General features: G+C 44.8%; 1 protein-coding gene across 1 annotated transcript; it reads right to left on the reverse strand.

Annotated features, from left to right (window-relative positions):
• Nucleotides 1-4412: 4412 nt before the first annotated feature.
• SYNPR (synaptoporin) lies at nt 4413-58367 on the reverse strand (the record flags this gene model as incomplete). Its single annotated transcript, XM_040408722.1, has 4 exons — nt 4413-4741; nt 12237-12428; nt 36463-36661; nt 58222-58367. Coding segments are annotated over 4 exons (843 nt in total), but the record flags the coding sequence as incomplete, so codon positions are not given.
• Nucleotides 58368-144179: the final 85812 nt, after the last annotated feature.

Consider the following 144179-nt stretch of genomic DNA (forward strand, 5'->3'; position numbering starts at 1 on the left):
GCCTCCTGAGCCTATATAAAAATAAAAAATATTGGTTGGACAAACTCTAGAAGTAATAGTCGAACTTTATAAGCGTGCATAGTGATGTAGAAGAAATTGAAGGAAAAAAGTGCAGAAGTCGCTAAGAACTACCATGAGTATATTTCATTGGTTAATTTCTACCAGTACATGCTACAAAATGGAAGCAGACACCTGATCCATTTATGGCTCCAGTTTTAATTTCAGAACCATGATGATGATTTCAGATCACAAGAAAAGCTCCATGTGATAATTCCACATAAAACTTATTTTAACTATAGACTACTTTTTTTCTATATAGCCATTGGGACCAAAGGTGACAATATATAAAACTCCAAAGTATGACCAGCCACATCCATGTCTGGTATTTTTGGGCACTACGGGCTAAGGGGAAGCAGTAATAATCTGATAGCTTCCCTATGGCATCTGCTGGGTCACTCACCTTTGGTCTCATGTGTGTTTGGCCACCATAGTCACTCACTAGTGGTCACACTTGTCTCATGTATCCCGTCCAGTTTCTGTTGTCATGAATGTGGGCAATGTTTCGCCACCATAGTCACTCACCAGTAGTCTCAATGGCCTCAAGTGTCCCCTGCAATTTTTGTTATGACGGATGTGGCTACTGTTTGTACGTCATGATCACTTACCACTGGTCTCATGTGTCCCTGCAGTTCCTGTTGTCATGAATGTGGCCACTGTTTGGCTGCAATAATCTTATGTGTCCCAGGAGGAGCCAGAGTGGAGGATGGGAGAAGTAGTGGCTCTGGCTGTCACAGTCAACCAGAGTGGCTTTCCTTATATCATTGCTCTCTAGTGCTGTCCAGTGAAAGGAAGGTGCACCCTTTTCTCTCCTGAAGCACATTCTGGTTCTGGGGCTCCTGCCTCATAATAGTAAGAGTGCCTGTGACTTTGAGCGTTTTTAAAGGTGCAAGGCAGGGCATATGGAGAGCAATGACCAGCGAATGGTTTAGGAGTCATAATATTAGGCCAGTAGTAGAATATACGTCTCTTTTTACTGTAGTGCAAAATGGGAGTTGTAGTACATCCAACTATAGCAGACATAGTTCCAACTCAGTAGAATGTATGGGTGGCAACAGTACCTTGGAAATAATGGCTGTGGGATACAAGGTTTGTGAAGTCACATCTGGCCAGGGTGTGTCCAAGTGTGAAGGGTGTCTTAAAGGTATCCCTCACAGCAGTAAAGTCTGAATGGCTGTAGTAGCAGGTTACCTTGCTGACTCCTGTGCTTGGCCATGCAGATTGGAAAATCTCCTTTATCTTATTCTTTCTGTAGATAGTGCAGAGATCTGTTATTCTCTGAAGCTTTTGGGGCCTGAGGAGAAGGAGCACATCAGCTTTGCCTTCTCTCTCTGCTCCCTGGAACACCCACAAGGCAGGGGTTAGAGCAAGCCACCATTCAGTTTCCTACAAGGCCTGAGCCAAGATTATTAACCCTTACTGTGCCATCCACACATAGATAAACTGGTTGCAATACATAACATTAAAAATAAATAAATATATATACATATATATATACATATATATATATATATATATATATATATATATAAAAAAAGATTTGCAGATATAACATGTCATCACTATGGACCTTGGAGATCGGAAATCCTCATTTCAATCTATGTTCCTTTTACCCAAAGATTCTGGGTATTAAGTTATCAGTCTCCATACAAATTGAACAAATCAACTCTTTATGAAGTGCTTCAGTAATGTCACTGATTCCTTTTGAAGCCATAGGTTGTATTTTCTGGATACTGGATTAAGACCAATGAATGGACACTTTGCAATATGTGTATGTGTCAGACTTCAGCAGCGAAAATCCCCAAGGTGTAGAAGGTCCTGGAACATGTACCCCCTGTGCCCTCCATATAGTGTGCAGTCTCTAGACTCAACAATATCTCAAACACCAATAATAATTGAATAAACTCATAAAACATCATGTGCATTTTATGCAACAACTTTATTTGAGCAAAAATGCAATTACAATAGAGATTGTCCACTTAGATCCATACATTGTTTACATCATATGTGTATAGTAATAACTACATAATTTGTGCTTGTAGTCCGCCAAGAATACAGCCAAACGTACAACGAATCAATGCACTAGGTATTAGATTACAGTGACTAGAGTACTCTTGGAAAGTGTTAAAAACTATTTCTTTTGATACGTTCTTATCACCTAAAATTTATGAATATAGATACATATATTATAAAATAACATAAACCCGATACTCAGGCCATCTACGACTGGAGGTCCTTAATCAATGGACAATATTAAAACCCGGATTGTTCACAAAAATACACCAGATCGCATTTTAGCCCATAATAATTCCCTCAGATACATATCTTGACTTTCCATACATACTGTATTATAGGTATTACTAGATCAGACACATCAATATCCAGCTCTGAGGATCAGCACTAGCAATGTATTGTATCGATTACAGTAAAAAATACACCTAAGGTTTATTTAGCATCAATTATTCAAAGACCAAAGGGCGCTATATAGGGTTCTAGTATGTCATAGATGGAGTTCAGTGGTGCATGAAGACGTGCAATGAAATACAGCACACTCACCTTCCAGCAGAGTGCTAGGTTGGGCAAAACATATTATATAGCTTGTTAATGCAGCTTCTGCTTGTTCCAACACCCAGATTGCTTGGTGGAGAGAGATTTGGCAGAGTGAAATAGGCTTATAATGGTGAACAGTAGGTATCAGGGTCATGGGGACTTCAGCATAGAGAAAGGGACCTCCAACCCAAGGAGTATCATAGGATCAAGCATTTATCGAGCCATCAATATATTCATAGGGATCAGTACAATCCCAGCAATCATCTATAATTGACATGGACATAGCCTTAGATGCACAAGTCAATGCAGGACCCATTTATCTAGCTTTAGTCATCTACATAAAGGACTTTGCAATTGGGCAAGCTCTGAGGCTTGAGCCATAGCTGGGCTTTCTTTTGACTTGGGGCAAAGTCTAGCTATACACTTCAGATAGTTGTCGGCCGAAGAAGTGTCATTGCTCCTGACCCGCCGTACACAGGCATGCTTCGCTTGAAGAGGGGAATAGGCCATTTCTGGAAACCTTTGGTGTCAACTTATGTCCAGTGAGAACAGAAGAATTACAACATGGCTGACCTTTCTTTCCACCAGCATCTGCTGTCAGGGGAGGATCAGTACAACATTAGATGGTTGGCAAATGTCATCTAATGTGTATGGCCAGCCAAAGATTTAGTCTGCCCTATCCCTGTTTGTAAATCCTTTGACCAAGATAGAGTAGCTACTTGACACCCTACCAAGTCCCACGCATCTAGGAAAGACACGCCACCTGATTCTCTCTCCCCATGCTACTTACGTTTCTGAGTCTACCCATATAGAATTGCAGATGTGAGTGACTTCACTCAGGTTCTTCCTGCCACTATATTTATGGAACCCCTGATTTCTAATGAATGAATGGGGTGACTATCCTGTAGGACTTCTTCTCTAGTCCACAAATTGTGTACATGACAGAGTTGTCAAGCAACCATAACTTATGTATATATGTATATTACCTGGAAAGTGAACTAAACCTTAGGTTGTAAACATTTACCACAGTAACTTGGTCCTCATCTCACACACACACACACACACTAAGGAGGTCACAACTACTCTACAAAGTGTGACAAAGAGGTCTGTACAAGCTACAAGTAACAGTACGAGACGTCACTTTGATCCCTAAAATATAATGTGAAGAATATAAAAATTTATGGTAATGTAAGAACTTTTATCATGTGCACAAAGTTAGTTGATGTTCACCATGATTACAATGTGGAGGCCTCTTCATGTAGAGATCCCATTATCGTGGTTGGAACACCTTGAAGGCTTCACGTGATGATGGATCCCAAAAACTACAAGAAAGATTTTTTTTACTTTTGCACAGTGTTACCATAACATATGGCTACAGTACAGAATACAGACTACTATACCTCATGTCACTCTAAGTTATATTGCAACAATATGTGTCCAAACCATATGATCATGCCCAGAACTATGCATAAAACAGAAAATTAACAGCAAACGCACATCTGTCAAGAAAGATGTAGCATGCAGGTTTTGGGGTGACCAATACCATTCTTAGTACAGTGAGATGTGTAACTTTTGCCACATAATAGAACATCTACATCATACAAAATGTGATTACAGATATACACACAAACACAGTAATTTTATACACTAGAGATCTTCACCAGTTCCTTAATGTATCAGAGGAGCAGGATCCACCATCTGCGTTTGCTTCAACTCTAGAAGAAACAGTTTGGCAGTCTCTCACGTATATACCATAACGTTCCCATTCAAGCATATCTTCTCAAGCTGTCTGGTCACTGGGGATGGAACATATTTTTCTCAATTTCTGTTAAATCTGATTGGCAAAAGATGTTGGGCCTGTTTGGTTGTATCGAGCCTGGTTATAGTTTTGCTGGCCAAGTCCACCTGGTTGTCCGAAATTGGGTTGTTGTCCAAATCCTCCTTGTTGCTGGGTATATGGTGGAGTTGGTCCATAGGTATCTTGGTTGTATCCACCTTGGTTTAATGACTGGCTACCAGACTGTTTTTCCATTGGCTCTTGGGGATATCTTTGACCTGAAGCATGCCAGCCCGTCTCCTTGAAGACAAACCAGATGTTTCCAGCCCACAGAATAAAGTTTAGAAAACCAAAGACCTAGAAGTAAAATCGGATAATGGTGTGAGCAAAAACAACTCTGAAAAATGAAAATAGCTGTGAAAGATGTCTAACAGGATATAACTGAACACAAGTCATAAAACTTTGAGATGCCCAGTGTTATTTGGATTTCTATGAAGGGGGTAATGAACGACCACACAACCATGCTTACAACCAAAAAATTAAAAAAAACTTGAAATAATTCACTTTTAGATATAGTATATGGTTAAAATGTGCTACAAATTGCATAAATGTTCCAAAAAATACATGTATAACAACCAATCAATAATTATAAATGAACAATAAATGAAAACAAATAATGTATGCAATATTGTGGACAATATCAGTAAACTGGATCATTATTAAGGTGTATGTTCACCTAATTCTGTTTAATTTTCCGTGAGAAATGGCTTGGTCTTATCGGTGTGTTGGTGGACCCCAACTTTACCATGGAATTGCGCCTATTCTCAATTTGGCTCATAGAAAAGGGGAACAGTTTCCTTTGGAGATGATCCCATTATAATGGAAAGAGCAAAGTGTTTGGATAAAGGGTTTGGCGGAAACTATATATCCTCATGCAGAGTGCCTAATCGGCCAGTTAACGCTCCTCTGGAATTCAGGGACAATGATATTTAAATGAGCTCTTAACAAGCTCTGCCTCTCATGCCGCCAGATGTAAGTCAGCTATCCTATAAGTTAAAGGGGATGTCCTGCCATATATGTTGATGACCAATCCTCAGGATAGGTCATCAGTATCTGAATGGCGGGGATCCAACACCTGGCATCCGCGCCGATCAGCTGTTTGAAGAGGACAACCACTTTAATGTTTGACCTTTTAGAGGCAGAGCTTGTTAAGAGCTCATTTGCATACACTCTTCCCAGAATTCCAGAGGAGCATTACCTGGCCTATAAAACTCCTATAAGACTCCTCACGCCAATTAGGGGCTCTCCATAAGGAGAGTATAGTATCCCCTGAATCCTGACCTAGGCCTCTCACCAAGTTAAGCCAGTACTTTCTGCTCTGCACTAATGAGGGGCAATCACCCAAAACAACTGTCTGCAGATGAGGTGCTGGCTTAGTTATTATCCAAGACATGTCTCAAAACTTTGGATAAAGGGTAACAGTTTCCTGAGGAGGTGAACTGAGAATAATGGAAGGAGAAAAGCCTTTGTAGACGGTTGTTGACAAGGACTGACTAAGGGCATCTAAAGAGGCACAAATTCATTTAGGTAGATCAGCAGTTTGTACAGGTGCCAGGAGGAGCCATGTTTGCTGCCCTAAAGTCTCCCGGAAAGTGGATTGCATATGTAATGGTGTGCAGGTTTCCTTCATGTTATAACAAGATCCTGTGGTGAAGAGCTACCCATGGAAGATGTCATCAATGTTCTTTTGGAAATTTTGATATGCAGATCACAAGTATTATTGAACTGATGTAACTGATGAAAGCATGATGAGGGGTTTGGCTGGATGATGTAAAAACTTGATATTCTATTCCAAACCTCCACCAGCGGTTCAGGAAGATTGGACAGAAGCCACGACAGAAGCCAATGGGCCCCATGGTAAATCAATGGAGATTGTTAGGCATAGGCACCATCGATATTTGTCACACACAAGATTACCCATATACTGTGGTTTTAATTATAAGGGGAACCTTCTCTTTTGGGATCTCACAGGGTTGTCCATGTGCACCTGAGCAAGTTATGCTTTTATGCCAACATATGGTGACAGCCATTTCCAAATTCGAAGAGACATTAAAACTGGTCGTATACTTTTAGCCCCATCATGTGGGTCGTAACTAAGTTTTATGTCTCCTGCGGTAAAGATTCAGATTGCTATCCCTGTAACTATATACCATGAGTAAGATAGAGCTTGTTTGTGTCCATTACCTGGGCACCTTCCCAGCCAGTGCCCCTCAGATACATACCTACATATGGGAGCTTTGGGCAAAGCTGTGATTTGGGGTTTTTGGATTAGCAGAAGGTATGTGAGCCGGATAATTCACTGACAGTGGACTGACAAGGGGCCCGGCAGCGTGTTTCATGATTATTTAATACAGTTTTTCAGGCCAGGCCCCTTCACATACAGTGCGGTGCCGGCGACATTGGGGGCCCGGCCTGTCCATCATCATCCTTCTGCCCACCCCCGGTGCATCTTACAGCCAGAGTCAGTGCAGGAATCAAGACAGTACAAGCAGGCAGCGCGCTGTTCTAATTAGGCCCGCCCACCAAGTTCCTTTCCTGACCTGAGGAGGGAGCGGCAGGCGGGAGAAACAGCCCAGCAGGCAAGAGGAGCAGCACGGCAGCGGCACAGCAGCGCACATCAGTCACTGGGCTTTTCAGGTATGTCTGTGCCCGCTGCCTGTGTGCCCCCCTTGCCCTTGTCAGTGCAGCACCTGGCCCTTGTCTGTGCCTCCCTGGCTCTTTCAGCACAACACTTGACCCTTATCTGCGCCCCTCTGGGCCTTCTCTGTGCCCGCCCTGGCCTGTGGCTCCCAGGCCACTGTCTGCACCTCCCTGGCTCCTGTCTGTGCCTCACTGGCCCCTGTCTGTGCCCCTGGGCCCTGGCCCTTATCCGTGCCCCATCCCTGGCCCTTGTCTGTGCCCCTGGCCATTATCTGCGCCCCCTGGCACTGTGCCCCAAGTCAATGGGTCCGTGAAAGAACACAGATGCACACAAGATTGGCATCCGCGTCCGTGATCCGTGGCCGTAGGTTACTTTCATACAGACGGATCCGAAGATCCGTCTGCATAAAAGTTTTTTCAGAGCTGAGTTTTCACTTCGTGAAAACTCAGAACCGACAGTATATTCTAACACAGAGGCGTTCCCATAGTGATGGGGACGCTTCTAGTTAGAATATACTGAGAACTGTGTACATGACTGCCCCCTGCTGCCTGGCAGCACCCGATCACTTACATTAATTTCATTGGTGGCCAGTGTGCGGCCCCCCGCCCCCCCTCCCTCCCTCTATTGTATTATCATTGGTGGCCAGTGTGCGCCCCCCCCCTGGCCCCCCCTCTAGTGTTTTAATATTGTTGGTGGCCAGTGTGCGGCCCCCCCCCCCCCCCCCCGATCGGAGTTTAATCGCTGGGGCTCCGATCGGTAACCATGGCAACCAGGACACTACTGTAGTCCTGGTTGCCATGGTTACTTAGCAATATTAGAAGCATCATACTTACCTGCTGCGCTGTCTGTGACCGGCCGGGAGCTCCTCCTACTGATAAGTGACAGATCATTAAGCAATGCGCCGCACAGACCTGTCACTTACCAGTAGGAGGAGCTCCCGGCCGGTCACAGACAGCGCAGCAGGTAAGTATGATGCTTCTAATATTGCTAAGTAACCATGGCAACCAGGACTACAGTAGTGTCCTGGTTGCCATGGTTACCGATCGGAGCCCCAGCGATTAAACTGTGACTCCGATCGGAACTCTCCGCTGCCATCAATGATGGGGGGGGGGGGAGAGGGGAGACCGCACACTGGCCACCAATGATATTAAAACAATAGAGGGGGGGCCGGGGGGGGGGAGCGCACACTGGCCACCAATGATATTCAAACTGGGGAGGGAGGGGGGTCTGCCCCCTGCTGCCTGGCAGCCCCTGATCTCTTACAGGGGGCTATGATAAGCACAATTAACCCCTTCAGGTGCGGCACCTGAGGGGTTAATTGTGCTGATCACAGCCCCTGTAAGAGATCAGGTGCTGCCAGGCAGCAGGGGGCAGTCATGTACACAGTTCGTAGGATATTCTAACTTGAAGCGTCCCCATCACTATGGAAACGCCTCTGTGTTAGAATATACTGTCGGATATGAGTTTCACGATCTAACTCAAATCCGATGGTATATTCTAACATAGAGGCGTTCCCATGGTGATGGGGACGCTTCAAGTTAAAATATACCATCGGATTGGAGAAAACTCAGATCCTATGGTATATTAACTCCTGACTTTACACTGAAAGTCAATGGGGGACGGATCCGTTTGCAATTGCACCATATTGTGTCAACGTCAAACGGATCCGTCCCCATTGACTTGCATTGTAAGTCAGGACGGATCCGTTTGGCTCCGCACGGCCAGGCGGACACCAAAACGACCTTTTTTTCATGTCCGTGGATCCTCCAAAAATCAAGGAAGACCCACGGTCGAAAAAACGGTCACGGATCACGGACCAACGGAACCCCGTTTTGCGGACCGTGAAAAAATACTGTCGTGTGCAGGAGGCCTTAATTTGATATTATTTTTGCACCCCTTTGTTATAGTCTCAGCAATTGGTTCATTTGCATTTTGTCGCCAACAAATGAAATGTTGTGTTCTGTACCTGAACGCTTCCAGGCTTTTGTCATATGTAACTTACAAGCAGATGGTCTGCAGAACACCAGGCCTACCACCAGTATTACCCCTTTCAATACCGCCTGGTCACCCTGACCAGGCGGGCAGGCGGTATCCTCTGGGCAGTACGGTCTATGGTCATCCTTCACCTGCTTGGCCTGGCTCACATGGCACTTCACTGCCTGCTGCTTGGCTGTCAGTGACTCACCCCACAGCTAACACTCAGGGTCAGGGACTGTGACACTGACTGACGTCTACTCACTGATAGCCAAGCAGGTGGCAGTCAGGGTGCTGGTGAAGGGTGAATTGACCATAGACAGTACTGCCCAGAGGATGCCATATCTGCTGTCCATATAATACCAGGCAGTACTGCCCCTTCATATACCGCCTGGTCACCCCACACCTAACACTCAGGGAGTACTGTCACACTGACTGGTCTGTGACACTGACTGTCACTCACTGTGTTAGTGTCGCTCTCGCTCATTCATTCAGGCTGCCTGTGGTTGTGGCGTCCTGAAGCGGCCGGCACACTGCGGGCGGCTCTTCTTCTTGCTCTGGCCCCGCAATGTCTTTCCCGGGCGGAGCTTCGTACTGCCGTGCGCGCCCGGCCCTGGTGATTCATCAGGGTGCGTGCATGCTCCTGATAGATACCGCTCCTCACTCTGCGGCGCTGCGCAGTGCAGAGCAGAGGCAGAACTCAGTTCACAGATTTCCAGGGCACTTTTTCCCCCTCCCCCCCCCCCCCCCCGCGGACGCCCATGCACTCCTATACTAATGACCCCCTGAAAGAACCTGCAGATGTATATGAAGGATCATTACTTCTTGTTCCCACCGCCCTGGAATGTTTCATCTCCGCGAGATATTGCCCCAATAAAACACAGCATTCATCGGCTTTGCGGCGTCCTGCGGAGATGGCGAGCGGTGTCACCTTTCAAGTTAAAATTGAATTTGGTGATAAATGAAGATGTGTGTGACTTCTTCATATATTATTCATCTCCCTGGTACATCTGTCACACGAGTGGCATTTATATTCAAATTATTGAGTGTCACAAGAAAATGTGATCTTAAATGCTTTGCAGATTAAATTTCCAGACCGTATGTGTTCTGGGGGGGATTGCAATTAGGTAACCTTGACACCGTGTGATTTATTGCTCCTCCGTTCGCCGCTCTTGGTGATAACTTCCCTTTTCCTGACTAAAACCCTGTATAACATTTAGAACTGTTTCTGATGTTTGTGCAAAGGGAAAGGCCTCTCGTAAGGACATCTACAACTGCACCTACACGTGGTCTTCTGGAGGGCAGGTCCTCTTCAAGAGGACCTGTCGGGTCTACCCCTGACATACTGTATCTGTATTAGGAAATACTTGCACAACTGTGGAGCGTCTTTAATTAGAGATCTATATTGTGTCGCTTCTCTGTTAGAACTCATGGGATATAAGAATAAGAGGACAACTGGGTGTTACCATTGACCATGTGAGATGGGCGTTTATCTACGTACAGATTGAATCAGCTCACCTCCATTCACGATGTTGGTGCACGAACACAGGGTCGGCTCCCAGTTGATATACGGCAAATAGAAGTTTGTTCAGGACTTTGTTTAGTCTTGAAACATATAGAAAAATTACAAAACAATTTCACTTGCGCGTTTCTGGTGGACAGCCACCCTTAGTCATAGCATACAAAGTAAAAGATGCTTAAGTACCCTAGCAAATGTTTTCCGTTTGCCAGGGTAGTTAAGCGCGTTGCCTTTTTTACTTTGTATGCTATGACTAAGGGTGGTTGTTCACCGGAAATAGATTTGTTATTTTTCTATATGTTTGAAGACTAAATGAAGTACAATAGATTGTATCTGAGTGCGGAACAAACTTCCAGTTTCTCTACATAGTCTGTGTTAACTCTCATTGGACATTATCAGAGTATGCAGGGACCCCCTCCCAATAGGTAACACCCAGTTGTCCCCGTGTCTCAGTAATATTGCACATTTATTGAAATGTCGCTTGGGATGTGAATGGGGAAGAAAACACAGCATGATCTAAAATAATCACATGTTCTTCAGCGGCTCAGGTGTCTATTATGTTATTCTGCTAACGTGTGTATTATGATGTTCTGCAGCAGCTGAGGTGTGTATTATGAGGTTCTGCAGCAGCTGAGGTGTATTATGATGTTCTGCATAAGAGGAGGTGCATACTATGAGGTTCTGCAGCAGCTGAGGTGTGTATTATGATGTCCTGCAGCAGCTGAGGTGTGTGTTATGATGTTCTGCAGCAGCTGAGGTGTGTGTTATGATGTTCTGCAGCAGCTGAGGTGTGTATTATGAGGTTCTGCAGCAGCTGAGGTGTGTATTATGATGTCCTGCAGCAGCTGAGGTGTGTGTTATGATGTTCTGCAGCAGCTGAGGAGTGTATTATGATGTTCTGCAGCAGCTGAGGTGTGTGTTATGATGTCCTGCAGCAGCTGAGGTGTGTGTTATGATGTCCTGCAGCAGCTGAGGTGTGTGTTATAATGTTCTGCAGCAGCTGAGGTGTGTGTTATGATGTTCTGCAGCAGCTGAGGTGTGTATTATGATGTCCTGCAGCAGCTGAGGTGTGTATTATGATGTTCTGCAGCAGCTGAGGTGTGTATTATGATGTCCTGCAGCAGCTGAGGTGTGTATTATGATGTTCTGCAGCAGCTGAGGTGTGTATTATGATGTCCTGCAGCAGCTGAGGTGTGTATTATGATGTTCTGCAGCAGCTGAGGTGTGTGTTATGATGTTCTGCAGCAGCTGGGCTACACAATTGCATCATATTTACAGCAGCTGCTGAAAAACATTGTTTTAAGTGAAAGAGAGCCCAGAATGGCAGGACATCTGTAGTTAGAACATATTTTAAATTGATCTATGACAGGAAGAGATAAGTATATTCTAGGTGGCGCCGCTGATCTCTGTGTAATCATCAGGTTATGCCAGTTTCTATAATATGTAGTATTGCAAAATGTTTCTCACTTTTTGGTTTTTCTTAAAGTTCTCAAGACTTTGCCCCTAGTTCCAAATTTTGCAAACATCTAATTATCTTACTTGACCTTTAAAGTCCCAGACTCTGTATCCACAGGTCCCGGCGTCACTGCAGTGATGGATCTAAGAAACAAAGCCGCCAGCATCCTCCCCGCTCCTCCCGTCATGTGAAACCCACTTACCACTGACGTATTCAGACTGGACATGACGGGACTACGCAGTCCCATGCACTTGTTGGAAGGCTGTTTGCAGGCAGAGATCAGTAACAGAACTTCATCAGGATCTGCGGCCACCTTAACATCAGAGAGTCCTTTAGCCCAGGCAGAAGAGCTGACCAGCCACATGAAGGAGAAGACCACAGTCACAATGAAATCCTGGGGAAAACATAAAAAGAGACATAAAACACATGAATCACCAAAGATCTGAGGGTGGAGTACACAACTCATTTACAAGCAGTCCTGTGTAAAACTACGGATGACACAATGTGACATTTGCAGCAATTAACCTTTTCATGTACCTTAGGGCTCATGCACGCGGCCGGGTCAGTATTGCAGCCCGCAAACAGCGGGTCCGCAATACACGGGCACCGGCAGTGTGCACCCCGCATCACGGATGCCGACCCATTCAATTGAATGGGTCAGTAATCCGGAAGGTCGGTGTGGAACGGAGGCAAGGAACCCCACGGAAACACTACGGAGTGCTTCTGTGGGGTTTCTGTCCGTGCCTCCGCACCGCAAAAAGTAGTGCACTATGGAGTGCTTCCGTGGGATTTCTGTCTGTGCCTTCGCTGCAGTCAATCACTGGCCGCAGCAGCGACCTGCGGGGGACCTGCGTCAAGTGACCAACCTGATGTGCAAGGGGAGCAGGTCACTGCTGTGGACAGTGATTGGCGGCAGCGGTGTTACAGCAGATGTTGATAGTGGGGAACCCAAGCAAGGCAGCTGAGGTCATGGAGCAAAGGAGCAGGTACCGAGTGACAAGGAGCAGGTAAGTATGCTTCCATTTTACCTTAGAGCTGTAATCATAATTCTGATGACCTTCCTTGGAAACAATCAACCAGCTTGTTTTCAGGCACACCCCTAACAACTTCTCTGTGCTCCTCCAATGCTGGGGGACAGTTAGTGTTTCCTGACATGAGATTATTGTACAGTGTCTGGTGAATTATTTTTTTTTACTTGGCTCTTGGCTACCGCCAAAAAGGAAACTACCAGAACAATCTCTGTGAAGACACTGAACCAGCTAAAAATAAATAAAAAAAACACGCTGTCAGATTTCAGCTCTGAAGCCTGTAGAATTGTGAATGCAGCTCTGGAGTATAACACAGGCTATAAACAGGATGGCTGCATGTTGGGAGTCGTAGTTTGGCAACAGCTGCAGAGCTACAGGGTTGGGAAAAAACCTCTTGCCACCTAGACAGTGACTCTTCCATGCACTGACACACTGTACCATCCGAACACATGCAAAGTAACTTGGTGTAATGATGTTCTGTGCAGCCTCCGGCACTTTACAGGCTTCAATGATAAATGGCTTCTGCTGTTCTCCTGTTGTGAGTGATGTTCATCTAGAAATCATTATCTCTGCACAAGGGTCTCCCAGTTACCTTCTTGACACAGCTGGGGAGCAGCGGAGAGATGGAGAATTACTATTCTTAGGAACTGGAGTCGTTATAAGAATACATAAAAGCACAGCGCAAACGGGTGAAACATATAATAACCCGGCTTCGAAACGTAGAGACATCAGCACAAGTGTATTATCCTGTAGACTATAGAGCGCTAACATATTCCATAGGGCTGTACAGACACATCAGACCCCTTCTTCACATAACATTACTTATCTTGTTCTAATTCTGAGTTATAGCCTGTATTATTTTCTGAAGCTACATTCACAAGTCTACAGGCTTCAGAGCTGAAATCTCCCAGCAATCCTTGATGATTCAATGCCTACACAGAGCATGTACTCCAGAGCTGCAGTCACCATTTTAAAGGCCTCCGAGCTAAAATCTCCTAATATTCCTTGATGATTCAATGACTACACAAAGTGTGTACTCCAGAGTTGCATTCACCATTTTACAGGCTTCAGAGCTGAAGTCTCCCAGCATTCCTTGATGATTCGATGTCTACACAAAGCATGTACTCCAGAGGAGTTGCATTCACCATATTACAGGCTTCAGAGCAGAAATCTCCCACCATTCCTTGATGATTCAATGTCTACACAAAGCGTGTACTCCAGAGGAGTTGCATTCACCATTTTACAGGCTTCAGAGCTAAAATCTCCCAGCATTCCTTGATGATTCGATGTCTACACAAAGCATGTACTCCAGAGGAGTTGCATTCACCATATTACAGGCTTCAGAGCAGAAATCAAGCATCGCTTGATAGATGAATACCTACACAGAGTCTGTACTCCAGAGCTACATTCACAATTCTACAAGCTTCAGTCTGAAGTCTCCCAACATTCCTTGATGGTTCAATGCCTTCACAGAGTTTGCTCTGATGATTTCTATTTGGGGTAGCCATGTGAAGTATTTACACTATATACTGTAAAGTCATGTATACAGTATATATCTGAATATGCAGTAATACAGTAATAGCAATAATGTGCCCCCACGTTATAATAGCTCACATTATTTAAAGGGGTTATCCAGTTTCTCAAAATCCCCCACATATGCGGGGCCCCTCACCAGTAATATACTTGCCCCGCTCCCGGCGGTGCTCCTGGTCCCCGTACCACCGCTGCTGCTTCTCCCTGCACAAGTATGAAAACATCCGGTGCTGGGGCCTCCCTAGTGTCACCCGCGATGCTAGGGAGGCTCGTCCTTGTCCCCACCTGGCTGCTTCCCCCCGACACCGGGTGTTTTCATCTGTGTGCAGGAAGAAGCAGCAGCGGTGGTGCGGGGACCAGGAGCGGGGTAAGTGTGCAAGTGTATTACTGGTGAGTGGCCCAGTATATGTGTGTGGGTGGGGTGGGGGTTGAGAAATTGGATAACCCCTTTAATAGGGAGGATCTGACAATAAGCCTAAAGAAATCCAGCAGAATTGAGAATGCAGCTCTGGAGTATGCTATACACAATAATTCAGTAATGTAAAGTATTTACAAAGTTACCCAATTTTTCATATAGATTATATAATGTATATATTGCTGTATCATGGGGTTCAAACATGGTACAAGGTATCATATCAACTGAAGTTGTCTCCTCAGATTCTGCATCATTTCATCAACCCGATAAAACCAATTAAATATTTATCCATGTGAGAAGGTATTCGCTGTAGTTCACACCACTAACAGATTATTTAATTACAGCAATAGGTGATCTACATCAGAATCAAATCAGACCCTGCGGTGTGAGGACGCCGGTAATTCATTCTGCTCCTTCGACACTTTAGATAAGAGATCCACATACGTTTGCTAGGGTTTGGTAGACGATGATAACCTTTAAAAACAAATACCACAATATACTTTTACTTTGCATTGTTTTTTATGGCTTTTTATCTTTAATCACCTGTTTACATAGGAAATGTTGATGTGTACTGCACATTCAGGAAGATAATGCAGAATAGAAATGTCACATTCCATCCCTTCTCCCTCCAAAAATCCCAGAAAACAGGAGTCTTAATGGTAGTTTTGACCTAAGTTATTTAATTTCATATAAGTGGTTTCTTATGTATGTCCATCCATTTCTGGGTAGTAACCAATATGGCTGCCACTATAAATCCTAAAAAAGCAAACACACGATGCAACAACGCTCTACAAACCTTAAAGAGGACCTGTCGCCTCTCCTGAAGTGCCTGTTTTAATAGCTTCATGCCTTCCTCATGTCATAACAATTCTGGAGCATTTATTCTTATGGCTCTATGTTGTCCCATTCCTTTATTATTTCTACTAGAAGTTATGAATGAACTGCTGCCAGTCTGCAGTAAGGGTACAGAGGGGAGGTAACCAGTTAGGGGCGTGTACCTGCACAGACTGACTCTATCCAATCAGTGCTGCCGTTTTCAAACTGTGCAGTTGCATATTCCCAACTTGTTACCTCCCCTCTGTACCCTTACTGCAGACTGCTAGCAATTCATTAATAACTTCTAGTAGAAATAATAAAGGAATGGCAAAACATAGAGTCATAGGAATAGAAGCTCCAGAATTGTTATTACATGGGGAATGCATGAAGCTATTAAAACAGGCATGTCAGGAGAGGGGAGAGGTCCTATTTAAAAATAAATGAGCCCTACACTAAAATGACTCACATCTCCTTTAAAACGCAGTCCACTCTGCAGGCAGCATGTTATAGAGCAGGAGGAGCTGAGCTGACTGATTTATGGCTTTGGAGGGAAAGAGTCTGCATAATTTGTAATTAATTCATTTAAATTTCTGCTAATTCTGGGCTTAGGAGTCCAGTGGGCGGTTCTAATCCTTTCTTGTAGGACTAGGCATACAGACCTAGCTGTCAATGACTGATAAGACCCCCCCCCCCCCCACTAGACTCACAAAGAGCAGAGGTTTGAATAAATAAATGACAACTCTCCGCAGCTTCCCCTGCTCTATCTTTAACAATGGGGGATCTTAAATAATAACCATTTGAGTCACCCTCTAATCACCATATTTTTGATGACTCTTCTAACAAAATAGCCCCTTTAAGACTCCTTAATTAAGAAATTTTTGTCTACACCATTGGCAATCCAGCATATTAAATGTGTTCTAGCAAAAGCTTAAGCAGATATAAGGGGGTAGTAAAGATTATAAAACTTAGCTTTTAATGAAACAAAGCTAAAATTGCATAAAGCAGGGACCTAACATAACTAAACAGACAATAGTGTGTGTACACCAGGCAACCTGCGCCACAAACCAGCAAAGATAACCTCAAGTTATGGGGTAGATAACTACAGTCCCGGAGCCGGTGATACCGGTAATAAATTGGAATGGTCTTAACGGTTAGTAGAGGTTTCCTGAAGTCCTCCAATGGTAGATAATCCACCAAACAATTCTCCAACTAAGAATGGGGCCAGGACAAGTACTCCTGACAGTATGCCCCCGGTCAGGACTAGTACACCCTAATGACCTCCTAAATAAAGAGTCATCTCCCTGACAAGGGTGGCCCGTCCGGAACCTCTCCTTGTTATGGAGGCCCTGGACGTCCCTACCTGGGATGGCGATTATAATCCCTAAAGGTAAGTTTGAGCTAAAAAAGTGAACCTACGTGCTTCATCGATTATTTTATGCCCCAGATTGCCTAGATGTGTCTGCCTTATTAGGGGCTCAATTTGTCAAAGACACACCAAGAGGGGAGGACAGAGTGATATGCTAATGTCAAGCATGGGGACAATGGAGGGGTGAGGTAAATACCCAACCATATAGCAGAAGGGGGAGCCAGTTATTGTATTCCCCTGGGGGGGGGGGGGGGGGGGGGGCATGGAAAACTCACTACAATGCTGGGAGCTTGCAACAGCAGTCCAGCTACTGGGAAGCGATCCTGTATGCGTGCTCACGTCTACCTTTAGGGATTATAATCACCATCCCCAGGTAGGGACGTCCACGGCCGCCATAACAGGGAGAGGTTCTGGACGGGGCCGCCCTTGTCAGGGCAATGACTCCTTATTTAGGAGGTCATTAGGGTGTACTAGTCCTGACGGGGCATACTAGGTCAAGCGAATACTCTGGTACTGGTCCTTTTCATAGTAGGAGTATTGGATTACCTACCATTGGAAGACTTCAAGCAACCTCTACTAACCGGTAAGACCATTCCAATTTATTACCAGTATCACCTGCTCCAGGACTGTGGAGTTGTTGTTTATCTACCCCAGTATTTTCTAAACTTGAGGGCACCTTTGCTGGTCTGTGGCGCAGGTTGCCTGGTATACACATATTATTGTTTGCCTGTTAGGCCCCTGCTTTATGCAATTTTATATTAATTTGATTAAAAGCTAAGTTTTATAATCTTTACTACCCCCTTTTATATGCGTATTGGAAAGTTTTGGTAGTCCCAGAGCGGTTAAATAACTTACTAACCCTGTTTAGCACCATTTTAAATTTGATTAGCAAAAGCTTAACACCTGGATTGCAAAATCCTTGAAGGGCTTTTCTTCCAAACAACACTTATCTACAGGACAGGGCATAGGTATATTTTGGTTGGGGGTGGTGCTGTATTTGGCTATCCGCCAGTCCAACAGCTAATTGCCGTTCAATTTAAATGGGGGAAGATGGGGGTGCCCAGCTGTCCTTCCGTTGGCCAGAAAGGTCTTTGAGCCTCTTTAGTCACCATAGCTAAGGTTGTACATACCATAGAGGCAAAACCCATGGCTGCTTTAGGGTCCTTAAAAAAAGTGAGCACAGCTTTGGTAGGTGGGAATTTATGTTGGACTTCCTTCACCATAGAAACTGTATTAATAGCAATCAACAGGTGGAGAATTTGGGGCCAATGGTCATGAAAATTAGGTAGACGGAGAAACAAAGAACAGGCCATTTGGACTTTTTGAGGTGGTCAATTTTTTAATTTTTTGCTATAGGGCCTCCACTTTTCTATGTATGCAACTGACCAGGACTCAGTCGCAATGGCAACCTCTGTGCTCCCTATGGCTACGCCTCTGACTGTCATTGCTATATAGATTTTGGCAGCACCGATTCATTTCAATAGAGATGAGTGGAGTGATTTATGAGGACTGCATCTCTGTATCCTGCGCTGACACATGATAGTCCATCTGGACGGCGCAGTCACATCTGCGGCCCGAGAAATATGATTGCAATTAGCATCTGTCTCCGCAAGTAACAGACAATAGAGAACAATACAAACGACAAGCGCTCGGTAGATTAACACTTACTTCAGGAATTCTCACTGGTAATTAAAGGCTTTGTTTCAAACTACTAAAATAGATCTTCCCTTGAACATTTAATGTATCCTTAGCACAATGTTTGTTAAAGCAGGACGTTTTACTTGCCTGTTTCATGATAATAGGGGGCGATAATTACAGTTTACAGACCAGAGCAATACATGTGATTGCAGAAGACAGCCCTTTAGACAATACAGGGTCTGGTGGCCCAACGAAACTTTAGAAATGTAGCTTTTTTTTCTGCCTAATTTTTACATCTGTGTCAAGACCAAAATCATGTGGTACCTTGGAACCAAACCCGAGTTCGGAAAATGTTTTTTTTTACAGTAGAAATTTATTTATGAAGTTACAATGCGAAGTCTCGCGAGACTTTGCGAAGTAATAACTTCGGCTCATCTCAGCAGATAGTATTCAAACAAAAAAAAGGGGGGGTCAGTCAGCACATCCCATAGCACCGCATTATTGCAAATGCTATACCAGCCAGTTAGAGATATTTGGCAAATCATTTTGTACAAAATTATCTGAGCCCGTCTGCCGAACGTCAAGGCAATCTCTAGTTAGACGGGTTCCTAACACTATATACCTGTTGTGTGCCATGGCGGCTAACATACAATTCAGAAGGTATAGGTTCCACTCACATGCTGGGCTCACCTGAATTTCTGTCATTTTCGGTGCCAATATGGCCTCCATTGAATCCAGGGAAGACATGGACCAGCATGCACGCTGGGCCCACTCCACACCACCCCCGGCGCCACATGGTCACCAAGGACTGCAATGAGAGTCCACACACTATCTCTCTCCTGGTGCCATATGGTTTCAGTGAGTGAGGGGGAGTGGGCCAAGCTATATACTAACACTGATTAAAATCAACCTGTGAGACAAACGAGCTGGTTAGGAGTGCACGACTAAAGAGGCAGCCACGCCTCCAGCTTACTATGAAGTAAAAAAAAGGGGGGGTCAGTCAGCACATCCCATAGCACCGCATTATTGCAAATGCTATACCAGCCAGTTAGAGATATTTGGCAAATCATTTTGTACAAAATTATCTGAGCCCGTCTGCCGAACGTCAAGGCAATCTCTAGTTAGACGGGTTCCTAACACTATATACCTGTTGTGTGCCATGGCGGCTAACATACAATTCAGAAGGTATAGGTTCCACTCACATGCTGGGCTCACCTGAATTTCTGTCATTTTCGGTGCCAATATGGCCTCCATTGAATCCAGGGAAGACATGGACCAGCATGCACGCTGGGCCCACTCCACACCACCCCCGGCGCCACATGGTCACCAAGGACTGCAATGAGAGTCCACACACTATCTCTCTCCTGGTGCCATATGGTTTCAGTGAGTGAGGGGGAGTGGGCCAAGCTATATACTAACACTGATTAAAATCAACCTGTGAGACAAACGAGCTGGTTAGGAGTGCACGACTAAAGAGGCAGCCCAGCGTGCATGCTGGTTCATGTCTTCCCTGGATTCAATGGAGGCCATTGTGGCACCGATAATGACAGAAATCCAGGTGGGCCCAGCATGTAAGTGGAACCTATACCTTCTGAATGTATGTTAGCCGCCTTGGCACATAACAGGTATATAGTGTTAGGAACCCGTCTAACTAGAGATTGCCTTGACATTCGGCAGACGGGCTCAGATAATTTTGTACAAAATGATTTGCCAAATATCTCTAACTGGCTGGTATAGCATTTGCAATACTGCGGTGCTATGGGATGTGCTGACTGACCCCCTTTTTTTCACTTCACAGTATGCTGGAGGCGTGGCTGCCTCTTTAGTCGTGCACTCCTGACCAGCTCGTTTGTCTCACAGGTTGATTTTAATCAATGTTAGTATATAGCTTGGCCCACTCCCCCTCACTCACTGAAACCATATGGCACCAGGAGAGAGATAGTGTGTGGACTCTCATTGCAGTCCTTGGTGACCGTGTGGCGCCGGGGGTGGTGTGGAGTGGGCCCAGCGTGCATGCTGGTTCATGTCTTCCCTGGATTCAATGGAGGCCATTGTGGCACCGATAATGACAGAAATCCAGGTGGGCCCAGCATGTAAGTGGAACCTATACCTTCTGAATGTATGTTAGCCGCCTTGGCACATAACAGGTATATAGTGTTAGGAACCCGTCTAACTAGAGATTGCCTTGACGTTCGGCAGACGGGCTCAGATAATTTTGTACAAAATGATTTGCCAAATATCTCTAACTGGCTGGTATAGCATTTGCAATACTGCGGTGCTATGGGATGTGCTGACTGACCCCCTTTTTTTCACTTCACAGTATTCAAACAAAGTATTATGTGAATCGACTTCGGATGTTTCATCTGAAGTTGATTTGCTCATCCCTAGTTGCAACCTATGATAAGCAGGAGTCAATGAGCGGTCAGCAGCCAAAGGCGATTCAATGCTTATTGCTGTAGTTTGACGCTCAGTTTAAAAAAAAAAATAGAGCTCCATGGAATTAAATGATCACATTCTGTATACTTGTACCCACCACTGGGGAGAGCTAAGTAATAATATTCATAATCCTGACCACTTCCTGGTGACAACCCCAGGCTTCGTTCCTTACTTTGCTTCTGCTCCAGATGTTTCTAGCACCATACCAACCTCCAAGCTATGATTAATCTGAAGACTGTGACCTGGGAAAACCTATGCTTGTGGTGGTTATAGTGTTACTCTTAGACTTAAATATTCATGGTCTATCATCAGGATAGGTCATCAATATCAGATCAGTGGGAGTTCGACTCCCAGAGATGGACACCTCCTAGTAAAACCCTAATCAAAGTCCTGACTAACTACCAGTATGAACAGACCCCAGAGGTAGGTGAGTTCATACACAGGAATACCTAATGTCCTAACTCACCCTATAGGACCCTGGTACTAATGTCAGGACTGAGACAACCTATTCCTCCAAAAGGAAGGACGAACAGGAGTCTCCCTCAGGCCTTAATACAAATGACAGGGAAATGCAACACACAAAATAACCTAAACAAAATACAAAAGGGAAGAAAACACTTAACTTAAAGTGACTATGGCAGCACCAGGAACTCAGCTGAGATCCACACACCAGCTATCCACAACTCAAACTGAAGCTATAAACCACATAGCATAGTGGGAGAAACAACAATAAATAGAGAGGGTTAAATGAGCCTAATAGCCACACCTGGGGAAAGAAGGTGAGGCAAGCACCAGAAACAACACAGACGTCATTTGATCCAAACGGAAAACATGTCAGATCAAACCACGTGTTGCCAGTCTCACCGATCTCCTGCCACCTGTCGCGGGAACATCCGTGACACCAGCATCCCCGCTGATCAGCTGTTAGGAAGGGGCTGCGGTGCTCAGGCAAGTGTGCACCTTTTTCTCTGCCTGTGATACACCCTCCATCGGTCACATGGCCCTTTTGCAGCTCAGTCGCAATTCAAGTCAATGGGACTGAGATGCAACACCAAGCACAGCCACTGTACAATGTATGGCGCTGTGCTTGGTACACTATGAAGAGGTCGCAGTGCTCATCCAAGCAGGGGAAACTGGGAGTTGGACCACTTTCTGATAAGAAATTGATGACCAATCCTGAGGATAGGTAATCAATATTTCATTCCAGAAAACCCCTTTAAGAGTGAAGAATGGGAAGGTTCCTTAGACTCAGGAGATTAGCAACAGATTGCAGTTCAAGGATCAATTTTTCCAATAAGAGTCATAACAGCCAGCAGCTAGTTCTTCTGAAGGCTCTACAGCAGGGATGCCTAACCTGCGGCCCTCCAGCTGTTGCAAAACTACATCTCCTGGCATGCCTGGACAGTCTACAGATATTAGAGCATGCTGGGAGTTGTAGTTTTGCAACAGCTGGGGGGCAGCAGGTTAAACATCCGTGGTCTACAGGATGGACGTGCAGGTAATGATCAGGACACTCTCACAGCTGAAGAGCACGTTATTTGAGGCCAGTCACTAACCTGATCAATCACTGTTTTTGGTAGAAATGATATTTCTACATGGCAAATAATTTACTAGCAGGTGTAGTAGAGTAATAGAAATCCAACAGACCCAACAGTCATGACATACATGCTGCTGATTCTCTGTAATTCAATCACTTATTGAAAGGGGCATGTTCAAAATAATAGCAGTGTGAGGTCATTCATTCTTTGAAAAACAGGTGGCAATTATTGCCCTTATTTAAGGAAGGAAGGAAGGAAGGCAGCAAATGTTGTACATGCTGGTTACAGTGCATTTCTCTCCAAAATTCAGAGGAAAATGGGTATTTCCAGACATTGTTCAGAAGAACAGCGTACCTTGATTAAAAGGTTGATTGGAGAGGGGAAAACATATAAAGAAGTGCAGAAAATGATAGGCTGCTCAGCTAAAATGATCGCAAATGCTTTAAAATGGCAACCAAATCCTGAAAGACTTGGAAGAAAGCTAAAAACTACCATTCGAATGGATAGAAGAATAGACAAAATGGCACGGACTCAGCCAACAATCAGCTCCAGGAAGATCAAAGAAGGTCTAAAGTTACCTGTGAGTACTGTTACAATTAGAAGAGGCCTATGTGAAGCCAAACTATCTACAAGAAGACCCCGCAAAGTCCCACTGTTGGAAAAAGACATGTGCTGAAGAGGTTATAATCTGCCAAAGAGCACATTGACGGCCTGAAGAGACATTTTGTAGACTGATGGAAGTAAGATTGTTCTTTTAGGGTCTAGTGGCCGGAGACAGTTTGTCAGACGACCCCCAAACACTGAATTCCAGCCACAGTACTCTGTGAAGACAGTGAAGCATGGTGGACAAGCATCATGATATGGGGATGTGTTTCATACTACGATGTTGGGCCTATTAATCACATACCAGGGATCATGGATCAGTTTGAATACATAAGAATACTTGAAGAGGTCATGCTGCCTTATGCTGAACAGAAAATGCCCTTGAAATGGGTGTTCCAACAAGACAACGACCCCAAACACACCAGTAAACGTGCAACATCTTGGTTCCAGACCAACAAGACTGACGTTACGGAGTGGTCAGGCCAATCCCCGGATCTTAATCCAATAGAAAACTTGTGGGGTGACATCAAAAATGCAGTTTCTGAGGCAAAACCAAGAAATAGAGAAGAACTGTGGAATGTAGTCCAATCATCCTGGGCTGGAATACCTGTTCACAGGAGCCAGAAGGTGGTGACTCCGAGCAGCACAGACGTCCAGCAGTTCTCAGAAACAGCGGTTATACAACTAGATATTAGTGAAGGGATTCAAAGGAAAGAAAAATCATTTTTCAGTTTATACAGTGAATGTTTGAGTTGGTAAAGAAGAATACAAACACTGCTATATTTTTGAGGAACAACACAAATTTGATATATTTTTCTTCATGTTTTTATTTGGAATAGAATGTGTAGTGTTCCCAATGCATTTGTGTGTATGGAAAAATAAAGCTATTAGAAGGCTTTTGAACTTTATTCACTTTTTTAAACACACTGCTATTATTTTGAACACAACTGTTTTTTTTAGAAGGATCACTACATTCACAATTCCTGATGTGTCAGAAGAAATGTTGACGTTCACAGTAAATGACATTAGGATAGATTTATGTCACTTAAGAATATGAATACATAAAGACAAGGGTTATTCTTCCAACCAGGTGGAGATTTTAGGTCCATTCACACATCTGTAGAATGTGTCCTCACCCGTTCCGCAAATTATCCAGAACGGGTGCGGACCCATTCATTCTCTATGGGGTAGTAATGGATGAGGACAGCATACAGTGTGCTGTCCGCATCCGCATTTCCGTAGAGCGGCCCCGAACTTCCAATCCGTGGCCCTGGAAAAAAATAGAACATGTCCTATTCTTGTCCGCAATTGCGGACAAGAATAGGCAGTTGTATGGGGGTGCCGGCCGGGTGTATTGCGGATACGCAATACCCTACGGACGTGTGAATGGACCCTAACTCTGAAGGTACTTGCAGAGACTTTACATGCTTGAGATATGAAACTGTTATTTTTAAATTGACATTAAATATTAAAATTTCTTAGGGCAGGGTGGAATAAATGAGATGCCTGGACTAGATCTATTTGTGATAAGTAGGTGTGACATGATGTCAAACAGATTAGAGTTGGGGTTACTCAAAAGGGCGTTATCCTGGTAGTCCTCTGGTCTTTATCCTTTAACTCCTATATAGGGATCTGAGCTTTGCTGCAGGAGAACCACCACGCCGCTGCCTCCTGGAGTAGTCTCTGTTTGGTTGACAGCTCACCCACAGGGGTCAAAGACACCAATGTAGAGCACCAAAGATTCAGGAAAAAACTTTATCAGGAACAGGCCGAGGTCCAGGCAGGCAGAGTATGTGCAATCCAATAAACAGTGTGAATCAAGGCAAGCAGCTCAGGGTCAGTACGGAAATTGGGCATTAGTCAGGTCAGACAGTAATGGTTCAATTCCAGGAAACAGGCAGAAGTCAGTACACAAGCAGCAAACATAGTCAGCACACTTTTGCAGGATACTAGCAAACTAGAACCTATTTCTTGGGCAGGGGAAGGTGCCTAAAGATTCCCTGGGTGACCAGCCACTGGCTGGAGAAGATTAGGACACATGCTGGCCCTTTAAGAGCTGGATGGAGTGTTCGTGCACCCTACAGGCAGTAAGAGGCAGCACCAGCAGAAAGCAGGCCGCAGCCTGCACAAGGAGGAAGGAGGCACTGGTAGTGGCTGGGCCTGCTGAGAAGAAGGAGGAGAAGACAGGTGGGTCCGGGCAACTGGAATGAAGGAGTAGGGGAACTGGTGAGTGGTTTGGTGGCTGTGCCTGCCAGTGACAGTGGGAGGGTGATGGGCATGGACCACTGCCTTAACACATGGATGAACTCCACATAGGACCCTGTGTAACATCATCGCCTTAACTACATCCGATTATTCTCAATCATTACCCGTTTGACTGCAGATAGAAGCAGCAATCATTGCGGATGAATGATCGTTACTAGGATCATTCGTGCTCATTACAATTTCATGGTTTGTTGGCAGAACGTCCCTGTGTACACTGGGTAATGTGTTGCCGGACAGATATGATTTTCTGTGCCACATAAGCGACAGAATAAGCCGACAAACATGCTTGTTCGTCGGGTGATCGCCAGCACATTTGCACAGGCTACTCATTGGGATCGAGTGCTCATGCATGTGTTTGTTCCTGATAACTGGCCTGATCATTTGCATATGTAAATGAGCCCTAACACTAGACATTAATGGGGTATCAGCCTGCGGGACATTGATGGCATATCACTAGAATATGCCATCAATGTCAGATAGGTGCGGGTCCCTCTCTAGAACGGGACCCCTGAAGAAAACAGGGGGTCACCTCTATGGGAGTTCCAAAAATAGCCGAGAGCTGGCTCAGCTGTTTCCGCCAGTCCCATAGTGGTGAATGGAGAGGTGACCATGCTTGCTCGGGGCAGTCTCCATTCACCATTAAAAGGGTTGTCTCACTTCAGCAAATGGCATTTATAATGTAGACAAGGTTAATACAAGGCACTTACTAATGTATTGTGATTGTCCATATTGCCTCCTTTGCTGGCTTCATTCATGTTTCCATCACATTATACACTGATCATATCCAGGAGTTACGACTACCCTACAATCCATATAGGATAGCTGCTGCAGTGGTGGTCGCGATCTCTGGAAACTAGCAGTGTAAAATGCGATAGAAAAATTAATCCAGCCAGCAAAGGAAGCAATATGGACAATCAAGGGGTTCACCCATCTGGGGCATTGATGGCATATCGCTAGGATATGTCATCAATGCCCCACATAGAAATACTCCTTTAAACTTCCACTGGCAAGCAGGGTCGAATTGGCCCACCAGAGTACCAGAGGATCCTCCGATGGGCCCAGTCTCTGAATTCATAGAGAGCCTCAAAGGTCTAGGAGAAAAGTCCCATTTGGAGTTGCCTTTGGAGCTAACCACTTGCCAATAGGGTCTATTTCTTAGATTCAAACCATGTTAGACTTTGCTGATGATATAGAGGTTAGGCCCTGAGAATAATTTACTCTGGAGGGCCCAAGGAACCTCAGTCTGACACTGCTGGCAAGTGTCTCCAAAGAAGACTACAATGTATCAGTTTTGCCTGGACTGTTCCTTTAAACCTTCAAGTTACTGTAGGCTTTTTCTTGCAGTTGTAACAGAAACGATCACACACAAGACCTCGGCTTACAGAAGGTCCTAATTAACAGCACTGACAAGGCCCGGGGGTCTCTTTCATAAGCCGTTCATTCGTTTTCATAGGTTGGTGAAGTGTTTGCGGCTGTAGGGTCTTCCACTTGTTCTCACGGTGGCCTCCGTAGCCCACGTCTGGGACAATGGAGAGCAACGCTTGGCTACGATAGCCATATGCATATTGCTTTTTGGTTGTTTGCCCATAAGAATGAGCCACATGCCAGCACATTTTCATTTTGCTTCCGCTCGTGTCCTCAATGGACTCTGCACTGTGAGCTGGTTCTACGCAATGGCCCAGCACTAAGCAGTCACTGGGCTATTTCTGCTAATTAGCACTGCAGATCAAGGGGGGAAAGGAGAACCATAAGGATCCGTGGACTACAAATGTAGAGGTTTGTGCTTGGATCTAATTACTTTTCAACTGACTGGTTCTCATACTTGCAGCTGGGAAACTTCCACAGGAGTATTGCAGAAGTAGAAGATGTCGAGATTTTAATGAGTTTGCCTGCATAATTATGCAAAATAACTACCAAAACATATAATAAAAGTCAAAAACTATCCACCTACCAGGGTATTACTGCTTCTTCTTGGCAAAAAACATCAAATGATTATTATTAAAACCATTACTTATTCTGAAGTACAATAAGAAGTGCGCATACGGTGAAAGAATTGTCTTCTTAAAGGGAAGGTATCATCTAATGGAAAATTTCAGAAAATGATGGCTTCTATAGGAGAATGACTTAGTGAGCATGCTCTGTGCTGGGAGAGTGAGGAGAGAGGAGGTGGTAAATTGTGTCCATCACCCATTGTCAATGGTGGGACCCTATGGTATCTTCTGTATATTTAGGTGTCACGTTTGTTATCCTTCCTCTCAGGTTCGGACTGTCCCACCAGAGTACCAGAAGATCCTCCGCTGGACCATGACCACTGATACCATAATGAGCCCAAGAAACAAAAAAAAAACATTTGGCTTCCATTGGATCCATTTACTTGCCACTGTGGTATATTTCTTTGATTCAAAACCTATTAAACTTATTTCATGATATAGGGATTGGGTCTCCAGAAAGATTCTCTCTGGTGGGCCCCAAGAACCCTAGTCTGACACGGTTGCCTCTGATGATAATGAGCTGACTGCTGACCCTGTCACCCAGTGTACACAGCACAAATTGAACAAGTTTAGTTTCAGCAAGTAAGTACTATTTCTCTTCTATGGTATAATTATTATCTAAGTATCTGAAGAGAAATGTACTGGAGACTATATTTACAGCTACCAGAGGGGGAAGGAGGCTGACAGGGTACTTACTGGGATGTAAATTTGTAGTTGCTAGAAGGGAAAGGAGGCTAACGGGGTACTTACTGGAATGTATATTTATAGCTGCTAGAAGGGGAAGGAGGCTGACACGGTGCTTAATAGGATGCACATTTATAGCTGCTAGAAGGGGAAGGAGGCTGACACAGTACTTAATAGGATGCACATTTATAGCTGCTAGAAGGGGAAGGAGGCTGACACAGTGCTTAATAGGATGCACATTTATAGCTGCTAGAAGGGGAAGGAGGCTGACACAGTGCTTAATAGGATGCACATTTATAGCTGCTAGAAGGGGAAGGAGGCTGACACAGTGCTTAATAGGATGCACATTTATAGCTGCTAGAAGGGGAAGGAGGCTGACAGTACTTAATAGGATGCACATTTATAGCTGCTAGAAGGGGAAGAAGGCTGACACAGTGCTTAATAGGATGCACATTTATAGCTGCTAGAAGGGGAAGGAGGCTGACACAGTGCTTAATAGGATGCACATTTATAGCTGCTAGAAGGGGAAGGAGGCTGACACAGTACTTAATAGGATGCACATTTATAGCTGCTAGAAGGGGAAGAAGGCTGACACGGTGCTTAATAGGATGCACATTTATAGCTGCTAGAAGGGGAAGGAGGCTGACACAGTGCTTAATAGGATGCACATTTATAGCTGCTAGAAGGGGAAGGAGGCTGACACAGTACTTAATAGGATGCACATTTATAGCTGCTAGAAGGGAAAGAAGGCTGACACGGTGCTTAATAGGATGCACATTTATACCTGCTAGAAGGGGAAGGAGGCTGACACAGTACTTAATAGGATGCACATTTATAGCTGCTAGTAGGGGAAGGAGGCTGACACAGTGCTTAATAGGATGCACATTTATAGCTGCTAGAAGGGGAAGGAGGCTGACACAGTGCTTAATAGGATGCACATTTATAGCTGCTAGAAGGGGAAGGAGGCTGACAGTACTTAATAGGATGCACATTTATAGCTGCTAGAAGGGGAAGAAGGCTGACACAGTGCTTAATAGGATGCACATTTATAGCTGCTAGAAGGGGAAGGAGGCTGACACAGTGCTTAATAGGATGCACATTTATAGCTGCTAGAAGGGGAAGGAGGCTGACACAGTACTTAATAGGATGCACATTTATAGCTGCTAGAAGGGGAAGAAGGCTGACACGGTGCTTAATAGGATGCACATTTATAGCTGCTAGAAGGGGAAGGAGGCTGACACAGTGCTTAATAGGATGCACATTTATAGCTGCTAGAAGGGGAAGGAGGCTGACACAGTACTTAATAGGATGCACATTTATAGCTGCTGGAAGGGGAAGGAGGCTGACACAGTGCTTAATAGGATGCACATTTATAGCTGCTATAAGGGGAAGGAGGCTGACACAGTACTTAATAGGATGCACATTTATAGCTGCTAGAAGGGGAAGAAGGCTGACACGGTGCTTAATAGGATGCACATTTATAGCTGCTAGAAGGGGAAGGAGGCTGACACGGTGCTTAATAGGATGCACATTTATAGCTGCTAGAAGGGGAAGGAGGCTGACACAGTACTTAATAGGATGCACATTTATAGCTGCTAGAAGGGGAAGGAGGCTGACACAGTGCTTAATAGGATGCACATTTATAGCTGCTATAAGGGGAAGGAGGCTGACACAGTACTTAATAGGATGCACATTTATAGCTGCTAGAAGGGGAAGAAGGCTGACACAGTGCTTAATAGGATGCACATTTATAGCTGCTAGAAGGGTAAGAAGGCTGACACAGTGCTTAATAGGATGCACATTTATAGCTGCTAGAAGGGGAAGAAGGCTGACACAGTGCTTAATAGGATGCACATTTATAGCTGCTAGAAGGGGAAGGAGGCTGACACAGTACTTAATAGGATGCACATTTATAGCTGCTAGAAGGGGAAGGAGGCTGACACAGTGCTTAATAGGATGCACATTTATAGCTGCTAGAAGGGGAAGAAGGCTGACAGGGTACTTACTTGGATATAACTTTATAGCTGCTAGAAGGGGAATGAGGCTGCCTGTGTACTTACTGGGAAGTATATTGCTAGCTGCTAGTTGTTGTGGGAACATGGAATATTTTAGCCATCTTTTGTTTTTTTTTGTATTGTGTTTTTTTTGTCTCCTATACACTTGTGTAAGCTTATCTCCTAGTTAAAACACCGTGACTTCTCTGCCAACTTGCATAAATACAAAATATATTCCTACCCTGTTGTAGGAATGACAGCCCATGTGTACCTTTGGCAAGAAATTAAAACTCCTTTTTTGTAATAGTTTCCTGTTAGCTGAATGGAGGTATTAGCTTGGGAAAAAATATAAACTACAGTATGGAAACACATGCAATTCAGGAATAAAAACCTAACATTTAATAGTGCACCTGGAGGTGTATCTCTGTGTCGTTTTAGACAAATAGCCGGTAATAGCTTCCTGCGTCTTTTTCTTCGGCCCTTTCCTGTAATTGGCCTACTTGGCTGTGCTCTAACATTAAGAATGAAAGTAGAAGGAGGTACGTTTGAAAAGGTTACATCTGATGAGGGCTTTTCTTTCTTCAGAACTTCATCATCTGCCTGTTCCCTTGGAAACTTGCTTTTTGCTTTGCCTGAGGGACCTTCCTGTCCAAATCTTTTTAATCCTGTCCGTAATCCTTGTCACTGCTCCGTTCTGAGATGCGCTCAGCGCACTGGACTTGACGGAATATCAAATACTAAGTGATCTTTGCGGAGACAAACTCTAAGCACAATGACATCTCCTATCTCTGCTGGTGGCATAATAAATAGTCTTCTCCAATGCAAGAGGATGGAGAAGAACACCGGAACGTTCCTGAGAATCGCTTGACTCCTGCACCAACTTCAGATATTTCTGGAAAAATTGCTTAAAGGGGTTGGACCATTTCAGACATTAATGGCATTTCGCTGGGATATACTATCAATGTTAGATAGGTGCAGGTCCTACCTTTGGAACCAGCTCCTATATCCAGAAAGTGAACAGAGAGCTCACGGTTTCTTACCTGGTGCCACTTCCGTTTGAGGAAAACCTTCTAAACCATTCTTGTATCCATTGATATCCTTAGACATTGTTTTGAAGTAAACTGTATCACCGGCAATCCTGTAATATATATCACCTATGTTTCTCACTTTAGAACAAGGGTGAACCTTCCAGAGGCAACCAATGTTGCTACCATGGGGCCCATAAGAAGAAGGGGCTCAACCATAACATGGTAGAAGGAAACAGTCAAAAAGGTAATGTTGCCCTTTTCTCCTAGAAGTATTGAGGAGGGGTTACAAACAACAGCCTGGATGCTGGGAGTGATAAATAACCCAACGACTCCATTTTGGTCATTATCTATGGAGCCCTCTCTGCTTTAGATGCAGCAGTCGTTTGGGTAATAGAAGTCCAAAGGAAAACTTTTTTGCAGGAGCCATCAGCAGGATACAGGCTACATGCACATGAATAGGGCAGGTGGAAAAGTTGTGGACTTATACACTGCGTGCAGAATTATTAGGCAAATGAGTATTTTGACCACATCATCCTCTTTATGCATGTTGTCTTACTCCAAGCTGTATAGGCTCGAAAGCCTACTACCAATTAAGCATATTAGGTGATGTGCATCTCTGTAATGAGAAGGGGTGTGGTCTAATGACATCAACACCCTATATTAGGTGTGCAAAATGGGTCAAAAAAAGGACTTGACAGGCTCAGAAAAGTCAAAAATAGTGAGATATCTTGCAGAGGGATGCAGCACTCTTAAAATTGCAAAGCTTCTGAAGTGTGATCATCGAACAATCAAGCGTTTCATTCAAAATAATCAACAGGGTCGCAAGAAGCATGTGGAAAAACCAAGGCGCAAAATAACTGCCCATGAACTGAGAAAAGTCAAGCGTGCAGCTGCCAAGATGCCACTTGCCACCAGTTTGGCCATATTTCAGAGCTGCAACATCACTGGAGTGCCCAAAAGCACAAGGTGTGCAATACTCAGAGACATGGCCAAGGTAAGAAAGGCTGAAAGACGACCACCACTGAACAAGACACACAAGCTGAAACGTCAAGACTGGGCCAAGAAATATCTCAAGACTGATTTTTCTAAGGTTTTATGGACTGATGAAATGAGAGTGAGTCTTGATAGGCCAGATGGATGGGCCCGTGGCTGGATTGGTAAAGGGCAGAGAGCTCCAGTCCTACTCAGACGCCAGCAAGGTGGAGGTGGAGTACTGGTTTGGGCTGGTATCATCAAAGATGAGCTTGTGGGGCCTTTTCCGGTTGAGGATGGAGTCAAGCTCAACTCCCAGTCCTACTGCCAGTTTCTGGAAGACACCTTCTTCAAGCAGTGGTACAGGAAGAAGTCTGCATCCTTCAAGAAAAACATGATTTTCATGCAGGACAATGCTCCATCACACGCGTCCAAGTACTCCACAGCGTGGCTGGCAAGAAAGGGTATAAAAGAAGAAAATCTAATGACATGGCCTCCTTGTTCACCTGATCTGAACCCATTGAGAACCTGTGGTCCATCATCAAATGTGAGATTTACAAGGAGGGAAAACAGTACACCTCTCTGAACAGTGTCTGGGAGGCTGTGGTTGCTGCTGCACGCAATGTTGATGGTGAACAGATCAAAACACTGACAGAATCCATGGATGGCAGGCTTTTGAGTGTCCTTGCAAAGAAAGGTGGCTATATTGGTCACTGATTTGTTTTTGTTTTGTTTTTGAATGTCAGAAATGTATATTTGTGAATGTTGAGATGTTATATTGGTTTCACTGGTAAAAATAAATAATTGAAATGGGTATATATTTGTTTTTTGTTAAGTTGCCTAATAATTATGCACAGTAATAGTCACCTGCACACACAGCTATCCCCCTAAAATAGCTAAAACTAAAAACAAACTAAAAACTACTTCCAAAAATATTCAGCTTTGATATTAATGAGTTTTTTTGGTTCATTGAGAACATGGTTGTTGTTCAATAATAAAATTAATCCTCAAAAATACAACTTGCCTAATAATTCTGCACTCCCTGTATGACATGGCTGCTGTAGTTTATCATTTCAATAATATGGATCCCGATGCAGCAGGTATGTGCTATTAGTATGTTGTTTTGTGCCTCAGTTCTTTTAGCATGTACTGTACTTTAGGCCTCAGTCAAAGGTGCATAGGACCAGAGGAGTAGCTAAAGGCTCATGGACCCTGATGCAAGAGTTCAGCTTGGACCCCCCTTCCTTCAGCGCTTTGTGGTCAGGGGCAGGAAAGCACATAGCCTTCGTGCAGCCTGAGGCAAAAATGAAAACGGTACCCCATTCCAAATTCTCAGCCTAACCCCTTCCCTCCAGCCAGAGGTGTGATCTTCTTATGTACCACAAGGATCTTTGGGCCCCCTCAGGCTCCTGGGCCCGATAGCGACTGCTACCTCTGCGCCCCCTATAGCTACGCCCATGCATAGGACACTAAACTATGACTTGGCCTTTAAAAATAAAATAAAAAAATACCCTACTCAAGTTTCCTTTTGATGCAATAATCTTATGTTAATAGTGTCTTCCAGGTCTTTTGCCTGATCCTTAAAGGAGTTGTGTCATCTGGGACTTTGAAGGTATAGTTTTAGGATACGCCATCAAAGTCAGAAAGCTGCGAGTCCCACCTCTGAAACCCATACCTATTTCTAAAAAGTGTAAAATTACACTGTGCATGTGAGGTCTGCTCTCCATTCATTTCTACAGGAGATCTGCAAAAAAGGCTATTTTAGTAATTCTTATAGCAATGAATGGAGAGCGCACCGTGCAAGTGTGACCACTTTGATAGGACTACCGGGAATTGCCGAGCTCGGTTATTTTCAGAACACCCATAGAAATGAATGGAGAGCGGCTACTCATGCACAGTTGCTCTTCACTCACTTCGCGGGTCCCCTTATGGAGATAGAAGGGGTTCCAGAAGTGGGATCCACACCTATCTGATTCTGACATTGATGGCATATTCTAGCAATATGCTACCAGTTACTCAGATGAGACAACACCTTGACGTATTCATGAGAGTCATCGGTGCATCCTCTTCCTTTATTAACTGTGGACTTTCCGACATTGGCCAACCAGTGTGTTTGGTTTGCAGCTATCTCTCCCTGCCGGCCTATACATAGTAGCCAGCTGAGGAGTGTGAGGATGGGAGTGGTGGTTAGTGCCCTGAGGGTGGTTGCGGTGCTCTGAGGGTGGTTGCGGTGCTCACAGATATCCGCTCTCTTTGGATCCATGCTGTGACTGGAGGATGCACCCTTTCTTCCCTCAGGGAACACCCTGGTGTTGGGGTTCCTGCCTGGTGGTAATTGGGGTGCCCGTGATGTTAGGTGTTGGTCTGGGTGCGAGGCAGGAGAATGGTGGAGTCAGTAATCAGGCCAGTTGATGTAAATAGATAAGTCTCTCTTTACTAAAGTGCGGATAGGAGTAGTAGTACATCTGACTGTAACAAGACACATTTCCAAGTAGATCACAGTGCAATTCCTACATTTGGACAGCATCAACAGCCTTGAAGATTCAGACTTTTCGCCTTTTATATATTTGGCTGTAGACGTCACAGAGATGAAGGATCTCTGAACTTGGGCCTAGCTCTGAGAAGCTGCACAAGTAGGTCCTTTTTCTTCCTCAGCTAGATATTCCCTGCTCACTAAGCAGGGGGTTGGACCCAGGTCCACATCCTGGCAACCTAAGGAAATGAGCCAAGGTGTTAACCCTAAACTATCTATACCGTGCTGTTAGTTATAGAAATACAGTAAATTACAACATTTCACTTAAGCAATATAACATTACAACAATTTACCACAGTGACCCTGTTCTGGGGCACTGCATCTTACAGTCATGTCTTAAATATCTCGAAGAAGACAACTCCATGCCCATCACTTGCTGCTAGACCCTGTTTCCCATGGAACGTTTCACAAATGACCTGTTAGATCTTATTAGTGATACGTCCTGTATGTACAATGGTAGTGACAAATATTTCAATGCAAAAAAAGTGGACGTGTTCTGTCGAGATGGAGCGTGGACTTCAGAATCATCTCCCAAGGAACCCAGAAACCCAACCTACTGCGTTTGTCTTCCAAAATGTTATAAAGTTGCACCATATTGGGGTATGAGGAAGGGGTTGCACCATTTGCTGAATTGACAAGGTGGTTCTGCCACAAAGCCAAATGGTCTAAATTTCAGAACCATTAAAAAAAAGCTTTTAGGAGAAATTATTTTTCGAAAACACATCTAATCCCTGGTTATACATTGATGCTGATTTCATTTATATATAAATCCATGCAGAGTGGAATCGCCTTTAAAGGGAACCTGTCACCGGGATTTTGTGTATAGAGCTGAGGACATGGGTTGCTAGATGGCCGCTAGCACATCCGCAATACCCTGTCCCCATAGCTCTGTGTGCTTTTATTGTGTAAAAAAAAAAACGATTTGATCCATATGCAAATTAACCTGAGATGAGTCCAGCGTGAAGCACCGCCCCGCATCCTCAGAATCTCCTCCTTGCTCCCCGACGTCAGAAAGCTAGAGTGCCGTAATCTTGCGATGTGCGAGCTAGCGCATGCGCAGTGTCCTCATAGTGTTCCTTCCCTGTGCTGGCATCAGCCTCAAGGAAGGAACTGCACATGCGCTAGCTCACGCATCGCGAGATTACGGCGCTCTAGCTTTCTGACGTCGGGGAGCAAGGAGGAGATTCGGAGGATGCGGGGCGGTGCTGGGCTCCTTCACGCTGGACTCATCTCCGGGACAGGACTCATCTCAGGGACAGTACTGCAATGTATCAAATCGTTTTTTTACACAATAAAAGCACACAGAGCTATGGGGACTGGGTATTGCGGATGTGCTAGCGGCCATCTAGCAACCCATGTCCTCAGCTCTATACATAAAATGTCAGTGACAGGTTCCCTTTAAGTAATAGGCCATCCCCTTTAATGTAACCTTCTCTGATTTGATACTTACTGTCCTGTTTTTGCTCATTAATCACAGTGGGTGATACATTATTCTGTATATAAATAAAGCAACTGTATTTTCTTAGGATGACACCATGGAGGTACATTGCTCACTTGGATCAGTATTTAAAGTGACAGGAAGACTTACAATTAGGGGCCCCCTGTTGTTTTCCCGATACTTATTCTGGAAGAAGATGTAGACCACTGTGGCGGCCAGAGAGTAGAGGAAGGCGAAGACGGCGATTGTGACAAAGAACTCAGCTGAAGAAGAAAAATCTCCTATCAGCGAGAGGTTTTCTTTCTTCTTCCCTTCACATGTGGGGACATCAAAATTCACCTGATGCAACCTAAAAAAAAAGCAGAGAAAAAACACAATTCACAGACGAAGCACAAACCCCACGAGGAGCAGAGACATTTCTGAGACAATTAAATATCTTGCATTATATATATTTCAGAGGTACATGGCGGTTCTTATTATTGGGTAAATGTTGCTTGGAAGTATTTAAAGGGGTTGTTCACCTTGTAGAGACCCCACAGCAAGGCTGGACCCGCGGTGGAAATCATACTTACCTTACTTGCTGCTGGGTTCTGGCTCCATCGCTTCCCGGCCAGCTCTGAAGTTCGTGGGCCCCCCCCATCAAACCGGGTCACGTGATTGGCGGTCACATGTCAACGTAAAGAGCTGGCGGGGCAACAATTGAGCCGGAACCCAGCTGCGGGGATCAGGTAAGTATGATTACTACCGGGGGTACGGCCACGCTGTGGGGTCTGTAGAAAAGATCTACAATAGTGAACAATCCCTTGAAGGTGCCTATACATATAAGAGCAAAGTCAAATCGATCTCATACAGGGGAGTAGCTATAGCAGAGGAAGCAGTCGCTACCAGGCCCAGGAGCCTGAGGGGCCCAAAGACCCTTGTGTCACATAAGAAGACACCAGTATTATAGAAAGTGCATGTCCAGTTACACCTCTGGCTGGAGGTAAGGGGTTAGGTCAAGAATTTGGTATGGGGGGGGGGGGGCTGTTTAAATTTTTGCCTCAGGCAGCATGAAGGCAATGTGCTTCCCTGCCCCTGGCCACAAAGCACTGAGGGAAGGGGGGCCCAAGCTTAACCTAACCCTAAGCTTGGTCTTCCATTGCAATAAGAGAAACTGATGCTTTAGGGTCCATTCGTATGTCCGTAAGTGTTTTGCGGTCTGAAAGTTGCGGATCTGCTAAACATATACCGGCCGTGTGCGTTCCGCATTTTGGGGACCGCACAGGGCCGGCCCTATGATAGAAATGCCTATTCTTGTCTGCGACTGCGGACAATAGGCTCTATCCTTTTTGAGGGGCCGCGGAGCGGAACTACGGATGCAGACAGCACACGGTGGCTCCTGGTCTGGGGTGCATAGAATTTTACCATTTGGCTCAAAGAAAAACAAGGTATCATGGTAAATGATGATGGGGGTGGGGAGGACAGGAGAGGTGTTATTGATACATTTTGTATCATTTTAATTAGCAGCAGAGACAATGGATACAATTTGTTACTTGGAGATGAGTGACTGCATGATGTGAAGGTGAGATGTTGACTATGTGAAACCTCCCCCATCACCGGTGGGACGGGACACCATTAACAAACTCTCCCCACATGATGCCATAATGTACATTAGACATTTAGCGCTGGTCACATGCTAATTAGAGATGAGCGAATCGATTCCTTAGATCTCATCAGTGGGACTTCACTACTGTTGAGCGAAAAGAAGCATCCGAAGTGGAATTCGGTCTGAAGTTTAGGAAAACGCAGATTCTAAACAAATCAGAAATTCCTCGCACTTCGTGGTAACGAATCCGTTTTTCTGAAATGGCGGCTGCACGTGTTAGAAAGGGAAAGTGAGTGTAGAGGAGACAAGCTCGGGAACGCGAGATAACCCATAATGCCGCGCAGCAAGACAATCTGCAGATAGCCACCCCTCTGTGATGTCACAGCCAGGCAGGGCCCTAGAAAACCATGAACCCACCGATTTCCTGTGAGCTGAGCATAGGGAGAGATGAGACAAGACGCTCATGCACTAGGGACAGTGTTGCTGCAAACTGTTAACAGAGAGTGTGGGACAATATTGGAGAGGGAGACTGCAGGGAGAATATAGGAGACTGCAGGGAGACTGCAGGGAGAATATAGGAGACTGCAGGGAGAATATAGGAGACTGCAGGGAGAATATAGGAGACTGCAGGGAGAATATAGGAGACTGCAGGGAGAATATAGGAGACTGCAGGGAGAATATAGGAGACTGCAGGGAGACTGCAGGGAGAATATAGGAGACTGCAGGGAGAATATAGGAGACTGCAGGGAGACTGCAGGGAGAATATAGGAGACTGCAGGGAGAATATAGGAGACTGCAGGGAGACTGCAGGGAGAATATAGGAGACTGCAGGGAGAATATAGGAGACTGCAGGGAGAATATAGGAGACTGCAGTGAGACTGCAGGGCGAATATAGGAGACTGCAGGGAGAATATAGGAGACTGCAGGGAGACTGCAGGGAGAATATAGGAGACTGCAGGGAGAATATAGGAGACTGCAGGGAGACTGCAGGGAGAATATAGGAGACTGCAGGGAGAATATAGGAGACTGCAGGGAGAATATAGGAGACTGCAGGGAGACAGCAGGGAGAATATAGGAGACTGCAGGGAGAATATAGGAGACTGCAGGGAGACTGCAGGGAGAATATAGGAGACTGCATGGAGAATATAGGAGACTGCAGGGAGACTGCAGGGAGAATATAGGAGACTGCAGGGAGAATATAGGAGACTGCAGGGAGAATATAGGAGACTGCTGGGAGACTGCAGGCAGAATGCAGGGAGACTGCATGGAGAATATAGGAGACTGCAGGGAGAATATAGTAGACTGCAGGGAGAATATAGGAGACTGCAGGGAGAATATAGGAGACTGCAGGGAGAATATAGGAGACTGCTGGGAGAATATAGTAGACTGCAGGAAGAATATAGGAGACTGCAGGGAGAATATAGGAGACTGCTGGGAGACTGCAGGGAGAATATAGGAGACTGCTGGGAGACTGCAGGGAGAATATAGGAGACTGCAGGGAGAATAGCCCACCTGCCTATAGATTGACAGGACTGGACATTTAGCCTGACCCTAACAAGTTCCTGCCTAATCTGCAGCTCCAATTAGCCAAGCAATAGCAGAAGCTCTGCTTCATAGTTGCTCTTGCGCAGGCGCTGCTACACTTCAGGGTAGAGGCACCTACGCAGTTGTTGCTCAGAAGCAGAGCTTCTTCCCTTACTCGGCTAATTGGAGCTGCAGAATCCGCAGGAACTTGTTAGGGTCAGGCTATATGTCCAGTCCTGTCCGGTCCTACAGACAGGTGGGTTCTTCTTCACCTGTGTGGACAGCCCCTCACAGTCCTGCTGATGAGAAATCTCTGTGCAGTGCCAAAGGGGTTTCAGTTATCTCTGAAGCCTTACCCTGTTAATGGCGGTCAAAGATCCCCAACTGCTTTACATTGCAAAGTGATTTTTACTTGTGTCTGTGACATATCAGCCGGCTTTCTCTTTTCATGGCACTGTTGTAATGCTGGGCCGTATTCAGCGTTTTCTTCCCTGCATGCATACTACACCAGTGCTGAACCCCCTTATTCTCAGGATCGGTGTGGTCCCAGAAGTTGCATCCCTGCTGCTCATAAAGTGATGGCATATCCTAGCGATAGAAGATTGGAAAATCTTGTCTCCTCTCCTGGCAAATCTGGTTTAGTAACTACCTGCATTCCCCATGCAATAACATCTATTATCGTGACTCTATATTGTGCCATTCCTTTATCATTCCTCCTAGAAGTTTAAGAATGAATTGTAAGCAGTCTGCAATAAAGTTACTAGTTGGGGGTGTGTCCCTGCACAGTTTGACTCTATCCAATCAGCGCTGCCAGTCTCAGACTCTACAGGGACACACCGCCAGTTGGTAACACCCCTCTAGTCGTTCACAGCAAACTGCTAACAATTAATTCATAACTCCTACGGATTGGCTGGATTCACATCACGTTTTTGTCATCTGGTATACGTTAACGAACGCCTCAGACTGATCTCATACAGTGGCATCCATCACCATAGAGCTCCATGGTAAAAAAAAAAATTATACATTAAACGTATAGCAAAAACATGATGTGAACCCACCCAATGCCTTGATAGGACCCGTGGAAAGCGGCTGTCGAGATGAGACAACCCCTTTTGGAACGCTAAACCTCCATGCAGATCTTTCAGCTCTCTGAAGTCAAACAGCATCTTTTATCTCCTCTTTTCTAGGGGCTAATTATTCTTACAATTGCTCTTAATCGATCGGATGTGAATAATGGCGGCTTTTAATAACCAGGCCTTAATGCATTCCTATACTCTGAGTGTCCGCTCCTGAAAGGATTTGCGGCTGATCGTGTCAGACAGGTTTATATCCCATTTATATATTACTAATTCCCTACTGAGCCGCCCAATTTAAATGCTTGAATGGTAATCATGGTCTTTACTGCAGAACATATTACGCATCCCCAACTGGTTCATACATTAACCCCCCCCCATCATACCCAATTCGTTTTTATGGGTTCGGCAATGGCTATCCATTTACCGGCTCTGACGTCACTAATACATTTGATTATCATACTGTTTATTAGTTGCTGCTTAAAGGGGAGGTCGCCCCAGTAGTATGGCCCTTGTCCACATGACATGTTATATACTTCATAGAGGGGTCCCTTTGCTCAGAACCCCCTTCTAATGGCCAGAGTGGAGGGGCCCTGGAAAATACTGTTCTGGAGGACTCATCTGTAATACCACATATTTCCAGCAGAGGGTGCTGCAGAAGAAATGTGTGGCCACCTGCAGCTAGCCCCCTGATCAGGAGATCTATGAATCCTAGATTCTGTGTCAAAATCATAGGTGCATGGTTATGAAAAAAAAAAGCCCTCTGTAAGGGTCTATTCACACGTCCGTTTTTTCTTTCCTGATCTGTTCCGTTTTTTGCTGAACAGATCTGGACCAGATCTGGACCCATTCATTTTCAATGGGTCCTGAAAAAAATCAGACATTGAGCTGTCCGTTTTTTTCCAGGACCCATTGAAAATGAATGGGTCCAGATCTGGTCCAGATCTGTTCAGCAAAAAACGGAACAGATCAGGAAAGAAAAAACGGACGTGTGAATAGACCCTAAGGCCTCTTTCACACGAGCGTGACGAATTAGGTCCGGATGCGTTCAGGGTGCGTTCAGTGAAAGTCACACCATTTTGCAAGCAAGGTCAGTCAGTTTTGTCTGCGATTGCGTTCAGTTGTTCAGTTTTTTCCGCGCGGGTGCAATGCGTTTTGATGCGTTTTTCACGCGCGTGATAAAAAACTGAAGGTTTACAAACAACATCTCTTAGCAACCATCAGTGAAAAACGCATCGCACCCGCAGTTGCTTGCGGATGCAATGCGTTTTTCACGCACCCCCATTCACTTCTATGGAGCCAGGGCTGCGTGAAAAACGCAGAATATAGAACATGCTGCGATTTTCACGCAACGCAGAACTGATGCGTGAAAAACAACGCTCATGTGCACAGACCCATTGAAATTAATGGGTCAGGATTTAGTGCGGGTGCTATGCGTTCACGTCACGCATTGCACCCGCGCGGAAAACTCGCTCGTGTGAAAGGGGCCTAATTCTTCTATATATTGGATGCAGTGCAAAAAATATCAAATTATCATGTTAAAGAATTAGGCCCCTTTCACACGAGCGAGTATTCCGCGCGGATGCGATGCGGGAGGTGAACGCATTGCACCCGCACTGAATACTGACCCATTCATTTCTATGGGGCTGTGCACACGAGCGGTGATTTTCACGCATCACTTTTGCGTTGCGTGAAAATCGCAGCATGCTCCTCTTTGTGCGTTTTTCACGTAACGCAGGCCCCATAGAAATGAATGGGGTTGCGTGAAAATCGCAATCATCCGCAAGCAAGTGCGGATGCGGTGCGATTTTCACGCACGGTTGCTAGGAGACGATCGGGATGGAGACCCGAACCTTATTATTTTCCCTTATAACATGGTTATAAGGGAAAATAATAGCATTCTGAAAACAGAATGCATAGTAAAACAGGGCTGGAGGGGTTAAAAAAAAATAAAAAGTCATTTAACTCACCTTTATCCACTTGCTCGCGTAGCCGGCATCTCCGTCTGACTCTTTTACTGTCTAGGACCTGTGGAGAGCATTAACTATAGTTTAAGGACCTGGGATGACGTCACTCCGGTCATCACATGGTACGTCACATGATCTTTTACCATGGTGATTCACCATGGTAAAAGATCATGTGACGTACCATGTGATGACCAGAGTGACGTCATCCCAGGTCCTTAAACTATAGTTAATGCTCTCCACAGGTCCTAGACAGTAAAAGAGTCAGACGGAGATGCCCGGCATCGCGAGCAAGTGGATTAAGGTGAGTTAAATGATTTTTTATTTTTTTTAACCCCCTCCAGCCCTGTTTTACTTAGCATTCTGTATTCAGAATGCTATTATTTTCCCTTATAACCATGTTATAAGGGAAAATAATACTATTTACAGAACACCGATCCCAAGCCCGAACTTCTGTGAAGAAGTTCGGGTTTGGGTACCAAACACGCGCGATTTTTCTCACGCGAGTGCAAAACGCATTACAATGTTTTGCACTCGCGCGGAAAAATCGCGGGTGTTCCCGCAACGCACCCGGACATTTTTCCGCAACGCCCGTGTGAAAGAGGCCTTACTCCACACAAAATCCCTGTTGGGGTGTGTGCGGAGGGGCTTGGATTTAGAGTGGTTGTCTGGTCATTTATGGCATACTGATGGGATATGTAATAAATGCTCTGTGCGGGTCCCAGCTCTTTTCTTAAAAGGAGTTGTCCCACCTGAGTCATTGGTGGCATATCACTAGGATAAGCCCCCAATGTCAGAATGGTGCGGGTCCCACCTCTCCAGAACGAGACCCCTGAAGCGAACAGAGGCCAGCCGCACATGGGCGGCCACCCTCCATTTATTTTTATGAGATTTCTGAAAACAGTCAAGCACTGGATTGGCTATTTCTGGACCCCCACCAGAATAGGGGCCTCGCCCCCCCTTGCAGCTATGGCCTTTGGATAGGGGATAACTTCAAACAATCAGAATACCCCTTTCAAAAAAAGCTGAGTTCGCTCGCTTGTTTTTTTTGGGAACTCCCATAGAAATGATTGGAAAGCAAGTCGCGCTTGTGCAGTGCGCTCTCCTTCACTTTCAGGGGCCTGTTCAGGTGATAGGTGCAGGTGCCAGAGGTGGGACCCACACCTTTCTAACACTGGTGGCGTTAGGTCATCAATCTCTGAAATGATAAAACCCTTTTAAGAACGGGGCCGTGCCATGAATGGAGAACAGCCCAACGAAGCCTGGCTCTCTTCATTCACTACTAGGGGACTTCCGAAAATATCTTAGCGATGGGCTATTTTTGGAAGTCCCATAGTGGTGAAAAGAGGGGTGGTCGAGCACGGGAGGCGTCCTCTCCATTCACTGCTATGGGGCTTCCTAAATTAGCTGAGTGCGCGCCCCATTCACGGTGGGGCCACTTTCTTGAGACATGAGCAGGTCCTGGAGGTGGGACCTGCACCTATCAGACATTTATGGCACATACTATTGATATGGCATAAGTGTCCCGATGGGAGTACCCCTTTTAACACTGGGGAGGGCCGAGGTGCTGAAGCGGAGCCAAGGGTTCTCTGTTTTTTTTGTATTCTATCAGGATTTCTAAAGTTTCAGTCAACAGAAAAAAATATTAAGAATCTATGAAATCTTTTAGTAAACACTTTTAGACCCCATCCGTTCGTTTCCCCTGTTGTTCCTTCTGGAAATGAATAAATACTTTGAGAACTGGGTCAGGTCACTGGGGCATATCTCTACATAATATGACACTTTAAAGTCTGGGACACATCCCGATGAGGGATAGTAGTAACACCCAGTTGTCAATGTAGTCATAGATTTCCAAGAGGAATAAAATAATATTTATGGATTTACTAGAACAGACATAAAGGTTACATCTAATACATGGCTTGTTACCCAGACTCTGAGAAAGGGAAATCTAGACGTGACGTTACGCGCCATCTACACTGCTACATAACTAGGGAGGTTGACGTTTATTACTCTGGAGCAACCATTTCCTTGGGAGTTATTGGACATATTGGTTGTCGTTCAGCTTTCCCAGAAACAGATATAATAATAAGAATCATAATAATAACAATAATAATTAGGGAAGAGCGAATCGACTTCGGATCAAACATCCGAAGTCGAATCGCTCATCCCTAATAATAATAATAATAATAATTTATGGACTCGACTGCTTGGTGGAAGCAATTACCGTACATAGACAATCTAATATACGGGACTCTCGGAATGCGGGCTGGGGCTTCTCATCATGATGAAACGCATCAGTAATACATCATTCCCTTTCAGAGGCTTCTTTCAACGGGGGGCTTCATGCGGAGACCTCTGCGGGTCCTTCAGGGAACATCTGGCTGAAATGCTCCTGTGATGCCGAGGAACCATTAAATACATTACAGAGATTAATGATCTTGTAGGCTCAGTCGGGGGGGGACGACGACGACATGAATAACCATGAGAGACGGGGGAGCAGACCGTACCCCCTGCCAGGAGAATTAGGGGCCATGTTCCCACTAGGTCCAAACAAATCACAATGAAGAGGATGCGGTGAATTTCGCTCCCCTTATGGTTAATGGAAATTGTTGAGAAATCTAATACAATAAAATGACTATGTCCACGTATCACAGCCTCTGATTTTCGGTGGATCCTTTCCAGCAACCGATCACTTGATTGCTGCTCTGACTGTACCGTAGGAACCATTCCTTTAACTCCTTAATGTATACGTCAACGACTTGTAGAACTTTCATCCCCTTTAACTGGCACAGTGTAACGCTGCATAGAGCATTTGTTTTATTGCTGTATTATTGTAGCCTGGGGAGAAAAAACATTGATTACCCGTCCACAAGGTGGACCATCAGTGTGGGATCGATGGGATTCGAAGCGCTCTCCAGTCAGCAGAGTGAAGGGGCTGCCGCGCTCTCTAGCGCTCTTTATCCAGGCACAAGGGGGTTGGCCATACATCAGGCGGTATCCAGGGTGCACCGCCAATGAGGCGAGGTGAGGCCATTGCCTCAGGCAGCACCAGGTAGGGACAAGTAGGGGGCAGCGGAAAGGGCTTGGGCAATGAGCGCGTTCATTTCTGCACATTCAACTGTAACGCTATATTAACCAGTACGTTTTGTAGCACTATATGTCATGTTTTCCAAGCATGCCTTTAACATTAAGGCTGGAAGGAAGGGGGAAGGTTGATAAATTGGCATGGTGTGGGGGGTAAGTTTTCGCCTCAGGCAGCAGAAAGGCTAGGTGCATCCCTGGCTGTATCTAATCCCCTTCGGACCCCTCCAAAAATCATACATTGATGGCGTATATATCCTAATGTTTTTTTTTTTACTTGAAAACCTTAGATGACTAAATGGGTCATATACAGTGCATCGTGCAGAAAGGTTAATAATATAGTATTACACAGTGAAAGGGGTTGGCCCATCTCACATATCGGTGGCATCGTTAGGATATGCCACCAATGTCAGATACAGTAGGTGTCGGTCCCACCTCTGGGATCTGCTCCTATCTAGAGAACGGGTCACCAAAGCAAAGGAGAGCACACCACGCATGCGCCACATGCATTCTATTCACTTCTATGAGAGTTCCAAAAAGACCCAGCTATTTTCAGAAGTCCAATAGAAATGAGATTGAGGAGAGCGCCATCTGCGCAAGTGCGGCCACCTCTCCATTTACCTCTATGAGAGTTCCAGAAACAGCCGAGCCAGTGCTCGGCTATTTTCGACACTCCCATAGAAGTGAATGGAGGGCGGCTGCGCTTGCGCAGTGCGCACTCGTTCAATTTGGGGGTCCCTTCTAGGGACCCACAACTATCTGACATTGGTGAATTCTCCCAGCTATATGCCACCAATGTGTGAGATCAGACAACCCCTTTAAGATACATAGATGACATCTCCTGCTTTACTGTATTAGTGCTGCTGTCATGTTTATTTAAAGGGTTTCTGTCACCCCATTAAACCGTTTTTTCTTTTTTTCTTTACTAATAATCCCTATAGTGCGATCTCATGAGACATAAGCAAATTAATCATTTTGGTTCAGTAGAATTTGCTAAAAATCGATTTTTTAAATATGCTAATTACCTTGCTACCAGCAAGTTGGGGGGCTACTTGCTGGTAGCAGCCGCATCCTCCGATGGTAATGACGCCCCCTCGGCATGCTGATTGACAGGGCCAGGGAAGGGAATCGTTCTCTGCTGGCGCTGTTAGAATTTGAAATCTCGCGCCAGCGCCGTACCTGCCTTCAATCGGCGCAGGCGCACTGAGAGGCGGCCGCTCTCTCGACCGCTCCATCCTCAATGCGCCTGCGTCGATGACGTCATCAAGTACACCCGGAAGAGATTTATTATTAATAATCGTTGGTGGTATAGTGTTAATAACTGTCATTTTTATAAAATTATTTATTCCCATTTCGTTGGTGGTTTTTGTGGCAGCATGCTTATTATGTACATACTTACCTGATTCGAGCATCCAGCGACGTCACCAGACTCTCCGCCTCCTTCCAGCGATGCCGGCGTCTTCTCTTCCGGGTGTACTTGATGACGTCATCGACGCAGGCGCATTGAGGATGGAGCGTCTCAGTGCGCCTGCGCCGATTGAAGCCAGGTACGGCGCAGGCGCGAGATTTCAAAGTCTAACAGCGCCAGCAGAGAACGATTCCCTTCCCTGGCCCTGTCAATCAGCATGCCGAGGGGGCGTTATTACGATCGGAGGATGCGGCTGCTACCAGCAAGTAGCCGCCCTACTTGCTGGTAGCAAGGTAATTAGCATATTTTAAAAATCGATTTTTAGCAAATTCTACTGAACCAAAATGATTAATTTGCTTATGTATCATTAGATCGCACTATAGGGATTATTAGTAAAGAAAAAAAAAAAAAACGGTTTAATGGGGTGACAGAAACCCTTTAAAGAGGATCTCTAACCTCTGCGATATGTCTACTTTAATAACTACATGCATTCTCCATGTAAAAGCAACTGTGGAGCATCTATTCTTATGACTCTATGTTGTGCCATTCTTTTACTATTCCTGCTAGAAGTTGTGAATGAATTCCTAGTAGTTTGCAATGAAGGTCCAGATGGGTGTTACCAGTTGGGGGGGGGTGTCCTCGCACAGTCTGAAACTGGCAGCACTGATTGGATAGTGTCAGACTGTGCAAGGACACACCCACAACTGGTAACACCCAGCGGGACCTTCATTGCAAACTTCATTGCTGCTCCCTTCAGGTCCCTGTAATGTAAAGTTCCGGACGGATTGGGTCATGCGCGCCGCTAAAGTAGTTCATTCACAATTTCTAGCAGGAATAATAAAGGAAGAATAGAAGCTCCAGAATTGGTATGACATGTCAGGAGAGGGGACAGCTCCTCTTTAATGACTTGTAGCAAAGAGCTTGGTCTATATAAATGGTATGTAAATCGGGAAGAGAACGTGCTGGAGCAAAATGTTTAAATAATAAATAAGATTTTAGAAGTTTTCAAGATCTTAATTTTTGAAATGTAGAAGATGTGAGAAAACCTCAGCTTAGAAATGCTAATATTGACGTGAATATATAATTCATGGAAAGATGATTCCACATCAGTGGTTATTAAAGTGACCAGCGCGCCCTTTACATGTTTTAGTTTCTGAAAAATAGGATTTTATTTGGTAACTCATTTTTTTCCCTGCTGTTAACATTGATGGCATCAGCTATAAGGATATCTGGGAATTAAACGGGTTTTCAGAGGATTTCATATACAGGGAGTGCAGAATTATTAGGCAAGTTGTATTTTTGAGGATTAATTTTATTATTGAACAACAACCATGTTCTCAATGAACCCAAAAAACTCATTAATATCAAAGCTGAATATTTTTGGAAGTAGTTTTTAGTTTGTTTTTAGTTTTAGCTATTTTAGGGGGATATCTGTGTGTGCAGGTGACTATTACTGTGCATAATTATTAGGCAACTTAACAAAAAACAAATATATACCCATTTCAATTATTTATTTTTACCAGTGAAACCAATATAACATCTCAACATTCACAAATATACATTTCTGACATTCAAAAACAAAACCAAAACAAATCAGTGACCAATATAGCCACCTTTCTTTGCAAGGACACTCAAAAGCCTGCCATCCATGGATTCTGTCAGTGTTTTGATCTGTTCACCATCAACATTGCGTGCAGCAGCAACCACAGCCTCCCAGACACTGTTCAGAGAGGTGTACTGTTTTCCCTCCTTGTAAATCTCACATTTGATGATGGACCACAGGTTCTCAATGGGGTTCAGATCAGGTGAACAAGGAGGCCATGTCATTAGATTTTCTTCTTTTATACCCTTTCTTGCCAGCCACGCTGTGGAGTACTTGGACGCGTGTGATGGAGCATTGTCCTGCATGAAAATCATGTTTTTCTTGAAGGATGCAGACTTCTTCCTGTACCACTGCTTGAAGAAGGTGTCTTCCAGAAACTGGCAGTAGGACTGGGAGTTGAGCTTGACTCCATCCTCAACCCGAAAAGGCCCCACAAGCTCATCTTTGATGATACCAGCCCAAACCAGTACTCCACCTCCACCTTGCTGGAGTCTGAGTTGGACTGGAGCTCTCTGCCCTTTACCAATCCAGCCCGGGCCCGTCCATCTGGCCCATCAAGACTCACTCTCATTTCATCAGTCCATAAAACCTTAGAAAAATCAGTCTTGATGTTTCAGCTTGTGTGTCTTGTTCAGTGGTGGTCGTCTTTCAGCCTTTCTTACCTTGGCCATGTCTCTGAGTATTGCACACCTTGTGCTTTTGGGCACTCCAGTGATGTTGCAGCTCTGAAATATGGCCAAACTGGTGGCAAGTGGCATCTTGGCAGCTGCACGCTTGACTTTTCTCAGTTCATGGGCAGTTATTTTGCGCCTTGGTTTTTCCACACGCTTCTTGCGACCCTGTTGACTATTTTGAATAAAACGATTGATTGTTCGATGATCACGCTTCAGAAGCTTTGCAATTTTAAGAGTGCTGCATCCCTAAGATATCTCACTATTTTTGACTTTTCTGAGCCTGTCAAGTCCTTCTTTTGACCCATTTTGCCAAAGGAAAGGAAGTTGCCTAATAATTATGCACACCTAATATAGGGTGTTGATGTCATTAGACCACACCCCTTCTCATTACAGAGATGCACATCACCTAATATGCTTAATTGGTAGTAGGCTTTCGAGCCTATACAGCTTGGAGTAAGACAACATGCATAAAGAGGATGATGTGGTCAAAATACTCATTTGCCTAATAATTCTGCACGCAGTGTAGATGACCGATCTTTATCATAGGCCATCAATATGTGATCGGTTGAGGTCTAACAACCAGGACCCCCTCCGGTGAGCGCCGCTGTCTATTTCTAGCACTGTACAATGTATAGTGGCTGTGCTTGTTATTGCAGCTCAGCCTCATTCACTTGAATAGAACTGAGTTGTGTCTAGGTCATGTGACTGATATACGATGACATCACAGACCTAGAAAGAGGCCACAGCGCTCACCAGAATGCCAGTCTTTTCAAGCAGCTGATTGGCGGGGGTGTCGATAGTCAGACCCTAATGACCATATATTAATTACATATTAAATATCAATATCAGAATCTCAGAAATCTCCATTAACCCAAAAAGAGTTAGGATAAGTCCATTGCTGAATCTGAGGTTGGCACCATGCAGGAGGTTGCGCAGGTAGAATTGACATACCCTTTTTTGTTAGGCCATGCCCCAGTGCTGGTGCACCATGCCCTCTTTCATGCTTCACCCCACCACTCTTTGATCTTTGCCTCAACCCCTCAATTTATGTCCAGTCGCCGGGGCAGTGTCTGATGATCAACATCCAGGTGCAGCCTGCCACTGAAGTTCTTGAAGGGCTGCATTCTGGGAGAAAAAAGGCCTCCATGGAGAACCTGGGAATTGCAAGCTTTTCTGGGAGCCCGGGAGGTCTTCCTTTTATAAACTTTGTATAAGAGTTGGCAAATCAGAAAAATGTAAAGGGGTTGCCCAGCTTCAGGGACTTGTTTAAGAGACCCCTGTGCCTGTTGAAAAAAAAAATCATACTCACCTCTTCCCTGCCGCTCTTTTCCAGCTCCTTGACTCCCTTCAGTGGTCTTCTTGTCCCTGTACCGTAAACTTCCACATGAACGCCGTTGTAGACAATGAATGGCCTCAGCAGTGTCATGTCCCCAAACAGCACGTTCCTACAGGGTCACATGCTGTTTGGGAACATGTCACTGCTGAGGCCAGTCATTGGTTGCCCCAGCATGGGTGACCCGCCCAGAAGTTTCTGGATGGGCTACAGAAGACCACTAAAGGGAACCAGGGAGCAGGTGTGTGTGATTTTTTTCAATAGGTGCAATGAAGGGCAGGGATCTGTTATAAAAAAAAGCCCCCATTATGGTTCTGTGTTCAACCCATTATCTTATGGCATGGACATCACCCAGATCCATGCAAAACATTTTTCCAGAAAGTAAACATAAAAAAATATACAGTACCTCTTCCAAATACACATTTCTTTAAAATTACAAATGATTTCCACGCAACATGTAGTTCATGACTAGTCTGGTCAGGAACATAAATTAAATTTCATCAAGATATGGAACAACAAATCTCTGGAAGTTATCATTTATGACATTTTGAAAAACTGGCACATTACTTCAACCCAAAGGCATAACCAAAAACTCATCATGCCCTTCAGGAGTGTTAAAAAACAGTCTTCCTCTTATCCCCTTGCTTTAAGATCATAGTGCAGCGTCCCACTATCTTATGTGGGAACTGCAAAAGCTTGTTTCTGTCATCTGTAATATCATGCTGTATTGTATTATCATGTGAAATCCCTTTTACCAGGCTGTCAGGTGCACTACATACATTCCACCACTAGATGGGGTAGCACGACAGTATATATAGGACAAATCAGGCCTAGTTAGTGGTTGTTGGGAGTTGTTGAGATGGAGTGAGGAGCTAGGGGGAAGGAGAGGTCCCCTCTCGTCTCAGCTCTCTCTTGGGCTCCACGGCCCAGAGGAGCCATCGTGGATCTCGGTATCAAGCCAAGAAGATAGGCAGAGGGAAAGTCTACATTCTAACATTCACTCTTCAGGAGTAGCAAGTTAATTTTGGTCAAGTTTATTGTTGGATATCGACAAAGGAAGGACAAAGCCATTATTCCGGGCTCTAGGCGCCTTTGTATCTAGGTGAAGGACTTATTAGCTTCCGGCAGCCTCACCGTTATCCTAGGACAGAAAAGATTTCTGTTGTATCGCTTGTGTGTAGAAGATAAAGACTTGAACTACCTCAACTGAGACTGAAGTAAGGCAAAGAGCTGTTTATCAGTGAGTACATAACTAACGACCCTAGCCTGACACATTACTACTGCATTGGCCCAATATTCATGGGTTCTTCACTTTAGATAATGAAATTTCTGTCTTTGAGACGGGAGCAGGAGCAAAAGATTGGTCTTGATATCTTTGCTTGAGGCATCTATCCAATCTGATGGCCAGTCACATAGCAGACTCCATTGATTCAGGTGGAGGATAATGTACCATCATATCTTTCATGGCCCTTGGTGTCAGAGGGTGTTGGGGGTGCAAGGCAAGGTCCCATTGAAGGTGGAATACTGTAACAATGCAGGCATTTGAGCAGACAATGATGAGGTTTTGCAACAAAGAACTGTTCCTTACTTGGCAATAAAATTCAATAAAGCAGTCACAGTCTTCAATATGCATAGATTGGCAGATCTTACACAGGTTGCAGTTTCCACAGTTCTTCTAATTCTACAGGCGGGGAAGGTGGTAGATGGTTCCTCTCTGAGTCAATCTTCCTGTATATATGCTTTCCCTCTCATATACAAACAGCCATAGGGGTGCAATACTTCTCTTTTTCTCTATCCTTTTTCTCTATCTCTCTTTCCTCCTATAATATGACACTGCGATGTGTAGTCCTTAGCAGATCTACAGTCTGCCCCAAAGTATATCCAGTCCTCTGAAGCCTTATATCTCCTTGACAAATGTGCTGTGGAGCACAGAAGGTGCACACAATTTCTCTCCACAGAATCTTTTGCATGCACCGCCTCTTTGAAAGGCTGATATGCTCCAAAAAGACTCATTTGTATCCTCAGAGGATGATGTATGGCTCTGTCTCTCAAGCTTGTGGTTATTATACTCAGGACTGCTCTCTTTGGTTTTTCACTCTTCACTGTCTCTCACTATACTCTATCTCTATTCCTCAGTCTACTCCTCCGGTTAACCTCGGGAAACCTCCTTTAAGTTCATAGAACTCTAAATTCAATTTCTCACACAGAACTGACCCCCACTGTATACACTACAACCATCCTGGCCTTGCTACTCACCAACTAGGCCTCCGCTATAGTTGTGTCTAACCCATTAAAACCAGTGGGGACTCCACACCAAGTCAAGCAGTGCTTCACCTCTGGAGATAGCTGTCAATCACTGAGTAGGACCGGCCACTGGACTCCTTGAGCATTTTGGTACTAAACAATATATTGTAGTGCCCTAGAGGAAGGGTATTTTGGGCTGTTTTGGTTTGTGGACATTTTCCTCTCTTGCTACTGTGCAAAGCCACCAACTTACTACTTTAGTTAAGTTGCACTATGATTTATGCTGATGTGTGCACTTATACTGTTTCATATTGTTTAACTGCATTTATATTTCTATTCTAATATATCCTGTTTATTTGCACTGTCATTGCACTATATCTGTACTGCACTGTGGAAAGAGTTAATGCACCGCCAGCTAATACTGAGAGATTTTGAAACTTTCTATCTATGCACTGAGAAGTTCCACAGTTACAATAAGGGACTATGCAAAGTTTTGGATGGAAAAACACAGACACACTGACCTTATGACTATCTGGTTTAGCTCTGTTATTTATGTCTAAAGACTTATTTATGTCTTGAAAAACCGCTATGTCATTCCCATAGACTTGTATTAAAACTCTATACAAGTCTATGGCAGACTGAAACAGCAACAATATTTCTGTTTAAGCTGTCCCACTAGAACGTTCCAGTTCAGCTAGAAACTGTATATAAGGAGAGCAGTTAGAGACCCTAGTTGTCTGCAGATAGGGATCAATGTTTAGTAGAAAAGACTCTTCCAGACTATGCGAGTGACCAGAAGAAGATGCTGAGATACCTTTGACCAAAAGGCCAGCTATACGCCGGAGCTGCATACACCGGAGCCACAGACCCTGTGCTACCAGCCCTTTGGCCATGAAACCAGCCTTCTGAGAGAGAGAGGGACAACTAGCTCAGGTCTTTCCTCAGCATGGAACCTTTTTCTGAATTCTTCCAGTAATGAAGTACATTGGCTTACTATAGACCTTGACTCTCTGGACTTATTTCCAATAGCCTTACCATCCCCTCCAAACTCAGCCACTGCAATATCAATCTGCTCCTCTCCACCTTCTCTGTAACATGTTGTCCACAGATCGGGCAGCATCTTCATTGTGAAAGGTCAAGGATTCTCAAAGTTTTAATGCAAAGTGAACCTTCACTGTAAAGCCCTGCAAGAAAAAATGCATATGTCTACTCCTCATTGTCGCAGAAACGGAATAAAGGCTGAAACTTGATGTGTGTTGTGCCTCATAAATCTAGAGCTATTTTGTACTGAGGTCCTGATCTTGCTGTACGGCTAGAGAGGTATGATGAACGAACCCCGCGTTGTGAGCACACTAGTTGCATGAACCCATTTGCAGGCAACAAAAAAAAACATTGAATTTGCCTCCCGAATTACACGCCGCTCTTCCGGGACTCATTTGCGGAGGTTCAATTGAACAGTTTATTTCTCTTCATGGAGATTTAAAATGTATGGGGCTGTTTAGCATTCAGAAAATATCATCATAAATCTTGCACGAGTTAAGGGGCTGCCAAGGAAAACAATGCACAATATTTCTACGCAGCTTAATGGGAAAATGACTGGCTTTATGGAAACAAATGCCTGATGTTACAGGAGCAATTGCTGGTGCTATAAAATAAACAACTACGAGATGAAGAGCGTGATGTATTGTAGAAACGCATAGAGGGCAAGATGCACGGGGGGGGGAATTTATTAGGGCGTCGTCAATAGGACGCAAACCTTCCACTGCGTTGATAATGCACAAACTGGATCTAGTACTGTTAGTGTTCAGTGAATCGAAATATCTGAAGTGGATTTCGATACGAAATTCAGGAAAAATTTGATTTGCAGTGAAGCCGGATTTCCTTGCGATACTAATAATTTTTTCCTTAAAAAAAAGTGGCTGAAAGTAAAAAAATAATTATACTCACCCTATCCACTTGATCGCGGAGAGGCCGTCTGCTCCCCTCTTGAAAACCCTCAGCGGGCGCAATGACATCGACACGTGATTGCGCTGGCCGCTTGTGGTGACGTCATCACCGATGGCGTCACTGTGCGCGCCCAGCGTGATCATGTGACCCCGGATAAACCCCTGAGCACCTCAATGTGAGTCTCAGATGGTGCGATCAGCATTGAACGAGGCATCCAAGGGGTATAGATGATGGTGGTGGTGGTGGGGGGGGGGGGGCGGCGCAATTGCCGTTCCCCTTCATTGCGCCCGCTCCATGAAATGTGCGCATCTGTGACTTGGGCACAGAACATTACTGCTGCAGCCAAGAAGATGATGTCAGCAGCAGGAGGAGCGGAGCTCAGCACTCAAAGAAACAGGGAAGAAAACAGGTGAGTCCAGTGCATTCAAAAGCGGACCATTCTCACCTCACCGCCTGCCTCTCCACAACCCTGTCGATCACCAGCCAGAGGGGCGGGGGTGGTGGTATGGTAGAGCTCAGCTAAAGAATACACCAGACTCATATACCAAGAGCCTGCTGTATAGTTTCAGTACTTCATCAAGAGTATGCATTGAGGAGGGTAGGTTATATTGCAAGGTTAAGAGCCCCCCCTATTATGTTTGGGATTGTGGGAACATTCCTGACATCCTTCAACCCTAACCCCATACCCATATCTAAGCTCATGCCACTTGTCCAACCCCAAAATTTCCCCCATGGCACTAGGTTGACCTACCACTGAAGTAGAGTACTCTGAGCGTGAAGAGCGCAGAACAGGGATCAGCAACCCCCGGCACTACAGCTGTTGTGAAACTACAACTTCCAACATGCTCCGTTTACTTCTATAGGAGTTCCGAGTACAGCCAAGCAAGTGTGCATGCTGGGAATTGTAGTTGCACAATGGCTGGGGTGCCAAAGGTCGCTGACCCCTGGTGTGGTAGAACTTAGTAATGCATTAAGGTATTAAATGGGTTGTTGACTATTGGAAAAAAGGGTCCGTTGTTTTTCCAGAGACAGCGCCATTCTTGTCTACAGGCTGTATGTGGTAGTGCAGCTCAGCCCTATTCAAGTGAATGAGGCTCAGCTGCATTACCAGTCGCAGCCCATAGACAAGTGGTGCTGTTTTTGGAACAACCTGTAAGATGGTATCAGTGCAGGTGTTTCCATTCCCCCGTCATCACTCATCTGCGTGGTTCCTAGCTAACGTGGATGGAAAATGGAGCCAAAATGTGCTCAAAGAACAAATAATAAGGGCAGATGATTGTCATGCAAGCAACCTGTAACGGAGATATTAATTACAGGGAAGGCTTAATCACTGCCTGCCTCTAATGTGAGTCATTCATCAGAAAGGGAAGGTTCCCGACACCAGTTGCACACTCAGCCTTTATGATTAGCAAAGGTTAGGATGCATTAAAAGTCAAAAACACCTACAAATGGAAAGTGCTGCTCAACAATGATGCATAGTGCGGATGTCTGTAATCCAAGAGGGGGCAAAAGTTGTCATAGCCATTAATTAAATACCAAATTATGAATATTTTACAAAATATAATAATGCACGTACCACGGTTGTCCTTTTTCCCCTTCCCCTATGTCATATTTGCATTTCTTTCTACGGTACCAGAATTCTTGGCTTTCATTTTTCAACACATTCCAAAAGTACAAAAATTATTCCACCGTTATCTAAAAACAGTATTTATTTTCTATCCTTTCTGTATAAAATGAGACAAATTGTATCTGTCCATCTCTCACTTTTTTTTTTAAAGGGATATTCCCTATTTAGACTGGCCCCAGTGGCGACCCGCCTCCGTCAGTGATTGGCTTAGACAAGAGCATTTCAAGGAATCTCCTGCCTGTCAAAATGGAAGCTGGAAGTACAGAGCAGCAGGGACCCGGACAGCAGTGGGGGATCGGTGCAGGTGACTATTTTTCCTTCTGACCCAATGGCTAATTATTTTTGATTAACCGGAACATCACTTAAAAAACTATGGACACCTTTTGGGGCAATTTTTGTATGATTGTGTTTTTCTCATTTTGGGCTAAAAATCATTTGTTCACTTGGTCTTTATTAAAAATGCTCAGCCGTTTTTGAGATACAAGGCTTAAAAATATCAGTCTATTTGCATAGTGTTACTTCTCAGTCCCGTCAGCTGACGGCTCATGTTTACCCTTATCATTCATCTCCTGACCTCATAACCATTCTTTATAGCTAAACTCTTATCAAACTGATCAGAATGTGGCTTAAATTAGTGTTTATGAAGTCAAGAGATCAGGGAAAAGACTTCACATGAGCCGTCAGCTGATAGGACGGAGACGTGATGCTCAGCAGACAGACTTATTTGTTAACCCTTGCATCTCAAAAACGTCTGTACATTTTTTATAAAAATGAGTGAAACAAATGATTTTTTGCCCTAAATGAGTAAAATGCAATCATTAAAAAAACTGCATTGAAGGTGTCCCAAACCTTTAATAACACTGTAACACTAAAATGATAGAACAACCCTACATTATTTGACATTCCATAGGGTCAGATAAAGCTGCAGCTGTGTCTATCGCCCAATCCTATGGGATGGATAATGGCAACCTAGTCTTCAGAAGCAAAGGATTAGACTTCTGCTGTGTAGACATCTGGATATAGTAGTAAAGTAATGGGTGCACAGCTGCCTTAAAGGGATTTTCTGGGATCACTATGATTTTTTTTAAAGATATTGTCATGTAGTTGCTTATCTCATGTAACTCTTCCCCATGCTTTTTTTTTTCAATTTGGACTCTCTTGACCCGTTATCACCATGTAAACCAATCCCTCTGGTTTGTTTCCATCCTGTATGTAGAACTTCCTGTTCCTGTATCCAACCAAACCCATGATGCACCTCTCCTTTCTCTGCCACAGCTCCAGCCCCGCCCCTAGCAACGCCCAGCTAGTTTATAGCTCCTCCCACCAAGCTAGTTACATAGACACTCCCCTATCACTGCCCCACCCATGGGCATGACATCACAGGAAATAAGGAGGAGCTGCATGGACATGGTCATGTGACCACAGCCCAGAACGAGCGCTAGGAGCAATAAAGGTAAAATAAATACATCACAAAAAAGACAACGACCTTCATAAACAATTATTTTAAAGGATGTTGATTCAAACAGGAAAAACCCCTTTAAACCTTTTATTAAAATCTGATTTCGAGTTCTATACTTTTCAGTCCATAATTTATCCCTATAACTTAAATCCGATCTCTGGAGAACAGAATGGACACAATAAGATGGGTATATTCCTTTTCCATAAAGTGATGGCATATCGCTAAAACATGCCGTTCAGTGAGTGCGCGACTTCTGGGACCCCAAGTGACCCTGAGACTGAACGGTCTGCAAAGGTGAATACTCCGTAGGTCACTGATAAGTAAATATATAACAAGCAAGGTTCTATTCAGGATATCTGAGTGAATAATGCTTCATCGTAAAGTTACCTGAAAGGATAAGCAATGGCGATGTCAATGCGGAGGTCGCTCAGAGTTCTGTTGGCGCAGTCCACACTGACTCTCAGTTCGCCGGAGTAGCCTCCACATGTTGCAAATGCAAAGATTGCAAAAAGCTGCAAAATAAGTAAAACAAGTAGTTAAGACATTGGAGCAAGTAGAGACATAAATAACTGCAAAGTACAGTAAATACAGTATAATAACCTTATATTCTTAACATAAGATCAGGTTAAACAAACACGTAATAGAACAAATGGATATTGGTGGTAGATAATAAATTGCGCTAGGACTGCAGGGACAGTAGTCAACCACCAGATAACACAAGCCCTGCTGCCCGATCATCACTTCAGCGCTGATAAAAACACAGAACACAGTACATTTCTTTTGTGGGACAGAGTCACTCCAGGGTCACATTTTAACTGTTATCCATCAAAACCATTGGCAAGCGTAGCTTTACATTATCCTAGGACCTGAAGCAGTATGCCTGTCATCAGATTCACGGTGGTCATGTCTTCCTTCCAATCAGGGGCGGACTGGCCATAGACCCTACAGGGAACTTTCCCAGTGGGCTGATGCCGCACAAGCCCTCCTCACAGGTGCTGGCCAGGTACATAATGATCTGGTACTCTCAACATGAATTAATGTAGGAGCATCAGGTTCTTATGTACGTGGCCAGCGGTCGAAGGTGCCCTTTTGAATTCAACTGCATCACCATCCTCAAGACAGTGATACTCTTCACTACTGCAGTGCGGGTGGTAGTATTTTGTACTGCACTGTGGTATTTGATTCTGCAGGGGTAGTATTTTGTACTGCACTGTGGTATTTGATTCTGCAGGGGTGGTATTTTGTGCTGCACTGTGGTATTTGATTCTGCAGGGGTAGTATTTTGTGCTGCACTATGGTATTTGATTCTGCAGGGGTAGTATTTTTCGCTGCACTGAGGTATTTGATTCTGCAGGGGTGGTATTTTGTCCTGCACTGTGGTATTTGATTCTGCAGGGGTGGTATTTTGTGCTGCATTATGGTATTTGATTCTGCAGGGGTGGTATTTTGTCCTGCACTGTGGTATTTGATTCTGCAGGGGTGGTATTTTGTCCTGCACTGTGGTATTTGATTCTGCAGGGGTGGTATTTTGTGCTGCATTATGGTATTTGATTCTGCAGGGGTGGTATTTTGTCCTGCACTGTGGTATTTGATTCTGCAGGGGTGGTATTTTGTCCTGCACTGTGGTATTTGATTCTGCAGGGGTGGTATTTTGTCCTGCACTATGGTATTTGATTCTGCAGGGGTGGTATTTTGTGCTGCACTGTGGTATTTGATTCTGCAGGGGTGATATTGTGTGCTGCACTGTGGTATTTGATTCTGCAGGGGTGGTATTTTGTGCTGCACTGTGGTATTTGATTCTGCAGGGGTAGTATTTTTTGCTGCACTGTGGTATTTGATTCTGCAGGGTTGGTATTTTGTCCTGCACTGTGGTATTTGATTCTGCAGGGGTGGTATTTTGTCCTGCACTGTGGTATTTGATTCTGCAGGGGTGGTATTTTGTCCTGCACTGTGGTATTTGATTCTGCAGGGGTGGTATTTTGTGCTGCATTATGGTATTTGATTCTGCAGGGGTGGTATTTTGTCCTGCACTGTGGTATTTGATTCTGCAGGGGTGGTATTTTGTCCTGCACTGTGGTATTTGATTCTGCAGGGGTGGTATTTTGTGCTGTACTGTGGTATTTGATTCTGCAGGGGTGATATTGTGTGCTGCACTGTGGTATTTGATTCTGCAGGGGTGGTATTTTGTGCTGCACTATGGTATTTGATTCTGCAGGGGTGGTATTTTGTGCTGCACTATGGTATTTGATTCTGCAGGGGTGGTATTTTGTGCTGCACTGTGGTATTTGATTCTGCAGGGGTGGTATTTTGTGCTGCACTGTGGTATTTGATTCTGCAGGGGTGGTATTATGTGCTGCACTGTGGTATTTGATTCTGCGGGGGTGGTATTTTGTGCTGCACTATGGTATTTGATTCTGCAGGGGTAGTATTTTGTGCTGCACTATGGTATTTGATTCTGCAGGGGTGGTATTATGTGCTGCACTGTGGTATTTGATTCTGCGGGGGTGGTATTTTGTGCTGCACTATGGTATTTGATTCTGCAGGGGTAGTATTTTGTGCTGCACTATGGTATTTGATTCTGCAGGGGTAGTATTTTGTGCTGCACTGTGGTATTTGATTCTGCAGGGGTAGTATTTTGTGCTGCACTATGGTATTTGATTCTGCAGGGGTAGTATTTTGTGCTGCACTGTGGTATTTGATTCTGCAGGGGTAGTATTTTTTGCTGCACTGTGGTATTTGATTCTGCAGGGGCGGTATTTTGTGCTGCACCGTGGTATTTGATTCTGCAGGGGTGGTATTTTGTGCTGCACTATAGTATCGCTGGCTCTGTCTAATTGTGTTGTCCCCGCTTACTTGTACTGCCCTGCCTTCTGTCAATTTGGTCTAGTCTACAACATGGGGCCACTTTTACGTTTCCAGGGCCACTTTAGGTTCCCAGTCTGTCCCTGCTTCCAATGCCCCATTTTCTCAGAAACCATTGACTGCCAGGTGTGACTTGACATAAAATAAAATATCAAAAAAGCACTAAAATAAAATAAAAACTGTAAAAGTATATGATACATAGTGCAATACACAAGAAAACAAACCGATAGGGCAGGATGCTCCAGTGAGGGCAGCCAGAAAGATGCGGATTACGCTTATATCACTATGGGAGCAGACTACAAACCATCAGGCTGAACTAAAAAATCTAGAATCAAGGGGCATGGGGTACAAAAGTTTGAAAACTGCAGCATAGCAATATAAAGAGGGCAACAAATGAAGGGGGTAGGAGGCTATTGGCTGTGAACCAGGAATAATAAAGGAGACAACAGGGGGAACCTTTCTTATACATTGCGTTTTCAGCCTAAATCAGTGCCAGGCAGCTGCTGAGAAGGCACATAAAATCATTAGTTGACATAGATGTTCATGATAAGAACTACACTGCTCAAAAAAATAAAGGGAACACAAAAATAACACATCCTAGATCTGAGTTAATTAAATATTCTTCTGAAATACTTTGTTCTTTACATAGTTGAATGTGCTGACAACAAAATCACACAAAAATAAAAAAATGGAAATCAAAATTTTTCAACCCATGGAGGTCTGGATTTGGAGTCGCACTCAAAATTAAAGTGGAAAAACACACTACAGGCTGATCCAACTTTGATGTAATGTCCTTAAAACAAGTCAAAATGAGACTCAGTAGTGTGTGTGGCCTCCACGTGCCTGTATGACCTCCCTACAACACCTGTGCATGCTCCTGATGAGGTGGCGGACGGTCTCCTGAGGGATCTCCTCCCAGACCTGGACTAAAGCATCTGCCAACTCCTAGACAGTCTGTGGTGCAACGTGACGTTGGTGGATAGAGCGAGACATGATGTCCCAGATGTGCTCAATTGGATTCAGGTCTGGGGAACGGGCGGGCCAGTCCATAGCATCAATGCCTTCGTCTTGCAGGAACTGCTGACACACTCCAGCCACATGAGGTCTAGCATTGTCTTGCATTAGGAGGAACCCAGGGCCAACCGCACCAGCATATGGTCTCACAAGGGGTCTGAGGATCTCATCTCGGTACCTAATGGCAGTCAGGCTACCTCTGGCGAGCACATGGAGGGCTGTGGGGCCCTCCAAAGAAATGCCACCCCACACCATTACTGACCCAATGCCAAACCGGTCATGCTGGAGGATGTTGCAGGCAGCAGAACGTTCTCCACGGCGTCTCCAGACTCTGTCGCGTCTGTCACATGTGCTCAGTGTGAACCTGCTTTCATCTGTGAAGAGCACAGGGCGCCAGTGGCGAATTTGCCAATCTTGGTGTTCTCTGGCAAATGCAAAACGTCCTGCACGGTGTTGGGCTGTAAGCACAACCCCCACCTGTGGACGTCGGGCCCTCATATCACCCTCATGGAGTCTGTTTCTGACCGTTTGAGCAGACACATGCACATTTGTGGCCTGCTGGAGGTCACTTTGCAGGGCTCTGGCAGTGCTCCTCCTGTTCCTCCTTGCACAAAGGCGGAGGTAGCGGTCCTGCTGCTGGGTTGTTGGCCTCCTACGGCCTCCTCCACGTCTCCTGATGTACTGGCCTGTCTCCTGGTAGCGCCTCCATGCTCTGGACACTACGCTGACAGACACCGCAGACCTTCTTGCCACAGCTCGCATTGATGTGCCATCCTGGATAAGCTGCACTACCTGAGCCACTTGTGTGGGTTGTAGACTCCGTCTCATGCTACCACTAGAGTGAAAGCACCGCCAGCATTCAAAAGTGACCAAAACATCAGCCAGGAAGCATAGGAACTGAGAAGTGATCTGTGGTCACCACCTGCAGAACCACTCCTTTATTGGGGGTGTCTTGCTAATTGCCTATAATTTCCACCTGTCGTCTATCCCATTTGCACAACAGCATGTGAAATTGATTGTCACTCAGTGTTGCTTCCTAAGTGGACAGTTTGATTTCACAGAAGTGTGATTGACTTGGAGTTACATTGTGTTGTTTAAGCGTTCCCTTTATTTTTTTGAGCAGTGTATTTTATACACACTCTTTGGCTCACATTTACCTAGATTTCTGCATGATGCAATTTGGAACATCTAGGTTTGAAGAGTTTCTAAGTCTTGCCCTAAAAAGGGTGTGGCTTAACATAAAAGGGGAGTGGCTTCATTGGAAATTGGCATGGTCTAAGATGCAACAAACCCAAAATAAAACTATTTTATACACACACTATGGCTCACATTTACCTAGATTTCTGCATGATGCAATTTGGCACATCTAGGTTTGGAGAGTTTCTAAGTCTAGTCCAAAAAAAGTGGTGTGGATTAATGAAAAAAGGGAGTGGCTTCATTGGAAATTGGCATGGTCTAAGATGCAAAAAAAAAAAAGGGCCCAAAAAGTCACAAATTATGGCGCATGCCACTTTTCTGAAGTGTCTTATAAGAGAGAGGCATTCTCTTAATAAATTTGGCACATCTTGCTCTAGCACAGGGAGATCAAGACTGGCCAGTTTTGATAAATGTCCCACATAGAGTTTGAGAAAAGTGTCTGTCCCTGGACCACAACTACTATTCAGTCTACGCCCCCGTGATAAATCTGGAGCAGGTCTAGGCAGCTGACGTCTTCTTCAGGCTTCTGTGTATATATCAAAAGTCAATGCAGAGATCGGCTAATAATTCTCTATACCCCAGAAGAGATGTCTAGAGGAAAGAAAGTTTCACCATCACCACGCAAGGTATTTTCTTTCATTCCTCAAAATAGTCTTTTTGCAATTTTACTATTTTAGGGGTGCCATTAAAATGATACAGAAAGACTGCGCGGTGCTCCTCCATGGCAGTTCATACATCCGGCTTCGTACATCTGACACGAATAATTTATGAGTGATGTTCTTCAGATTTGCAGCCGTCTCTTCACAAAATACAGTAGATGTTGACTGAAACTTGCAGCTCTCATGGTGCCAAAATATACAGCTGTAGCATTAACTACCACCTGCAGCAAACTTTACAATGACACTTAAAGGGGATGTCCAGGATATTAGAAAAACATGGCTGCTTTTTTCAAAACACAGCACCACCCCTGTCCAGCGGTTGTGTGTGGTATGGCAGCTCAGCTCCATTGGAGTCAAAGGGGTAAAGCTGCAATATCACAAACTGTGGACAGGGTTGGTGCTGTTTTTGGAAGAAAGCAGCCATGTTTTTGTAATCCTGAACAACCCCTTTAACAAAAGACATTAAAAGTCAAGATAGCATCTGTTGCCACTGTTCATTTACTGTGCCGTGAGTGCTCCATCTGTATGTAGAGTCTAGTGCTAGCAGGATTTTGACACCCTCTGTGTTTGCTATATAAAGGGGACATCCAAGTTGAGAAGGAACTATATGCAGGAGTCAACCCATTTCAATTTAGTAGAACATGCCAGTGCCAGATTTACAATTTAAAAGCCTGTAGGAAAGTAGGAAACTACAATATCAGTAGCAATAAGTCAGAGCAACTGGACCAACTAGACTGTATCACTACAGTCATGCAAATGTAATCAACATTTTACCTCCATGACTGAAGCATGAGTCACCAGTATTTAATGCTGGAGATTTCTCATACAAGCCATTCTAACTGAGAAATCCAGTTGGATGTCTAGCGAAACGTCTTCAAGAAAAAAAAAGTCCAATTGCTTTGATTTAATACTACATGATCTGGATGAATGAGAACCTTCACAGACTAGGAAATTACAACTCTCACTGTGTGAAACATAACTCTTTCCTGACTATTGGGTTCAAGTGCCCTTTTTTTCCCCCAGCAGGGCCACTTATAGACACAGGCTTGGGTATGATGTTATAACAGGTCGCTTCAGGAAATGGAAGCTCGGGTTACTACTTTTTGGTCTTTTTCATTCCAGATCCTACATTCCTAAATTTTTTATTCAAAATTAAATGTTTTGTAATGAGTCACCGTACCAACTAAACGGTTTGGTTTTGGGCTATCTCTAAGAGCGTTATCCTTGCAGTCCCCTAGTTTTCACACTTTAAAACCCCTACACAGGGATCTAGTCTTTGCTGCAATGGACCCCCCAGGCCGCTGCCTTTTAAAATAGTACCAGTGTAGTTGGCAACTAACCCACAGGAGTCAGGAAATATTTGTAGTCAGGAAACAGGCCAATGTCAGGGTAGGCAGAGTTCAAACATATCCAAGAAACATGTCTGAGGTAAGGGCAGGTGGCATTGGGTTAATATGAGAAACAGCTACCTGCCCTGAGCTTAGCCTAAGAATCAGTGTCGGTTAGCAGGCACATGGGCAGTCAATCAGAATAATGCACCTTTACTAGTGAACTAGAAACTAGGAACCTAAAGCTCAGGCACCCTCCCACTAGGAAAGGTGCCTTAAATACCCAGGAACAGCCAGCCATAGGCTGGGGAAGCATCTGCTGGCCCTTCAAGAGGCTGATAGTGATTGCTTGCCCTAAGAGACAGGTCATGAGGCCTAGGACGCCAGCGGTCAGGATCATTGCCAGCCAGAGGAATGCAGCGCAAGGCATCGGCAGTCATCTGAATGAGTAGCGCTGCACCTGTGCCTGCAAAAAGGAGCAGGATAACGCTGTGCACGGGACACCAGTGCAACCTGTTTTACCACTGCTCTGAATTAAGTTTTTAGAATCAATGAAAAATTGTAAACTTATTTTTAGCTGGTGCTATAGAAGTCTTTTGTTAAAAGTTATTTAAACAATTTTTTTTTAAAAAGGACTCAGAGTGGGTTAAAAAAATTAAAAGAATCAAAACTCATCTCCCTGTCCCCAGGCGCTCCCATTCTATTGCCTACTGGGTCCTGCTGGTCTCTACTTCTTGGTTCCGACACACAGGAAATGCCTGCTCAGCCAATCATTGCAGTGTTGACCTCCCTCAGCCAGAGATCGGTTAAATGGGTATTTCCTGGCATTGCCTGTGTGCTGAGATGGGACCAGTCTGCAAAGACTTGTGACGATTTGGCAAGTGCTGGAACGGGAGTGAAGAGGGATCTGTGAGGTGAGTATCACCATCAAATGTTGTTCTGCTGGACAATCCTTTTAAAGGGCTTTTCCAGGGGTTAAAAATATACAGTACAGACCAAAAGTTTGGACACACCTTCTCATTCAAAGAGTTTTCTTTATTTTCATGACTATGAAAATTGTAGATTCACACTGAAGGCATCAAAACTATGAATTAACACATGTGGAATTATATTCATAACAAACAAGTGTGAAACAACTGAAAATATGTCATATTCTAGGTTCTTCAAAGTAGCCACCTTTTGCTTTGATTACTGCTTTGCACACTCTTGGCATTCTCTTGATGAGCTTCAAGAGGTAGTCCCCTGAAATGGTTTTCACTTTGAAAGTAAGGGCTATTTGACCATGAAGGAGAGTGATGGGGTGCTGCGCCAGATGACGTGGCCTCCACAGTCACCGGACCTGAACCCAATCGAGATGGTTTGGGGTGAGCTGGACCGCAGAGTGAAGGCAAAAGGGCCAACAAGTGCTAAGCATCTCTGCGAACTCCTTCAAGACTGTTGGAAGACCATTTCAGGGGACTACCTCTTGAAGCTCATCAAGAGAATGCCAAGAGTGTGCAAAGCAGTAATCAAAGCAAAAGGTGGCTACTTTGAAGAACCTAGAATATGACATATTTTCAGTTGTTTCACACTTGTTTGTTATGTATATAATTCCACATGTGTTAATTCATAGTTTTGATGCCTTCATTGTCATGAAAATAAAGAAAACTCTTTGAATGAGAAGGTGTGTCCAAACTTTTGGTCTGTACTGTATATGTAAAATGTCTCAGCAGGGTACAAATGAACAAAAAAGACATACTCACCCAACAATCCCCCACCAATCCCGTTCTAAGAATGCCCACTCCCACGCTGATCTCTACTTTCTACAAAGATGATGTTCTGATACAAGGACATGTGACTACTGCATCACATTACTGAAAAAATATAGTATATATATATTGTCATTGTGACCTGTAGTGTTTAGGCTTCAGGAAAACTGCAGAAAGAGGCAGCAAATATGGTTCTATGTGATAAATAATACAGTAGATATGGTGTTCACACCTCCTAATGTACGGTTCACCGTGACATCGGCTCCTGGGATGGAAGAAGAAACATGACCACTGCTTGTACTCTCCGAATCCTATTACTATCAAACTACAGAATCCATTTAATCGGAAAAACACTTTGCCACATTTGACATCATGTACAGCGGCTCTGGAGAAGACGCCACTTCAGAGACATTTAAATGTCACCTAACATTCTGCCTCCGGTAAAATGAACTCAGTGGCGCGAAGAAGACAACCAGTGAGAAAAATGTAAACATATAACAGATGATACAGGATAAACGTCTAATGGGAACACATATTTTAAAGGAAACAAGGAATCTGCCCGTTAGCATTAGCCACCTACAGTGCTGAGGGTGCCGCAGGGTGGGCTCCTAGGCAAGAAGTTGAGTAACAGGTTTATACAATAGGTGGCTAACCTAAACGGCATGTCTGAGAAGAGCTGGAGGTAACAGGATAATGGAAACTCCAAAATCATGGAGGCCCCTGGCCAATGGCACCTATTGCCCCACCTATACAGTAATGTGGTCAGTGTCAAATTGGGTTCTTTGGGACTGCGAGAGAAATAAATGGGTCCACCTTGTGTCTATGTAGTAATTTCCTCAATAAAGTCTTAGGCAGGGTGCTGAATCTCCTTGAAGAGACCATTCCTGTATGGAGACTTACTGGAAGTACTCCATAGTCAGTAAGTCTCAATAAAGTCTAAATAGGTTATTTATGAATCATCCCATAAGAAATCGATCCTAGCGGCAAGTGGTCAGCTCCAATGTAGGCAACTTTACTATTGGTTTCCAAAGGGACGTTGCTAATCTCAGACAAAGACATTGCAGCCTTCTCATTGGCCCACAAGCAAGAAGGGAGGTTACTGATGAAAAAAAAATCTAGAATATTCAAAATTATGAATATATATCACCATATTCTAAATATTTTCTCGAAGTGCCGATATTCGCGATTAATATTCGCGATTTGAATATTCGCCCCCAACACTAATCATTATGGTGACTACTGGAATTCCCATGTAAATATCAGCACCCCGGACAGATGAGCACTCATTATCTGCTCAGCAGGATGATGAGTGCTTTCAGAAGTGACAGCCACCGGTAATGTACAGGGGAGCAGTACATAACATTTCACAGATCACTGAACTATGAATATGAGGCTGGATCCATTCTCCGCTATCAGAATGGTTTCCTTTCTTTAACCCAATTACGAAAGATTGATACAAAATATCAATATTCCGAACTGGTGAAATGAAGAAAGAAGTCGAGCAGACATCACCTTGCTATGCAATGTCAGCGATCGTTACATTGTATCAGACAGCAGAAGTAATGTTTTCTCATTAACTGCATTGTGAACCTATGGGCCAAGCTTATTACTGAGCAAATTCATGTCCTGACCTATATAACGGGCTTAAAATATACATTTACTTACTGCAATAATTCTCCTCGTAATGTATTCTGTCACTGGCTCCATTTAGAAGGTAATAACACTCGTAATAACATATCGCCTAGAGATATAATTCATAGGTCATTGGAGCTTATATTGACTGGCAGCTTTATTTTTTGTGATATATATTAAAGTCAATGTAATAACTCCCAGCAGTCCCGGATCTAGAGGGACAGGCCCGGATTTCGGCCGTTGTGCCGAGGACGCAGACACAGTTGAATGCAGTGGTGAAGCAGGGAGCCGTCAGCTGGCAGCACTATTGTGAGGGGGGCACTATGGGAAAATAATTACTATATAGGGACACTAAGGGGGAAGCACTATTGTGAGAAAGGCACAAAGGGGGCACTACTATTATTAAGGGGGTGTTCTAATGCGTGGGGACGCTAAGTAGAAATAAGTACTATGTGGGGGCACAAAGGAGACTTGGTGGATTGGGCATGTCTGAGTGAAAATATTTTGCCAGGTTTTTCCCCTCTGTTCTGTCCCAGCACAGGGAGATTCATTTTTAGTATCATTACAGATCACATCTGCTGTATTTATGTAGTTATTAGTTAGGTTATAGCACCATCTAGTGGTCTTAAAAATGTACTACACTTTGTTTGTCTGTTAATAAAGATTATTGTATTGTTGGGAGGTGCAAGGCATTGTGGGAGTGTAGTGCATTCTGGGAAAGAGAAGCCCGGTCTCCATGTTACAGGACATCAGCAGAGCTGTCTCCTGCATATCTTCTTCTTAAAGGGGTTGTCCGGGTTCAGAGCTGAACCCGGACATCCCTCCATTTTCACCCCGGCAGCCCCCCTGACTTGAACATCGGAGCAGTTCATGCTCCGATGCTCTCCTTTGCCCTGCACTAAATTGCGCAGGGCAAAGGCATTTTTTGGAGTTCCGGTGACGTATTGGGGCTCTCCATGGGGCTGCCAGTAACCCCGGTGACAGGGTAAAAAGGCTAGGGCAGAGCTAAAGCCCTCCCCTCAGAGCCGGTGATGTCACCGAACACACTGCCGGGTGGAAGTTACCGCCCGGCAGTGTGTTATTGAAAACAAAAGAGCCCGTGCCCTGCGCGATTTAGCGCAGGGCAAGGGAGCGCATTGGAGCATGAGATGCTCTGATGCTAGCCTCAGGGGGGCTGTCTGGGTGAAAATAAGGGTATGTCCGTGTTCAGCTCTGAACCCGGACAACCCCTTTAAACTCCACCATCCTTTTGTAAATATATCTGGTGAGACTTCTACCTTTGATTCAGGCATATTGTGTTATGCAGAGCTGTCCAGCTAGTTCTTATCAGTACTCAGGAAATTGTTTTAACTGTTAAATGCTAGACATGCAATCCATGTATAGGCAGCCATTTTGGACATGTGCCCAGTTATAATGTTCTAATACATGCTGTTCTATGCTTTCTGCTGATACATGTTTTGCCTTATACTTATACATGTTATTTGTATTCTTATAGTTTTACCACACAATTGATTGATCACATCAAATTATCCTGTTTTGCCAATAAACAAGTTAGACTACAGAGAACAGTCCTCTTATTTGGAAGACAGGAATGGTTTATACTGAATGTCAGACTGCACACTGTGTAAACGTGTATGAAGACAGAACACCCTCCTTAGGCCTCATGCACACGGACGTTTTTTTTAGCGGTCCGCAAAAACGGTTTCCGTTGTTCCGTGATCTGTGTCCATTTTTTCTTCCGTGGGTCTTCCTTGATTTTTGGAGGATCCACGGACATGAAAAATGAAAAAAAAATCTAAGTCAAGTTTGCCTTTGAAATGATAGGAAAAAACGGACACGGATCATGGACGCGGATGACAATCTTGTGTGCATCCGTGATTTTTCACGGACCCATTGACTTGAATGGGTCCGTGAACCGTTGTCCGTGAAAAAAATAGGACAGGTCATATTTTTTTCACGGACTGAAAACACGGATCACGGACGCGGATGCCAAATGGTGCATTTTCCGATTTTTCCACGGACCCATTGAAAGTCAATGGGTCCGCGGAAAAAAACGGAAAACGGAACAACGGCTGTGGATGCACACAACGGTCGTGTGCATGAGGCCTTAGGCTTATGAAAAGTTGGGAGGTATGGTAAATGTTTTATTGGCAGAAGATGACCTTGGTAGAACAGGTGGCACAATAGTCTGCTACAGATAACTCCTTTTCTGACCTTATGGAGACAAGTTGGTCACATAACGTAGATTCTACTGCATTGGTATTGACAGATTTCTGAAGATACCTGGAGCATCATATGGCAATGGATAGGAAAGAAGGAAGATACCATAGAGTCAACATTTTTTTTTCAGGTAGCACATGAGTTAAACTCTATCTATCATGGTTGGCCCCTTTTTAGGTCTCGTATAGATAAGCTGAGATTAGGTTTTCAAGGATAGGAGCCCTTACAGTGTAAATGTTGGCTGACTTTGAAGATAACTGGCACACTATGGGGCATCGATGGTGGAGAAGGATGCAGATACAGTTAAAAAGATTGTGATCATTGTTTCCCAGAGACCTTGGCCATCAGAAAAAAATATCAAAGGTGCGTTCTGTTGCCAAATGGTTGCTGTGTGAAAGCCCTTCAATAAACTGTTTAGGACGCTACTGTTGAGCCACATTTCAATGGCTCCTGGAGGTTCTCCACACTAAAAGCCTCATTTAATGTTCTTCTGAACCTTAGTCAATAAAGAGGGGGACTTATTTTCTATCCACTCAGCATGCCTTTAATAAATATTTAAAAGGGTACTAAGTTCACCTCCATATTATTGCCTACACTGTACATGCTGGACATTTTCGTTTGGCTAATTCAGCTGTGTCCATATACATTAGACAAAGTTTGACCTTCCAACATGTATAGGGTGTCCCAACTTGCTCTTAGCAGCAGATATCAGGGGAAAAAAGGGTCAGACATGTTGAGTTTCATCATTTTGCTTGATCCTTTCGTTCTTCCTGGGGACAAGCCACCACCAGAGGTGCCTGGCAGCAGCCTACTTCCCTCTCCCCATTGACAAAGGCCAAATTAACCAAATTAACATTCATCCTACAGCTATCTAAAGTATATGGCCAGCTTAAGCACTAGTTCTGTGCAGCCACCCAAATTGTAGTTTAGAGGGGGCTTCATCATGGGTCCACATCCTTCCTACAGGTGTAACTCTTGCTTTATCATTATCATTGATGGATGCTTTATGACCAAGTACAACCTGCGTGATCCACTTATCGTCATTTTTTAACACAGTCTAGGAAAAGCCGATTCTCAGAAAACTGGACCTGGAGGTGAGGAAAGGACAGGTAGAGATTGTGAGCTCCACTGGTGCAAAGGCTGATATAGATGAATGCAGGCACCGTACAGCCCTGCAGAATATATCAGTATATACAAGTTATGAAGCTGAAAGCACTAATGAAGCAAGGCTAATTTGATTTCATTTCATTACAGCTTTGAAGACGCTATAGACCAACCCCCTTGAGCCAACATGCGGTCATGTGACTTGGTAAGATCTATGGAGCATAAATGAATAACACAGTATGTATAGCTTTCCCATGTAGCCTATGCAGGTCTATGCTGTCATGTGTGCACATAGTCCACAAATGTAGAGTTAAAGGGTTGTCTCACTTCAGCAAATGGCATTTATCATGTACAGACAGTTTATACAAATATTGTGATTCTCCATATTGACTCCTTTGCTGACTTGATTCATTTTTGCATCGCATTATGCACGGCTTGTTTCCAGGGGTTATGACCACCCTGTAATCCAGCAGCGGTGGCCGTGCTTGCACACTATAGAAAAGTGCCAGCCTCTCTGGTGGCCGGGACCGTGGGGAGTGCACGTAGGCACTGATCCACAGCAGCTCCCATCTGACCACCTTGTGTCTGCACTGCAGTGGTGGCCATAACCACTGGAAATGAGCCGTGCATTATGCAATGGAAAAACGAATCCAGCCTGCAAAGAAAGCAATATGGACAATCACAATACATTAGTAAGTGCCTTGTATTAACTTTGCCAACATGATAAAAGCCATTTGATCAAGTGATACCAGGGATGATGGGCTCTGGTCATCGGGGGAGTGGGGCTAGGTGAGTATGTCTTTTTTTGTATCTGTACAGTGTGGGCCACTCCATACATGGCACCATGATTTCTATAGGCATGCCATCATGCATTGTTTTTCTTATGGCATTATCAGCAGAAGAAGAGCACTGCCTGTGGTATCCTTTATTGTGTCACTGTGCTGCTGGCGGGGCACATTACTAGTCACGACAGATATTTGCAATGCACTTTTCTCAGCTAGGCAGAAGAGAGAAGACGGGAGCTTCACAGCAGCACAACCTGGGTAGGAGGGTAGCAGTTCCAATAAGCACAGTTTCATTAAACAGTTGCTGCTTTGACAACCCCCGAGCTGGGTCACGTCGCTGTGAAGCTCCGTCTTCTCTCTCCTGTCTTACACTGTGTGATCCGGCCCGCTGTGACCCCCGCTGTAAGGCTCTATTCACACATCCGTACTGTGTTTTGCGGATCCGCGGATTTGTGGATCCCCAAAACACGGACACCGGCAATGTGCGTTCAGTATTTTGCGGACCGCACATCGCCGGAACTAATAGAATATGCCTATTCTTGTCCTCAATTGCGGACAAGAATAGGACATGTTCTATTTTTTCGGGAACGGAAATGCGGACCCGGAAGTGCGGCCCCATAGAAATGAATGGGTCCGCAATTCCGTTCTGCAAATTGCGGAACGAAAATTGCGGACGTGTGATAGGACCCTAAAAGGTGTTGTGTTCTGAGCACAACACAAATGGGTGAGGAGCATTCCACTTTCTCTTACTACCGTCTTTTCAAAATGGTTCTCCCTATGATTCAGTCTGTTTTATGTGACTTTTCTCATCTAGGGGAGTCAAAGTTTAGTGTGGAAATTCCTGCTATTTGGAGAGATGTGGAGCAGGGGAGTCAGTCGCTGCTATCCCATTCCATGGGGTAATTAGGACCAATGTTCTTGTGATTGGTAGGGGTCCCATTGGACAATCCCTTAATGGTAAGATGCTTATTCCCTGTGAAAGGGGGTATACTTTTACCTTGGTGCAAACATTTATTCAGGGGTGTAGCTATAGGGGGTGCAAAGATAGCAGTCGCTACCAAGCCCAGGAGCCTGAAGAGGCCCAAAGACCCTTGTGCTGCATAAGAAGACACCGGTATTATAGAAAGTGCATGCTGGTCAAGTTACACCTCTGGCTGGAGGGAAGGGGTTAGGTCAAGTATTTGGCTGTCACCGCCACTTCTGTGAGAAGGTCTGACAGACGTTCTTCTCTACCTCTTGCATGATGTTCTTTGTTTTGGTTTCACTTTATCATCTCATTTCCTTCTCCCAGGTGTCACCTATTTAGATTAATCCTCTTTCCTTTATATTCCCTCCCATACTGCCTCACTTTGCGGTTTATACTTCTTCCTGGATTGAAGTGTTTACTGCTGGAGATTTCGGTTGCTGCTTGTTAAGATAAGTCCTTTCATGTATTGTCTTTCCTTGCTGGCTTGATTCTAGGTGACCCTGACTCCGTATTAAGTGCAGGGAGCCGGTGGTCGTGTCCCCTCACTATTATAGGGTTTTCAGGTGTCACACAGTCTAGGTACGAGGGCATGCAATCGTCTACCTTTGAGACCCTTGTATGTGCTTAGCAGTCAGGGTGAGCTCTTAGGGTTTTATAGGGGTCACCTTTATGCTCCTTAGTTTGGGATCAAGCCAGTCGGATGTTTATCCATAACTTCCAGCTATCTGCAACATCATCTGTGACATTGGCATGGGGAGGGGCTGTTTCAATTTTTTGCCTCAGGCAGCAGGAAGTCTATGTGCTCCCCTGGCCACAAAGCACCGAGGGAAGGGGGGGCCCAAGCTGAATTCTTGCACCAGGGCCTATGAAACTTTAGCTACGCCCCTGCCTTTAATATATCTTAGAAAGTGAGATTTCTAACCAGATGACCACTTTAAAGGTTACAGAAGCAAAGACAGAGGCAGCACCTCCAGATTATTACAAAATAAGGTGAAACGTTTAATCCAGGGGCAACGTTTCGGCTGAATACCCTTTTTTAAAGCATGCTTGATAAAGGCTATTCAGCTGGAACGTTGCACCTTGATTAAAAGTTTCACCTTATTTCGCAAGAATCTGGAGTTCCTGCCTCAGTCTTTTATTCTATTCACCCGCTTACTCTGTATCACCAGAAGCACTGTCCACACTGTACGACTGTCCACTTTAAACACTATGGACATCTTTGGGAACAAATTTCTCTGCCTCACACTGAATCAGGGAGCTGCTCTGAAGGCCCCTATCCCTGAATTCCTGACAGCTCATAAACACTCATTAAAGCTAAATTCTTATACTACTGATACGATTATGGCTGAAATGACTATGAGCTGTCAGGAATTCAGAGATAAGGGCTACAGATCGAACCTTCAGACCCTGCTAGTCTGCAAATGCCTGGAAACTGAAAGTTATAGAAAATTTTTAATAAAGACCAATTGAAAAAAAAGATTTTTAGTCCAAAATGAGTAAAATGCAATGATAACAAATTACCCCAATAGGTATCCATACCTTTAAAGGGGTTTTCCGAGATTTTTATACTGATCGGTGGGGGTCCAACACCCAGGACCCCCGCCAATCAGGTGTGTGAGAAGGTAGCGAAGCTCCTGTGAGCACCTTGGCCTCCTTCACAGATTCTCCTAGGCCAGTGATGACACGTTCATCTGTCACGTGGCCTAGGTAAGCTCAGCCCCATTCAAGTAAACCTTCTCCCCACAGATTACCAAGCACAGCGCCGTACATTGTATAGTGACCGTGCTTGGTTCTGCAGCTCAATTCACAGCTTAGCTTACTCACTGAGCTACACATAGGCCATGTGACCTATTAACGAGATGTAATTGGCCTAGGAAGAGAGCCCTGGACTCTTCAAATAGCTGGTCAGGGGGTGTGCCAGGAACGGACCCCCACTGATCTGATATTGATGAACTATCCTGAGAATAGGTCATCAGTGCAAAACACTTGGAAATCCCTTTAAACAGATTAGTAATGGTTCTTTTGTTATTTTATACCATTTCTTCCCTCTGCCCATATTAGGAAAGTCCCTTTAAGTGATAAATTTATATCTAAAGTCACTTTTTGGAGATTTGGGGAGAGATATCTCAGAACCACGTTTCCATGTGCAGGTTTTAAAATCTAGGCCGTTTTTCCGGAAAGCTAGACATTCTCTACTCAAAGATAAAGGAGCTACAAATTGCTGAGGATTTTTTGTGTCAGGCAGTTGTCAGGCGCTGATCTCAGCCGAGCTGTATTTTGCAGTAACCTTTTATCTCTATCTTAGTACGGGTAAATTACTGTCAGCAGCGACTGACTAAAGAATGGCAGGGGAAAGGGCAAAATTGTCCATAAATTGATGCTAAGTCTTCACTTATTGTACTTAGTTGCTGGAAGTTGAAAATAGGAAAAAGTTTAATGCTGCAATGGTGGCTGGTGCCTGACGCTGTCCTTCTCTCTCAGGCAGGCATGGGCCTCAAGTGACTCCCCCAATTCTCCTTCCATGCTGGTGGTTCAGACCTGCTGCTGGTGGGCAGCAGAGGGCCATCAACATCCCACATGTCTTCTGTGAAGGCTTCCCAGCTGTCTCTACGGTGTTACTGCTTCCTGTCTTATAAAGGGCCAGCACGCACACCCTAGTTTCCTGGTCACTTGAGGGTACTTAGACAACTTCCCCTATGAGCGGGTGCCTGAGTTTTAGGTTTACTAGTAACCATTAAAGGTGTGCTGTTCAGTTTGTGTGCCTGTGTACTGACCTCTGCCTGTTTACCGACTCTTGACCACCACTGTCGGGCCTGACCTTAACCTGTTAACCGTATTGATCATTTGCTGTCTGCCATGACCTTAGACATGTTCCACGTATTTCCATGATGGCTACCTGCCCTGATCTCTGTTTTCTACCTATGATTATTGCCTGACCTCTCGGTAATTTGCACCGGTGTGTCTCTGACCCCAGCGGGTAAGCAGCTAACCACACCAGGACTATTCCAAGAGGTAGCAGCCTTGTGTCTCCCTTGCAGTGAAGACCAAATCCCTGACACGGTAAGAGTGAATAGGGATTTATCCCAATGACAGGATGGTAACACCAAGAAAGCACTCTTGAAATAACAATGCTAAAGCACTAGTAATACCCATTTGTGATTGTATTCATACATTTCCAGGAGGGATAACAGAGAAACAGCACTAAGCAAAACTCTAAATAACAGAATTGTTTCTTTATAGGGGATGGAAGTATTTACTAAGGCAGACATGCCAGGAGAGATGACAGGATCCATCCAATGTCCAGTGTTATATCTGTCCTAGTGCAGTAAACCAGTGGATCACTGCAAAAGAGTTAATATTGTGATTTTCTGCCAAAGTATATAAATTGTTAAAAAAATTTTTTATTGGGAACTGTATATCCCAGATGGTCATATATATGCAGCAAATAGTTAAATGATAGCTCTTTAGTCCAGTTGCCAGGGTGATGCACTGTTCCCACCCCTTGATTATAAGTCTTTGCTGAGCAGGCCTAGAGGGAGGACTTGTGTGTGGGTGAGCTCAGGCTCGGACTGGCCCACAGGGGAACTGGGGAAGCCCCCGGTGGGCCCCTGAGAAAGGTGGGGCCCCAGTCCAAAAGCACAGCATCTCAAATAACCTTTATCAATATAAAAAAAACTGGGCAGACTATCCAGTTTATTATTATACACGCATTGGAAGGTTAAGATGGCCTCTAGGAATAGAGGTAGGCCAGCCAGTATCCTCTCTTCCCTGGGACCCACTTTTTGAAGTTGTTGCAGAGACCTCCATAATAAATCATCTTGTAGCGTCTTGCTGCTGTCTGCCTCTGTGGAAGCAGGTAATATTAGCATGTCGCTGTACAGTGGGCCCCCAGAATGACTGGTTGGTCCTAGGCATCGCAGTCCGACACTGGGTGAGCTGCTGACAACTAAGCCTAGTCTGGGGAATCTTCATTCCTGAGACTGAAAGCTTCCAAAAAAGCAACTGGACTGAGAGACTACTCCTGAGACAAAGAGAAAACACATTTGCAGATGGTTGAGGACCACTAAAAAACACGGTGTTGGACTGAGACAGTAGGGTAAACGCACATTTATGGCAATTGACTTTACTGCATGTGGAAAGAGTTGATTGCCTCACGTGCCTGCCACCCCACAGACTGGGCACTGCAGAAAGAATTAAGAGCTATTGCATGCCCATGGTCATTTGGAAGGATTGCAGAGTGTATCTAGAGAGAGACTCAGGGAGGATTGCTATATTCAATGTCACCTGCTATATACAACCATTGGGAAAATCCTGCTGTGTTAGAAAAACCTCAGAATTGTATGTACTGCTTGTGTATGTACCGCCACCTCCATCATCTACTTAGTAAAGAGAGACCTTATATATTATACGATAACTAAACAGGCCTGGACATCGCTCCATCATCGACCAGACTGCCCTTCTGCCTTGCACCCAACTACCTAACATCAAGCCAAGCACCAGTCAGAAGCCCACATAAGCCCACGGAAGAAATGGTGCATCATCCTATCACTGCCCAGCCTGGGAAGCATCTGGGTGAGGACTTCCACTGTGAGTACTATTACTCCTTATTGTCACCACCGCAACCACGCCCTTTCTCCCTGCTCTTGTCTCCCCTGCCATAGACATTCAATAGATTCTCCTATAGACATTATATAGCTGATGTCCGGCCTGAAGGCCCCTACAGACATTATATAGCTGTCTGCTAGTGTGGCATCCATTAAAGACATAAGATAGCTGTCTGTCCCTCTAGGGTCCACTTTGAATAAACCCTCCTTCTTAGAGTGGTCCCCTATGAGAAGCTGATTGTATGGTGTCCCACTGCTAGGACCCTCTGCATTCAGCAATACTTAGCAGGAGAACCTTGCAGCAAGCAACACCATGGATGAAAGTCACTGTGGTGGGTATCGAATGGATTCTGCTGTCATATGTCATATGTTATCACATCCTCGTGTACAGAATGTGAATGGTAAAAAAACTGGCAGAGATCAGTGATATGGCAATAGCATGAAAGATATATTATGATTTTGGGGGCTTTTCACATTTGCTGGAGCAACTGCAAAGAGCGTCTCTTCCTCTGGAGGTCCCAAGCCTTGCATGGACAGTCTATTGATTTAAATGAAAATAGTGTAATGCCTCATATTTCCTGTGCTGACGCTGCAGGGAAAATTAACATTTGGTAGGATCTCCAGAAGATGATCAATGGAGGTATTAGGCCTAGTTCACACTTCAGTGATTTGGTCAGTGTTTGATCAGTGATTTTGATCAGTGATTGCGAGCCAAAATCAGGAGTAAAGTCTACAGAGAGATAAGGTATAATGGAAATATTTTCTCCTATATTCTGTGTTTTTGACCTGCACCTGGCTTTTGGCTTAAAAGTCATTAATGGAAATCACTGACCAAATTACTAAAATGTAAGCGTTGCCTTATCTGACCCTCCGGGAACTCTTCTTAAACTAAGGGGACGTTCACACGTGGGTTAATTTCAGCCTCACCAAAATCCCAACGGCAGCCACATCCTTTCTGCCGGAAATGTCTCTTCTCGGCAAGGCTGCGGTTTTAAAGGGTTCTTCCGGAAATTAAGAAAATCAAATTACTGAAAATACTTAAATATTTTTTTATTATAAATATATTCCCAAATACCTTTCATTCGTAATAATTGCTCGTTTGCAATCATTAGGAGAAATAAAATGGCCGCCGTCCTATTAGTACACACAAAACCTGTCCAAATCACATAAGAGGACAAGTTACTTCACAGCACTGAGCTAAAGAGCTGCCTCATCCTCCTCTCTGCTCTGCTTGTCAGGGATTATGATCCTGAATACAGCTGATAAGATCTTCAGCTGAGTCTCTGTAGGAATGGAGTTCATGAGGAGACATGAAGTACAGAGAGGAGGTGGGGATGTGGACATTGAGTAGCAGCTCTTGTATGCAGTCTCCATTACCACAGCCTGTCCTGTCTGTCCTCTCTGTACTTCATGTTTTCTCATGAGCTCCATTCCTACAGAGATTCAGCTGAAGATCTTATCATCTGTATTCAGGATCATAATCTCAGACAAGCAGAGCAGAGAGGATGATGAGGCAGCTCTTTAGCTCACTGCTTTGAAGTAACTTGTCCTCCTGTGTGATTAGGACAGGTGTTGTGTGTACTAGTAGGACGGTAGCCATTTTATTTCTATTAATGATTGCTCCCCAGACAAAACGAGCCATTATAACTAATGAGAGTTATTTGGGAATATATTTATAATTAAGTAATATTTAAGTTTTTGCATTTTCTTAATTCCCGGAGAACCCCTTTAAGCAGCCGATCCACAATCCTCAGAAATTCCTTCCATTGCCCCCGGCAAAATTTCAACGTGGGTATCCACTCCATAGTTCCACAACAAAAGGCACCATGTGAACATACCCCAAGAGGCAGGGTCGGCGCTTAGGGGGGGCAAATTGGGCAATTGCCCAGGGCCCCCATTGTCTAAGGGGCCCCCAGCTTCAGTGCTGCTGTTCAGCTGAATGTCCGAGGAAGCAAACAGGCGGACAGCTGAACAACTGCACTTTACAATGCAGTGTAAGGTCCCCTCCCTCACATATAAGAGAAATCATTACCACAGTTCTGACAGGACCTGCAATAATGTCAGATGCAGGAGGCGGAGCTCAGCAGAGAAAAGGGGATGAAGGACCTGCGATGACCTCACCATCACGTGACCAGAACAAGAGGCGGAGCTCAGCAGTGCAGTAATGTAATGAAGAAGAAGACCAGCCATGCGTGTGAAGAAGTATGGATTCAATGTAAGTGCCAGGGAAATGCTGGGAGTTGTAGTCATCTTCTATTATACCTCCTGTTATGTAATATCAGAGTACATTACAAGAGGAGGTATAAGAGGAGAGGACTACAACTCTCATCATGTCCAGGCCATTATTATATAATATCAGGGTACATTACAACACCCTGGATATGCTAGGAGTTGTATACCTCCTCTTATAATGTACTCTGATATTACATAATAACTGCTTGGACATGCTGGGAGTTATAGTCTTCTCTTACACCTCCTCTTATAATGTACTTTGATAGTACATAATAACAGCTTGGACATGCTGGGAGTTGTAGTCCCACCCTCTTATACGTCCCCCTGTAATGTTCTCTGATATTAAATAATAGACATGCTAGGAGTTATAGTCCTCTCCTGTTATACCTCCTGCAGTAATGTGCTCTAAATTAGGGCCGGGAAGATGGATAGGGGAGGGTAGTCATCCGCCTAGGGTGCCACTTCGCTACCCATAAAGGGGGGGCGCACTCATGGGGGTCCAAATTCTCAAGCCTTAGGCCGCTAGGCCCCAAGTCTGTGAGGCGTTAGAACAGAGCAAAAAGCAGAAATGACATCACTGCAATCTCCTGCTCTGGGTCTTGGATGATGACGTCATCATGTGAGTTCCGGAGCAGGAGTGGTGATGTCATTGGGACCGCATGCATCAGGACGCAGCAACACAAGCCACAGATAAAACTGTGGTCTGCATCGCAGACAGCGGCGGGGGGACGGAAGCATTTTTTTTTTTATACAAAATGTCCACACTGCTGGGAAGGAATGGAGGAGGATCATGGGCGTAACTACCATAGCGGCAGACCATGCGACTGCTATGGGGCCCAGGGCAAGAGGGAGCCCAGTCTTAGTTGGGATTATCTCCTCTTCTACTAGGGGTGAAAACTTGGTCAGGACTCCACCCTCTAAAGCAGGCATCCTTAAACTGCGGCCCTCCAGCTGTTGTAAAACTACAACTCCCACAATGCCCTGCTGTAGGCTGATACCTGTAGGCTGTTCGGGCATGCTAGTAGTTTTAGTTTTGCAACAGCTGGAGGGCCGCAGGTTGAGGATGCCTGCTCTAAAGGAACAACTTTTAGCAAATTAAGCAGTGGCAAAATGGCCTAAGAATCATTTAAAGGGGTTTAGGTGAAAACCCTTGTGTCCTGTGTGAGGGACCTGGTTTGATCCTTGCTATGGGGCCTTTACTTCTCTATGTACGCCACTGAGGAGCATTATATACATACTGGCACTACGGTGAAACATTATACAGTGGATATGAAAAGTCTACACACCCCTGTTAAAATGTCAGGTTTCTGTGTTGTTAAAAAATGAGACAAAGATAAATCATTTCAGAACTTTTTCCACCTTTAATGTGACCTATAATCTGTACAACTCAATTGAAAAACAAACTGAAATCTTTTAGGTAGAGGGAAGAAAAAATATAAAAATAAGATAATATGGTTGCATAAGTGTGCACACCCTTCAACTAATACTTTGTTGAAGCACCTTTTGATTTTATTACAGCATTCAGTCTTTTTGGGTATGAGTCTATCAGCATGGCAAGATTTGCCCACTCTTCTTTGCAAAAACAGATCTCTTTAGATTGCGAGGGCATCTCCTGTGCACAGCCCTCTTCAGATCACCCCACGGATTCAGGTCTGGGCTCTGACTGGGCCATTCCAAAACTTTAATCTTCTTCTGGTGAAGCCATTCCTTTGTTGATTTGGATGTATGCTTTGGGTCGTTGTCATGCTGAAAGATGAAGTTCCTCTTCATGTTCAGCTTTCTAGCAGAAGCCTGAATGTTTTGTGCCAATATTGACTGGTATTTGGAACTGTTCATAATTCCCTCTAGCTTAACTAAGGCCCCAGTTCCAGCTGAAGAAAAACAGCCCCAAAGCATGATGCTGCCACCACCATGCTTCACTGTGGGGATGGTGTTCTTTTGGTGATGTACAGTGTTGTTTTTATGCCAAACATATCTTTTGGAATTATGGCCAAAAAGTTCAACCTTGGTTTCATCAGACCATAACACTTTTTCCCACATGCTTTTGGGAGACTTCAGATGTGTTTTTGCAAAATGTAGCCTGGCTTGGATGTTTTTCTTCATAAGAAAAGGCTTTCGTCTCGCCACTCTACCCCATAGCCCAGACATATGAAGAATACGGGAGATTGTTGTCACATGTACCACACAGCCAGGACTTGTCAGATATTCCTGCAGCTCCTTTAATGTTGCTGTAGGCCTCTTGGTCGCCTCCCAGACAAGTTTTCTTCTCGTCTTTTCATCAATTTTGGAGGGACGTCCAGTTTGGTGATGTCACTATTGCCGTATGCCATATTTTCTCCACTTGATGATGACTGTCTTCACTGTGTTCCATGGTATTTCTAATGCCTTGGAAATTCTTTTGTACCCTTCTCCTGACTGATACCTTTTAACAATGAGATCCCTCTGATGCTTTGGAAGCTCTCTGTGGACCATGGTTTTTGCTGTGGGATGCGACTAAGAAAATTTCAGGAAAGACCAACTAGAGCAGCTGAACTTTATTTGGGGTTAATCAGAGGCACTTTAAATGATGGCCGGTGTATGCTGACTCCTGTTTAACATGATTGTGAATGTGATTGCTTATACTGAACACAGCTACATCCCCAGTTATAAGAGGGTGTGCACACTTATGCAACCACATTATTTAAGTTTTTTTAGTTTTCTTCCTGTCACGGAACCATGAACCAGACGTACAACAAGAGATAAGTGAAAATAAGAAGGCTTTATTGAAAATAAAGCTGTAAAGCAAAAGTCCAAACGAATGGTGAAACCGAAGCAGAGTCTTTGAGAGGCCAGAGATCAGGAACCAGAAGGGTAGTCAGACGAAGCCAGGATCAGGAACCAGCAGGGTAGTCAGACGAAGCCAGGATCAGGAACCAGCAGGGTAGTCAGACGAAGCCAGGATCAGGAACCAGCAGGGTAGTCAGACGAAACCAGGATCAGGAACCAGAAGCAGCAGCAGTCTTAGAAGCATGTGAACACAGGAGGACCAAGCAAGGAACTGACGCCACAGACCTCCTATATATATGAGCTAGGCATCCAGCTCCTCCCAGTGGGAAGGAGGAGCCGCAGGGTGGAAGGCTACAAGAAACCCAGAAACCAAGATGGCCGCCAGCACATGTCAAACGAAGGAGAACAGCAAGAAGGTAAGACCATGACAGTACCTCCCCCTCAAGGGCCCCTCCTCCGCGGAGCAAAAAACGGTTTCTGAGGGAAGCGTGCGTGGAAGGCTCGGAGCAAGGCAGGAGCATGGACATCTGCGGAGGGAACCCAGGAACGCTCCTCTGGACCATAACCACGCCAATGGACCAAAAACTGCACCCGACCGCGGACCAGGCGTGAGTCCAGGATATTGCTCACCTCATACTCCTCATGATTGCCCACTCGGACCGGATGAGGCCGAGGAACCGAGGAAGTGAAACGATTACACACCAGTGGCTTCAACAGGGAGACATGAAACACGTTAGAGATCCGCATGCCAGGAGGAAGCACAAGGGCATAGGCTACCGGGTTTACCCTGCGAAGCACTCGGAAGGGACCAACAAAGCGAGGCGCCAGCTTGGGAGTGGGCACTCGAAGGTTGAGGTTGCGGGTGGACAACCATACACGGTCTCCGACCTGGTAGGAAGGAGCAGGCGCTCGTCTGCGATCAGCCTGGAGTCTCTGGCGCTGCGCAGAGGCCTCAAGGGACTTCTGGATCTGTACCCAAGAAGCACGTAGGACGGAAAGGTGATCCTCCACAGCCGGAATATCCTGGGGAGAGAATACCTCCGGTAACACGGCAGGTTGGAACCCATAATTGGCCATGAAGGGAGAAGTCCCAGAGGAAGAGTTCACCGCCGTGTTCCTGGCAAACTCAGCCCAAGGCAGAAGGTCAACCCAATTGTCTTGGTGATCGGAGACATAGCAACGAAGGAATTGCTCCAAGGCCTGATTGGATCGTTCTGCGGCCCCATTGGACTGAGGGTGGTAGGCCGAGGAGAAGGAGAGATGAATCCCCAACTGGGAGCAAAAGGCGCGCCAGAACCTGGACACAAACTGACTCCCCCGATCCGACACAATCTCCTTGGGCAAACCGTGCAACCGGAAGACCTCCCTGGCAAAAATCGTGGCCAACTCTTGTGCAGAGGGTAACTTCTTGAGAGGAACACAGTGGCACATTTTGGAAAACCGATCCACAATCATGAGAATGACCGTATGGCCTCGGGATGCAGGGAGGTCCACAATGAAATCCATCCCCAGGTGTGACCATGGGCGCTCCCCGGTGGCTATGGGTTGCAGAAGGCCCAACGGAAGGTGCCGAGGGGACTTACTCTGGGCACAAACGGAGCATGCCGCTACATATGCGGCGATGTCGGAACGTAGGGAAGGCCACCAGAACAGACGTGAAACAGCCCAGGACAGCTGATTCTTTCCAGGATGCCCCGCGGTCTTGGAGTTATGGTAGGTTCGCAACAACCGAGTGCGCAACTCCTCAGGCACAAAACATCTGCCGTTGGGTCTCCCAGAGGGAGCACCAGATTGAGCCGCCAAAATCTGCTCACCCAGGGGAGAGGTCAGGCTGGTGCGAATGGCGGCCAGGATCTGATTCGGAGGTATGACCGAACTCGGAATCGACTCCTCCCTGGACAGCTCGGAGTACTGCCGTGATAGGGCATCCGCCCTGATGTTCTTGGAACCGGGTAGGTAGGAGACCACGTAATTAAAACGTGACAAGAACAGAGCCCATCTGGCCTGACGTGGTGTCAATCTCTTGGCCTCAGAAAGGTAGGTCAGATTCTTATGGTCCGTCAGGATGAGAACCGGAACCACCGAACCCTCGAGCAAGTGCCTCCATTCTTTAAGGGCCTGCACGATGGCCAATAACTCCCTGTCACCAATCTGATAGTTGCACTCCGCGGAAGACAGTTTCCGGGAGTAAAACCCACAAGGAAGCAGAGGACCCTCTGGTGTTCTACGCTGAGACAGAAGGGCGCCTACTCCCGTCTCAGACGCGTCCACCTCGAGGACAAAGGGCAACCCAGGGTTGGGATGCGACAGAATCTGAGCCGACACAAAAGCGGACTTTAGGGCCTCAAAAGCTCGGATGGCCTCGAGCGGCCAGACCTGGGAATTACTGCCCTTCCTGGTCAGATCCGTGAGAGGCTTGGCCAGCATGGAAAAGTCCCTGATGAACTTCCGATAATAATTGGCGAAGCCCAAAAAGCGCTGCAGGGAACGAAGACCACTGGGCTGGGGCCACTGTAAGACAGCCGAAACCTTCTCAGGATCCATGGAGAACCCCTCAGCGGAAATGATGTAACCTAAGAAGGTTACCTGGGATCGGTGAAATTCGCATTTCTCAAGCTTACCGAACAGCTTGTTCTCTCGTAACCGTTGCAACACTCGTCTGACATCCAGAATGTGGGCCTCCATGGATTCAGAATATACCAAGATGTCATCCAAATAGACCACCACACACTGCTGCAACAGGTCACGGAAAACATCGTTGATGAATTCCTGAAAGACTGCGGGCGCATTGCACAACCCAAAGGGCATAACCAAGGATTCATAATGACCGGTCCTGGTGTTAAACGCGGTCTTCCACTCATCGCCCGCCTTGATCCTTACCAGGTTATATGCCGCCCTCAGGTCGAGTTTGGTAAAGACCGTGGCCCCTTTAAGGCGATCGAACAGCTCGGAAATCAAGGGTATCGGGTAAGCGTTCTTGATCGTGATGCGATTGAGACCCCTGTAATCGATGCAAGGCCTCAACTCACCGCCCTTCTTTTTCACAAAGAAAAATCCAGCCCCTGCCGGGGACGAGGATTTGCGAATGTGTCCGCGTGAAAGCGCCTCCCTCACGTACTCCTCCATGGCCTCATTCTCCACTACCGACAGTGGATAGACTTTGCCACGAGGAGGAACGGCACCAGGTTGTAACTCTATGGCACAATCGTATGGGCGGTGCGGAGGTAGGGCAACCGCGCGCACCTTATCGAATACATCCCGGTACTCCTCGTATTCAGGAGGCAACAGAGAGTCCGAGGAAGTACACAGCAACTTGACAGACCCATGGATGCAACTAGCCCCACACTGCGGTGACCACGAGAGGATCTCGGCCGATCTCCAATCGAAAGTCGGATTATGCTTCTGGAGCCAGGGGTACCCCAAGACCACCGAGTAGTGTGGAGACGAAATAACCTGGAGACAGACCGACTCTCTGTGAACGCCACCAATGGCTATCCCCACTGGAAGGGTCTCATGAGTCACGTGTGACGACAGAAGGGGTCTGCCGTCTATCGCCTCAAGAGCCAGTGGGGAACCTCGAGCCTGCAGAGGAATGGAATTGGCGGCAGCGAACACACTATCAATGAACAAACCACCAGCACCAGAGTCCACCAACGCCTGGGTCGTCACCGAGCCCCCGACCCAGGAGAGGACAACAGTGATCAGTGGTTTGTCAACACGGGAAACCGGGGACGAGGAGACTCCACCCAAGATCTGCCCCCGACAGGATCTCAGGTACGAGCGTTTCCCGGACGGTTCGGACATGCCAACCGAAAATGCCCACCGAGACCACAGTACATGCATCGACCCTCGCGTCTCCGGAGTACCCTCTCCCCCTCGGACAGGCGAGCAAACCCCAGCTGCATGGGTTCACCCCCAGACAAGTCATCCCCAGGAGGCGTGGGAGGAGAGGGAGGCACGGGTGGGACAGCAAACGTAGGCGCCAATCTGTTAGAAGACCTCCGCAGGCTCTCCTTAAAGGAAGGTCTCTCCCTGAGTCTGGTGTCAATCAAAATCAGGAAAGAAATAAGAGACTCGAGCTCCACTGGTAGGTCCTTAGCTGCAACCTCATCCTTCAAGGCATCCGAGAGACCATGAGAGAAAGCAGCGACCAGAGCCTCATTATTCCAGCCCACCTCTGCTGCCAGGGTACGAAACTCAATGGCGTATTCAGCTACGGATCGTGAACCCTGTCTGATGGACATAAGGAGCTTCGCAGCAGAGGCAGCACGAGCCGGCACATCGAATACCTTCCGAAGAGAAGCAACAAAACCGGAAAACTCGGCAACCACCGGATTGTTGTTCTCCCATAAAGGGCTGGCCCAGGCCAAGGCCTTGTCCGAGAGCAGCGAGATCAAGAAGCCCACCTTTGATCTCTCAGTAGGAAAGGCATGTGGCAGCAACTCGAAATAAATGCCCACCTGGTTAAGGAAACCTCGGCACTGAGTTGGCTCTCCCCCAAAGCGCTGTGGAAGAGGGGCAGAACCGGTCATACCCCGAAACACCGCAGGCGCAACAACAGGTGTCGGGGTAGACTCTGGCGCAACAACCGGAGCGGCAGTAGGAGCGACAACCAACCCATCGGCAATGGGAGCGAAATGAGCCGTGCGTTCAAGCAGGGTTTGCAACGCCACAGCGAACCGACCCAACAGGTGATCCTGCTGATCAAGTCTGGCAACCAGCATGGGTAGCGAGGATGGCCCTGTACCGTCAGAACTCATGGCTTGGTCCTAATGTCACGGAACCATGAACCAGACGTACAACAAGAGATAAGTGAAAATAAGAAGGCTTTATTGAAAATAAAGCTGTAAAGCAAAAGTCCAAACGAATGGTGAAACCGAAGCAGAGTCTTTGAGAGGCCAGAGATCAGGAACCAGAAGGGTAGTCAGACGAAGCCAGGATCAGGAACCAGCAGGGTAGTCAGACGAAGCCAGGATCAGGAACCAGCAGGGTAGTCAGACGAAGCCAGGATCAGGAACCAGCAGGGTAGTCAGACGAAACCAGGATCAGGAACCAGAAGCAGCAGCAGTCTTAGAAGCATGTGAACACAGGAGGACCAAGCAAGGAACTGACGCCACAGACCTCCTATATATATGAGCTAGGCATCCAGCTCCTCCCAGTGGGAAGGAGGAGCCGCAGGGTGGAAGGCTACAAGAAACCCAGAAACCAAGATGGCCGCCAGCACATGTCAAACGAAGGAGAACAGCAAGAAGGTAAGACCATGACACTTCCCTCCACCTAAAAGATTTCAGTTTGTTTTTCAATTGAGTTGTACAGTTTATAGGTCACATTAAAGGTGGAAAAAGTTCTGAAATGATTTATCTTTGTCTCATTTTTTTTACAGCACAGAAACCTGACATTTTAACAGGGGTGTGTAGACTTTTTATATCCACTGTATATATATTGGCACTATGGGGGGATGCATTATATATTGGAACTAGTGGAGGTCACTACAGGGGTACTGTAGAGCCACTGGGAGCATTATGGGTATATTATTACTACTAGGGTACTGTAGGAGCATTATTATTATTTGATGCAATATGGAGGGCATTGCTACTAATGGGGGCTATCTTGGGGAGTATTATCACTATTGGGGGCACCATTACTAATGAGGGCAGTCTGGGTGTATAGTATAGAATAGTGTTTGTGGACAGGGGGGGGGGGGGAGCAGAACAGGCACAGTATTGGGGGTAGCTTCAAGAGGTTCTCTGGGTTTTTTCATATCAATACTAGATCGTCGGGGGTCTGATACCTGGCACTCCCGACAATCAGCTGTTTGAGGAGACAGCGTGCCCGCGCGCCGCCTCCCTTCTCTCTTCCTGCTCTGCTGCTGTATGTCTATGGGACAGCAGCAGTGAACAGCGCGCTATCTCTTCAATCCGCTGATCGGCGGGGGTGTCGGACTGTGATTTTAGCACATTATTACAAGATGTGGGCCCCCTCTTTTTATTTTACCCAGGGTCACATTTTGTCTAAAACCGGCCCTGCCAAGAGGTTGTCCTACGTCAATCCCGTAATATCCTTGATCTACACGCCACCCATGATCACATGATAATGTCCAAGATTCTTAGACTGATATATTCCATCGTCTGGGATTAAAATCGACCTCCAAATTGTACATTTAGAGTTGATGAACCTGAAAGAGCGAGAAGAGCAAAATCCGATCTCTCCTGTGAGTAGGCTGGCCAGACGTCCGATTTTAGGCCGGACACTCCGGTTTTCTGGCTCCCTGTCCTCCGTCCGGACGGACACAGGGATGTCCACCCTTCCAGTAGCTCACGTTCAGGCAGCAGCATTGCGCTGTCAGAGCGTGAGCTGCAGCAACTGACTGAGGCTCCTCTCACTCCCAGTAAATCACTAGAGCCGCAGACATGGCTGACTGAGAGGGAGAGAAGCCCCCCGGCTGCCCCCGGCTCACCTTCCCCTCAGAAACTTCTTCCCTCTCCTCCCCCCGTTTTTTTCCAGGAGGCATGGCTTAACAGAGGTGGGGGCGTGGTTTCACTGAAGCGGGCGTGGTTTATTGGTTTGGGGGGCGTGGCCGGTGAGGTCCAGCTTTCCACCCTACCTGTGAGCACCTAATACCTTCCTGTGTACAGACCACAGACATCTTTAGGGTTAATTAGCCCAGGTTACAGTTTCTGGGTAATTGCCTGGCCGGCTCATTGTGCAGATGATGGAGACGCAGAGCAGATGCTGCTGAGCAGTACTCTGGCCATTTATCTGGGAGTGATTTAACAACACTTCTGCGCTGCTATCAATTATGGATGAGGTACACAGCTCCTGCCGTATAAATATTCCTTGTAACACCGAGCACTTAAACATTTTAAAATAGGCTGAAAAAAAAAAAATGGAACCGACTACATTTCCATCAGTCGTAAATAATAGATTAGATCAAATATTCATCTTTTTTTTTTCTCCTCGGTAAAGGGTTCATGAAATTCTATCACATATAATACATTTAGAGACTTTTTTTTTTCCCCATAAAATGTCGATATTCCTGATGAAATAATTTCCGGGCTAGAGATAGCCGAAAATCAATGGCAGGAATGATATCAATCGATATGATTAATTGTAGACGTCGGTTAAAATATTAAGGGCACTTTCAACACTTGCGTTGTGAAGATCCGGCAGGCAGTTCAGTCGCCGGGACTGCCTGCCGGATCCGGAAATTCGTGTTCAAACAGATAGCGTTTGTAGACGGATCCGGATGCGGATCCGTCTAACAAATGCATTGAAACACAGGATCCGTCTCTCCGACGTCATTACGTCTTTCCGGCGTCATCCAGAAAAACGGTATCCGGTATTTTTTTTTTTTGCATTTTTAAAGGTCCGTTTTGCCAGAATGTCGGCTCCGGCATTCCGGCAAGTGTTCCAAAATTTTGGCCGGAGAAAATACTGCAGCATGCTGCGGTATTTTCTCCAGCCAAATACCGTAAAAGCGACTGAACTGAAGACATCCTGATGCATCCTGAACGGATTGCTCTCCATTCAGAAAGCATTGGGATAAAACTGATCAGTTTTTTTCTGGTATTGAGCCCCTAGGACGGAAGTCAATGCCGGAAAACCTTAACGCTAGTGTGAAAGTACCATTAGTTGACTGTGTAGATCATGTAGAGCTGAGCTGGCAAGATGTGACAGGTCTGAGCATGTAAGGTGCAGCAGAGCTGAGTTTGTCCAATGCAGCAGAGCTGAGTTTGTCCGATGCAGCAGAGCTGAGTTTGTCCGATGCAGCAGAAGCACGTTTGTGATTTGGAATGAATTAAAACGTTGTACTGGGTCATAATAAGTCTCTAAGGGCTCATGCACACGGCTGTTGCCATTTTTGCGGTCCGTAAATTGCCGATCCCCAAAACACGTATACCGGTCGTGTGCGTTCAACATTTTGCAGTACGGAACATCCGGCCCTCTATAGATCTGTTCTATCCTTGTCCGTAATACGGACAAGAATAGGACATGTTCTATTTTTTTTGTGGGGACACTGTCCGCATCCTTTGCAGCCTCAATGAACTGAATGGGTCCGCATTTGACCCGCAAAAGATGCAGATTGGATACGGTTAAGGGCTCATGCACATGAACGTATTTTCTTTCCGTGTCCACTCCATTTTTTTTTGCGGACCGTATGAGGAACCATTCATTTCAATCGGTCCGCAAAAAAACCCGGAAGTTACTCCGTGTGCATTCTGTTTCCATATGTCCGTATTTCTGTTCCGCAAAAAAAGGGAACATGTCTTATTATTGTCCGCATTACAGGCAAGGATAGTACTGTTCTATTAGGGGCCGGCTGTTCCGTTGCACACGGACGTCATCCGTATTTTTTACGGATCCGTTTTTTGCAGATACGGTCGTGTGCATGAGCCCTAACTCAGAGGCTAATCCCAAGGGCTGATACGCGGTCTGTGCTGGTATTTGGCAGTCCTGAGTTCAAATCTGACCAAGTAAAACACATGCATGGAGTTTGTATGTTCTTCCCGTGTCCGCCTGCTGGGTTTCCTCTGGGTACTCCGGTTTCCTCCTGCACAGCACAAACATACGCATAGGTTCATCTGGAATATAGATCGTGAGCCCCAATGGAGACAGGGATCATGTAATTAAATAACATAAATAATATCTTGTGGAGTTGATTGATGGTGATTTTAAATGATTTATTCGTGATAACAAATCCGGCTCTGCTACATCTGCAGGTGTATATTAGTGTACATAGCCCACAGATGCTGGGGTCCTGAGTTCGAATCCAAGCAAGGGCAACTACTGAGATCATTTTATATTTCCTCCGTGTGTTTGCGTGGGTTTCCTCCGGGTACTCCGCTTTCCTCCCACACTCCAAAGACATACCGAGAGGTCAATTTGGAATTTAGATTATGAGCTCCAATGGGGACGTGAATGATGACAATCTCTGTGCAGCGCCGCAGAATAGATCGGCGCTATATAAAAACTATTAGGCTAGTTCCACACTAGTGTCAGGCTACTCCAGAAAGCTGTTCCTGCGGGAGGCAGACTGCCGGAGATGTCTGGATCCTGCAATGCCGGACGCTACCTGATACCCACCAGCCCCATTCACCATAATGGGGACTGGCGGAGATCCGCCCGCAACCCCGCAACCATGCCGGGTGAAAAAGCCGCTGCACGCATTCTCTGCATATTTGCCGGATCTCCGCTGGTCCCCATTATAGTGAATTGCGGTTGCTTCCGGCAATTCTGAAATGCTGAGATATCCGGCAGGCTGTTCTTCCGAATCTCAAAATGCTAGTGTGTAACTAGCCTTATGAATAAATCTGTAACCTGATTGCACAGGTGAACACTACACCAGAGGGGCAGGGAATGGTAATAAGGCCCATTTCTGGACAGGCTGTTGACCGATTGCTGCACGGATCGATATCATGGCCGTCGACTATCTGACGAGATATTGCAGGCTGCACCGATCAATAGGTAATGACCTAATTGTGTTTGCTGTCAGTCAATTGTAATGACGGAGCAATGCAAGCACGGCACACTTTCTTCGACTAATTCTTACTTAATGATCTGTCTCCATTGCGCAGGCAATTTTTCCTGTGTAATGTTTCCTGCGCGGCGAGCACATTCACAGACAGATGTTGGAGGTGGGGGGGGGGGGGGGGGGGGGGGTTAGCCCCAGTGCACCAGAAGGGAGCCGAGTGGCTGGATGCATTTAGGCAAAATAACATTATTTAAGATTTGCCCTTTGCAGGATAAAATGATCGCTGAACCATACGTTATTCTTTTGTCAGCGCAGATACAGTACGTGAATATCCGCTGTGACCATGAGGAGGTAACGAGGGACTGATGCCGGACTTAAAGGGAACCTGTCACCGGGATTTGGGGTATAGAGCTGAGGACATGGGTTGCTAGATGGCCGCTAGCACATCCGCAATACCCAGTCCCCATAGCTCTGTGTGCTTTTATTGTTTAAAAAATTTGATTTGATACATATGCAAACTAACCTGAGATGAGTCAGAGCTTGAAAATATGACTCTTCTCTGGTCACACAAGTAAGATATGACTCTTATGTTAATTTGCATATGAATCAAATCGTTTTTTTTACACAATAAAAGCACACAGAGCTATGGGGACTGGGTATTGCGGATGTGCTAGCGGCCATCTAGCAACCCATGTCCTCAGCTCTATACCCAAAATCCCTGTGACAGGTTCCCTTTAAGACTTGATACAGTCGCTTCTGGGACTGAGTTGTGATCTATTAGCGCAAACTTAGTTCTGAACCTACAGGTCTGTTCAGAAGCCTAAAGTATCCATCTTCTGTCTTGTACTGGGAACGGCATCAGAACGATGGTCATGTGTGCATCACATGTAGCAGAGCTGAATTTGTACACAGGGACATATCAAATCTGCATGGAGTTTGCATGTTTTCCCAGGGATTCTGTACATCTGCCCGCAACACCTGGGTATGGTAAATGGATCCCTATGATACTAACTAGGCGTTGATATTGGGGAAATGTGAGTGCTCTTACATGTAGAGTTCTCCAGAATATGGGGACAGTATGTCATTATGTAATAATAACACACAGACCAGAAATACGGTATAAACTGTGCAATAGGACAAACTCAGCCCTGCCAAATCTGTGCCTGAAAAGTATCCATGCAATACAATAAATGCAAAAAATAAGAATACTTGTGCCCATTATTTTTCTGAAATTGCTGGGGAGATTGAAGAATCAGAATATCTAAAACAATACAATGCCTATGAGCACCGATAAAACACAGACAATGCCTATGAGCAATAAGTCACCAATAAAACACAGACAATGCCTATGAGCAATAAGTCACCAATAAAACACAGACAATGCCGAAGAAATTGTACTTTACGTGTTCTCAAATCGGAACATGAAACGTTACCTAGTAGGTCGTATATTATACCTGTAGTGGGCTCACTGTATTATCTTGAAACGGAATTGATAGATAGCAATTTACATAAAAATAGATATTTATGTACGTGAATCAACAGAACATTATTTTTGACTATACTATTTTTTATTTACAAATACAGAAAATAACTAAAAAACACAATCTAAAATACATATAGTAAACAATCTTAATTAAAACAAAAAAACAAATAAAAAATATTAAATACTGTAAAATCCCAACCTCCCCCCCCCCCCCCCCCCCCCAGTACAAATGTACATGACTTACCGGAGCAAATATCACCATACACATTTACAAAGGAATTGATAATCCAACTCTGCGCTCTGGAAATGAATCGGAGGATGTAGCATGCTAAACCGGACAAGATTTCCAAAAGCTTCTGTGCAGAGACGTCCAGCTGCCTGTCTATTGCATGAAGTACAGTAAGTCGAGAGGAGCAGGGAAATCGATGCAAGGAAAGTGAGATGTTAAACCGAGCAAAGGAACAAAAAAGGAGCCTCAGATTTTCTTTTCTTGAAGGCTGGCAAGAATTGTCATAACATTAGAGATTACTGTGGAAGCCCATTGTACGGCTGAGGGATCTGAGCGCTACTTTTACTAGCTGCAGAAAGCTTCCCCTGTGTTTAGAGGCTTAGCTGTACTCTATGAGCAGAGCCGGGTTCATAGTAGAATACAAGGGGGGAATACATTTCTTATGTACAGATTCACAAATGCATTCAGAGAGGAGGAGGAGACGCACTGGGTGGTATCTGCATATCGAAGATGTACTTTGCATGTGACCATGTGTTCAATAATTACAGTACCATAAAAATGTGAAGATACAGAATGGAAGAGGAACCAGTAGAGCGGTGATCTTTAATCTGCAAAACTACAACTCCCAGCATGCCCTACTGCAGGGAGTATACCAATAAATTAGGAAATTAAACTGAGATGAAGGAATTGCTATACCTGGTTGTTGTTGTTTGTGGTGGGGCATATACAGTGCCTTGCAAAAGTATTCACCCCCCTTGACTTTTTTGGGATTTTGTTACATTACAGCCTTAAGTTCAATGTTTTGTTGATCTGAATTTTATGTGATGGATCAGAACGCAAAAGTCTGAGTTGGTGAAGTGAAATGAGAAAAATATCTAAATAAAACTATTGTTAACAATATGTTAATTGCAACACTATTTTTTGGGGTTTATTGTATCACCTGCACCACGATACGTCGGTTGCGATACATAGGTTGTACTACTAACAGCCTCAAAACCATGACTAGGGTATTGGTTAGACTGCTCGGGTCTTCCTATCCTTACCCCTCTTACCAACCCCCTGTTTACCAAATAAGAGTCAGACTCAAGAATCGGATTAAATTCGGCCACAGCAGCCGTTTTATTACATGACATAACAGCACATGAATAATTTAACATTAACTCCAGTACCAAGTAAATGACGAGGGAAGTCCTAGAAGCCCACATAAGATAAATTACCAAACCAAATGGCAACTCCATCTTGCCCCCAGCCGATGAACGCCAGCTCGGAGGCACCAGGTGATGGGCGCCTAATCCTTGATTCCTGATAACCGATGAGAGTCCAGCCCCACCCGTGGGGGCCCTCCCATTCTCCACTAACACCATATCCACCAACTTCTAGGACCTCCCACCGCCACGACTGCCGCGACAATACCAGACCATCTCCATGCCACCATTCCTCCACCCTCGCTCACTATCCCCATGCTTTTTTTTTTTATTTTTTTTTATTACTTTAAAATACCGTCCCCCCGATACCCTGCAAATAAGGGCGGGTGGGTGGGAGTTGGCTAACCGCCCAAACAAAATGGCACCCCGAACCCCTCTTCCCCCCTATTATATATACCCCTCACCACACCCCCTTTCGTTACCCCGGCAACCCCTCCATCTCCCGGCTGCAAACCTAAATTAACCCTTCCACCGCCTGACTCCTCGCCAACCAAACCAGCGTCATGCTGGCCTCCCTTTAGCTCCGCTTTTAGTCCGGCCTCACTTGACTAGGGTATTGGTTAGACTGCTCGGGTCTTCCTATCCTTACCCCTCTTACCAACCCCCTGTTTACCAAATAAGAGTCAGACTCAAGAATCGGATTAAATTCGGCCACAGCAGCCGTTTTATTACATGACATAACAGCACATGAATAATTTAACATTAACTCCAGTACCAAGTAAATGACGAGGGAAGTCCTAGAAGCCCACATAAGATAAATTACCAAACCAAATGGCAACTCCATCTTGCCCCCAGCCGATGAACGCCAGCTCGGAGGCACCAGGTGATGGGCGCCTAATCCTTGATTCCTGATAACCGATGAGAGTCCAGCCCCACCCGTGGGGGCCCTCCCATTCTCCACTAACACCATATCCACCAACTTCTAGGACCTCCCACCGCCAACAGCGCGCAACTTGACCACCTTAAGAATGCGCGCTCCGCCACATCCTCAGAGCCACCTCAATACCAGTCTGGATTCCTAACGCCCATAAATCAATTCCCACCGCATTAAGGTGCACACCATCAGCCCTCCAAAACTCGCCCACACCATCCTCCAGCTCCGCATGCCGCACCGCAACCGCCCCGTTCCTAGCCATAAACCTGCCGACCACCCTATTTACCTTAATGCGGGCCTTGTTTAACCTATCCACAGACCGTTCACCCCTCCACGTCCGCCTAGGCACAATATCGGACCAAACCGTAATCATGCCTGGAAATAAAGCCCATAACCTCAGTAGATCAAATTTAATATCTCTGATCAATTCCCTGAACGGCCGCGAACCCAAATCATTCCCCCCAACGTGTAACACCAAAACGTCTGGGGGGCGATCCAAGCGCACAAACCTATGCACCTCCCTCAAAACCCCCCCCCAAAGCATACCTCTCATCCCGAGCCACCGCAACACCGCTACCTCGTGTGCAAATCCCAATTGCCGCCCGTTCTGTCGGACATCCGCTCTTATTGCCCCCCAAAACACGAACGAGTGTCCAAGTATCCACACCAAGGCCGCCTGTGAACCTAGAATGAAACAACAACAGAAAACAGCCGCATTAACAACAGAAACACCTCCCACACCCATCACAATCTCCCAATCCTCACATACGAGCGAAACCGGATAGACTCCCAACGCCCTATCTTCTTTATCACCTCCTCACTCAATCCCCATCTTGCCGCCTCTGACGCAGCTCCGATCCTGAAAGAGTGCCCTGTATAACCTACCGCATCCATCCCCAACAATTTCAAGCACCGCTTAAAAATTGCCAAGAATTGAAAACGAGACAGGAATGACCCGTCTTCGTGTCTCAGAAAAGGCTCAATACCTATGCCCCTCCCCCCAGCGTACTCCCGCAAACACCTGATCGGACAAAGCGGACAACCTGGAACCTCAAACAGAGACAACCGCCTTCCTCTGCCCTCACAGTCCGTTTTCGACTTCCGTATACGTATTTCCACCCGATCCACATACAAATCCACATCCTCCAACCGCAAACCCCCTGCCCTCGATACACTACTGCTTACCAATTCCCCTAACCGAAATGCCCCAAAAAAAGCTAAAGAAAAAGCCGCTTTAAATAAGCAAACCTCCCATCTAGACCTGCAAACTGCCTCCAACTGAGCCCCCATATCAATCAACAACTGAAAAGACACTGGTCTTCTAGCATCCTCCACCCGTTTTTCCTTCCTCCACCCCTTCAATAGTTGTCTCACTAAAAATGTTTTAGTAAAATCCGAATAACCCCTCAACCGAAACCCAAAAACCAACCCTGCCACACACCTATTCAACCGTGCAACAGACCAACCTTCCTCCCTAATGTGACCCAAAAATAACAATAACCCCATCTCCCAGTCCCCTTCCTGTAAACCTAACTGCACGCACCAACTCTCCCAATCCTCCCATGCCTTACCATACGCAGCCCAGGTGCCAGGACACAAGGAAGCCCGAACAAGCCCCATTACCGTTCCTCCAAGATTTCCCACAGACATGCTGGACAATCCAACCCCTCGGCATCCGCCTCTGGAACCAGCTGATGAAACCGATCCAACTGAAAACGAGAAAGGGCATCCGCAATACAGTTAGAAACTCCCGGAACATGGACCGCCACAATCCAAGCATTGATGGACAAACATTGAAGCACTAAAAACTGCAACAGCTTCACAACCGGCAGAGATGACGCGGAAAGACTATTAATTGCTTGCACCACTCCCATATTGTCACAATGGAACCGTACTTTTTTGTTCGCAAATTTTTTCCCCCACAGCACCACCGCCACTACAATTGGAAACAGTTCAAGCAACGCCAAATTCCTGACCCAACCCTTAGCAACCCAAGAAACCGGCCACTTTTCCGCACACCATTGGCCCTGACAATACGCCCCAAAACCAACCCCCCCAGCCGCATCCGAAAACAGCTCAAAATCAACATTACTCACAACCCCCCCCATCACCAACGTCTTCCCGTTATACAACTCCAAAAACTGTGCCCACACCTCCAGATCACCCCGTAACTCCTTACCCAGCTGAATAAAATGATGAGGAGACTTAACCCCTGCAGTCGCGAGAGCCAAACGCCTGCAAAAAATCCTCCCCATTGGCATAATCCTGCATGCAAAGTTAAGTTTTCCCAACAAAGACTGTAAATCCCTCAACCTAATTTTTGCCACCCGTTTTGCCCTACTGACTACCAATCTCAAATTCACCAACTTATCTTCCGGCAACCTGCATTCCATTCTCACCGTGTCAATAACAATCCCCAAAAAACACAACTCAGTACCTGGCCCCTCTGTCTTCCCCTCCGCCAACGGAACCCCGAACTCACCAAAAACTGCCTGCACCGTGTGCAACAGCAACGAGCACACCCCCGAACCTGCCGGGCCTAGACACAAAAAATTGTCTAAATAATGAATAATTGAAGAGCAACCGGACACCTCAACTATCACCCATTCAAGAAACGAACTAAATGCCTCAAAATAGGCGCACGACAAGGAGCACCCCATCGGCAAACACCTATCCACAAAATAACTCCCCTCCCAACAACAGCCCAACAGGTGCATGCTCTCCGGATGCACCGGTAACAAACGGAACGCCGCCTCAATATCGATTTTTGCCAGCAACGTTCCCGGGCCCAACTTCCGTACCCAATCCACAGCCGCATCAAATGACGTATAAATCACCGAACATAATTCAGGATCTATCCCGTCATTGACCGACGCCCCCTTTGGAAAAGAAAGGTGATGGATAAGCCGAAACTTATTCGGCTCTTTCTTGGGAACCACCCCTAACGGTGACACCCTCAGGTTTGCCAACGGCGGAACGGGAAACGGCCCCGCCATTCTACCCAACATCACTTCCTTGGCCAATTTCTCAGAAACTACCTCCCGATGCTCTAAAGCTGACCTCAAATTCTTAGGCACCCCATACCCCTGCCCTGAAACTGACGGAATAACAAAACCCACTCGAAAACCTTCAGCCAGCAACATCGCCGCCTCTCGCCGCGGGTACCTATTTAGAAACCGTGCCATCCTTTCCACTTGCACCGGCGTCAGACCCTTTTCCAACATTGTCCCCCCCTCTCTGTCGACCTCCCCTAAAGCATCGATTCGCTCCATGAGACCCTCCACAATTGGTACACTCGTGCTTGAACTTACACTTTGCACCAAATTTACAGTTTCCGTCATTAAACAAGAAACACAACCCTCTTGCTGAAGCCGCCGCGAAATTCCCTTGACCTGACCCCCCCGACTCCCCCCGAAAGGGCTGCCCAGACCGTACCGGGGCTGTCACCCTTAACCACAGCCCTATATCCTTGTGGTCCCACCGTATGTTAGGCCGGACCGCCTTCCTCTGACGGAATTGCTCGTCATATCGGAGCCAACCCGTACCCCCATAAACCCGGTATGCCTCCCCTATCGCGTCCATATAACAAAAAAGCGCCGAACAACATTCCGGCGCCTTCTCACCAATGACGCTAGCCAAAATTGCGAACGCCTGCAACCAGTTAGCAAACGTACGCGGAATCAAGCGGTAGCGCCGCTTCTCATCCTCCTCTTTTTTACCCTCATCCTTCCTTACCTTATCCAGCTGAAACCTCTCCAACGGGAGCAGGGAAAATATTTCCACATACTCCCCCCTCCAGATCCGTTCCCTAACCTCCTGTTTTAAGTGCGCCCCTAAAGGACCCTCAAAACACACGTACACCTCACCCCGTGCACCATCATCCACTCTCGGCCTATCCTCCTCACCCCCCGCCTGAGTTTGCACTGACGCCGACCCCACTGACACCGAACTCGCCCCCGTGTCCGTCCCCCCGGCCCCAGGCCCCACACCCCAAGCCGGCAGCGGCGATGCTCCTCCCGCCCCGACCCCCGACAACCACCCAGCTAATCCACCTAAGATCTTACCCAGGCTCCTACCCACCTCCTCTGGCCGTCCTGCACCCCCGACGCCCCCCGGACAGCCCAGTAAAGACAAAAAGGGACCCCATGATATCTCACCAGGGCGCGCGGGTGCTGTGAATCCCGCCGCCGCTAATCCGGCATCCAGACGCTCCATTTCAACGACAGGACGTTCCGCAGATGTACTTGCCGCGCTGCATCTGTCTTCAGGCCGAACTGTTACTTCTCCCTCAGCATCCCTCCAGCTTCTGCCTGGCATAGCAACAGTCAAATGGGGGGCGTGGCCATCTCCGAACTCACATGACGAATGGGGCCTGTGCAAATCCTGGGGAGCCTCCTGCACAGCCCGTACGACAGCGGACCCTCTCCCACGCTGAGCGGCCCCACAGGGGGAAACCGCAGATCCTGGTCCCGATCCGGCCGACGCTGCTGCAGAGAGCGGGGGGGGGGGGGGGGGGTTACATCCCCGCTCTGCTCATGGGCCCGCCGCTGCACTGGATTCCTCCCACGGCGGGGGCGCCTGACTGAAGCCTGCTGCGCCGCTCCCCGCCGTGAAGGGTCCCCGGAGGGGCTCCGCAATCGGCGTCTGACCCGTGGGGTTTCATCCGGGCTTAAGCGCGCCGGCGGTCGGGCCCGCCGCGGCCGTCTAGCCCCGTCCTCAGGAATCACCTCACCGCCGCCACTGGGGGTCCCTGAAGCAGGCCTCCTAACTGCTCCCTCAACCAGTCGGGTCCCCGTGCCTCCGCCTCCATCCTGATCTGCGCCAGCATTTCATCCACCGACATGATGAGGAGTCAGGTACGTTTAGTTGGCTAACCGCCCAAACAAAATGGCACCCCGAACCCCTCTTCCCCCCTATTATATATACCCCTCACCACACCCCCTTTCGTTACCCCGGCAACCCCTCCATCTCCCGGCTGCAAACCTAAATTAACCCTTCCACCGCCTGACTCCTCGCCAACCAAACCAGCGTCATGCTGGCCTCCCTTTAGCTCCGCTTTTAGTCCGGCCTCACTGAATCCGCAGACACCTCTCTGATATTCCTCATGCGCCTAAACGAGAAATGTGTCTGCGGTCAGTTCACACTATGCGGCTTGTCATGCAGGAGATGCTAGAGGTTTCATTGCGCAGGCGGTGGAAAGAGTTAATTATCCTAAACGTGGAGGAGACCGTAAGAGGCCTCTTTTAAAACAGAGAATCTTATTGGATTTTTTTTCTATGAACACTTGTGTACCAACGGGTCTAAATCGCAGACACGACCTTCTATTGCATTATTGATCCTTATGCATTGCTTTCGGTTCTTAATATATGTTTCAGTGTCCCAGAGGTGGAGCTGCTGTTAATTATTTCCACCTGACATGTTTGACCTGCCCTTTATTTAAGGTCAGAGTCTTACATTTCCTTTTTTGTCATGAGTAAGGATCTGTATGGAATGGCTCTGAAACACGTAGATTTGGATGTACATGTTGGATTTTAAAGCACTTATTTATTAAAGTTTAACACCTTGTTTGGAAGCTGGATTCTACCTTTTTATAATGGAATATTGCACCATCAGTGCCTACCATTGGCCTTGTGACTGGTTTGTGGATTCCAGTACAGAGACCATTATGGTAAGACCTGCCTAGTAGAATTAAGGCCTGAAAGTGATATCAAGCTTGAGGAAAGAGTTTTTCTCCAAGCAGAAGTTAAAGGGGTTATCCCATCATAATGATCACTGTTAAATCTGTTAATGATTTGACAGTGATCATTTTTGTAAATATACTTTATTAACAAATTCCCACCGATTAGGAGAAAATTCATCCCCACTTACCTTATTGTTGTGACTCGGTCTCCCCTAGTTACGACCACCGCTCTTCCGCAAAATCCCGATGGTCGCGCTTGCCCAGAAGACTTCTTCTTTTCTCCCGGCCGGGCCACTCGCTGTCCTGAACGCGCGCGCTGCCGCGCATGCGCGACGGTGACTTCTTCCCGGCCAGAATAGTACAGAGCTGCGAACGTGCACGCCGGCTCTGTACTATACTGGCCAGAAATAAGTCACATTGCGCATGCGCGGCAGCGTGCACGTTCAGTCCAGCGCGCGGCCCGGCCGGGAGAAGACTTCAATCAAGATGAAGCCCGCCCCCAGCCAGAATCCAGGAAGTGAACGCGCGGTGGCAGCAGGTAAGTATAAAAACGCAAAGTGTAATTAATCACCCAACTTCTAGTAATTGGGCCTGCTTAGCCCCCATTCTCTGCATGTTGATACATTTTAGGAATGTTTTACAAGGAATGTCCGAGTGGAGAAGATAATGGCAGCTGTACTAATTACGTTAGTCATTTTCCAACCTTCAGTATTGAAGTTCAAGCTAAGGTTTCCATGACTGTTGTATTGGCAGAATATGTTGTTTTACACATATTCCCCCATAATGGGATTCTAGGGGAGAGTGGGAATGGGATCCATGTATATAATTATATTGTAATGATTGAGATGGTCTGTAAGACTGCAGAACTTTATCTATAACAGACAGTTTTCCCAGGTTCTAACTATGGATCTTGGTACTCAGATAGAGCAGAACGGTGTAGCAACCAGACAGGTATAAGCATTGGCGTACATAGAGAAGTAAGGGCCCCATAGCAAGGATCTAACCAGGCCCCACACACAGAACAGAAGGGTTTTTGCCTAAACCCATTGGGCCATTTCTCCACTGACTCATTTGCTAAAAGTTGTCCCTTTAGAAGGTTGAGTCCTGACCAAGTTTTCACCTCCAGTAGAAGAGGAGATAATCCCAACTAAGACTGGGCCACCTCTTGCCCTGGGCCCCATAGCAGTCGCATGGTCTTCCGCTATGGTAGTTACGCCCCTGGGTATAAGAAAAGATATATAAATCATGTATCGGACTCAAAGGAAACAAATGCAGAATAATAAACTCACAGATAGATGACAGAAAAGTAGATAAGTGTGCCAATGGATGAGGAAGATGGTGCCCAGCAATGGAACCGATGGTGGATGACAATGGCAAACAGAAGATGACCCTCAACTGCTTACTGCAACACGACAGTAAAAAAAAATCAAAACCCAAAACTCAAACAGAAAGCTAAACCTACAAGAAACAGAGATACAACCCAGATAATAAGACTAAGGATTCACTCAAACAAAGCCAATAGACTAGGATTTAAAACTCTTATAACAAATTACACAGCACTTTCACTATATCTAGCAAATAGGCACAGAAACTAAAGTCGTTTAAAGGCATAACAATCAAATACCTCAAGCACTAAGTTGATATCAGAACCAGATTTAGGTTTAGGTGGTTGTTATGAGTTCTGTTCCCAAGACCAGCTGATTTTGCAAGGGGAAGTGTCTGTAGGCTGCTCGATCAGGGGTCTCACAGACAGCAGGTGGACGCTGTGCAAGAACAGCTGATGGACCCCTTACTATCAAATAGCTCATAGAGCACCCTATTTATGTATTTATAATAATTCTCCAGTAATTGGGCGCCTTGAACTTTATTAGCTCAGGTTCTCACATGTTATTTAACAGTGTGTATACAGAGATAGCTGTCAGTCACTGATAGTTGTACATGGGTTAAGTGTTATCAGTAATTGATAGCATTCTCTGTGTAAGTGCGTATACAGAGATAGCTGTCAGTCACTGATAGCTGTATACATGGAGGTGCTATCTGTAGCATTCCCTGTGTAAGTGCGTATACAGAGATAGCTGTCAGTCACTGATAGCTGTACATGGGGGAAGTGTTATCAGTGATTGATGGCATTCTCTGTGTAAATCTGTATACAGAGATAGCTGTCAGTCACTGATAGTTGTACATGGGTTAAGTGTTATCAGTAATTGATAGCATTCTCTGTGTAAGTGCGTATACAGAGATAGCTGTCATTCACTGATAGCTGTACATGGGGAGGTGTTATCAGTGATTGATAGCATTGTATGTGTACGTGTGTATACAGATATAGCTGTCAGTCACTCATAGCTGTATACATGGAGGTGCTATCTGTAGCATTCCCTGTGTAAGTGTGTATACAGATATAGCTGTCAGTCACTCATAGCTGTACATGGGGGAAGTGTTATCAGTGATTGATGGCATTCTCTGTGTAAATCTGTATACAGAGATAGCTGTCAGTCACTGATAGTTGAACACGGGGGGGTCATTGATTGATAGCATTCCCTGTGTAGGTGTGTATACAGAGATAGCCGTCAGCCACTCATAGCTGATGTACCATCAACGAGGCGATGTGAGGCGGTGGTCTCAGGCACACCATCTAGTGGCAGGCGGGGCTGCAATGTGCAGGATTACACATTGACAACCAGCCCCTGCTGTGAAATCGCTCCTCCAACTGCATCCTCCCTTCCATCTGCAAAGTGTTCTTTAGTCTCCTGACTTCTGTGGCAGGTGGCCAATGAGCAGCAGTGCTGGTGGTGATGTCTAATCATGCTGCCAGCCCTGCGGTCCTGCACACAGCAGCCTGAAGACATCATAAGAAGACTCCTCCTCCCAGCCTGCTCCTGGTCAGCAATACACCCGGCCGGCACAATAGGGCATGTTCTATTTTTTTACAGAGCCGCGCACCGGAAGTACGGGGCCGCGCTCCGGATATGCGGATGCGGACAGCACACTGTGTGCTGTCCGCATCCATTCCTACCCCATAGAGAATGAATTGGTCCTCACCCGTTCTGGATAATTGCGGAATGGGTGCGGACACAATCTATGGACTTCTGAATGGAGGGCATATGTGATTTGTATATGTATGTAATAACATGTGTGATATGTAGTATGTGCCTGTATGTAATAACATGTGTGATATGTAGTATGTGCCTGTATGTAATAACATGTGTGATATGTAGTATGTGCCTGTATGTAATAACATGTGTGATGTATAGTATGTGCCTGTATGTAATAACATGTGTGATGTGCAGTATGTGCCTGTATGTAATAACATGTGTGATATGTAGTATGTGCCTGTATGTAATAACATGTATGATATGTAGTATGTGCCTGTATGTAATAACATGTGTGATATGTAGTATGTGCCTGTATGTAATAACATGCGTGATGTGCAGTATGTGCCTGTATGTAATAACATGTGTGATGTGCAGTATGTGCCTGTATGTAATAACATGTGTGATATGTAGTATGTGCCTGTATGTAATAACATGTGTGATGTGCAGTATGTGCCTGTATGTAATAACATGCGTGATGTGTACTATGTGCCTGTATGTAATAACATGTGTGATGTGCAGTATGTGTCTGTATGTAATAACATGTGTAATGTGCAGTATGTGTCTGTATGTAATAACATGTGTGATGTGCAGTATGTGCCTGTATGTAATAACATGTATAATGTGCAGTATGTGTCTGCATGTACTAGCGTGTGCATATACACATTTCTGCATGATTTTTATATATGCAGGATATATTTGTGTTAATGCCATTTTTTTGTTAAATGTGCAGGACAATCGATAAAGTATATTGAAAAATTGCATCTCAGACTGCGGCAGCAAATGGGACTCTTTTTAAATTTTTTTTGTTCCTCGGGCACAGTGAGGTGGACATTACTGGGGACATTATAGGGACATTACTCAAGACATTATTATTAGACGTTGTGGTGGCATTACTATAATCAGAGGCACAATAGGGTGCATTATTATTGGGGGCACTATAGGGAGTATTATTTTATTACTGGAGGCATTATAGCCGACATTATTATAACTGGGCATTGTTATTGCTGGGAGGAGTATAAGGGCGTTATTATTATTGGAGGGACTTTTTTTTTCTACAGTGTAGTATTAGAGAGCACAGTGGGCACAGTATTGGGGTAACAGCAGGATGACAGTGTTGGAGCACTAGGAAGGGGAGGATGATGGAAAAGTAAGGAATCTAAGATGTCTGTGTACCAAACTCTGCAGAGACGAGAGCAGCTGATGCAGTTGTCATGGCGGTCTGGTCCGAATAGAGAAGATGAGGAAAGAGAACGTCTACATCAGAGGAGACATCACTGGATGTAAGAGGTATGTGGGGCTGTATTACCCTGTATGTTCTGTAGGCTGGAGGGGGTTGGATTGAGAATTTAGCACAGGTGGGGAGGGGCACCATTTCAATTTTCGCCTCAGGCGGCAGAAAGGCTAGGTGCGCCCCTATGTACACGGGGGAAGTGTTCTCAGGGATTGATAGCATTCTCTGTGTAAATGTGTATACACAGATATCTGTTGGTCCCTGATAGCTGTACACGGGGAGGTGTTATCAGTGATTGATAGCATTCTCTGTGTAAGAATGTATACAGAGATAGCTGATAACACCTCCCCCGTGAACAGTGAAGTCAGAAAAGGCAGAGATTTGAATGCATAAATTACAAGTTTTACTGAATCCTTTCCCGCAAAACTATATATCAGTCTGCTCAGCTCCTCCTGCTCTATAACATGCTACCTGCCGGTTACACTGCATTTGCAGTTCAGTGCAATAAAAGTATATTGCTAAACCATAGAACCCATTAAAACTTACAATACAAAATAAACATGGTTCACTACAACCCTTCCTAATGTTATAATCTACAGGAAGCCTAATTAACCGTCAACAGTTCTTAACCTTCTACAGATGACCGGCTTTCATAAGCTTGTGAGAAGGACCTGTAGAAATGCATTTTCTGTTCACCTCCCACATAAAAATCGTTTTCACACACATTATTGGTTTCTGTATAGAATTTGTCATTCACATTGTCGGCCATGGCAGTAGGATGAATCGTCCTATACTGACTAGAGAACTCAGCTCTGCAATGTAAGTCAAACGATAAACTCATTCTAAGTTTCTTAAATTTGTCTGTTCTGACTATTCTGATGATGGGCTTTAAGATAAGGTGGGTTGCTGGCTTGGCAGGGGTGCAATGAATTAGGTGGGGGGCAGGGTATTTTCACCAGATAAGACTTTGGAGGTGTTGTTCTAAATTGTTTCCCACCATCAGTGATATTCACATTTTCGAAATTTTAGCAAATTTATTAAAAAGGAAAATAAAAACTTTTGCATGGACCCTTTGCTATAACACTTGAAATTCAGCTACGGGAGCCTCCCCTTTTTCTTGATCATCTTGATTGGAGTAACCTGTGGCAAATTCAGTTGATTGGAATGATTTGGAAAGACACAGCCCTGTTTATATAAGGTCTCACAGCTGACAATGGATATCAGAGCAAAAACCAAGCCATGAGGAGGAAAGAACTGCCTGTAGAGCCCAGAGACAGGATTGTGTGGAGGAACATATCTGGAGAAGGGTACACAAAATTTCCACTGCAACAGCACGGTGGCCTCCATAATTCTTTAATGGAAGAAGTTTGGAACAACCAGGGCTCTTCCTAGAGCTGGCCACCCCACAAAACTAAGTCATTGGGGGAGAAGGGTCTTGATAAGAGAGCTGATCAAGAACCCAGTGGTCATTCTGGATGAGCTGTAAAGATTCTGTGTGCAGATGCAAGAAACTTCCAGAAGGTCAACCCTCACTGCAGCATTCCACCAATATGAGCTTTATGGTAAATGAAAGTATATGGCACCTGAAGGACGCTTAGAATGTGAGAAACAATATTCCCTGGTCCGATAAAACCGAGGTTGAACTTTTTGTTCTCAATTCTAAGCGTCATGTTTGGAGTAAACTGTGAGCAACTGTGAGCCAATAAACATAGTTCCTTGAATGGATACAAGTTTATCTTCTGATTACCACATCTAGTCATAGAATGATTCATGGATAATATAGAAGCCTATGGGGGGAATTTATCATGAAGGGAATATCTGAAGTCAGTTTTTCTTCAGTCTGTGTTGTACTTTATACCACAGTTATCAAATGTCACATGTTGTTTGATAAATGTATCTTATCCTTAAACCTAACGCTAGTCTAGAAATCGACTCCAGTTTTCCTACTCCACCCTCATACTGAAGTGAGATTGCGACTTTAAAACAAAAAGTCTAAATGATAAATCTGGAATGAAACTCATTACGATAGCTAACCACACCACTTTCCACCCACATTACAAAACTGGAGTGAATGGTGTAAAAAGACAAAAAGTCGCAAAATTTTGGAGTGAAGGCATGATAAATCACGGTCTATATATCTTGAGATGTTTGTCATTAGAGTTAATACATCTGAATCTGTTTATTTAGATGATAACTCTCCCATCATTGAATATAAACTATACAACATTACTCATCATAACCTTCCTGGTTGATTGACAAGTTTAATGAAGATGGACTCAGACTTTTCACCGTGGAATCACTAAACTGATTAATTATTCTGATGTTTCTTTTTGCTGGAACTATTTGATTTTAGCCAAATTCACACAGCCAGTATTTGAACAGTATATTTATTAGCCAAAACCAGAAGTGGTTTAAAAAAACAGAAAAGGCACAAAATATTTCCATCATCGGGGGCGTTGCTAGGGTCTCAAAAGATCCGGGGTCCAAGCCCCAATGCATATTGACCAGTTCTCTAAGTCGACCAACCGACCCCAACCCCCCCACCAACGCAAACACTAGCACTGAAGACATTTTACTGTACTTGCTATACAGCTATACCTCTCACATCCAGGGCCCCCCAGGTGACGTCTCCTCTGATGTAGATCTTCTCTGTCATCATCTTCTCCATTCGGTCCGGACAACTTCTCTCAGCCGCCTCGTCTCTGCAGAGTTTGACACACGGACATCTTAGGTTCCTCACTATTCTGTACCCTTACAGTGATGAAATGCCCTTACAGAGCCCCCCAGTAGAAATAAGGCCCCTTATTGTTCCCTCAGTGGTAATAAAGATATCTACAGAACCCTCAGTAGTAATAAGGCCCCCACAGTGCTCTTAGTAGAAATAATGCGGATCTATAAGTCCCTCCTATAGAGCCCCCAGTAGTAATAAGAATGCCTAATGTCCCCTAGATTTAAAATTCCCCCACAGTGCCCCCATATTTATATCGCCCCCTACTGTTATAATGCTCACTCTGAAGTGCCCCAGTATTTATATCGCCCCCTACTGTTATAATGCCCCTACAGTGCCCCCAGTATTTATATCGCCCCCTACTTCTATAATGCTCACCCTGACGTGCCCCAGTATTTATATCGCCCCCTACTGTTATAATGCCCCTAAAGTGCCCCCAGTATTTATACTGGCCCCTACAGGTATAATGCTCACCCTAAAGCACCCCAGTATTTATAATGCCCCCTGCAGTACCTCCTGTAGTTATATTCCCCCGTTTAGTGTCCTCAGAAATTATTATTTCTCAGCCGCTTCTTCATACAGTCCCATGTAAATAACATTATTTCCCTCCCTTCATCATAGAGTCCCATGTAAATAACATCACCCTGCCCTAGCAACCTTCAACATGCATTCCCATGTAAATAACATCTTCCCCTCAATTTTCAGTCCCATGTAAATTACTTCCCTCCCTTCAGCCCTAACATACAGTCCCAGTTAAATAACCACAACTCCCAGCATTGCTCTGCCTCTCCCTTCACTTACCTCTCCTCATGTAGCAGACCTCACCACAGCTTCTTCCCAGGACTTCTCTTTACTGCTGAGCTGTCCTCTCCTGCACTGGTCACATGATAGTAACATCATCGCAGGTTTCATCTACTGCATTTAGAACTGATCACATGACCTGTGATGTCACCACAGGTCCTTGAGCTCTTGCAGGGCATTAGATTCAATTGTATTGCCATCCTAGTTGTATCTATCTGGCAGGCAGGACATTCGGGGCCTGGGACAAAACATCAGCGGCCCAGGCCCCGAATGTTTTAACCTAGCAACGCCCCTGCCCATCATACTTTTTTATAGGTTCTGGAAGTCTCTGCCCAGCAGTGTAAAAATGTATACAAAAAAGCTCTTGTCCTGCGCGATACAGCACAGGGCAAGCGAGAGCATCGGGGCATTTCAACTCAGAGGGGCTGCCTGGGTGAAAAAAGGAATATGTCCGAGTTCAGTTCTGAACCCGGATAACCCCTTTAAAGGGCTTCTGTCACCCCACTAAACTCATTTTTTTTTGTGTACTTATAATCCCTATCCTGCGATATATCTATACATTATGTTATTAATCATTTTCGTTCAGTAGATATGTCAAAAAACGTACTTTTATAATATGCTAATTACCTGTCTACCAGCAAGTAGGGCGTCTACTTGCTGGTAGCAGCCACAAAAAAACGCCCCCTCCTCCTGTTGATTGACAGGGCCAGCCGCGATCTCCTCCTCCGACTGGCCCTGTCAGCATTTCAAAAATCGCGCGCCTGTGTTGATTCGGCGCAGGCGCTCTGAGAGAAGGAAGCTCACCTCCTCAGCACTCCCTCAGTGCGCCTGCGCCGATGACATCACCGAAAGAGAAGACGTCATCGGCGCAGGCGCACTGAGGGAGTGCTGAGGAGGCGAGCCTCCTTCTCTCAGAGCGCCTGCGCCAAATCAACACAGGCGCGCGATTTTTGAAATGCTGACAGGGCCAGTCGGAGGAGGAGATCGCGGCTGGCCCTGTCAATCAACAGGAGGAGGGGGCAGTTTTTTGCGGCTGCTACCAGCAAGTAGACGCCCTACTTGCTGGTAGACAGGTAATTAGCATATTATAAAAGTATGTTTTTTGACATATCTACTGAACGAAAATGATTAATAACATAATGTATAGATATATCGCAGGATAGGGATTATAAGTACACAAAAAAAAAGGAGTTTAGTGGGGTGACAGAAGCCCTTTAAGTAACAGAGTTTCTGAACAACAGTATTTCAAGTAAATATCCTATACTTAAGATGTAAGGCATTCAGCATTATTTAAGTATAGTTTGTAATTAATTTGAAAACTGGCTGAAGGACCGTGTCCAGAGAGTTGTGGTCAATGATTCCTATTCAGAATGGGCCCAGGTTATAAGTGGTGACCCCAAGGTTCAGTGCTGGGTCCTTTATTATTTAATTTATTTATTAATGATATTGAGGAGGGGATTAATAGCACCATTTCAATTTTTGCAGATTACACTAAGCTGTGTAGTACTGTGCAGTCTATGGAAGATGTCCATAAACTACAAGCTGACGTGGACACTCCGAGTGATTGGGCATCAACTTGGCAAATGAGGTTCAATGTGGACAAATGTAAAGTTCTGCATCTTGGTAGTAATAATCTCTGTGCTTCATATGTCCTGGGGGATGCAACACTGGGAGAGTCACTTATAGAGAAGGATTTGGGTGTCCTTATGGATGGTAGATTAAATTACAGCACACAATGTCAATCAGCTGCTTCTAAGGCCACCAGGATATTGGTATGCATTAAACGAGGTATGGACTTGCGGGGCAGGGATGTAATATTACCACTTTACAAAGCGTTGGTGCGGCCTCGTCTGGAATATGCAGTTCAGTTCTGGGCACCAGTCCATAGAAAGGACGCTCTGCAGCTGGAAAAAGTACAGAGGAGAGCGACTAAACTGATAAGGGGCATCTTAGTTATGAAGAAAGATTAAAATAATTGAATTTATTTAGTTTTGAGAACATCTAAGTGGGGACATGATCTATACAAATATATAAATGGGCCATACAAAAAATATGGTGAAATGCTGTTCCATGTAAAATGCGCTCAAAAGACAAGGGCGCACTGCCTCCGACTGGAGAGGAAAAAGTTCAGTCTCCGGAAGCATCAAAGCTTCTTTACTGTAAGAACGGTGAATCTGTGGAATAGACTTCCTCAGGACGTGGTCACAGCAGGAACAGTGGACAGTTTTAAAAAGGGTTTAGACGAATTCTTAAAAGTAAAAAACATTAATGCTTATAAAAACGTGTAGAAATCTGAGTCTCAATTCCTTTTGGGATTCGCATCCCCACCTATCCCTTGGTTGAACTTGATGGATGTATATCTTTTTTCAACCGTATTAACTATGTAACTATGTAAATTTCTCCCTTTCTTCTAATAATTCAATTCCCCAAGGAAAAAACACACCGGTCCTCAGCTATAAGCAGACAGTCAAGAAGCATCAAATTAATACTCCCTATTCTGACTTACCTCTAGGTGTATGAACAACCACTGTCTTAGTCAATGACAATCAAAGCATGCAATTATTTGTACTGTCTTATATGAGAAGTCAGCTGTAGACAAATAGTCAAGCAGATACAGTAGATAGATAAACCAGACAAAGAAAGAAAGAAAGAAAGAAAGAAAGAAAGAAAGAAAAGTAAAAGAACAGATTAGATACATATGAGATAGATGACAGAGAGGGAGATTCCAGATTCGGGGACCGTTCTCACAATTACGAGACTTTCTGTGGTCAGATAATCCATTCAAAGAACAAGTGAATATTTGCTTAGCTACATTCAGCTCTTACAGAAAGGTTCACTTTGTTCCTTTAGTGGCATGCACGGCTCCCCACTCCAAGATGGTGGAAGGAATCAGGCAGACACAGATGTAACGGGAACAACGGCTTTTACTGTTCACTCTAAAGGCAGCAAACTTGGCGGTTTCAGATTTCTCACAAGAGGCAACAGACTTAGCAGTTGTAATGAGGGCACAGTCTTAGTATCAACAGGGAACTATATACAGTGACCATAAGTAGCAGGGGCTTACTCTCTTTCTTGACTGCATCTTACCCAACTCTACTGGGTGTCTACATGCTGGCGTGAATCTCCTCTGCTTGGCATCAATCAAGATGAAGAAGGCTGCAGTTGATGCATGATATCTCCTCCAAATGGCACAGTCTTGCACAATCTGGAAAGGACCTCCCAGGCAACAACTGCACATGCTCTGCACTGCCTCTCCTCAGTCACGGTATGTCCTTCCTTGTGACACACAGTATTGCACACAAGCGGCAGGTGGGTTGGTTGGATTTGGTTCCACGCCTGACTAGTATAGAGCCATGAATGGTAACAGCTAGTTGGCTATCTTCTACCCCTCGCTTTGGCCTCAACCTCTCTGTGGCACTCAATTGCATCTATTGCGCCTCTTGCCCTGAGGTGGTGCACCTTTATGGCTAGTGCCATGCACCACCACTGCTAGCTAACTACTCGCAGGAATCTGCATCACCTTCCAGCTTAGTGCTGTGTCTCATACTTGATCTCTCCATGCACTTCTATTTCTCCCCTCAAGAGACATGCCAGCTTACAGGAGGACATGACACATTGACGTGTGAGTACATGGCATTCGAAAAATATGGTCACTTTCTTCCAGGAACAGCGCCACACTGTGGGCTGTGTTTGGTATTGCAGTTAATCCCAATTTAAGTGAATGAGACTTAGCTGCAATACACATCAGAGCCTATAGACTAGAGTGGCGCTGTTTCTGGAATAAAGCCACCATGGTTACTAGTCTATTGCAATCCATGCTGAATTCAGGGACAGATATAATTTAGTGCCATAATCCCAATATTTCGATGACCTTACCCATTTACGTAACCTGGTGCCATTGTTACATGGCAGAGGTGAGTGATTTTGTATCTCCTTTTGTTAAAGGAGCCCTGGCATTGTTCGCCTTCCTCGGAGCGGAACGCTCTCCTGCTTTTTTAACACTATTACCATGTCATTCACTAGCTATTCCCAACCACATAATTACTATAATTACTGTTGACATCTAATTAACATTCAGCTTCCTTCCTGCAGATACTCCAGCTAAAAAAACGCCTCGCATCTCGCATGAAAGTAAATGCATGGCGTCACCGCGGCTCGAGTTTATGGTCTTATCGTCTAATGTCCATGATATTGATAATAAATATGGCTTCTTTGCAATCTGAAGTCGTTCCTGAGGCGTCTCATTAAATGCCTTCTATTATGAAATCAGCAGAGGATTTCTATGTTAAACCACACAGGGGCCTGAGCTCGCCAGCACCGTAAGGATTTTCTTATTAAAAATGCAGCAACTGATGAATTTAAAGATGAATTAATCTGCTCTTATGCATCCTTTAGATCTTGGATTTTGGATCTAACATTATACATTACTGATTGATTAAAGGGGTACACCCATCTTATGCCTAGCGGAATACCCCATACATGTGGCGCCATAGATGGCTGGGGTCAAGGGAACAGCCAAGGCTCAGTCTGGTCAGTTGTTCCCATAAACTAGACCACCTCTGGCCACCACAAACAATGGCTATTCTAATGATTGACCGAGATGGGAATATCCTTCCTTATCGAGCAGATGTCTTCCTTCTAGACATCAATAATGGTGACCTGTTCAATGGGCAGTTACCTTCTTCTTATAAGCACAGAACACATCATTCACTCATTTATCGCTTTATTTTACAAGGGCTCATCATCTGGAAGGAACATTCATAGAAGCCATGGTTTGGACTTTGGTGTCACAACCCCATCTACTCTATCATCTATCTATCTCATGTCTATCTCATATCTATCTATCTATCTATCTATCTATCTATCTCATGTCTATCTCATATCTATCTATCTATCTATCTATCTATCTATCTATCTATCTATCTATCTATCTACTCTATCTATCTATCTATCCATCTACTCTATCTATCCATCTACTCTATCTATCTATCTATCTCATATCTATCTATCTATCTATCTATCTATCTATCTATCTATCTATCCATCTATCTCATATCTATCTATCTATCTATCTATCCATCTATCTCATATCTATCTATCTATCTATCTATCTATCTCATATCTATCTATCTATATATACAAAACAAGGGCAGCACAGCGAAAAAGGAACAAAAGTGGCTGGCGATCCACCCACCTAACTTACATAAAATATTGAATACCACAGCACATCCAGAAAAACGAGTTTTTTCACCAGAGATACAGCTAGCCAGTGTCGAACTGGGGTACCTAGGGCCCACCGTGTAAAGTGTATTTTGGGGGCCCACCGTACGGATACATTCAAATGTAATAAATAATCTAACAAGTATTTTATATGAACATATCGAACAAATCGCCAGGACCAGATGGCATACACCCCCGTATCCTAAGAGAATCAAGTAATGTCATAGCCAGACCCTTATTTCTGATATTTAAGAACTCTATACTTACAGGAAGTGTTCCACAGGATTGGCGCATAGCAAATGTGGTGCCAATATTTAAAAAGGGTCCAAAAACAGAGCCCAGAACTGTTTGAAGGTTTTCTAAGAGATGCTATCTTGGAGTACCTCAATGAAAATAAGCAAATAACGCAATATCAGCATGGCTTCATGAGGGATCGGTCATGTCAAACTAATTTAATCAGTTTCTATGAGGAGGTAATTTCTAGACTTGACAGCGGCGAATCAATGGATGTCGTATATCTGGACTTCTCCAAAGCATTTGACACTGTACCGCATGAAAGGTTAGTATATAAAATGAGAATGCTTGGACTGGGAGAAAACGTCTGTATGTGGGTAAGTAACTGGCTCAGTGATAGAAAACAGAGGGTAGTTATTAACGGTACACACTCAGATTGGGTCACTGTCACTAGTGGGGTACCTCAGGGGTCAGTATTGGGCCCTATTCTCTTTAATATATTTATTAGTGATCTTGTAGAAGGTTGCATAGTAAAATATCAATTTTTGCAGATGACACTAAACTGTGTAAATTAACACTGAAGAGGACAGTATACTACTACAGATGGATCTGGATAGATTGGAGGCTTGGGCAGATAAGTGGCAGATGAGGTTTAACACTGACAAATGTAAGGTTATGCACATGGGAAGGAATAATGCAAGTCACCCGTACATACTAAATGATAAAACACTCGGTAACACTGACATGGAAAAGGATCTAGGAATTTTAGTGAACAGCAAACTAAGCTGCAAAAACCAGTGTCAGGCAGCTGCTGCCAAGGCCAATAAGATAATGGGTTGCATCAAAAGGGGCATAGATGCCCGTGATGAGAACATAGTCCTACCACTTTACAAATCAGTAGTCAGACCACACATGGAGTACTGTGTACAGTTCTGGGCTCCTGTGAACAAGGCAGACATAGCAGAGCTGGAGAAGGTCCAGAGGAGGGAAACTAAAGTAATAACTGGAATGGGGCAACTACAGTACCCTGAAAGATTATCAAAATTAGGGTTATTCACTTTAGAAAAAAGACGACTGAGGGGAGATCTAATTACTATGTATAAATATATCAGGGGTCAGTACAGAGATCTATCCCATCATCTATTTATCCCCAGGACTGTGACTGTGACGAGGGGACATCCTCTGCGTCTGGAGGAAAGAAGCTTTGTACACAAACATAGAAGAGGATTCTTTACGGTAAGAGCAGTGAGACTATGGAGCTCTCTGCCTGAGGAGGTGGTGATGGTGAGTACAATAAAGGAGTTCAAGAGGGGCCTGGATGTATTTCTGGAGTGTAATAATATTACAGGATATAGCTACTAGAGAGGGGTCGTTGATCCAGGGAGTTATTCTGATTGGAGTCGGGAAGGAATTTTTATTCCCCCTTAAGTGGGGAAAATTGGCTTCTACCTCCACAGTTTTTTTGTTTTTGTTTTTTGCCTTCCTCTGGATCAACTCGTAGGATAACAGGCCAAACTGGATGGACAAATGTCTTTTCTTTTTGGCCTTATAAACTATGTTACTATGTTACTTTGTAACACAAGCTGGTTGAGGTGCTGTACATTGAATATATGTATGTAGGGAAGTAAATCTAATGTATTATGTGCCACTTGTGCAGGGGGTGGGAGACTAGGGGCCCACCTTGCTCAGGGGCCCACCGGGGGATTCCCCTGTACCCCTGTGGTCCAATCTGAGCCTGCAGCTAGCTGTATCTCTGGTTAATAAACTCACGTTTTTCTGGATGTGCCGTGAAATTCAATATTCTATCTATCTATCTATCTATCTATCTATCTAAAAGAAAAAGAAAGAAAGCAGCACACAAAAAATGAACGGGTGCAAAAAAATCCTCCCAGGAGACCTGCGACCAAGATCCCAAATGTAGATAATGTAGCAAAAGAAGGCAGCACTCCAGTTTGCAGTAAAAAAGTGGACGGTTTATTCACTCATCAGCAACGTTTCAGCTCTCACATTGGAGCCTTTTTCCAGCTGAGTAACATGTGCAAAATTACATACATATATAGTGCAAGTAATTACCAAAATACAAATTAACCCATCATATAATAAAGTGCAAATGCATAAACATAATCATCACATTACAAATATAATCAGTGTATTGTCATAATTTGATATAGCAGCAATACAGACATAACCGTAAGAAAATTCATAATATAGTGGATGTGATATAAAATCACCAAACTGTCATAATGACCAATCAAATGTGAAGGTGAACAGGTGTGTTTAACCACCTCAGCCCCCAGTGCTTAAACACCCTGAAAGACCAGGCCACTTTTTACACTTCTGACCTACACTACTTTCACCGTTTATTGCTCGGTCATGCAACTTACCACCCAAATGAATTTTACCTCCTTTTCTTCTCACTAATAGAGCTTTCATTTGGTGGTATTTCATTGCTGCTGACATTTTTACTTTTTTTGTTATTAATCGAAATTTAACGATTTTTTTGCAAAAAAATGACATTTTTCACTTTCAGTTGTAAAATTTTGCAAAAAAAAACGACATCCATATAGAAATTTTGCTCTAAATTTATAGTTCTACATGTCTTTGATAAAAAAAAAATGTTTGGGTAAAAAAAAAATGGTTTGGGTAAAAGTTATAGCGTTTACAAACTATGGTACAAAAATGTGAATTTCCGCTTTTTGAAGCAGCTCTGACTTTCTGAGCACCTGTCATGTTTCCTGAGGTTCTACAATGCCCAGACAGTACAAACACCCCACAAATGACCCCATTTCTGAAAGTACACACCCTAAGGTATTCGCTGATGGGCATAGTGAGTTCATAGAACTTTTTATTTTTTGTCACAAGTTAGCGGAAAATGATGATTTTTTTTTTTTTTTTTTTTTTTCCTTACAAAGTCTCATATTCCACTAACTTGTGACAAAAAATAAAAACTTCTATGAACTCACTATGCCCATCAGCGAATACCTTGGGGTCTCTTCTTTCCAAAATGGGGTCACTTGTGGGGTAGTTATACTGCCCTGGCATTCTAGGGGCCCAAATGTGTGGTAAGGAGTTTGAAATCAAATTCTGTAAAAAATGACCTGTGAAATCCGAAAGGTGCTCTTTGGAATATGGGCCCCTTTGCCCACCTAGGCTGCAAAAAAGTGTCACACATCTGGTATCTCCGTACTCAGGAGAAGGTGGGGAATGTGTTTTGGGGTGTCATTTTATATATACCCATGCTGGGTGAGAGAAATATCTTGGCAAAAGACAACTTTTCCCATTTTTTTATACAAAGTTGTCATTTGACCAAGATATTTATCTCACCCAGCATGGGTATATGTAAAAAGACACCCCAAAACACATTCCTCAACTTCTCCTGAGTACGGGGATACCAGATGTGTGACACTTTTTTGCAGCCTAGGTGGGCAAAGGGGCCCATATTCCAAAGAGCACCTTTCGGATTTCACTCCTCATTTTTTCCTGAATTTGATTTCAAACTCCTTACCACACATTTGGGCCCCTAGAATACCAGGGCAGTATAACTACCCCACAAGTGACCCCATTTTGGAAAGAAGACACCCCAAGGTATTCCGTGAGGGGCATGGCGAGTTCCTAGAATTTTTTATTTTTTGTCACAAGTTAGTGGAAAATGATGATTTTTTTTTTTTTTTTTTTTTTTTCATACAAAGTCTCATATTCCACAAACTTGTGACAAAAAATAAAAACTTCCATGAACTCACTATGCCCATCAGCGAATACCTTGGGGTCTCTTCTTTCCAAAATGGGGTCACTTGTGTGGTAGTTATACTGCCCTGGCATTCTAGGGGCCCAAATGTGTGGTAAGTAGGTAAATGACCTGTGAAATCCGAAAGGTGCTCTTTGGAATGTGGGCCCCTTTGCCCACCTAGGCTGCAAAAAAGTGTCACACATCTGGTATCCCCGTATTCAGGAGAAGTTGAGGAATGTGTTTTGGGGTGTCTTTTTACATATACCCATGCTGGGTGAGATAAATATCTTGGTCAAATGCCAACTTTGTATAAAAAAATGGGAAAAGTTGTCTTTTGCCAAGATATTTCTCTCACCCAGCATGGGTATATGTAAAATGACACCCCAAAACACATTCCCCAACTTCTCCCGATTACGGAGATACCAGATGTGTGACACTTTTTTGCAGCCGAGGTGGGCAAAGGGGCCCATATTCAAAAGAGCACCTTTCGGATTTCACAGGTCATTTTTTACAGAATTTGATTTCAAACTCCTTACCACACATTTGGGCCCCTAGAATGCCAGGGCAGTATAACTACCCCACAAGTGACCCCATTTTGGAAAGAAGAGACCCCAAGGTATTCGCTGATGGGCAAAGTGAGTTCATGGAAGTTTTTATTTTTTGTCACAAGTTAGTGGAATATGAGACTTTGTATGAAAAAAAAAAAATAAAAAAAAATAAGCATTTTCCACTAACTTGTGACAAAAAATAAAAAATTCTAGGAACTCGCCATGCCCCTCACAGAATACCTTGGGGTGTCTTCTTTCCAAAATGGGGTCACTTGTGGGGTAGTTATACTGCCCTGGCATTTTCCAGGGGCCCTAATGTGTGGTAAGTAGGTAAATGACCTGTGAAATCCTAAAGGTGCTCTTTGGAATATGGGCCCCTTTGCCCACCTAGGCTGCAAAAAAGTGTCACACATCTGGTATCGCCGTATTCAGGAGAAGTTGGGGAATGTGTTTTGGGGTGTCATTTTACATATACCCATGCTGGGTGAGAGAAATATCTTGGCAAAAGACAACTTTTCCCATTTTTTTATACAAAGTTGGCATTTGACCAAGATATTTCTCTCACCCAGCATGGGTATATGTAAAATGACACCCCAAAACACATTCCCCAACTTCTCCTGAGTACGGCGATACCAGATGTGTGACACTTTTTTGCAGCCTAGATGCGCAAAGGTGCCCAAATTCCTTTTAGGAGGGCATTTTTAGACATTTGGATACCAGACTTCTTCTCACGCTTTGGGGCCCCTAGAATGCCAGGGCAGTATAAATACCCCACATGTGACCCCATTTTGGAAAGAAGACACCCCAAGGTATTCAATGAGGGGCATGGCGAGTTCATAGAAATTTTTTTTTTTTGGCACAAGTTAGCGGAAATTGATATTTTTAATTTTTTTCTCACAAAGTATCCCGTTCCGCTAACTTGGGACAAAAATTTCAATCTTTCATGGACTCAATATGCCCCTCACGGAATACCTGGGGGTGTCTTCTTTCCGAAATGGGGTCACATGTGGGGTATTTATACTGCCCTGGCATTCTAGGGGCCCTAAAGCGTGAGAAGAAGTCTGGAATATAAATGTCTAAAAAATTTTACGCATTTGGATTCCGTGAGGGGTATGGTGAGTTCATGTGAGATTTTATTTTTTGACACAAGTTAGTGGAATATGAGACTTTGTAAGAAAAAAAAAATAAAATTCTGCTAACTTGGGCCAAAAAAATATCTGAATGGAGCCTTACAGAGGGGTGCTAAATGACAGGGGGGTGATAAATGACAGGGGGGTGATCAATGACAGGGGGGTGATCAATGACAGGGGGGTGATCAATGACAGGGGGGTGATCAATGACAGGGGGGTGATCAGGGAGTCTATATGGGGTGATAACCACAGTCATTGATCACGCCCGTGTAAGGCTTCATTCAGACGTCCGGATGCGTTTTGCGGATCCGATCCATCTATCAGTGCATCCGTAAAAATCATGCGGACATCTGAATGGAGCTTTACAGGGGGGTAATCAATGACAGGGGGGTGATCAGGGAGTCTATATGGGGTGATCACCACAGTCATTGATCATGCCCCTGTAAGGCTTCATTCAGACGTCCGGATGCGTTTTGCGGATCGGATCCATCTATCAGTGCATCCGTAAAAATCATGCGGACATCTGAATGGAGCTTTACAGGGGGGTAATCAATGACAGGGGGGTGATCAATGACAGGGGGGTGATCAGGGAGTCTATATGGGGTGATCACCACAGTCATTGATCATGCCCCTGTAAGGCTTCATTCAGACGTCCGGATGCGTTTTGCGGATCGGATCCATCTATCAGTGCATCCGTAAAAATCATGCGGACATCTGAATGGAGCTTTACAGGGGGGTAATCAATGACAGGGGGGTGATCACCACAGTCATTGATCATGCCCCTGTAAGGCTTCATTCAGACGACCGGATGCGTTTTGCGGATCCGATCCATGTATCAGTGCATCCGTAAAAATCATGCGGACATCTGAATGGAGCTTTACAGGGGGTGATCAATGACAGGGGTGTAATCAATGACAGGGGGGTGATCAGGGAGTCTATATGGGGTGATAACCACAGTCATTGATCATGCCCCTGTAAGGCTTCATTCAGACGTCCGGATGCGTTTTGCGGATCCGATCCATCTATCAGTGCATCCGTAAAAATCATGCGGACATCTGAATGGAGCTTTACAGGGGGGTAATCAATGACAGGGGGGTAATCAATGACAGGGGGGTGATCAGGGAGTCTATATGGGGTGATCACCACAGTCATTGATCATGCCCCTGTAAGGCTTCATTCAGACGTCCGGATGCGTTTTGCGGATCCGATCCATCTATCAGTGCATCCGTAAAAATCATGCGGACATCTGAATGGAGCTTTACAGGGGGGTGATCAATGACAGGGGGGTAATCAATGACAGGGGGGTGATCAGGGAGTCTATATGGGGTGATCACCACAGTCATTGATCATGCCCCTGTAAGGCTTCATTCAGACGTCCGGATGCGTTTTGCGGATCCGATCCATCTATCAGTGGATCCGTAAAAATCATGCGGACGTCTGAATGGAGCTTTACAGGGGGGTGATCAATGACAGGGGGGTAATCAATGACAGGGGGGTGATCAGGGAGTCTATATGGGGTGATCACCACAGTCATTGATCATGCCCCTGTAAGGCTTCATTCAGACGTCCGGATGCGTTTTGCGGATCCGATCCATCTATCAGTGGATCCGTAAAAATCATGCGGACGTCTGAATGGAGCTTTACAGGGGGTTGATCAATGACAGGGGGGTAATCAATGACAGGGGGGGGATCAGGGAGTCTATATGGGGTGATCAGGGGTGATTAGGGGTGATCAGGGGCTAATAAGGGGTTAATAAGTGATGGGGGGGGGGTGTAGTGTAGTGTAGTGGTGCTTGGTGCTACTTTACTGAGCTACCTGTGTCCTCTGGTGGTCGATCCAAACAAAGGGGACCACCAGAGGACCAGGTAGCAGGTATATTAGACGCTGTTATCAAAACAGCGTCTAATATACCTGTTAGGGGTTAAAAAAAACACATCTCCAGCCTGCCAGCGAACGATCGCCGCTGGCAGGCTGGAGATCAACTCTCTTACCTTCCGTTCCTGTGAGCGCGCGCGCCTGTGTGCGCGCGTTCACAGGAAATCTCGCGTCTCGCGAGATGACGCGTATATGCGTGACTGTGCGCAGCGCTGCCACCTCCGGAACGCGATCCTGCGTTAGGCGGTCCGGAGGTGGTTAAACATGATATAACAATCAAAAAAGATTAAAAACCTTTGAATGAGTCACTTGCGGCTGACAGGGCATGGTAGGAACTGTTGGCGTCCGGAAAGGAGCATGGCGCATGCGCCGCTCCAACCACTATCGCGAGATTCACTGAGGTAATGTGTGGTAAAACAACCACATCAAAGATGGCCACTTTGGAACAATGTTTAAGGGCGCATGCGCGTACCAATGCTACCGCCCATACGAGTTTGACAGACACAGATACAGTGTCCGAGCGCCGCAGTGTACAGCAGAAACAGCTGATCTATTCATCGGGGGCCGACGGGTCAACGTGGGTCTCCAGTGAGATATCTGTACATGTGGGATGATGCGGTTGTCACACCGTTAGCATCCCACTGTCCAGACTGCCAGCATATCCGCTCTATGTCCCTTATAGCCATACAGTAGACGATGTCCACTTGAAATCGGCCTGAAGGACACAGATAGAACTGCATCGGGGCTCATAGTATATATAAATGTATATAGAATAGGTCAACTGTACCCGTCTGTATAGGTGTCACCCCAGTCCCAAAGGGGGCTTGAGTCACACCATGGCACAGACCGGTACTGACCATAAATATTAATAGAACTTATTACAAGATTATGAAAAAAGGGGATCGCCAACATGTTCCTCCAGGCTTCGCCATACGTGAACATTCGAACTTTTATGCTTCAGAATAATTTCCTATAAAAAAAGAAAAAATATTTAATGTATAGCACATGTTGTTTTCCATATGAGTCATCAAATTGGGAGAGAACACACATAAATTCAATGACTAGACAACCCTAAACTCCACATTTAAACCTTGTGGCCTCAAAGTGCCAAGTGTGTAGATCCAATAAAGTTCACGCTTTTTCAATAACTTTATCCGATCCCCACCTCGCCTTGACAGAGATATTTGCTCCAAAATTCTAAACCGTAGGTCATCTTGTGTATGTTTAGCTTCAGTGAAGTGTTTGGACACTGGGAGATCCATTTTTTGTTTTCTAATTGAATACCTGTGTTGGTTGAGACGGGTTTTGACGTCCCAAGTGGTCTCACCAATATAAAGCAGACCACACGGGCACACCAACAAATAGATGACATAAGACGAATCACATGTTAAATATTGTTTGATCTTAACCCTGTGGCCCAGGGTAGGGTGCAAAAAAGAATCCCCTCTCAACATTAGTTTACAATTGATGCAGTTATAACAAGGATAACAGCCTTTGCGTGTGGAGCCAAAGTAGCTCTCACATGTCTCCCTTGTGGATCCAATATCTGACTTCACCAGTTTATCACCTAAATTAGGGCTACGTCGGTATGAGCATAGAGGTGGCGATTTGAACTCCTGTACTTTCTCAAAATTGCTATTGAGAATTCGCCAGTGTTTTTTAATTATGGCAGCAATCTTACCACTATTGGTACTGAATTCTGATACAAAAGGGATTCTTGCCTGTGTGGACCTGTGCTCACCTAAACCTTCTCTGATGGTTTCTCTAGTAAGTGAATTGATTCTATTCAGTTGTTCTCGAATCAATTTTTTGGGATACCCACGTGTTTGAAATTTGGACCCCATTTCTTGTAATCTATTCTCCGCTGTTTCTGGATCTTGAACAATTTTTTTGACCCTGAGAAGCTGACTGAAAGGGAGAGACCTAATCATAGGTTTGGGATGATGGCTCTCATAACGTAACAGGGTGTTTTTATCTGTGGGTTTCACATATATATCCGTCACTAACCTGTCATTTTGTATGCCAACTTGTGTGTCCAAAAATTGCAAAGATGTCTCTGAATGGGTCAATGTAAACTTTACACTGGGATCAATGGTGTTTAAAAAGCTATGGAAAGCGATGAGGTCCTCCGTGGCGCCGACCCAAATCAGGAAAATGTCATCAATGTAACGCCACCACCCCAGCACATGGCTGAAGTGGTGGCTCACATAGACGACAGACTCCTCAAGATGTGACATGTAAAGATTTGCATAGGTCGGCGCCACGTTAGACCCCATCGCGGTCCCCCGTAACTGTAAAAAGAAGTCATCCTGAAACAGGAAATAATTTCTGGTTAGGATGAACCTCAACAAAGTGCTCAAAAATCGTTGACAGTCCTGACTATAGTTTGTTTTCTGTAAAACATGTTCAATAGCTTGTATGCCCAATTCGTGTTCAATCGAAGTATAGAGGCTTACTACATCGAAAGAGGCCACTAGTGCCCCCTTGGGGATGGAGAGACCACCGATCTTGGTCAAGAAGTCACTAGTGTCTCTGATGTATGATCTTGAGGATAGAGCAAACGGACGCAAAATTTTATCAAGAAAAATCGCTGCTTTACAGAACAGTGAGTCCATCCCCGAGACAATAGGACGTCCCGGGGGTGAAGTCAAAGACTTGTGTATCTTAGGCAAAGTGTATAGGATTGGCGTGGCAGGCTTATCACTATATAAAAAAGCAAAGATTTTTTCATCAATTATATCTTTCTCTTTAGCTGCAATTAATATCTCCTTGAGCTCCCTCAATAGCACAAATTTAGGATCATTATAGATTCTTTCATATACATCAGTATCTGCGAGTTGTTGTCTGATTTCGGCTACATAGGATCTGGTGTCCATGACCACAACCCCACCACCTTTGTCAGCAGACTTGATGGTGAGGTTGCGGTCCGAAGCCAGATCACTAAGTGCCTTTATCTCTGTTTTTGTCATATTAGCAAATTTAAGTGATTGTTGAGAGGTTTCTTGTTTGAGACTTTCAATATCGCGTTTGACCGCCAAACCAAAAGCCTCAATAGCAGGATGATCAATGGCTGGAGAAAAATCACTTTTAACATATAAATCCAAACTTTTCAAAGACAGCTCACTAACACTTGTATTTTCAGATGTAGGTCTGTCATGTTGTTCAGCAAACCATACTTTCAGTTTAATGTTACGCAGAAATCTCTGCAGATCAATTTCTAGGTCAAACCATTTGGTTGCATTTACAGGACAATATGACAGACCCTTATTCAGTACAGATAGTTGTGCAGTGCTCAAAGACTCACTGTTCTGTAAAGCAGCGATTTTTCTTGATAAAATTTTGCGTCCGTTTGCTCTATCCTCAAGATCATACATCAGAGACACTAGTGACTTCTTGACCAAGATCGGTGGTCTCTCCATCCCCAAGGGGGCACTAGTGGCCTCTTTCGATGTAGTAAGCCTCTATACTTCGATTGAACACGAATTGGGCATACAAGCTATTGAACATGTTTTACAGAAAACAAACTATAGTCAGGACTGTCAACGATTTTTGAGCACTTTGTTGAGGTTCATCCTAACCAGAAATTATTTCCTGTTTCAGGATGACTTCTTTTTACAGTTACGGGGGACCGCGATGGGGTCTAACGTGGCGCCGACCTATGCAAATCTTTACATGTCACATCTTGAGGAGTCTGTCGTCTATGTGAGCCACCACTTCAGCCATGTGCTGGGGTGGTGGCGTTACATTGATGACATTTTCCTGATTTGGGTCGGCGCCACGGAGGACCTCATCGCTTTCCATAGCTTTTTAAACACCATTGATCCCAGTGTAAAGTTTACATTGACCCATTCAGAGACATCTTTGCAATTTTTGGACACACAAGTTGGCATACAAAATGACAGGTTAGTGACGGATATATATGTGAAACCCACAGATAAAAACACCCTGTTACGTTATGAGAGCCATCATCCCAAACCTATGATTAGGTCTCTCCCTTTCAGTCAGCTTCTCAGGGTCAAAAAAATTGTTCAAGATCCAGAAACAGCGGAGAATAGATTACAAGAAATGGGGTCCAAATTTCAAACACGTGGGTATCCCAAAAAATTGATTCGAGAACAACTGAATAGAATCAATTCACTTACTAGAGAAACCATCAGAGAAGGTTTAGGTGAGCACAGGTCCACACAGGCAAGAATCCCTTTTGTATCAGAATTCAGTACCAATAGTGGTAAGATTGCTGCCATAATTAAAAAACACTGGCGAATTCTCAATAGCAATTTTGAGAAAGTACAGGAGTTCAAATCGCCACCTCTATGCTCATACCGACGTAGCCCTAATTTAGGTGATAAACTGGTGAAGTCAGATATTGGATCCACAAGGGAGACATGTGAGAGCTACTTTGGCTCCACACGCAAAGGCTGTTATCCTTGTTATAACTGCATCAATTGTAAACTAATGTTGAGAGGGGATTCTTTTTTGCACCCTACCCTGGGCCACAGGGTTAAGATCAAACAATATTTAACATGTGATTCGTCTTATGTCATCTATTTGTTGGTGTGCCCGTGTGGTCTGCTTTATATTGGTGAGACCACTTGGGACGTCAAAACCCGTCTCAACCAACACAGGTATTCAATTAGAAAACAAAAAATGGATCTCCCAGTGTCCAAACACTTCACTGAAGCTAAACATACACAAGATGACCTACGGTTTAGAATTTTGGAGCAAATATCTCTGTCAAGGCGAGGTGGGGATCGGATAAAGTTATTGAAAAAGCGTGAACTTTATTGGATCTACACACTTGGCACTTTGAGGCCACAAGGTTTAAATGTGGAGTTTAGGGTTGTCTAGTCATTGAATTTATGTGTGTTCTCTCCCAATTTGATGACTCATATGGAAAACAACATGTGCTATACATTAAATATTTTTTCTTTTTTTATAGGAAATTATTCTGAAGCATAAAAGTTCGAATGTTCACGTATGGCGAAGCCTGGAGGAACATGTTGGCGATCCCCTTTTTTCATAATCTTGTAATAAGTTCTATTAATATTTATGGTCAGTACCGGTCTGTGCCATGGTGTGACTCAAGCCCCCTTTGGGACTGGGGTGACACCTATACAGACGGGTACAGTTGACCTATTCTATATACATTTATATATACTATGAGCCCCGATGCAGTTCTATCTGTGTCCTTCAGGCCGATTTCAAGTGGACATCGTCTACTGTATGGCTATAAGGGACATAGAGCGGATATGCTGGCAGTCTGGACAGTGGGATGCTAACGGTGTGACAACCGCATCATCCCACATGTACAGATATCTCACTGGAGACCCACGTTGACCCGTCGGCCCCCGATGAATAGATCAGCTGTTTCTGCTGTACACTGCGGCGCTCGGACACTGTATCTGTGTCTGTCAAACTCGTATGGGCGGTAGCATTGGTACGCGCATGCGCCCTTAAACATTGTTCCAAAGTGGCCATCTTTGATGTGGTTGTTTTACCACACATTACCTCAGTGAATCTCGCGATAGTGGTTGGAGCGGCGCATGCGCCATGCTCCTTTCCGGACGCCAACAGTTCCTACCATGCCCTGTCAGCCGCAAGTGACTCATTCAAAGGTTTTTAATCTTTTTTGATTGTTATATCATGTTTAAACACACCTGTTCACCTTCACATTTGATTGGTCATTATGACAGTTTGGTGATTTTATATCACATCCACTATATTATGAATTTTCTTACGGTTATGTCTGTATTGCTGCTATATCAAATTATGACAATACACTGATTATATTTGTAATGTGATGATTATGTTTATGCATTTGCACTTTATTATATGATGGGTTAATTTGTATTTTGGTAATTACTTGCACTATATATGTATGTAATTTTGCACATGTTACTCAGCTGGAAAAAGGCTCCAATGTGAGAGCTGAAACGTTGCTGATGAGTGAATAAACCGTCCACTTTTTTACTGCAAACTGGAGTGCTGCCTTCTTTTGCTACATTATCTATCTATCTATCTATCTATCTATCCATCTCTCTATTAGTCTGTTTATCTATCTATCTATCTATCTATCTACCTATCTATCTATCTATCCATCTATCTCATATCTATTATCTATCTATCTATCTATCTATCTATCTATCCATCTATCTCATATCTATTATCTATCTATCTATCTATCTATCTATCTATCTATCTATCTATCTATCTATCTATCTCATATCTATCTATCTATCTATCTATCTATCTATCTATCTATCTATCTCATATCTATCTATCTCAGTTCGTTCTTTCTTTCTTTCTTTACACATACAGTAAATCTGAATGTACTGTATTTATAAGGTTCTGGTGTTTTAGTACTATGTGGTGTGATGAGTCGTGTGTGTGGTATAAATCTACATGCAATGATTCCTGGCATATTATTACACTCTGATGACTTCACGTATCAGTGACAGTGATAAACCTCATCAGATTTTGTCACATAAGCGCCGCAATCTGCCAGCGAGCTGAGCTCTGCCTCACCTGACCCCAAGGACTATCTAAGGACTAGGAAGACTGTAATATAAAGGTTAATATGAGAACCTCCTGCAGTTTAATGGAGGAATCCAGTTCCAGGACGTAAAGGGCTTTATTTGCATAATATAATATACTTTTCTAGCATCATTTCTGTATAAATTCATTGTGGCTTTTAAGATCTCTGCTTGCAGTCATTCAAGGTGATCATCTCATTACAGTTATAGTAAGCCCTGCTGTGTAATGAGCCTTACAGCTGTATTTCCATCCCATAATCAGGCCAGGTTTGACAACTGGTTTTATACCAGCACAGCTCCCAAAGGTCCAGAAATCAATGGGATGGTCCCAGCAGAGTCCTGAATCCCAGAATGCCACAGTTCTGTTCCCACAGCTGTGATTTGCCACAGACTTTGGTAAAGGAGAAAATATTACATATGGAAGAATAGAACACATAATAGCTAAATACTGCCCAGATAAATAGCGTCTTACAGTGCACAAATAGTACCATACAGTGCACAAATAGTACCATACAGTGTAGAAATAGTACCATACAGTGTAGAAATAGTAACATACAGTGCACAATAGTACTATACAGTGCACAAATAGTACCATACAGTGTAGAAATAGTAACATACAGTACACAATAGTACTATACAGTGCACAAATAGTAACATACAGTACACAATAGTACTATACAGTGCACAAATAGCACCATACAGTGCACAAAAAGAACTATACAGTGCACAAATAGTAACATACAGTACACAATAGTACTATACAGTGCACAAATAGTAACATACAGTACACAATAGTACTATACAGTGCACAAATAGCACCATACAGTGCACAAAAAGAACTATACAGTGCACAAATAGTACCATACAGTGTAGAAATAGTACCATACAGTGTAGAAATAGAACTATACAGTGTAGAAATAGTACCATACAGTGCACAAATAGTACCATACAGTGTAGAAATAGTACCATACAGTGTAGAAATAGTACCATACAGTGTAGAAATAGCACCATACAGTGCACAAATAGTAACATACAGAGTAGAAATAGTGCCATACAGTGCACAAATAGTAACATACAGTACACAATAGTACTATACAGTGCACAAATAGTAACATACAGTACACAATAGTACTATACAATGCACAAATAGCACCATACAGTGTAGAAATAGTACCATACAGTGCACAAATAGTACCAAAAAGTGCACAAATAGTAACATACAGAGTAGAAATAGTACCATACAGTGTAGAAATAGTACCATACAGTTCACAAATAGTAACATACAGTACACAATAGTACTATACAGTGCACAAATAGCACCATACAGTGCACAAAAAGAACTATACAGTGCACAAATAGTACCATACAGTGTAGAAATAGTACCATACAGTGTCGAAATAGAACTATACAGTGCACAAATAGTACTATACAGTTCACAAATAGTAACATACAGTACACAATAGTACTATACAGTGCACAAATAGTAACATACAGTACACAATAGTACTATACAGTGCACAAATAGCACCATACAGTGCACAAATAGTACCATACAGTGTAGAAATAGTACAATACAGTGCTCAAATAGTACCATACAGTGTAGAAATAGTACAATACAGTGCACAAATAGTACCAAAAAGTGCACAAATAGTAACATACAGTGTAGAAATAGTACCAAAAAGTGCACAAATAGTACCATACAGTGTAGAAATAGCACCATACAGTGCACAAATAGTACCATACAGTGTAGAAATAGAACCATACAGTGCACAAATAGTACCATACAGTGTAGAAATAGTACCATACAGTGCACAAATAGTACCATACAGTGTAGAAATAGCACCATACAGTGCACAAATAGTACCATACAGTGTAGAAATAGAACTATACAGTGCACAAATAGTACCATACAGTGTAGAAATAGCACCATACAGTGCACAAATAGTACCATACAGTGTAGAAATAGAACTATACAGTGCACAAATAGTACCAAAAAGTGCACAAATAGTAACATACAGAGTAGAAATAGTGCCATACAGTGCACAAATAGTAACATACAGTGCACAATAGTACTATACAGTGCACAAATAGCACCATACAGTGTAGAAATAGTACTATACAGTGTAGAAATAGTAACATACAGTGCACAAATAGTACCATACAGTGCACAAATAGAACCATACAGTGCACAAATAGAACCATACAGTGCACAAATAGTACCATACAGTGCACAAATAGTACCATACAGTGTAGAAATAGAACCATACAGTGCACAAACAGAACCATACAGTGTAGAAATAGTAACATACAGTGCACAAATAGAACCATACAGTGCACAAATAGAACCATACAGTGCACAAATAGAACCATACAGTGCACAAATAGAACCATACAGTGCACAAATAGTAACACACAGTGCACAATAGTACTATACAGTGAACAAATAGTACCATACAGTGTAGAAATAGTACCATACAGTGCACAAATAGTACCATACAGTGCACAAATAGAACCATACAGTGTAGAAATAGTACCATACAGTGCACACATTCTACAGTATTCCGCAGCGCTTTACAGACATTAGCATCAAGCTGTCCCCAATGGGGAGCACAATCTAAGTTCCCCATCAGAATGTCTTTGGAGTGTAGCGGGGAAACCGGAGTAAGAAACCAAGTTTGACAACACAAGGCCTCATTGTGCTGGGCTGAAACGTTGCTTCTTGGGGAATAAACGGGTCCAACACCCTTTCACCTAATCTGGATGCTGCCTCATCTTTTGAATTTGGATCTACTGGTGGATTTTTTGCTTGTCTTCCCAGAGTGATTGCACCAAAACCTTCACAAATTGACTGTGCTGCTGTTTCCTTTTGCGTTTGGATTATCTATCTAGCTACCTATCTATCATAACAAAAAATTTTTTTTTAAAGGTTTGATAAAAATGTATCAGTTAAATATCAGGAAAATATCACAGAAGATGTAAATAAATAACAATGATAGAAACTAGTGTTGATCGAGCACCAAAGTTCTCGGGTGTTCGGGTGCTCGGGTTAAACAACTCGGGATGCTCGGGTGCTCGGTAGAACATCCGAGCACAATGGAAGTCAATGGGAGAACCCGAGCATTAAACCTGCTCTGAAGAGGGGAGGGTGTCTGGTTCATAGGAAAAGGTCAGAAATTGATGGAAACACCACTGAAATGGTTCGGGAACAGCATGGGGAGGATGTCTGGATGCATCTTGGACTCCCAGGTCGCTGCTGGGAACGATGTTGTCCGAGTAGTACGCCACTTTTACAGACTGACAATAATACGCACTAAACCGAAGATAAAATCGATTTTAGAGGAAAAATTGTTAGGAAACATTCTTTCCTGTATATTTACTTAAAAATTACAAGGAAGAAGCACTCCGATACAACCTGTATATCACATAATGGAGGGCCTCATTCACATTGTGGTATAATTGTTCAGGTAGTGGGACTCCTACACTCATAAAGCCTATGCACTAAGTGAAAGGGCTGCCAAAAATTACAAGGAACCAGCACTCCAATATACCTTTTATTACACATGAAGGAGGGCATCATACACACCCTTGAAAAATTATGATTGATGGCCTGCTGGTGACCCTCAAAAACATTAGGAGCAAGGGCCTGCTGGTGAGCTGACTCTCTAAAACATTAGGGGCGAGTGCCTGCTGCTGATCTGAGCATCGAAAAAATTATGGGCGAGTGCCTGCTGGTGAGCTGACCCTCAAAAACATTATATGCGAGAGCCTGCTGGTGAGCTGACCCTCTAAAACATTATATCCGCCGGCGCCATATTCTTTTGCATTGTGCCAAAATTTGACCCATGACACATCCATCAGGTGGGACAGGACAGCCAATTGAGACATTTCAGCACATGGACATACCCCCTACCCTATAAATAAACCCGATCTGGCCACCATTTTACATTCAGTTTTTGCCAGTGTAGGGAGAGGTTGCTGTGTGGAGCAGAGACAGACTGTTAGGGACACCAAACGCTAGCTAATAGGGCCACAAAAGTCCTTTTAAGAACTGGTATAGGTGTGCTATCGATAGGTGTGACATACTGAGGGGTGTTATATACCTATAATATACTTTCTAACATAGACAGTATATTATAGTGCATTTGTATTGTGCAGCAGTTGTGTGCAGTTCTGCTGCGATACTGCAGCTATACAGAGGGAAAAACGCTATTGGAATAACTAATTGCAACTGGTGTGATATACCAGTTTCCCCCCCAAAAAAATGATTGAGGCTGGGGTGTGATATACCTGACCGTCTAATATACCTCCCGCCACATAATCACTTGATGTTTTCTGTCCGGTGAATGCCTATTGTTTGGGGCCTGTACTCCCGTGGCCTAAAATAAAAATTTTCTAGGCTCCAGCAGGGCACATTTTTGAAAGTTTCCCTTTAAGATGCAAAAATGGCCCCTGATTAAAATATATATTTTTTGTGGGAATTTTTGCCATTGATCCCCCTCTGGTATATCACTGTCCATGTTGTGGAACGATTTGTGCACTTCTAGTAAGTATTTGGTGGCTGCAAATATCACCTGAAGGTTTTTCAGGTTTGCCTGCCATAAAAGTGTATGGGGCCCGCTGAGAACTTGCGGTTTGCGAACATTTGATCGTGTTCGCGCAATTGCGTTCGCGAATTGTCCCGGCCGATGTTCAACCATAACTACCTGCAGGTGAGCTGACCCTCTAAAAGATTGTAGGTGAGGGCCTGCTGGTGAGCTGACCCTGTAAAACATTAAATGCGAGGGCTTGCAGGTGAGCTGACCCTCTACAACATTAGGAGCGAGGGCAGACTAATAAGCATGTTGATATGATGGAAGAGGAGGAGGAGGAGGACGAGAAAAGGAAGATTGAACCATATACCCTATTTGTGGTGGAAGGGGTGCAAGGGAATACAGTGTATTCAGTACATTAGAAAAAACACATTTAAAGTGCCTTTAGGTTCAGCTGCTTTCCTCTGGTGGAGTAGGGAAGTCAGGGGCAATCCAGTCCTTGTTCATTTTTATAAGAGTCAACCTGTCAGCATTTTCCATTGACAGGCGGATGCGCTTATCAGTTATTATGCCTCCAGCAGCACTAAATACCCGTTCCGACAAAACGCTGGCGGCAGGGCAGGCCAGCACCTCCAAGCCGTAGAGCGCCAGTTTGTGCTACGTGTCCAGCTTGGACACCCAGTAGTTGTAAGGCACAGATGGATCATTCACCATCTTCCAAAATGTTTCCCTCCTTGTGACACTAGGTCGCGCATCAGAGTGAGGGTGCTGGCGGGGTGCCATGAAACTGTCTCAGGCTTTGGAGAGTGTTGCCCTGCCTCTGTTGGAACTGCTGTGTGTTCCCTTCGTCTCCTCTCCTCTGTTGCCCAAGGAACTACGTACTCTGCCGCCAGTGTTGTCAGCTGGAAATTTCCGGAGACATTTTTTCACAAGGGCCTTTTTCACCATTTTGCTCATCCTCTCTACCACAGGAATGAGAGATGAGAAGTTCTCTTTGTAGCAGGGGTCGAGAAGGGTGAACAAACAGTAATCAGTGTTGTCCAAAATACGTAAAACGCATGGGTCACAGGAAAGGCAGCCTAACATAAAGTCAGCCATGTGTGCCAGAATCCCAACAGGCAAGACTTCGCTGTCGTCAACAGGAGGATGACTCTCAATCTCCTCATCCTCTTATGCCCATCCATGCTGAACAGATGGAATTATACTTACATGGGTACTACCCTCTGTAGTGGAGGCAACTGTAGTGGAGGCAACTGTCTCCTGCTCCTCCTCCTCCTCATCATCATCATCCAATTTGCGCTGAGAAGACAAACTGAGGGTAGTCTGGCTATCACCCTCTGTACAGTCTTTCCCCATTTCCACCTCTTCCACATGCAAAGCGTCGGCCTTAATTGTGAGCAGTGAGCGTTTGAGTAGACACAGAAGTGGGATGGTGACGCTGATAATAGCGTTATCGCCGCTCACTATCTGTGTTGATTCCTCAAACTTTCTTAAAACCTCACAGAGGTCAGACATCCATGCCCACTCCTCGCTTGTGAAGAGCGGAAGCAGACTGGAAAGGCGACGACCATGTTGCAGCTGATATTGCACAACTGCCCTCGGCTGCTCACAAAGCCTGGCCAACATGTGGAACGTTGAGTTCCAGTGCATGCTCACGTCGCACAACAGTCGGTGAGCTGGCAATTGTAAGCGCTGCTGCAGCGTTGACAAAACAGCGGAAGCTGACGGTGACTTGCAGAAATGGGCACACACGAGGCGCACCTTCACCAGTAGCTCAGGCAAATTGAGGTAGGTTTTGAGAAACCGCTGAACCATTAAGTTGAAGACGTGGGCTAGGTATGGGATTTGTGTGAGCTTGCCGAGCTCCAAAGCCGCCACCAAGTTACGGCCATTATCAGACACAACCATGCCTGGTTCTAGGTTGAGTGGCGAGAGCCACAGCTCAGTCTGGTCTCTTATCCCCTGCCACAGCTCAGTGTGCTGTTTGTCACCTAAGCAGATCAGCTTAAGCACGGCCTGTTGATGCTTCCCCACTGCAGTGCTACACTGCTTCCAGCTACCGACTGATGGCTGACTGGTGCTGCAAGAGGACGTCGGTAGCACCTGTAACATCCCAGGGTTTGACTCGTTTCCGGCCTCCACAACGTTCACCCAGTGTGCCGTCAGGGAAATGTAGCATCCCTGGCCGAAAGCACTTGTCCATGTGTCAGTGGTTAAGTGGACGTTCCCAGTAACTGCGTTGGTCAGGGCACGGGGGATGTTATGGGACACATGCTGGTGTAAGGCGGCACGGCACACCGTGAAAAATAGTGGCGGCTGGGGACTGCGTAACCAAAGACGGCCGCCGACATCAGGCTTCGGAAGGCATCAGTGTCCACAAGCCTAAATGGCAACATTTCCACGGCCAGTAATTTGGAAAGTTGCGCATTTAGTGCTATGGCCTGTGGGTGGGTGGGTGAGTATTTACGCTTGCGTTCAAATGCCTGGGGTAAGGATATTTGTAAGCTGCGCTAGAACACGGAAGTGGATGTGGTCTCTGATGGTGCTTGCGAAGGTCCAGGTGCAGGGCGGGAGGCATCCGGGCCTGCGCCTTCGACAGGGGATTGGCCAGCACGTAACACAGGGGAAGAGGAGGCAGTGGTGTGACCCGCAGACACAGATTGTGGACCCAGGCGTTCGGCCCACCTATTACGATGCTTTGATGCCATGTGGCGGATCATGCTGGTGGTGGTGAGGTTGCTAGTGTTCACACCCCTGCTCATTTTTGTATGGCACAGGTTGCAAATTACAATTCTTTTGTCGTCTGCACATTTCTCAAAAAAGCGACAGACTGCGGAACACCTACCCCTTGGCAAGGGAGATTTCCACAGGGGTGTGCTCTGGGGAACAGTTGTGGGTCTGTTTGGTGTGGCCCGCCTTCTCCATCTTGCCACCCAACTGTCTCTTCCAGTGTGTTGCGGTGCTGCGGATCCCTCCCCCTCAGTACTGCTGTTCTCGCTCGGCTTGCCACCTTCCCAGGTTGGGTCAGTGACTTCATCGTCCACCACCTCCTCTTCCACTTCCTTACTCTGCTCATCCTCCTGACTTGTTGACCTAACAATAACCTCAGTTATTGACAACTGTGTCTCATCCTCATCATCAACCTCTTGAGACACTAATTGCCGTCGACTTATTGGCAACTGTGTCTCATCATAATCATCCACCTCGTGAAACATTAATTGCCGTTCCCCCAAGTCATCTTTTTGTGACTGTGGATGCTCAAGAGTTTGGGAATCAGGGCACTAGATTTCATGTCCCTCTTCAAGCAGGCTTGTCGAGTGGGCCAAATAAAGGGATGGCGCTGAAAAGAGCTTCTCTGAATATCTGAGTGTGGGATCACTTGTTTGGCAAGACTCTCCATGGTGGGAGGAAGGAGGATCAGAGTGAGGATTGTGTTGACCAGACTCTTGGCTACTGATACTGGACTTGGTGGAAGACAGGGTGGTGCTTATCTGACTGGAAGCATTATCTGCTGCAATCCAACCGACCACCTGGTCACACTGGTCTGACTTCGGGAGTGTTGTTCTGCGCCGCCCTTCAAACTGGGACATGAAGCTAGGTATTGTAGACGATTGTTATTCTTGTGCTCTGGCAGCAGGCACAGTTTTAACGCGCCCAGGGCCACGGCCTCTGCGTGCACCATCAGCATCACGGACACTTCCCTGTCCCTTACTGCTCGCCTTCTTTATATTAAATGTTATATATGCTTGAAAGTATGTCACACATACAGTAGCGTAGGATTTGTAAGTGTATGCGCCAAAAAATGAAAAAAGGTATTTGGGATGTGGAAACGTCACACAGGAGATATACCGCCGATTATGTCACTGATGTCAGCAGCAGCTAATATAAAATTACAGGGAATGTCACAGGTATTTGGGATGTGCACATGTTACACAGGAGAAATACCGCAGATAAACTCGATGATGTCACCAGCGGCTAATATAAAATTACAGGGAATGTCACAGGTATTTGGGATGTGGAAACGTTACACAGGAGACGTACCCCAGGTAATGTCACTGTCCGCAGCGGACACCGTCTACTGAAAAAGTATACTGGATGTCACTGATATTTTTGGGATGTCCACACGTTACACAGGAGATGTAGTGCAGCTAATGTCACTGTCCGCAACGGACACCGCCTACGGAAAAAGTACACTGGATGTCAGATATTTTTGGGATGCGCACACGTTACACAGAAGATGTAGCCCAGATAATGTCGCTGTCTGCCGCGGTCTAACTTTTGCACGCTATTTAGCGCAGGATGTGCTAAAAATAGATATTGCTGCCACACACAATAGTCCTTAAAAGGACTTTTGGGTCTGTAAAGTTTTAGCAATTTAGAGCAGGTTGCACTAAAAATATATATTGCTGCTGCCACACACAACAATAGTCCTTAAAAGGACTTTTAGGTCTCTGACAAGTTTTTCAACTTACAAAAATAATTTCACTCCCTACACTATCTTTCCCTTCTTCAGCACAGCTCTCCATGACTAACACTGAGCCAAACAAGTGTCATCGGGTGCTATATAGAAAGCAGATAAGAACCATTTGGCCCATCTAGTCTACCCAATATCCTATAGCCCATCTAGTCTGCCCAATATATATAGCAGCCGATGATTAGTTCCGGCCAGCCAATTACTGTAATGCCAGTAACCAACATGGCTACGGCATTACAGTGAGGGCAGTACTTACCTTCACGTTTATTTGCTGCTTAGCAGCCAACAAACGTGCGGGAAGGAGACTCGAGCATTGCGCTCGAGCACATGCGGTATTCGGCCAAATACCGCCATGTGCCGAGCATGCTCGATCAACACTAATAGAAACATCTTCTGTTTGGTAATGAGGGAATCTAAGTATATGTGTTTGTAAGGAGGGCTGTATGAACCTGAGTCTTCTAAACCCACAGAAATTGTCACCCTAATAGATCGCCGTTCCACCTCGGCAGACCTGGCCCTCTCTAGGCCCTAAAACGTGTAGCCCCCTCAAGTTTAATCTTTTGATTCATCAGGGGAAAGGACAGGCAAGGCAGAGTAAAGTTGGCGTCTCAGGTAGCAAAAGACAAAGGGTTACGTAAAATGGGTGGCTGTATGGACTGGTAGCTGGTTGTCCATATCAATCTAGCACACTGGTCCAGGTCAAAGAAGCAGCATTTTTAAATGAACAAAATGATCTATCTATCTATCTATCTATCTATCTATCTATCTATCTATCATCTGTGAAAACAAACAATGTGGGTGTTAACCCTTACCAGCACAGTTGTTTGAGGATCTCATAGATGCTTGCTTGGTCGGTTTGACATGGAGGAACGGAACTTCCACTTGAAAATAAGGAAAAATATCCAGCACTTGCCGACGTTAAAATCCAGTTCTTTATTAAAGTGTGCAAAAGTACAAACAGGTAAAAGGTTTTATGTGTGTTCAGGCAACACTTGCCCTTTTTAAAAAGTTATTTTGCACACTTCAATAAAGAACCGTTCCATCTACCATCTGTTTTTAAATCTATCCGTACATGTAATATTTATATTAATCTAATGTCTACCAATCTAATTAACATGTTATATTAAGTAGTTTTTTTCTTCTATGAGGCATTGGAAGTCTCGTTCATGGTGTGATCCTTCTGAGCGCCCTCAACACAAAAGCTTTAGCAAAGGATTCAATTAGTGTTTCACTTGAAGGTTTGAATTAGAGTGTCACATACAGTGCAGTAGGAAACTAGCATATACTTAGTTTCCACGGGAGAATGAAAAAATATACTTGTTATGTAATTCTTGGGTTTCATGGATAATAAGGACTGTCACGAATCAGTGGGTGTGAACCCACTATGCCACGAGTCCCACCTCCTCTAAGGGCATTGTCTAAGCGAACCCCTCGATTCTTCACAGTACCCCTGATGGTAGGGATAGGCTTTCCTGAGAGGAACACCAGGTCGCTACCTCTTAAGGAGGATAGGCACACAAGGCAGCTGGTCCAGGCGGATCAGGAGGTACCGGAAAAAGGTAAAAGAAGTACAGGCGATGTCAGCAGGTGGGGTCTTTACCAGGACAAAAGTGCAGGACCAAAGGATGAGGCAGAAGCGAAGTTAGACAGGCAAAAGGTCAGGGCAGGAGGCACAGGTGCAGGTCAGGCAATCTGGGTCGGCAACAGGAGAGTCAAGGCAAGCAGGCAGGGATCAGATGGGTAGCAGAATTAAGGAACACAAGTATGAGTCAGGAACACAGGAACCCAAGTGGTTATCAGGAACCTTAGCAGGACAATGACCTTGATGCTGAGGCATCTGAGAAGGGGGCTGAGCCACTTAGATATGCACAGGAGGGCTAGGATAGGTCAGTGAGGTCACATGACCTAAGCCACAAAGCCCAGGAAGTGACGCGCGCCGGCCCTTAAGGAAATGCAGCAGGAACAAACAGCAAGCATGCTGTGCCCAGGGCTGAGAGCAAACTGTGGAGAGGATCCAGAACAACAGCACCCACACAAACAGAGCCCAAGACTGCAGCGGTAAAATGGTATGCACCGGCTGCAGATCACCGCTGAACTTGGCACCCGGAACCGCGGCGGTAAGCAAGGGAACAGCGGCGCACAGCAGCAGCTGTTACAAGGACATGATATTACAGGGTAAAAGTGACCCCCCCCCCTTCCTTTTTTACATTTTGTCTCGCTGTATAACATTACAAGGAGCTCAATGAAGTCATCGGTGAAATTGGGGGCAATGAAGCACCCAGTCCTCCAAAGCTATGGACTTTTCTCTTTGAGGCAGCTCTTTGGCCTCCTCTTTGACATCTACACCTGCCAGTCAGCAATAACCACTGACAGGGAATATGAGGCAGCAGGTGCACAGTCCTTTCTTGTGGATGTTTTGGGAACAGGGAAAATAGGCAAATATAAAGACGGGCCAAATTGTGATGGCTAGATGATTGGGTCAGAGCATTTCCAAATCCACAGGTCTTGTGGGGTTCATCCTTTCTTCCCTTGGGGCACACCTTGATGTTGGGGCTTCTGCCTGATGGTAGTTGGGGTGCATGCTGTTGTGGGTTTGGAGCAGGTGCAAGGCAGGAGATGTAGGTTCTTTGGCTTGTGTATGGTGCTGAAGTCTTTTCCCATTTGCTGTATATAGGCAAATGGCAACAATGATGAAAATAGGATTATTAGTCCCTGAGCTCCTTCTAAACAATCAGCAACCTTTCCAAGATGATCAAAACTCTCAAAAATGTGGTAGGCGTCCCAGACTACAATCCATATCAAGAAATTGTGGTAGGCACCAGAGACTACAAACTATCCACATGCAAAACTTATCACAATCAGCTCTATATTCATAAAACGGTCGGTCAAACTGTTATATAAGTGTGAAAGGTACCATTAACTGTTAATTCTTCCACAAACAGCAAAGTCTCTATATCGACCATAAACAGTGAGTACCTTGCTAGCATTCACGGCCTTGTGATCCTGGACTATTAATGTCTTCTCCAGCTTTTCATCATGGTTAGTTCTCTCGACAGAAATTATGTTTCTCCTGAAGCTGAATAGGCATCCGCCCTGAATGGCAGTCAAAGCTAAAATTTAATCATCTGATGCAATCCTGACTAGAAAGCTCCTCCCTCAGAAGGGGGAAAGCTAATTCCCTCTGCTGAGTCAGGGCACAATTAACTAAATAGTGTCACCTACAGACAGCTTTTGGGAATACATGCAAAGCTGTAACAAATTAAATAACATCAAATGAATAACAATTTAGAAGTACCTTGCTCTGGATATTGCAGTTGGATCTCACAGAAAACCTACTGTAGCATAAACCAATTGAGATGTTACTGCTGGCTACGATTAAAAGGTGTCAGTACACACAGTGCAGTACATTACCTTATGTATGAGGCTAAGTAGCTGCAGACCTGTCAGAGTTCCCATACTGACCCTTGTCTATTGCTGAAAGTTCCTACAATGGGCATCAGGGCATCAGAACTGGACCATAGAGCAATGGTAGAAGGTGACCTATTCTGATAAATCACTTCCTCTTTTACATCATGTGAATTGGCCACGTATATGTATGCCACTTATATGGATAAGAAAACACGCTGGAGGAGGCAGTATTATGCTCTAGGCAATGTTCTGCTGGAAAACTATGGGTTCTGGCATTCATGTGGATGCTACTTTGACACATACCACCTACCTAAACATTGTACAGACCAAGTACACCCCTTTATACCAATGCTGTTTCCTAAAGGCAGTGGCCTTTTGGATAATATCAGACTGCAAAAAAATTCTGGAATGGTCTGAGGAACACGACACAGAGGTCAAGATGTTGACTTGGCCTTAATCTGATCAAGCATCCTTGAGAAGTGCTGGGAAAACACATCCAATCCATGGAGGACGCACCATGCAATGTGTAGGACTTCAAAGATCTGCTGCTAACGTCTTGGTGTCGGATACCATAGGACATGGCATTCAGAGGTCTTGCAGACAAAATGCCTTGACAAGTCACAGCGGTTTTGGCGGCAAGAATGGGACCTAAAGTGGTGCTTGAAAGTTTGTGAACCTTCAGAATTTTCTATATTTATAAATTTGACCTAAAGCTAGACCTGTTGTGAAGATCAGACTTTGATAGATCCCTGTTTTTTAAATGAACAGGTCGCCTACTCACACCTGATTGTCATCCCATTGGTAAAAAATACCTGCCTCTAATTTCATCTTCAATGTAATCTTAAAGGCTCACATACTTCTTCCACTCACAGACATGTGATATTGGATCAGTTTACTCAATAAATAAATGACCAAGTCTAATATTTATGACTCATTTGTTTGAATTGATATCTACTTGTAGGACTTGTGTGACAATATAATGTAGTTTTAGGTAAAATGTATGCAGAAATATAGAAAATTGTGAAGGGTTCACAAACATTCAACCCCCACTGTACACATTATTGGGCAGGTGGTGTTTTCATGCATGTTCTTACAGAAATACCTCCTTAAACTAAGAGGCTATTGGCAAGTGGACTGTGCCATGGTTTAGGCAGAACACACAGGAGGAGGGTAACTTATATTACCTGCTGGCTTTAAATTTAGGCTGGACTTCCACTTTAGGGTTTTTGATACATATACAGTGATCCCTCAAGATACAATGACCTCAGGATATGATATTTTCAACTTACAATGGTATTTCCTGGGCCACCGTACGTTGAATCTAGACTCAATATACAAGCTTTGGAACCAATTACTACTTTTCCACTAGAGTATGATTTGTTTTAGTTTTTTACACTATTTCAGGTTAAATCGATTCACTACCAAAAGCACGAGGAAATTCGGGTTCGCGGCGAATCAAATTCATCCTGAAATTCGTGGACTTTGATTCCCTGAACACTAGTTGTAATCATTTACTGTGAGCTCAGAGTCATTATCCGGATAATACACTACATGCACTGAAACCCCCCGCAGCCGTCTGGTTAATAGCATGGTAATACTGATAATTATACTAATATATCTATTTATGTATCAGTTTTGCATTGGTCACTTCACTCTGGTTTGGGTTTATGTATTATGGCTATTGCAGACTGTGTCGTGCCTCCAATAACGGCACACGTGTTACATACCCATATACAGTACAGACCAAAAGTTTGGACACACCTTCTCTTTCAAAGAGTTTTCTTTATTTTCATGACTATGAAGGCATCAAAACTATGAATTAACACATGTGGAATTATATACATAACAAACAAGTGTGAAACAACTGAAAATATGTCATATTCTAGGTTCTTCAAAGTAGCCACCTTTTGCTTTGATTACTGCTTTGCACACTCTTGGCATTCTCTTGATGAGCTTCAAGAGGTAGTCCCCTGAAATGGTCTTCCAACAGTCTTGAAGGAGTTCCCAGAGATGCTTAGCACTTGTTGGCCCTTTTGCCTTCCCTCTGCGGTCCAGCTCACCCCAAACCATCTCGATTGGGTTCAGGTCCGGTGACTGTGGAGGCCAGGTCATCTGGCGCAGCACCCCATCACTCTCCTTCATGGTCAAATAGCCCTTACTTTCAAAGCTTTCCCAATTTTTCGGCTGACTGACTGACCTTCATTTCTTAAAGTAATGATGGCCACTCGTTTTTCTTTACTTAGCTGCTTTTTTCTTGCCATAATACAAATTCTAACAGTCTATTCAGTAGGACTATCAGCTGTGTATCCACCTGACTTCTCATCAACGCCACTGATGGTCCCAACCCCATTTATAAGGCAAGAAATCCCACTTATTAAACCTGACAGGGCACACCTGTGAAGCGAAAACCATTTCAGGGGACTACCTCTTGAAGCTCATCAAGAGAATGCCAAGAGTGTGCAAAGCAGTAATCAAAGCAAAAGGTGGCTACTTTGAAGAACCTAGAATATGACATATTTTCAGTTGTTTCACACTTGTTTGTTATGTATATAATTCCACATGTGTTAATTCATAGTTTTGATGCCTTCAGTTTGAATCTACAATTTTCATAGTCATGAAAATAAAGAAAACTCTTTGAATGAGAAGGTCTGTCCAAACTTTTGGTCTGTACTGTATATATAAAACCTTCGATTAGCTTACATCTCCAGGACATAGAGCGCCACCGACATTCATTGTGTGGATGAAATGAGCTC

This window comes from Bufo bufo, chromosome 9 (genome assembly GCF_905171765.1).
Source record: "Bufo bufo chromosome 9, aBufBuf1.1, whole genome shotgun sequence".
NCBI lineage: Eukaryota > Metazoa > Chordata > Amphibia > Anura > Bufonidae > Bufo > Bufo bufo.